The 144,179-nt window shown below is 41.7% G+C and overlaps 2 protein-coding genes across 2 annotated transcripts; one reads left to right on the forward strand and one right to left on the reverse strand.

Annotated features, from left to right (window-relative positions):
- Nucleotides 1-7,881: 7,881 nt before the first annotated feature.
- ano6 (anoctamin 6) lies at nucleotides 7,882-106,886 on the reverse strand. The gene is made up of 20 exons (XM_078416624.1): nucleotides 106,817-106,886; nucleotides 72,842-72,921; nucleotides 47,847-47,981; nucleotides 42,783-42,848; nucleotides 37,741-38,019; nucleotides 37,351-37,461; nucleotides 34,291-34,406; nucleotides 26,324-26,458; nucleotides 24,010-24,115; nucleotides 22,745-22,805; nucleotides 21,841-21,983; nucleotides 21,057-21,134; nucleotides 19,470-19,698; nucleotides 18,796-18,965; nucleotides 17,238-17,335; nucleotides 16,063-16,190; nucleotides 14,569-14,774; nucleotides 12,997-13,208; nucleotides 11,893-11,998; nucleotides 7,882-8,171 (listed from the first exon to the last, which is right to left on the reverse strand). The coding sequence occupies exons 1-20, from the start codon at nucleotides 106,863-106,865 to the stop codon at nucleotides 7,956-7,958; spliced, it is 2,724 nt and encodes a 907-aa protein (XP_078272750.1). The 5' UTR covers nucleotides 106,866-106,886; the 3' UTR covers nucleotides 7,882-7,955.
- A 25,783-nt stretch (nucleotides 106,887-132,669) lies between these two features.
- Nucleotides 132,670-142,225, forward strand: LOC144603427 (homeobox protein DBX2-like). The gene is made up of 4 exons (XM_078416625.1): nucleotides 132,670-132,982; nucleotides 135,070-135,165; nucleotides 138,962-139,161; nucleotides 141,790-142,225. The coding sequence occupies exons 1-4, from the start codon at nucleotides 132,670-132,672 to the stop codon at nucleotides 142,102-142,104; spliced, it is 924 nt and encodes a 307-aa protein (XP_078272751.1). The 3' UTR covers nucleotides 142,105-142,225.
- Nucleotides 142,226-144,179: the final 1,954 nt, after the last annotated feature.

A 144,179-nucleotide genomic window follows, 5' to 3' on the forward strand; every position in this document is an offset into this window, starting at 1 on the left:
CACCGCCACGTCAGAGGCGTCAACCGTCAGGGCCGTGGGGGCGGAGGGGCTCGGATGGACCAGCATGGTGGCGTCTGCCAAGGCTGCCTTAGCTGCCGTAAAAGCCGACTCTGCGGTCGGGGACCACAACAACTCTACCGGATTACCTGCAAGGCATTGGAAAAGTGGGCGCAGGACTCGCGCCGCTGCCGGAACGAATCTATGGTAGAAATTAACCATGCCTACGATCTCCTGCAGCCCTTTTACTGTGGTAGGCCTGGGGAAAGCCCGGATAGCCTCCACCTTCTCTGGCAAAGGGACAGCGCCGGCAGGGGTAATTCTGTGACCTAGAAAATCGAGAGCAGGCAGGCCGAATTGACATTTGGAGGGTTGAATAATGAGCCCGTGGTCTTGGAGCCGCTGGAACACGGTCCGCAAATGGGCTTGGTGTTCTTGCACTGAGGGGCTGGCTACCAGGATGTCGTCTAAATAAATAAACACAAAGGGTAAACCCCTGCCCACGCGGTCCATCAGTCGCTGGAAAGCCTGTGCCGCGTTCTTTAAACCGAAAGGCATACGCAACCATTCAAACAACCCGAACGGAGTAATAGTTGCAGTTTTTTGTATGTCCTCCGGTCGCACCGGAATCTGATGGTATCCTCGCACCAAATCGATTTTGGAAAACACCACCGCTCCTTCCAGTCCAGATGAAAAGTCCTGTAGGTGCGGTATGGGGTAGCGATCAGCCGTGGTGACAGCATTGAGACGCCGATAATCGCCACATGGCCTCCACCCCCCAGATGCCTTGGAGACCATGTGTAACGGCGAGGCCCACGGGCTGTCAGACTGACGAACAATTCCCATTTCCTCCATCTTCCTGAACTCCGCCCGTGCCACCACCAGTTTGTCTGGCGGTAGTCTCCTGGCCCGAGCGAAAACGGGAGGGCCTTCAGTGCGGATGTGATGGACCACACCGTGCTTAGCTGAAGGTGCGTCAAAACGTTGGACGAGCCAATATGGCGAGTCCGAAACTTGCTAGTTGTAGACGAAGTTTATTGCAGCCGCAATACACGAATACAGAATCAAAACAACAAGTTACAGGACAACCAATATAAACTTACTGTCTTCCTTGAAGACTTCGCCGAACTGGCTAAATCGGGCGCCAAACGCGCACCTGACATCGCTGGCCAATCAGCGATGTCGTTTGCTGGACCAATCCTCATGGTCGCGTTCCCACGTGACCTCGCTGGCCAATCCGAGGGTTCGACGACCTGGACCATTCTCTATGGTCGCTACACAGCCATACAAAAAAAAAGCAACAAGATACACAACTACATAAAAGTTAACATAAACATCCACCACAGTGGACTCCCCACATTCCTCACTGTGATGGAAGGCAAAAAAGTCCAATCTACTTCCTCTTTATTCTCCTGCGGTCGGGGCAGTCTAACCATCTGTCGGGGCGATTGAAGCTCCCGCAGCTGGCGGTCAAAGCCCAGCGTCGGGGCGATCGAGGTTCCCCCAACGGGGCAATCAAAATTCCCACGTCGGTGCAGTCGAAGCTCCTGCGGCTTGGAGTTCCTGAATTCGGTCTCTGACCAGAGACCGCGAGCTCCGTGGTGTTAAGTCCGCAAGCACCCACAGTTGGAGCTCCGATGTCAATCACTGGCAAAGGGATCACGGGCTCCGTGATGTTAAAGTCTTGTAGGCACAAAAGTCTCTCAAAAGTCGGTCTCCAGCAAAGGCCGCCAACTCCTCGATTTAGGCCACAGTGCGGACGGAGATACGATATGGAAAACAAATCACATCTCCATCGAGGTAAGAGATTAGAAAAAGTTTCTCCCAACCCCCCCACACATAAAACACGCTAAAGTACACTAAAAACATACATTTAACGCATACTATTAAAACACAAAGAAAGAAAGGGACAGACAGACTGTTGGCGAGGCAGCCATTGCTGGAGCCACCCAGTATTAGAGCAGGTGTTTTCAAGAAAAAGGCAAGTTAAAAAATGTAAATATTTTATTCCAAATTATTGGTGCTCTTTAGTAAATAATAAAATGTGTTCAATAATTCAACATATAATACAAGCAGAAAATTAAGATTTTACATATGGCTTCATGACAAGATTAAAGAGAGATATTACTTAATAAGATATGTTAAGCATTGTTAATAAAATTCAGATGTTTTATCAACATATTTATTCAGCTTGTTTTTAACTCATTCAACTGAATCAATCTCATCCATTTGACATTATATGTTTAACTACATTTTTGCTTAAACAATAACTACATCCTCCGTAGAGTTGGATGCAAACTCAAAAGACTGAAAAATAACATTACTCATGAGTTTAAAGCATAGCAATATTAGATCACAATTATGCAATAATGAATGAACTCCTAAACATATCATTGTTTCTCTTTCATTCCATGCTTTGAGGAAGAGCTTGTTTTTTTATAAAGAAAAAGCTAGTTAATGCTAATATTCAGCAATTTCTTCCCTTCTTTTACTATATAGTTGTGACTGATATGAACTAAAAAGAATGTAATTTAAAACCAAAAGTTATGTCCCAGCAAAGATAATCTTTCCTTCTTCTGTAATGATGTTCTGGGTTTTTTCTTAAGTATCAGCTTTGTGCAAAATTGCAAATTTCAGTCAAAGCACAGTAAGGGTGTTAGCAATGTAGGTCTCCTATATATCCTACTCTTCTGTTTTTAAAGGATAAATATGATTTAAAAACGTATACACATAACAGCATGCTGCACACCCCCATAACCAATCAACTGTTAATGAATATTGGGTACGCTGAACAAGGAAATATAAAAATATTGAATATTCATGTTGTCAGGTACAGAAATGAATGGGAAACAAGAATGGCTCAAGAAGCAAAAGATATCACATAGAAAGAGAAAATGGTTAAAGACATCTATTAATTCAAATCTGAGGAAATGAGACTCCACACTTGTTGCATTTTAATTTTAGTACCAAAGTGATTGTTTGGTAGCAGTTAAGATGTAATATAATCCAAAGTACATTCACTGGAAATGGACACACCTAAACCTTTCCAGTGATTTTGGCATGCAAATGTCTGGTCCTTGAAGTTTATACTTCTATTAAATACTTCTTGCCAATCCATGTAATTGAAAAACGAATTTCTGAGCAGCTCTGGGTTTATCCATTTATCTGGAAGTATGTGGTTGTTGGAAGTTGCTATCTAATGTACATGATCATAATGGCGAACTCAGTACTAAAGTCTCATTTGGACTTCTATCATAAAATCTGGTACAGCAATTAAATCATTTCATGGTGCGAAATTGGCACTTCAATTAAAAACTGAAAAAAAATCTTTAATCCCAGCTAGTGTATAGAATAATTTCATTTAATAGATTACAAAATACAAAAATGCTGATTTACCTACACTGTAGGTTCATAAGCGAGGACTCAGAACTAAGGAGATTACTACTTGTTCTTCAAATGTCAAGCTTATGAACAACAGCACTCGTATTTGAATGGTTAACTCCAGTAAATATTGGAAGTTTTAGTAGAATTATGTAATGAACTTACTTTTAAATAATTTAATGGTATAATACTACATCCTTGAACTGATACAAAGTCCTCTCAGAAATTGATAATCAATGATTATTGACAGGAAAATAAAATAATATTTTTGTTGAATTAAACAGGATTAAATCTATGAATATTAATGAATCTTTCAATATTCAGTGGAATATTAGTGAAAGATTATCCTAATGAAAGACATGCATAACAGATGTTTCAGAAGCAAATGGTATATAACTGCTTCATTGTGCTCAAACCATCTATTTAGTTTTAAAAAAAATTCTGCTTCCCCAATCCATTTGATGACACATCAACAAATTTTGCATCTTAAAGATTCTCCTCAATAGATGGGAAATTATTTGTTTTAATTAGCATACAGAATTATAAAAATGCAAATTATAATGCTGCCTAACAATCGATGTGAATAATGGTATGTATATCAACACCATTACATTTTTAATGATATAGTCAGCATATCTGTATTGATTTACCTTAATTGACTATTAGTTATTGAGGAATATGATTTTATAATTAAAAAGAAAATGCATTATTTGGTAAATGCTTTATGTTGGAAAAAATTACAAATGTTATTACAATATAAAATATATAGTTATGTGAAAAAAGGGATATAGTGCACAGATGTGGTTATATATTTTGACATTAAGAGCAAAAGATGAGCTGAAAACATTTCACAGATCATTTTCTTTCTGGTAAATATTTCACTGGATGACCTCAGTTTTTTAAAGCATAAGTGCAACTGTATGTAATTAACCCTGATTAAGGAAGTGTGAACGGATGTCTCTTTTGCCAAACATTTTAACCCCCCTTCCTATTCCCATACCGACCTTTCTGTCCTGGGCCTCCTCCACTGTCAGAATGAGGCCACATGCAAATTGGTGGAACAGCACCTCATATTTCGCTAGGGCAGCTTACAACCCAGCAGTATGAATAATGATTTCTCTAATTTCAAGTAACCCTTGCATTCTCTCTCTCTCTCTCTCTCTCTCCGTCCCTTCCCAGCCCTGGACATCCTGACAGTTTTACTGTTAGCCACCCCTCGTTATCACCTCCTCCACAGCCAACAATGGACCATTTTCGGCTCTTTGGCCATCGGTGCCAGCCCTACTTGGTTCTGTATCTTTTCATACCTCTAGTCTGCCTCTTGGTCTAAGGGTCTCAATCTGAAACACTATCTATTTCCTTTCTCCAGAGTTGTTGCCTGACCTGCTGAGTTACTCCCAACATTGTGTGCTTATCTTCAATGCATCTGCAGTTCCTTCCTGCACACTCACTCCCTTAAGAATGGTTATCCTCAAGCAATGGAAGACTAGCAGCCTTTTATAAAATGGGCGTTGTGGAACTAATACATTAAATTTTCCATTGGCTTGAATAGTATTCAAATATTTGGCAAAGGAGTGCACATATTTCCTTGGAATCGTTTTTTATTTTGGCTGAAATCTCTGTTTCGTTCTGGAATCAAGTAATCATATATTATGTTTTTGTGCTGAGCATAATTTTGGCAGAATATCTGCAGAAACTTAAAAAGAAATCTGTGGAATTTCAGTTGAACTGAAAAGTCTCCGAGGAAATCCATTCCCGTTGTTCTGATTGTTCCTTATGTCAGTAGATTTTAAGTATGTGCTCTGAAATGAACCCTCAGGCCACTGATTTGGGTCATACATAAAAAGTCCCATGTCTTAGCTAAATATGTTCCACTATATAACATTCCAAGTCTTATCATCTTCAGCTGGCTATCATACAGTTAAGAGAGGATACCTTCAATCTGCTGTACGTTCAGAACTGGGAATGTTTGTTGATGATTGTACAGCATTCTATTGCATTTATTGTTATTCAGAAAATGATGCAGTTTGTGCCTGCATACAACAAACCTGGAGAATGCTCAGACTTGGCCCGATGAATAGAAAATAATATTCACAGTACAATCAATGAACCTCTATCAAGAGTACCCTGACAGCCTATTCTCCTGGACATTAAAGGACATTCCCATAGTGACATCCAGGGAATCAGCACTGACCAGAAAGTTGACAGGATTAGGTAAATACTATGATTCTATAAACAGTTCAGAGCTTGGGTAATGTATGGCAAATGACTCGTCTGCTAATTCTCAAAGCCATTCCACCATTTGCAAGATACAAGAGTGTGGTGGAACATCCTTACTTTGTCCAAATCAGTACAGCTGCAACATCCTTCGAGCAGCACAACCCCATGCAAGACAAAGCAACTCCTTTATCAGCACCCAATCCAGATGTCAAATGTTCACTACTGGTATATCACACCTGCTGTATGTAACGTCTAAAAGACAATCAACAGCATCTCACTTTATCTTTGACAGCAATTCCAAAACCCATGGCCAGTATAATCTAGGAGACCAAAGGGTGGGTGGTACATAGGCTCATTGTTAGATGCAGATTCCCTTCCCAAGCATTTCACTATCCTGATTGTCTCTTCATCATTGATGGGTCCAACACGCAGCAAGTACTGCGGTTGCTGCAGTACTTTGCTGCAAATACTGCAGTTCAAAAGGATGGCTCAACATTGCCTTCACTAGGGTACAATGAATGGGCAATAATGTTGGCTTTGTTGATGAGACCCAGACCCCATAAATGAATAAAACAAAACTAGCCACCAGCAAACAAAGAAATATCTTGTTCCCCGTGTTCGTGCCTTACCCACCCAATTTTATAGGGTTTCTGCTGATTTAAAAAATGTAAACTATCTTTTAATGAACAAATCTTACTCCTGCTTTTCACAAATGTAATTTTACATTAGAAGCAAGACATGATATATAAAAAGATAAAAAATGGTTTCATATTGCTTTGTTTTCTCTTTGAGCTTTTCACATAAAGGACATTATGGCTTTTATTTAGTTAACATTTGAAAAAATTGATTGAAAATTAAAAAAAACACCTCAAGCATATACCGACCTTACTTTTGAACCAGGCTGTCAGGACCAGCAGAAAAAAACAAACAAGTCTATTGATCCTTGATGAGTCTTGATAGATTGATGCACAAATCATCATTATAGAAGGTTAATTTTTTTAAAACAAAAATGGCATAAAGAACAATTATTAACAAGCATTCTTTGGAATAAAAAGTATTATCTCCAGAGTACTGTTCTGGTTTAATATTTCACCAGTCTTATCACTGCTGGTAACTAAAAGTTTAACTCACATCGCACTTGAATAGATTAAAACAATAGCCTGTATTTTGCAAACATACAGACCACAATTAGTGGCATAGACTCCAAAATAAAGGGCCAACAACTTGGAAAAATGATGAGGAAATCATTTTAGCGAGAGGATCTAAAATATTGGAATTCTCTGTTTCACAAGCTGGTGGACATTGGTCACAGAGTATAGTCAAGGCTCAGATTATTAGATTTTGGACACTAAGGGAAATGAGGGTATAATTTAAAAGTGAAGCCGAGCCAATATTTCATCCATGTTCTTATTGAATGATGGACACGATTTAAGGAGTTCCGCATCATATTTCTTATGCTCAGTTATCCAGACAGAAACTTGACTGAGAGTTGTAATAAAAGCCCCCACCTGATGTTTACTGCACTGATCCAACTTTGAAGATTCTGGGGCAACCTCTTGGTGCCAGAAAATCAGATGTTGCCTCCAGAGTGCGTGAAGGTGCAACTCTCAGAGGTTTAAACCTCTTAGGGGTTCCCACAACCCCCAAAGCAAATTGCACAAATAGAACGGTAAACACCTTAAATGCTATCAGCATGTTGTGACCTATGTTCAGATTAAGTTTAATAAGCAAATGGTCAATGTAGGAGAAACCACTCATATCATCAACTTAGTCAGTGTATCAATTATCTGAAATTATTCTTCTCCCCATGCACTCAACACTTGCAGCCTATTACAGGATTGCCATGTAAGCGCAGACTTCATTAAATATCATGCGTTTTCTCCCTGAACTGTTCCTTCACTTAGAAAATTAATTCAAAGAAATGTTGAGACACATCATATCAGTTGGGACACATGGAATACCATTATTGTTTCCCCAATTTTCGATTGAAAATTATCAAAAAATATGTGACTATTTTCCATATTTGTTCACAGCATCCCCCAATTATGAGTTCCAAATTTTAATTTTTCTTGAAGTGCAATAAAACAAATAATCTTCCTAAACACCAATACTGAAATAACTTGAGCAATTTGAGTTTAAATGTAACTCGAGATAAAATTCAGTTGAACAAATAGATCGAAAACATAAGGCATTCACAGGTTTATATACATTGTAACTAAAAATATCCTCTCTTGATAATCAAACAGATTAGCATTTAAGGAAATCCCCCCCCCCCCCCCCGGTATAAAAAGCTACATTAAAGATTACAGTTTTGGGCAATACATGGTTTGAGTAATTACTGATCTGTTATCAGTTATTTATATGGACATGTCCGTGTCAAGTACTTTCAGGTTTAATGAACCTTTCATGAGGTTTTTGGTTGCATCTGTCATTTTGTTGTGCCATTCTGAAAGGTGAGATTCATGCAGAATCTTCTGTGTTAAATACTTCTCACGTTTAATTTGATCTTTAATGTGTTTCGGAACATCAGGAATCCAGTACGACACAAGGAATTTCACTCCAAATACAATGTGCTGAAAAAAAGTAAAAGTGAAATCATAATCATAAATTGCCCGCTGATTTGTAATGATGCAGTAGTGAAAACTGCCTGCAAAATAACACAACTTATACATAAAACATTATGATGATGTATTTACTCGACACTGTTTATATTTTCCCTGCAATCCCATAATTATTTTGGTGTTTTAACACCAAACATTCGACCACCCAAATAGCCTGTCAACTTTCAACTTGAATATGGTCCAGCAGGGGAGGAGGGAGGGGGAGGGGGAATGGGGATGGAGGGGAGGGGAAGGAGGGAGGGGTGGGGGAAGGGGATGGAGGGGAGGGATGGAAGGGAGGGGGGAGGGGAAGATAGAGGGTGCTGCACCAATGCAGGAGAGGTTTGGGCCCAACGGGTCCACGGTCCAGCGTATCCTAAACCTGGTTAGAGCATATCAATGTAGTTTTTATTACTGTGATGAAGAAAAGATAAGCTGTTTTATTAATGAATTATTTGTTCGCTTTAGATTTTAGTTTTAGTTTTAGAGATAGTTTGGAAACAGGCCCTTCGGCCCACTGTTTCCATGCGGACCAACAATCACCCGTACACTAGTTCTATCCTAAGCATTCGGAACAATTTACAGAGGCCAATTAACCTACAATTCTTTGGAATGTGGGAGGAAACTGGAGCACCCGGAGGAAACACACGCGGTCACAGGAAGATTGTGCAAACTCCATTTGGACAGCACCAGTAGTCTGAATCGAACCCGGGTCCCTGGCGTTGTAAGGCAGCAACTCCACCGTTGCTCCACTATGCTGCCCTGTGTTTGTCGTCATGCTTTTAATTCTTTAAAACTGTTTTCAGGTTATTTTATTTTTGCCTGTTCATTTCACTTTTTTTAAACTTTTGATTGTTTCTTAATGTTACATATTCAGAAATTTTACAAAAAGATCACGTTGATTGATGGTACAACTGGGATGTGACTCGTCTGTCAACAGGTTTTGACAGCAGTTGTTTTGACATGGTTGGCCTGCCCTTGTGATTTCATTATGCTGCACAAGAACCTGCCTGGTCAATCAGGTTAAAGAGCTTTTCATCAAGCATGCTATACATCAGGTGCAGCATGCCAGTGTGGGTGGCGATCCATGCTCAGCAATCTTTGGGACAGAAAGAAGGCAACAAAAGAGTAAGCGATACAGAGAGTGAAAAAAATGGACGTTTCCAAGAAAGTTCCGAGAACTGAAGTGCTGCAGCATGAGAAGGATTTGCAGAGATATATTTGAAGCTGACAAGGAATTGCGGTAATTTTCCAACTAACTCTCCCATCAGTCAATATTTGGCGAGTGTGCACAGTTATCATTCCTCACTTGACCTGGCAGACAGCACGGAAAAACTCGCTGCTTGTAACAGGTGATGCTCTCTGAATCCAGTCCTCATTGGACTGATCCAGGATGGGGAGGAATCTGCCTACAGACAGGAAGTGACACAGCTGGCGTCCTGGTGCCATCGCAACAACCTGGAGCTCAATGCTCTTAAGACAGTGGAATCGATTGTAGAGTTTAGGAGAGCTCCCCCTCCCCTCCCTCCACTCACCATCAACAACACCACAATCACATCTGTGGAGCCATTTAAGTTCTTGGAAACATCATCTCCAGGGACTTTAAATAGGAGGCCACCATTGACTCCACAGTCAAAATGGCCCAACAGAGGATGTACTTCCTGCAGCAGCTGAGAAAACACAATCTGCCACAGGCAATGGTGATCCAGTTTTATACTGCCATCATAGAGTCTGTCCTCACCTTATCCATCATGGTCTGGTTTGGCTCAGCCACCAAGCATGACATCTGGAGGCTGTAGCGCATTGTTCGATTAGCTGAGAAGGTTGTTGGCTGCAACCTTCCCCCCATTGATGAACTGCAAGGACCAGGAAGCGAGCGGGCAAGATCATCTCTGACCCCTCTCACCCTGGCCACAAACCCTTTGAACCACTTCCCTCTGGGAGGCGACTCCGGACTGTCAAAGCCACCACAGCCAGACATAAAAACAGATTTTTTCCACGAGCAGCTCTAGTCAACAACCAAAATTCTGCAGCCTTCTTTTGCTCTGATATTTCTTTTTATTCTTCACATGTTTAAATTATAATGTTTTATTTTTAATAATCTACTGTATATCGTGTTGTTATCCTTGCGAGCAAAGCACCAAGGCAAATTCCTTGAATGTAAATATACTTGGCTAATAAAATTTATTCAATTCAATTCAATCAGCGGACAATTTTGAGTGTCCATTCCATTTCTAGGTTTCTTCTCTTTGCTTTCTTTACCTCTTTCTTTTCTCTTTTCGTGTTTCTTGCTTTCTCTCTCAATATTCTGAACCTTTTTGCAGTCTTGCATTTCCTTTCCTTTCACCATCATATCTATTTTCTATTCCCGTCCTGTCATATGTTCTAATTTATTCTCTCTCCTACAACATATTTTTTTCATTTAGAGATCTTGATTCATTTACCACTCACCTTATTTTTTTCTTACCTTTCTCACTCCTGGTTAGCTTTATTTGGAGAGAAAGTTAGCACTGATGCAAACAGAAACATAAACACTGGAGACACCAGATGATAAAATGAACAAACGGGCATTGCTACGAAAGCACCAACAACTGAATGACAAACTCAAAATCTATGGGTGTCCAGAATAGCTCCCATAAGGTGGTATCCTAATAGTCGTAACTTGATATGGTTTGGAAATTGACCTAGACCTCTTGATCTGCATCATTGCTGCACTTTCCAATGGATAACATTACAAATTGCATATTGGTCCGGTCTTTTAGCAAATGAACCCCAGATTTGAATATCAAATAGACTCATTTCTGTCAAGAAAAACAAAACATAATCTCTTTTAGGAATCACATGATGGTTGTATGTCACAAATATATTTCAACGTTGAATAATTTCTTCGAATAATACTCAAACAGCAATTCAATGTTGGAACAGAATCCAGATTGGTGCTTGGGGATTTGAATATAAAGGTTGGGAGATTATGCTTCAGTAATATCAAACATTAGTGTGAGATCACAGGTGGAGGAGTACTGTTTTTTTTAACCTCTGCCACCTACTTTTTGCTTTTAAAATAGTGGCACAGGCTTGAGAGTCTGCGGTCCATTCCTTCTCCTAATTCAGACATTCATAATTACTTTAAGAAAATCGGGGTGGTTAATTGACCCTGATCCTAATGGTGTACATGTTCACTCAGGAGACAGGAGAAAGCACTCACCTAGAATGAGGTATTAAGAAAGGCTAGATGAACACACTAATGCAGTTTTCCATACAATGTCCACTTCATCTCTATTCAAATAAAATCATGTTTCCTATGCAATATTAAACTTGCCATATTTAAACTATGTTTTACTGTGATGTATCAAAATATATTTATTTTTCACATCCAGTAGTCATGTATCAGCACTCATTTGACTCAAATCAGTGGCAATGCAATGCAATGCTGTTAAAAGATATTTCACTTGTATGTCAAAAAATATAAGTCGAACATAATATATCTATTCATCAATAAAGGAATATATACGTTCCAGAATTTAAAAATGTGACCAAAATATTCTTGTTGTTTCAGGCAATACAAGTATTCCTTCTGATATGTGAAAGGCTCCTACTGACAACATTAGCTGTTATACTTAATGACACAGGACCAACGTAATTAATTAAACTCCACTTATTACACTTGTATAAATAAGCCAAAAATACTCCTCACCTCCATAACAATAATAAATGTGAGCTTGGCAGCCATTATATGCCAGAAATAAAGGCTATGGTAGTACTCCAGAGGATGCCCAGGAGGATATCTGAGGTCACGATATCTGCCACAGAAGGAACATTAGTGGGTGAGTTGAAATACAATTATTACTGCAAATCCAAAACAAAATAAGTTATTGATGCTCTACATCAAATTAGTGGGAGTTTTGAGTTGTTTCCCATAGCAGTTTGATGAAACATTCACTTCTACGATTTTAATCATTTTATTATTAACAATCTTTGATATTGTGAATGTTTCATAAGGAAATATACATTTCCTTCCCATTATAGCTGCTGAAAAGCACAAAGAAAATAATGACCCGAAATTTCCGCTTATCTGCTTACTAGTTGACTACTTCCTAAATTCACACGGCTGGAGTAGGTTCTCTGCCACTGATCAATAAGAAGCCATTTGATTAATGAGACCCTACAAATATCTATCCCACCAAATTACTTTGAGACGTTCAACAACAGCCCCAAGTTGAATTACATTTTCTGTAAGTTTGAATCTCACAGACTACATACAATGTATATCGAATACAATGTTGGAGCACAATGGATGTGACAGCAGCTGGATAGAAGTTTGGGTCTTTAAGCTGAATACACCTACTCTTTATCCAATAGGGGATTCAAGAAGAGGGCATAAGTTTAAGGTGAGAGGGGCAACTTTTTCCACACAGAGGGTGGTGGGTATATGGAATGGCTGCCCGAGGAAGTAGTTGAGGCAGGTATATTAATAGCATTTACAAGACATTTGGACAGGTATATGGATTGGAAAGGTTATCGGTCAAATAAGGCAAATGGAATTAGCTTAGATGGGGTATCTTCGTCTGCGTGATTCTGTGCTGTATGACTCTTTGTCTATATCCAGCTTCTCCTTATAGCTCAAAATCTCAAGACCTGGTAATATCCTCTTAATTCTTTTTTTACACCCTTTCCAGTTTAATGACATCCTTCCTGTAGTAGGGTGACCAGATATATATGTAGTATTCCAAACATGGCTTTACCAACATCTGTACAGCTGTAACATGACGTCTCAACTCCTGCACTTGGAAGCACCAACCTGCAAGTCGTATGGGTTTCCGGGTCAAACCAAGTAGGGAATTTGATGGGCTTGCTGATATTACTGAAGTCAGCAATTCTGAAAACAGAGAGGGTACTATTGGTGTAACCACGCATCGTTGGGCTGCTGTACTCTCCATAGGGTTCCACTGATAGCGTCCAGTAGTAAACAAGCCTGGGTATCATGTCAGAAGTAAATGCAATGATCAATGCCTATAAACACAAAAAAGCTAAGTGTTATATTAAATTATAAATTGCAAAACAAAACAATATAAAACATAAATGTCTCTCCTATATTTTTATTTCTATAAAACTTGGTATTCTCCTATTAAATATAAAACAATAGAAAAAATTGAGTTACATTTTAAGTATGTCCCTAGTCTTAAATGCATTTGTGAACAAAATTTAAAGCTCATGACTTTTGTTCAGTGTATTTAACAGTAACTTCATGTTCATAACTCGTAAGAGCAGAATTAGGCCATTCGGCCCATCAAGTCTACTACGCCATTCAATCATGGCTGATCTATCTTTCCCTCTCAACTCCATTCTCCTGCCTTCTCCCCATAACCCCTGACACCACTGTTTGACTTTTCTACATTTTTTCCTTTTCTCCTAAAAATGGACATTCTAACCACTATTTTGTAAACTACAAAATGATATCCCAACTCTTATACTCAATTCCTTGTCCTCTAAAGGCAAGCATACCAAATGCCCTTTTTACTATTCCATCCAACTGTGTTGCTGCTCTAAAGGAACTATAGACTAGTCTCCCAACTTCTCTGTACATGAATGTCCCTAAGGTCCCTGCCATTTACTCTATATGTCCTCACAGAATTTGACCTCCAAAAATGCAATACCTCGCACTTATCTGGATTAAATTCCATCTACCACTGCTCCATCCAACTTTCCAGCTGATATTGGTCTAGATGTATCTTTAAACAACTTTCTTCATTATCCAAAACTCCAGCATTTTTCGTACCATCTGTACACTTATTAATCAGCCCCCCTATACTCTCATCCAACTTGAGCCTGGTTTAGCATTCATTGGGATCTTGCCGTCTATGGTCTTGTCACAGAAAACAATTAACCTTATATTCTAAATGAACAATTGATCTCAAATCAAATGACGCTGTAAAAATGTTTGAACTACTGCCATTCTTTGCCAATACAAAAGTATCAGTGTTTACTTATTTCACTTCTGAATGACCCTTAGTTCTACCACAGAGGAAAATTCATCTCTGCTTCTACCCTCTTGAGCCCTGAGAGGATTGAATATTTCATTAAGATCCCCGCTCATTCATCTAAACCCCTAAGAGTATTAGTCCAGTCTGTTTAATCTTTCTCTCATGTAACAATTCCTTCTACCCCAAGTATTTAATGCCACTAATTTCTTCATTCCAATCATTTTACTTGCATTTTGGCACAGTCCAATCCCAGATTCAATATTATTTTTTCTAAAAATATCAGCTATGCTGCTCTCTTCCGCTCCGGCAAATACCAAAGCAAAATAATTCTTTGACATATCCATCATTTCCGCATCTTGGCCTTTTGCTGACTAAAAGGCTCGACTCACATTTGTTACAGCAGCAAACATAGCCACTCCATTGAGAATTGGCAGCCAGGTTCCAATGTCTTGTGCTTTGGCTGGAAGAACGCGTCGAAACTGAGTAGTGATTTTCCATGCATCCACTCGAATTTCAATGATGTTATTGATCAGTGCCAGTAAGGGTGCCAGGGGAAATGATGCCACAAAGATTGTGGCAAATCCAAACTGAATCACTGTATAATGAAAAATTAAAGTGAATTCTTAATGCTCCAAAATTATTTGTATTGTTTTCTCAATTTCATGTACAATTACTGTGAGAGGAAATAGTAAATCTTCTGATTGTCTACATCCCAAATAACAGATTCATGGCAAAGGAATTTCTTGCATTTGTGATTAACCTGGACAGTTTGGGAATTAAACATGCATATGGTGTTACCGACCTGCTGGATTTGAGATCAAGGCTGGATTTGAGATTATGAAGGAAAAATAAATAAATAGGAGAAACCAAGAACTGCAGATGCTGTTTAAAACACAAAAAGATACCGTATGGCCTTCTGGTGGCTACATAATAGAAAGGTAGTGATTGTACTGAGGTGGTGCAGTGAGGATTTACCAGGATGTTGTCTGGGATAGGGTGTGGTGGTGGAGCAGGTAACTTAATTACACTGAAGAATCATTGAGCTAGGCACTTAAAATCCTACAGCATAGAAGGATACAAGCCAAGTGTTGGGAAATGGAATGAACACAGATGGATTCTTGATGGCCAACAAGCGAATGGTAGCTGTTTACCTGCTACTTACATTTATGATTTTCACATCTGATGGAACAGTTTTAAAAATCATTATACTTAGATCAATGTTGTCATCTGCTGGCAGAAACATGGCACTACACTAATCATTAAAGTAAGTCCTATAGTGTATTAATTATAAGACATCGTCTATCTGAAGGTTTCTACTAGATGCCAAATTGCAAGCCTGAGTTGTCGATCATTAATGTTTATGAGTGGAACATCATGGATTGGAGGTTTCAACATGCACTTCTACATACATAGGGAATATAAAAGCATAAAACCTCCTCAGACTAGAAACTTGTGAAACAGAAGAACATTTGAATCATTGAATATAATACACAATCAGATTAAATTCTCTTAAAAAGATTCCATTAAATATTCTTTGTACATTTGCATTTAATTGCTTTCATTTGACTCATATAGAGAGGTGCTGACTTGAATAAGTATTACCTGTGGTTATTTAATCCCATCTCCTTTATATTGACACACGATACTTGATCTCAGGCTCAAACTAGTAGAACCTATCAATGATGCTTAATGCACATGAATCAGTTTTAAGCTTTAGATAATATATTTAGTTATCACAAATAACAATAAGTGGGAAAATTATTATTGAAACTTGCAGGTAAAATAACTCAATGAGTAACAGACTTAATGTAATGGACAAAGTATTTCATTTGGTCTAAATTAAACATGAAGGTAATTCATTAATATGACGTATAAAAACACACCCATTTCAAGGTATTCGTAAAACAAGCCCAACTTTGATATGGATTGCAGCTGATAATCTTGTTCCCATCTGGGGAGCACATTCTCAGAGCTTTTAGTCTTGCAGCGACTTATAAGATTCTTTATCCAACTGTAAAAAGAACAGCAGGGAGTTGGTAACTAATCAAACTTTTCAGATGATTACAGGCAGTTTCAATCGGTACAGATTTAAAACAACAAGCCATAGGGATTTAGGTTTCAGCATGCCAAAGGTCTGCACTGGTATATTTCAACAGGTTGCTGACACCACTGCCAACATGAAGGCACATGCTGCAAAGGCACGAAAGTGTTTGGATCTTATATGCAACTATAATGCTCCAAAAATATGCACCCGAGGAATCAAACTAAGAAGCTTCCTATTGTGGAATCCATTTGTTATTCATTTTGCAGGCTTGACAATCCACAAGGAAAACCATCAAAAATAACTCTTATTTCTGAATTTAGAAATAATAAATGGTCATAAGTGACACACTATTAGAACTTCCAGTTGAAAACATTGGGATTAGAACTTTGGACCATGCACAATACCTCTGCCAATCAATCACTTGCAGAAAAGGGAAATTGATTTTTAAAACCTTTTGATTGATCTATAGTGTACTAATACAACACACTAGCCATCGGAGACCGGAAACGGGAGAGTGCAGGGCAATGTTGGAGAGTGCAGAATAGAAAAGAGAATGGTACAGGGTCTATCAGAGACGAATGAACTCTCAGAAGGAGGTGCACTATATGCAAGGTAATTTCTACATCAAGAACACCACAGAGGCAGCGGAGAAAGCCTTGAGATGGCTCTGGATCAGGAGAGGAGGTCCATGGGGAGGGAGCGAATGCCACCTGAACACAACTCGTGGTCTGATCAACCACGGCTGGGTTGCCTGGGCGAGGGTGTCTGATGTTGAAAGACCCGAAACACCCAATGACCCCAGGTTACATCACTGATGATGTGTTCAGGAGCATCAAGAGATGTATTTATCAATCTACATTCAACACCAAAACTGTCATCAAGCTTCTCAAATATGCATATTAAATATATTTGAAATCAAAATAAAGGTTGTTAAAGCAGATTTTTATTTAGATTCATTTAAATATTTTGTTCACGTGAAAATCACCATTTGAGCCTAATAATTCATGGTCTTACGGAATGAAAACCTCTTGAATGTTGTTCCATATGGCTTTTCCTCCCATCACTATGAGCAGTTGGGTTGAGAGTTCTATAAGGCAGCCACCAGGATCGCACTGTAAATGTAACCAAGAGGTAAGCTGAGCAGCTGGCAGGAATATTTAAAAACATTTATGTAAGTCATCAAAGAAAATACTTTTAACTTCTGCAGCTGATTGAGAAAATAAATAGACCCTTTATGCCTTTCATAGATGTTCCAAAATATCTTACCGACAGAAGAAAGCCAATGACAAAGGAATGAAGCAGAATATCAGAAATATATTGCGAGGGCAGGAAACATAGCTTTTATTTATAGAATCATAGCACCTATGTTCCTACTTAAAAAAGACATCCTTAGACGTTGCCTGAAATATCAGGAAGTCGCTTATTAACCAGATATTAAGCAGATAATTAAACAAATACAATCAAAATACTTAGTCTTATCAGAAAGCACATAATGTTAATTACAAATGGGTTGTGGTAATGAGTTGTAGAACACTGATTCAATTTCAGTAATCCTTATATAGCATATCCTCGATCTTGTTTATGCTGTTAATTGAAGAGCTTGGATCTGTCTTGGTGTATTTCCCCAGAGGGGAAAATTGGCAGCTGAGACATTGTAAAAAGGTTTCTCACGCACTCTTGTGATTCGCACAGCAACCCTGTCACAAAAGTCTATTTTGGTGTACATTATATTTCTATTCGAATGTTTCATGATCAGAAATACAATATTTTGGAAGCCAAGTGGAGAAGGATTGATGTGTTGTTAAAAAGCTACATGCAGCAATCCAGTAAGTTTAAACCAATGTATTGGCAAACAGGTTTACAGAATTATCTGGAGCAGAAAAGGAAAATCACCTTTTCCATTAATTAACCAATAATCAACCATTCTGAGGTAGCGCTGATTCAGTAAGTGGGCAATACGATTATTATCAATATCCAAAAATAATGCTTTGTATTAAAATTATTTATCAATATCAATATGTGAATGATCATTTATGATACATATTCCTGGATATGCTTGTTGTTGGCCAAGACAGCATTTATTTCCCATCTTTGATTGCTTAGACAAGATGGCATCTCTCCTTGAACCAGTGAAAGAGTGAAATAACTTTCTGGTTTACTACCAAGGAGTTGCCATCATCACATTGGCATATTACCCACACTAGGCAAATCTTAAGAATTTCCAATCTAAGGAGATTTATTAATCAAAAGGGTATTTATACAAAGCTTTGTAATTTGTTTACCAATACCTTTTTTATTTCTACATATGTAAAACTGAAGTTTCAACTATTTATTGTTCAAACTCGCAAACTTGTATGGTGGACTATTCATTGTTAATCTATGGAATATTAGAACCGTTGCATAACTGATACACGTTCGTTTCCTCAATACAAAATAATAATAATAACAATAATAACAACAACAATAATAATAATAATAATAATAATAATAATAATAACAACAAACACATCATGTTTCACATACTAGCTAAGACAGTTAATTAAGCATTTTGTTGTGTGAAAGTTCTTATTACCTCTTCATTCCTGAATCGTCCCAACCAATAAACTGGTTCTCCAGGATAACCTACAATTTTGCCTTTAAAGAAGGCTATGTAGAAGCAGGAGGAATAGTAGTTGACAAATTGGAAGAGAAACATCTTCAAAGTCAAACTGTTTTCATAATCCGTTTGGGTTCTTGGAAGCTCTGAATTAAAAATGACAAATAATTCAGTAATTACTACAATTCTGGATTGACTCCATCCTTCCACCTACTACCTTTCCATCCAACTTTACCATCCAACTGTACAGACAGCCTTGACATCAGTACTGCAAGACTGTATCAGGCTACCTTATGTATGAAAATTCTGCTAAAGGTATCAGTTTACTGACCCAAAGAGTGATAATAAGGCAAGTTGATAGTCGATAAAGCATGATTTTAACTATCATCATAATAATAATGCAGAATTGGTGGTTTTTATATTATAAATCATGCAAAGTTAACATGAATACAGCTGTACAGTGTTTCAACAAAGGCACAATATAACAGGTTACCACCAGCCATGTACCCGTGCAATATTCATGGTGGTATATTGTTGATTAATTGCAGCAAATAAGTAAAATCATTCAATACAAAAGACCAATTTAGCCTACATTTTAAAAAAAGTTTTTGTTTTTATTCACTGTTACAAGTATCTGGAAATTAACTTACCAAAATCTGTAATCAGTATTGCGATTCTTTCATAGACTATGTTCAAAATCATAATGAACACAAAGTTAATGAGAGAAGCTGTGACAGTGGTGGCCATCTGAGGAGTTAAATAGTCTTTGAGAGGCTCCAGGTCGTCATCCACTGCCTTAGGGAGGTTGACGGAGAATTCAAAAAAGACAGCCAGCCGATAGACAATGATGGCAACTACTGAGGCAATAATTAGTGAAATCTGGAAGAACATCAGGAGAACATATTTAGGTCTATTGAAAACTTAAGAAACTTAATTAAAGAGACACTCATAGGTCTGGTTACAACACCAATATCTACCCAACAAGGTGGAAAATTGCCCTTGTATGTCCTGTTCCTAAAAAGCAGGCCAAATCCAATCTGGATAATTGTCACCCAGTATGATGGCGATCATCAGCAAATAGGTGGAAGGTGTTTGCAGTACTATCAAGTAGCATTTACGTAGCTGACAAATGTTCATAGAAACATAGGAAATAGGTGCACGGGTAGGCCATTCGGCCCTTCGAGCCAATCAAAATGATCATGGCTCATCATCCAAAATCAGTACTACATTGATGCTTTCTCCTGATATCCCTTGATTCCGTTGGCCCTAAGAGCTATATCTAACTCTCTCTTGAAAACATCCAGTGAATTGGCCTCCACTGCCTTCTGTGGCAGAGAATTCCACTTCAGTTGAGTTTACTGATCAATCTGAAGAACGGTCTCGACCCGAAACGTCACCCATTCCTTCTCTCCTGAGATGCTGCCTGACCCGCTGAGTTACTCCAGCATTTTGTGTCTACCTTCAGTTCAGTTTTAACAGGACTGCTTGGTTTCAGACCTGATCACACACAGCCTTGGTCCACAGAGCTTAATTTCCGAGATAGTCCCCACTCTCTCACAGACAATCCTCTGTTCTCTCCACGCCCTCCCCCATCTGTATAAACTAACACATATCTGAATTCTCACTTTTCCAGTTCTGATAAAAGGTCATCATTAATTCTGTTTCTCTTCCCACCAATGCTGACTGGCCTGAGTATCCCAACAGTTTATGGTTTTATTTAAATTCCTATCATCTGCAATTTTGTTGCTTTTTAAGTATTTAAAGGAACCCTTCCATAGTTGCCTGCTGTAACAGGAACTACATTTGCTTAAATATCAGGATAGGTTCTAAAAGGAAAAATTAAAATACACGAGAATGAACAGGAAAAGAGCATTAGACTCTTCCTAGAGAAAATCACCCAGTCAGAATAGTGTGAATGGTTTTCTGCTCCGTAATAAACTCTGACTATAGTTCATTATCTTTGCTCTTCCTCTCTCTGATTTTTGTACAATTAGCATAGTAAATGCGCTTGGTCTTTTGTGAGGCTATTTTCTCCGAGTAAAGAAATCATGAGTCTTGTGGCTATGTTACCGGCTTTGTCCAAGAGTTATTTTAAAAACAATTATCTTCTTTACGAAATAATCATGGGATTGTTTGGCTGAGCTGCACGTGATTTAAATGCTCTTGGCTCCTCATTATCAATGAAAGTGAATAAAGAACCAATTGTAAAGACGCTGACAACAACCACAGCTTCTTACCCAGAAAAGGACTGTACTTCCACCACAAAATATCCTCATACATTTTCCACAAGCAGAGTAGGGCACCATCTCCTCTTCCTGTAAATGAAATTATGCATAAGTTAATTCTTTAAGTTTCTTTTTAGTTCTTTTAAGTTTAAAATTTATGTTTCTGGCATGGCATTTGCCAGATACACGATAATTAAGGGTTGAAACCTCAGCATTATTTTATATGACCATTCTCTGTTGACTCAAAAAGATTTAATAAAATGTCTCTTTTATTGCTTAACTGCAAGCTCAAAATTTGCTCCTTGCAATGCAAATTATCACAAGTCAAAAAGAAATTGAAATCTAAATATTTCTACTTGACAGATTGTATCATAACTTATATATATATAATATAACCGCAGATGCTGGTACAAATCGAAGGTATTTATTCACAAAATGCTGGAGTAACTCAGCAGGTCAGGCAGCATCTCGGCAGAGAAGGAATGGGTGACGTTTCGGGTCGAGACCCTTCTTCAGACATCAGTCTGAAGAAGGGTCTCGACCCGAAACATCACCCATTCCTTCTCTCCCGAGATGCTGCCTGACCTGCTGAGTTACTCCAGCATTTTGTGTATCATAACTTAGACTGGGACACTTGAAATTGATTGGAATCTTTGGTGATAGCTCTCTTTTTACCAGTAGTAGGTAGAGCATGAGGAAACAAATTTCTTATTGTAGGAAATCAGACAGTCTCTGTGGGAATTACCTTGGACACAGCTATCCAAGGCCCGAGGGCTTTAAAAACCGATGAATGTACCTGTGTGATTGGATTCTTCCTTCGCATTGTGCACTTTGCTTCATATTCTGCCCGGCGAGGCTCTTCCTGTTCTAATTCCACAGTGTCCCATTCGTACTCCAATTCCGCCTGACGACGTTTCCAGAATTCCAAAAAGACAGTCACTGCAAAGCATCATCTATCGTTACAATAACCGCCAAAACATCGCCGAAAATGCATCAGCATAATCCTTTAGAGGCAACCAATTCAAGCAACAAAATTCAAATCCATCAGCAAAGTTTAGGGATCTTGGGATCCAAGTTCATAACTCACTAAAATGGCAACATAAATAGATCGAGTTGAAAAGAAGGCATATGGTATGCTTGCTTTCATAGGTTGGAGCATTGTATAAGAGTCAGGAAGTCATGATGCAGTGCTATATAAACATAGAAAAATAGGTGCAGGAGTAGGCCATTCGGCCCTCTCGAACCTATTTACATATCTAAAGAAGCTTTTACAGTCAGTTTTTATATTCCCCGCAAGCTTTCTTTCATGCTCTTTTCCCCCCCTCTTAATTAACCCATTTGTCCTCCTCTGCTCAAAAAATAAAAACATTTCCCCCATTGTTATTTGAAATGACGAGGAATGGAACATTGTATAATTGCCTTGTGTAGGAAGTTTGTGTAAAGAGAGGCAGAGAAAGGTGGAAGAATTTCTGCTCTTCCCTCTCCCATGGACATCAGTATGACACAGCAAATGAGTCACTAGAATTTTCTTTTGTATTTTGGGATAGTAACTGATGCCAAAAAACACCTTTGAATATTGTCCTAAATTCTAATCCAACATTTGCTTTCTCTTCAAACATTTGATGATGCACAAAGTAATGATTAGAATGAAATTAGCTAATATTATTTCTATTGCAAAGTAATAACTGCAATTCACTTACCCCAAATTGCCATAAATACTGCATATGCCAGTGTTCCATAATTGTCAAATATAGATAATTTCTGTGGATTACATAAAAAATGCAATAAACTTGTGCACAATGATATTCTAAATGTAAACAGAGCTTGAAACATTAATCACTGTGACATTCTAATAGAATATACTTCTTTCATGCATAATTTCTGACGCCATATTCCATTTCATTTCTGAAATTCCATTAACACAGATGTTACCCCTGTCTTTTATGGAATTATATATAATAATAACATACGTCATAGGATATGATAAAAACGGCAGCACCTGACAAAAAAATTATAGACTCACATTTCTTAAAAGGACATAAAATGTACTTGAATATCTGGGAGATAGATTTTGAAGGAAAATCTAATTATGTTTTATTCCATTTCTAACTACTATGTTTGAAACGTAAATAAGATATTTTAATTTGGTATTTCCTGTAAAATATAAAGATAAAAAAGTGTCTCAATCTATAAAAGTCCTTCCATTACTTTCACCAGTAATTGAAAATATCAATGGCACCAGAACTCTCCCACTCCCAAATCTGATGGGGGAACTTTTCTGAAATGGAATTACTGATATGTTTTGATAATCTCCCACTCCAACCTTATATCATGAATCCATTTGCAAGGTTTGATCCTACTAAAATATATTGACTTCATTATGAGCTGAGTTTTAAGTTTAGTTAAATTGAAATAAATTCTGTTATCTTGTTTTTGCTGTCTTTACAATTGAACCTAAAACATGTCTTTACAATTGAACCTAAAAATTCAAAGAACCTACAATAACTCGTATTAACTTAATAGTTCCTTATTCACTGGAGCTTTGGTAGCTACTAATCAAAACGTTATTTATCATCAACTATTAGATGTCATGTATATGTATTATGTATACCTTATCATGTGTCTATACACTGTAAATGGATTGATTGTAATCATGGATTGTCTTTCTGCTGACTGGTTGACGTGCAACAAAGAGCTTTTCACTGTACCTCTGTACACGTGACAATAAACTGAACTGATATGTCTTCAAATCCATAATTCACAAATAAATTAAGGAAAAACTTGCTATTCACGACTGAGTTATTAATATAGATAGATCTCTTGGTAAATTCAGGCAAGTTAACGCCATTTGGGATAAAATTAAATTTCTACTGCATTTAGGTCATTGGCTATTTTAGCAATAATGCAGAATATTTATATAATCATATAATACATACATGATGTGAGATGTTATGAATGCACATACCCTTGAAGATTGACATGTAATATTGAGTCTCCAGTAGAGGCATTCTCTGTCACATTGAGGACACATGATGAGAAGACCTCCGATTTCAGGATCACAGACTTCCTGACTTGAGACAGAAACAGAGCAAAAACACAAAAAAATCCATTATTATAACGTAGAACAACTCCACACACACATTTAGGTTTCTTAAGTATAAACTGTGTTGAACAACAAATAATAATAAAAGACGGTAGTTAATGTAGTATTGTATAAAAGTGATACTGACGTTGCTAATAACAATGCTGTAACACTCCAACATAATTAAATAGCACATATTTTATGCTCTGAATTAAAAATGTTCTTAATCTGTTACTAAAGTAAACTACATAGGTTGATTTTCAACCCATCTCCAAATACAATACAATATATCTTCATTGTCATTGTACAGGGGTACAACGAGATTGGGAATGCGCCTCCCATACGATGCAATAATTCAATTAGCTAGTCAGTGTTAATTTAAACAATCCAATGAAACAAATTGTAACAGTTTTAAAACAGAATAAAGTGCAAGTAGATCTGTGCCGGATCACTGTGCGATGTGACCATCCGGCTCAGCAGGACCGGTTCATAGCAGCTATGGCCCTGGGGATGAAGCTGTTCCTGAGTCTGGAGGTGCGGGCGTAGAAGGCCTTGTATCGTCTGCCCGATGGAAGGAGGTCAAACAGACTGTTGCAGGGGTGTGAAGAGTCTTTAGAATTTATCTTAAAACAGCGTGGAAACAGGCCCTTCGGTCCACTGAGTCCGTGCCGACTAGCGATCATTCCGTACACTAGCACTATCCTACACGCTGGGGAAAATTTACAATTTTACCTAAGCCAATTAATGTACAAACCTGTAGGTCTTTGGAGTATGGGAGGAAACCGGAGCACCCGGAGAAACCAAAACAGACACAGGTGGAACGTACAACACCCGTAGTCAGAATCAAACCTGGGTCTCTGGCGCTGTAAGGCAGCAGCTGTAAGGCTGAGTCACTGTGCTGCCCCCCCCCCCCCCCCCACTACACCACTGTGAAGCCCCTAATTAAGAAATTAAGAAAAATTGCAACACTTGCCTAAAGCCACGCTCAGGAGACCTGGAATGATAGGATTGTTAGGGCACAGTGGGAAGCCACTTGCTCACTGAGTACATTCCTAACCTCTTCCTCCAAACCCTAAAACTTCCTTTTCCTCTTGACCAATATGAAGAAGAACCGACTAGAGGACAGGCCATCCTAGACTGGGTATTGTGTAATGAGGAAGGATTAGTTAGCGATCTTGTTGTGCAAAGCCCCTTGGGCAACAGTGACCATAATATGGTGGAATTCTTGCATTAGGATGGAAACTGACACAGTTAATTCAGAACTTTGAAGGTATGAGACGGGAATTGGCAAATTATACTTAAAGGGTTGACGGTAGAGATGCAATGGCAAAGATTTAAAGATCGCATCGATGAACTCCAAAAATTGTTCATCCCTGTCTGGCGAAAAAATAAAACGGGGAAGGTGGCTCAACCGTGGCTAATGAGGGAAATCAAGGAGAGTGTTAAATCCAAGGAAAAGGCATATAAATTGGCCAGAGGAAGCAGCAAACCAGAGGACAGTGGAGGCCAATTCACTGGATGTTTTCAAGAGAGAGTTAGATTTAGCTCTTAGGGCTAAAGGAATTAAGGGATATGGGGAAAAAGCAGGAACGGGGTACTGATTATAGATGAACTGTGATGATCATATTGAATGGTGGTGCTGGCTCGAAGGGCCGAATGGTGTACTCCTGCACCTATTTTTCTATGTTTCTAAGCTCCAATTGGTGACTCTTGTGTACTGCCTAGGTGAGGTCTGCTGTATGATTTTACCAGGTTGTATGCAAACCAAAGTATTTCGCTGCACCCCGTTACAAGTGACAAAGTATCATTGAATCAGTTTAGATAATACTTTGGCATTGGGCTTGGTTTTCTTGGATGAATGCTTAGCCTGGTGTTATAGAAACATAGAAAATAGGTGCAGGAGTAGGCCATTCGGCCTTTCGAGCCTGCACCGCCATTCAATATGATCATGGCTGATCATCCAGCTCAATAACCTGTACCTGCCTTCTCTCCATACCCCCTGATCCCTTTAGCCATAAGGGCCACATCTAACTCCCTCTTAACTATAGCCAATGAACTGGCCTCAACTACCTTCTGTGGCAGAGAATTCCACAGACTCACCACTCTCTGTGTGAAGCACAATACTATGTTTTTTTAACAGTCATTTAACATTTTGCTAATTTTTACCTTATTTGTTCAAACAAAATGTTTTCCTTACCTCCATGTACTGTCATCCATTGTTAGTATTCCGAAGATGAAACACAGGAGACCAGTGAACCCAGCAACGGCCAACATGCCCGTGTAGAAACCAAGCCAAGCAAAGTATATTCCAATCTTCTCTCCATAATATCTCCTGCAATCGGAATTTAAAAAAAACTGTTGGCAGGGGGTAAAATCTTCCAGTTAATGAAAGTAACTTCAAGTGTGCAATAAAACAGCAGAATTAGAATAGAGACAAGAAGGTTTGCACGTTTCTGATATCAGTATGGAGGTGTTCTATGGTGGAGAGTTGAGGTGAGAGATCTGCACACTTGGTTTCCTGTTCATTAAAGTTCATGTCCAGAAAACAAAGCCGAATGTGCAGTACATCTTTCAGTCTCAGTCTCAAATTATTGTTCTGTAAAGCAAAGGAGGCAGAATGCTTATATTATAAATTACCTTTTTTATTCAATGCCGGCAAGGCCAGCATTTATTGTCCGAGTCAATTGCCCTTAAATCGGTGGTGTTGTGCCAACTTTTAAAATTATTTCAGTGAAGACACAAACATACTGCTGTTGGGTTAAAGCATTATCTATTTATGGCGGTACTCAATCACTCGTCCGTGGATTGTCACCTTGCCGTGATGGAGAAGCTTGTGTGGTCCTGAGATCCTGAGAGCGATGCTGTCTGGAACTATGCTCCTGGTAGGGTCACCCATGGCGGTAAGGTCGAGAGGGAGGTCCCTGACAAAGAGCAATCCAACCAAGACTTCAATGGTGAAACAGGCGGAGGATGATGGCTGACTTTAGTGGAGTGTCACAACGGCTGGGAAGGCGGATGAAGGCTGCAGTGAGCAGGTGCTATAGATGGGAAGGTAGACGCTCCCGCCCCCACGAGTCTCGGGCAGATGAGGCCAGTCAGCCTGGGAAGGCAGTCCATCTAGGAGCGGGAAAACTCTGATCTACAACCTCCACTGCCTTGTGGCCATATCCAGCCATGGAAAAGACTCCAGGAGTAAACCTCAAGAAAAATCCAGTCAGAGTCCCTAAGGCAGTTCGTCCTTGTCTTCAACCTCGTTCTGGCAGCTCCTGGGACGGCGCTGGTGCCAAACTGTAACGGCTCTGCTGTTCCTTTGGATCGATCAGCGACGTGGAGAGGGGGGACGTGCTGCATGGGCAACAGCCTGTCTTTCATATGACATCGCCCAGGCTTGCATCCCACCACACATCCACGCTGCTCCAGCCGAGGTTTGGAGCAAGCAGCCAACAACCAGGATGCATCACCCATGGTCAGCCATGTCCTAGGGGACCTTAGACATAGATTCAATCAACTTTTGACAACGAGCATCTCTGCATATTTTCTATTTATTTCACATACTTTGCGTTTTCCATTTATTTCCATGATATTTAAAGCAGCAACATGTACAACCTAAAGTCTTAGATTAGCATCCACCATAGCAATCACATCTAGACCATAAAGCGCCTATTACTAAACAGCAGGCAAAATAAGTGTTTTATTTATGACAGAAATATCATACATTTTTCATTCACTTTTGGGATCTGGCATTGCCGTGAAGATCATAAATGATTATCCATTTCAAACTGGTGCTGGCCAGTTGCTTTCCTTTCAAATAAAGATCAATGTTAAATGTGTAACAAGCCACTGGTTAAAGTGCTCCGGTCGAAAAAAGGTAAAGCAGAGAAACGGTGTGGTGGCGCAGCGGTAGAGTTTCTGCCTTACAGAGCCAGAGACCCGGGTTCGATCCTGAGTTTCGTGCTGTCTATGCGGAATTTGTACCTTCTCCCCGTGACCACATGGTTTTCCCTGGGCCCTCTGGTTTCTTCCTACACTCCAAAGACGTACAGACTTGTAGGTTAATTGGCTTCGGTAAAGATTGTAAATTGTTTCTAGTTTGTAGGATGGTGCTACTGTACAGGGATCGCTGTTCGACTCGGTGGGCCGAAGGGCCTGTATCTGTGCTGTATCTCTAAACTAAACTAAACTATATTTGCCAGCAGCATTGGAAACAAAGGTGAAACTTTTCATTTTCTCCAAGAATCTTTTTTTTTTAAGTTGCATTGTTAAATTTTATTAGATACAAGTCATGCAAACATGTATATTGACATACTGATTATAATATCAACATTAAAAAAAGAAAAGATACTTTAGATTCTCACTTTCCTTTTATCTATTTTACTTTTACCGAGAGGGAAATCTTTAATCTTTTCTCAATCAATTTTCTTTTCAGCTTAAGTATTTTTGTGCATTAACTCAATAAGTGTAAAAGGATTTTATGGCAAATATTTGCCTTCACACAGCAGCATGTACTAAAATGTAATACCAGATATTTGCTCCCTGAAGGTCTTACATCTAATTTTGCACAATATAAATTTATACATTCGAAAGTAAATCTGTTGGAACCAATTGGTTGAAGAGCATTGGAAATCTAATTAAGAAAGCAGACAAAAATAAGAAATGGTAATACATTTATGCTATTTCCATCTCTGCTGCACAGCTTAAATATAATGCACAGTGGTGGACACAAAGACATTTGTAAAGTGGATATTTAAGACATAATTTGATCTGATACTCGCAATAAGCTGATTAATTAAGGATTGTGGACACTGCTGGCAAGTGCAGTATTTATGGTCATTAGCTACAAAATTTAATGGTCAGCCTGCAGCGACCATAGAGAGTGGTCCTAGGTGTCGAACCCTCAGATTGGCCAGCAAGGTCACGTGTGGGTGCGACCGTAAGGATTGGTCCAGGGAGTGAGACCGCTGATTGGACAGCGTCGTCACGTGCGGTTTTGGCGCCCAAAAGAGTCAGTTAGGATACTTCTTCGAAGTGAACAGTTAGTTTTAATGGTTGTCTGTAATCTCGTTAAGTAAACTTTGTGATCGAATATTGCTGTCGCAATAAACTTCTTCAACAAAGAACGAGCCTCCAGACTCGCCATATTGGTGACCTCGACATGATCCAGCCGATCACCGACCATGAGTGAACACGACGCCTAGTTTTTGGCTTCTATGCCCGGCGCACCGGAGCTAAGCGCGGTCAGCGTTCACCTTCCGTCGTTTTGGGCACATCAACCACAATCTTGGTTTGTCCACACCGAAGCCCAGTTTCACTTAAGAAACATCTCGGCAGACGCGACAAAGTACTACTACCTCGTCAGCGCTCTACCGCAGGAGACGACCGCACGGGTGATGCGGTTCATCGTCAACCCTCCCGCAGAAGACAAGTACGAGGCCATGAAGGCACTGTTGTTACGAACCTTCGGATTCAGTAGGCATGACCGAGCTAAGAGGCTTATGCACCTACCGGATCTCGGAGATCGGCTGCCGTCCGTTCTCATGGCTGAAATGTTAGCGCTAGCAGGTGAACACACGGATTGCCTCATGTTCGAGCAGGCATTCCGAGAGAAGCTTCCCGAAGATGTCAAACTCATGCTCACGGATTGTTCATTTAAGGACCCCGTGGCATATGCAGAAAAAGCCGATGCGCTCATGGCGTCCAAATCAAAAAGAAGCAGTTCGATCAACAAGGTCTCAGCATCAGCGGCCGCGCAACAGCGGCATCAAGATGGCGCCGCGTCTCCCGCCATTTCTCCAAAAGCCCGCCAAAAGGATCCGCACAAGCGCGGCTGGTGCTATTACCATCTACGATGGGGTGGAGAATCCCGCAACTGCCGCTCACCTTGTACCTTCTCGGGAAATGCCTCGGCCGATCGTACATAGAGGCGGTTGCGATTGGCCAGAAACTACGCCTCTACGTCCGAGATCGATTCACGAACACAGAATTTTTGGTTGACACGGGAGCCATAGTCAGTATCTTACCGCCGACCGCCCTCGAGACCAGATCGGGTAAGACAGGTCCTACCCTCATCGCGGTTAATGGCAGCTCCATCCGCACGTATGGTACGCGGACAATGTCCCTGGCTTTAGGCATCCGCACGTATGAATGGCCATTCATTATCGCGGACGTCAGCCAGGCGATCCTAGGCGCAGATTTCCTCAGGGCCTTTTCACTAGTCCCCGATGTCCATGGTAACGACCTTCGACCCTCCCTGCCAGCAGCGATGAGCCCGCCGCTCCGCCGGCCGCCACCCCGCCCAGCCCTACTGTCCGGGCCGTCGTCGCGGCTCCCGACCCGTATGCTGAGGTCCTGGCGGAGTTTCCAGAGCTGCTCATTCAATGCTTCGACGCCCCTTCGGCCAGGCACGGCGTGGTCCACCACATCCGCATCGAGGGCCCCCCGTTTTCGCTCGGGCCCGGAGGTTACCGCCCGACAAGCTGGTGGTGGCACGGGCAGAATTCAGGAAGATGGAAGAAATGGGCATTGTCCGTCAGTCCGACAGCCAGTGGGCCTCGCCGTTGCATATGGTCTCCAAAGCATCTGGGGGGTGGAGACCATGCGGCGATTAACGGCGCCTCAATGCCGTCACCACGGCTGACCGCTACCCCATACCGCACCTCCAGGACTTCTCGTCGGGACTGGAAGGTGCCGTGGTGTTCTCCAAGATCGATTTGGTGTGGGGCTACCACCAGATCCCTGTGCGTCCGGAGGACATACCAAAAACTGCCATGATCACTCCGTTCGGGTTGTTCGAATAGTTGCGCATGCCTTTCGGTTTAAAGAACGCGGCACAGGCCTTCCAGCGACTCATGGACCGTGTTGGTCGAGATTTGCCTTTTGTGTTCATTTATTTAGATGATATCCTGGTCGCCAGCCCCTCGGAGCAGGAACACCTGGCCCACTTGCGGACTGTGTTCCAGCGGCTCCAAGAACACAGGCTCATCATCCAACCCTCCAAGTGTCAATTTGGCCTCCCTTCTCTCGATTTCTTAGGGCACAGAATCACCCCTGCCGGCGCCACCCCTTTGCCCGAGAAGGTGGAGGCTATCCGGGCATTTCCGCGGCCCACCACAGTGAAGGGTCTGCAAGAGTTCGTGGGCATGGTGAACTTCTACCATAGGTTCGTCCCAGCAGCAGCGCGGGTCATGCGCCCGCTCTACCAGTGCCTCGCGGGTAAACCTGTAGAGTTGGTATGGTCCTCGGCCGCAGAGTCGGCCTTTGCAGCAGCTAAGGCGGCTTTGGCAGACGCCACCATGCTGGTCCACCCAAGCGCCTCTGCCCCCACGGCCCTGACGGTTGATGTATCTGACGTGGCGGTGGGAGGGGTTTTGGAACAGCAGGTCGGTGGCCTTTGGCAGCCCTTGGCGTTTTTCAGCCGGCAACTGAGTTCGGCTGAGCTGAAATATAGCGCCTTTGACCGAGAGCTTCTGGCTCTCTACTTAGCTGTCCGTCACTTTCGGTATTTCCTAGAAGGCCGCCCGTTTGTGGCCTTTACGGACCATAAACCGTTAACTTTTGCTTTTTCCAAATTGTCCGACCCATGGTCGGCCCGCCAGCAGCGGCACCTGACTGCCATCTCTGAGTTTACCACCGATGTCCGTCATGTCGCGGGTAAGCTTAATGCCGTTGCTGACGCCTTGTCTCGGCCTGCTGTTTCCCCGATTTCAGCGGTAGAATGTGAGGTAGATCCCCAGGAGCTTGCGGAGGCACAGCTCCTGGCGGACACCGCCTCGGCATACCAGGAAGAAGAAGGTGAACTGAAGAAGGGTCTCGACCCGAAACGTCACCCATTCCTTCTCTCCCGAGATGCTGCCTGACCTGCTGAGTTACTCCAGCATTTTGTGAATAAATCGAGTTATAAATGGAACTGAATGTGGTACAATCATCAGCAAACAGCCTCAATATATAAAGTAATTGAAGATAGTTGGTTGTAATGAACTCATTGCTTTAGTTTGTACATTTTTCCTGTGACTGCATTTTCCCTGTGACTCCCTGTTTCGCTGTGCTCCGATTTCCTCTCACATTCCTCTCACACTTACTGAATTGTCCCTGGAGTGTGGGACAGAACCAGTATAAGGGTGACTGTTGGTCAGTGTGGACTAGGTGGGCCTAAGAGCCTGTTTCCACGCTGTATCTTTAAACTAAACTAAAATCTCCTCCCACTTGAAAATTGCTTCGGTTTAGCAAAGTTTGCTGCAAAAATAGTATCTGGCATGATACATATGTAAATATGTACAACAGATGGGGACTTATATTGAACTTAATTTGGAATCTTGAATCCTCTCCTGCCCTTTGTTGGTTGGTTGAAATGATCCCAAACGAAACAGGTTAAACAGGTTTTTTTTAACGCAAAGGGTGGGGCAGTAACGTGGTTGACATACTAAATTACAAAAGCCTGGCAGAAGATTAGGCTGCTCTGTGTTTCACTCATTCAGTTCCTACCTGAGTCGTGACAAGAATGCTGTGCTGAGCAGAGGTCATGGCAACTATGTGTTGAAGGCAGGAAAAATTACAACAATGAACAAATTGGAAGGAAGTCCTTATTACTTGCAGGGATACGTTCCAAGGAACATGGAGATGATCTCGGCAAATCTGTCAGCTGATATGTACATTAGGCTGTTGTTTGTTGACTACAGCTCAGCGTTCAACACTGCCATCCCCTCCAAACTTATCAATCTCATGAAACTGTCTCTGCTTGTGCCTATGTAATTGGATCCTCGTCTTCCTCATCAGCAGACCACAATCAGAACGAATTGGCAATGGTTCCTCCTAGATGACCATCAGCCTATAAGCATTTGTAGTGTGCTCAGTCCCATTCTCCACTCCCACATTGTACCCATGGTTATATTGCTAAACATAGTTCCAATATCATCTTTAAATTTGCTGACCATTCCACCATTGTTGGCCGAATAATGAGCAATGATGAGTCAGAGTACAGGAGGGAGATTGATTATCTGATTGAATGGTGCCAGACAACATTCTTGCTCTTTGTGTTAGCTGGACCAACACGCTGGTTGTTAAGGGAAAGGCAAGGATCGATGAACCTGCCTTTGTTGACGAGTCGGCGATAGAGTCAACAACCTCAAGTTCCAAGGCATGCATATCTCTGAGGATTTCTCTGGATCCAGCAGATTGATGCAATCACAAAGAAAAGTTCATCAATGCTTCTACTTCCTTAGAAGATTGAGGAGATTCAGCATGTCACAAAGTACTCTATCGAACTTCTACAGGTGTGCAGTAGAGAGCATACTGACTGGTTGCATCACAGCTTATTTGGAAACTTGAATGCCCAGGTTCAAAGGATACTACAGAACCACCTTGGATTTATACCATAGTCCACTCAATCAGGGGTATTGACCTCCATACCATTGAAGAGACTACAGGAGTGCTGCCTCAAAAAGGCAGGTAACATTATCAACCATTACCACCCTGGCCAGGCTCTCATCTACCTAGTACTATTAGGAAGGTGGTACAGGGGCCAGAGAACCATGATGTCCAGGTTCAGGATGGCTTCTTTCCAGCAACCACCAGGCTCTTGAACCACACTGCACAACCTTAACAACAATCCCACCAAAGCAAAGATCTACTTTAGGTTTTGGTTTAGTTGCACTATCTACTTCGGTTTTTAATACTATTATGGTCTAGATTATTAATGCATTATATTATTGATTATTGTATATTTATTGTTGTGTTATTATGTAAATGGGCCTATAAAGCTGCAGCAAGTAAGAATTTCACTGTTTCATTCCCAGCGCATATGCCAGTTAAACACTCTTTCCACATTACTCTTGAAAGCCACTGGCTGTGGGTATAAACAATTAACAAAATTACAATTTCCCTGTATTATTTAATGTTAATATGTGGTAATTTACTGTACTGAATTTCTGTTGAATCTTACCAGCTGCTTATTTATAACTTTTTACTACATTATTTGAAATGATTAGTTATTGCTTCAAAGGCATACATTATGTAATTGACTAATATTTGGGATGACTGACAGACATTGCATATTTTCATTGCTATGTCTCAGTTTTACCCACTCTCGACAACCTTGAAATGTTTTTTTGTGGAATACAGATGTAATATTCTAAATGTAGTCTTTTAAGTTAAGAATGAAGGAAGAAGTACCTGATGAGGTCCAAAGGCTGCAGTTTGTAAAAGTTCTTGGGATGAGCCCATTCCTGGTATAGAAGGAACCTTTCATTAGGACACAATGGGTCTGACGATTTCTGGTTGAATTTACACTGGAAGAGATAAGTATGTACCATACTTTATTAAGAAACTTGAATATTAGTCTTAGTAATATTTGTTGCTTCACTCGTCAGAAATATCCTATCCAATATATTGATAGGGCTGAGACAAAATACTTCCATTAAATTGCTAACTTAACCTTTACAGATTTTAATGGACAGAGCTTGTCTTGGGCTGGTAATTCTTATATGTTTACTTTCATTTTAAGTATGAAAGAACAAAAAAGTCCCTACTGCTCCAGTCTCACACAACTACTTTGCAGGTGAGCCTAAGACTCTGGGACTGTACCAACCCATCAATTGGTATGGAGAAAATGAGAGATATATTTTTATGAAGTAGAGTTATAAGATTGCTCAAGAAACTCTATAATTTCAGTGTGTCAAAACTGTCTTTGTTGGTATTCTTACATCAATAAAACATGGTTTAACATATGCCGATTTATGCCATACAGTGTATATAAACAAATCTCTATGTCAATAGACAATAGACAACAGGTGCAGGAGTAGGCCATTCAGCCCTTCGAGCCAGCACCGCCATTCAATGCGATCATGGCTGATCACTCTCAATCAGTACCCCGTTCCTGCCTTCTCCCCATACCCCCTCACTCCGCTATCCTTAAGAGCTCTATCCAGCTCTCTCTTGAAAGCATCCAATGAACTGGCATCCACTGCCTTCTGAGGCAGAGAATTCCATACCTTCACCACCCTCTGACTGAAAAAGTTCTTCCTCATCTCCGTTCTAAATGGCCTACCCCTTATTCTTAAACTGTGGCCCCTTGTTCTGGACTCCCCCAACATTGGGAACATGTTTCCTGCCTCTAATGTGTCCAATCCCCTAATTATCTTATATGTTTCAATAAGATCCCCCCTCATCCTTCTAAATTCCAGTGTATACAAGCCCAATCGCTCCAGCCTTTCAACATACGACAATCCCGCCATTCTGGGAATTAACCTAGTGAACCTACGCTGCCCGCCCTCCATAGCAAGAATATCCTTCCTTGAATTTGGAGACCAAAACTGCACACAGTACTCCAGGTGCGGTCTCACCAGGGCCCGGTACAACTGTAGAAGGACCTCTTTGCTCCTATACTCAACTCCTCTTGTTACGAAGGCCAACATTCCATTGGCTTTCTTCACTGCCTGCTGTACCTGCATGCTTCCTTTCATTGACTGATGCACTAGGACACCCAGATCTCGTTGAACTCCCCCTCCTCCTAACTTGACACCATTCAGATAATAATCTGCCTTTCTATTCTTACTTCCAAAGTGAATAACCTCACACTTATCTACATTAAACTGCATCTGCCATGTATCCGCCCACTCACACAACCTGTCCAAGTCACCCTGCAACCTTATTGCATCTTCCTCACAATTCACCCTACCCCCCAGCTTAGTATCATCTGCAAATTTGCTAATGGTACTTTTAATCCCTTCGTCTAAGTCATTAATGTATATCGTAAATAGCTGGGGTCCCAGCACCGAACCTTGCGGTACCCCACTGGTCACTGCCTCCCATTCCGAAAGGGACCCATTTATCCCCACTCTTTGCTTTCTGTCTGTCAACCAATTTTCTATCCATGTCAGTACCCTACCCCCAATACCATGTGCCCTAATTTTGCCCACTAATCTCCTATGTGGGACCTTGTCGAAGGCTTTCTGAAAGTCGAGGTACACCACATCCACTGTCTCTCCCCTGTCAATTTTCCTAGTTACATCCTCAAAAAATTCCAGTAGATTTGTCAAGCATGATTTCCCCTTCGTAAATCCATGCTGACTCGGAATGATCCCGTTACTGCTATCCAAATGCTCAGCAATTTCGTCTTTTATAATTGACTCCAGCATCTTCCCCACCACTGATGTCAGACTAACTAGTCTATAATTACCCGTTTTCTCTCTCCCTCCTTTCTTAAAAAGTGGGATAACATTTACTATCCTCCAATCCACAGGAACTGATCCTGAATCTATAGAACATTGAAAAATGATCTCCAATGCTTCCACTAATTCTAGAGCCACCTCCTTAAGTACCCTGGGATGCAGACCATCAGGCCCTGGGGATTTATCAGCCTTCAGTCCCATCAGTCTACCCAAAACCATTTCCTGCCTAATGTGGATTTCCTTCAGTTCCTCCATCACCCTAGGTTCTCCGGCCCCTAGAACATTTGGGAGATTGTGTGTATCTTCCTCAGTGAAGACAGATCCAAAGTAACGGTTTAACTCGTCTGCCATTTCTTTGTTCCCCATAATAAATTCCCCTGTTTCTGTCTTCAAGGGACCCACATTTGCCTTGACTATTTTTTTTCTCTTCACGTACCTAAAAAAACTTTTGCTATCCTCCTTTATATTATTGGCTAGTTTACCCTCGTACCTCATCTTTTCTCCCCGTATTGCCTTTTTAGTTAACCTTTGTTGCTCTTTAAAAGAGTCCCAATCCTCTGTCTTCCCACTCTTCTTTGCTATGTTATACTTCCTCTCCTTAATTTTTATGCTGTCCCTGACTTCCCTTGTCAGCCACAGGTGTCTCTTACTCCCCTTAGAGTCTTTCCGCCTCTTTGGAATAAATTGATCCTGCAACCTCTGCATTATTCCCAGGAATACCTGCCATTGCTGTTCTACCGTCTTCCCTGCTAGGGCCTCCTTCCAGTCAATTTTGGCCAGCTCCCGTCTCATGCCTCTGTAATCCCCTTTGCTATACTGTAATACCGACACTTCCGATTTTCCCTTCTGCCTTTCCATTTGCAGAGTAAAACTTATCATGTTGTGATCACTGCCTCCTAATGGCTCTTTTACCTCTAGTCCCCTTATCAGATCAGAATCATTACATGAAAATTAGAGGAATTCTGTCCAATGTACAAACACTTAACTATTTGTTTTGTAAGTATTCATTCCAATAATTAGATGACAAGTATTGAGAAACAATTAATTACCTAAATTTACTTACATCATGGAGTGTATAAGCTGCCTTGTATGTATTTGAGTTCAGAAGCTTAGTAATACCAAACTTGCTGGGTTTTCCTCTTTTATATTCACTGCGATTCAAAATATAATTGACCTGCAAAATTAAGTCGAAAATTGATTTCTAGAAAAAAACACAGCGCGAGAATGAAAAAATGTTTAAATTGTTCATTTAAAACTAAAACTAGAAAATATGATAATCAGACCAAAATGTAAATCGTTCTTTATTTACCCCGTTTGTTCCAAATTAAAATGAGCTATTTGCCAATGGGATGGCAGAAGCTTAATTGAATGAGATTCTATTTGTGGATGTGTAAATATGAGCAAGTATTTTTAAATATAAATTCAGCGTGAGGAATAGTGATCAATAACTTACTATCCTGCTTCGAGTTGCTGGTGTGAAAAAGGCGTCACGATTTTGTGTGTGGAAACTTTTTATACGGTTCATCTCAAATGGTGCTGTGAAATATTCATCCTCTGGTGGAATCTTCTCTTCATCCACTGAAAAAAGCTTAGTGATGCAGTTAAATGTGGAGCTCTTCTGTTTTAAATCATTGCAAAGTAGAGGTAGTTTTATGTGAAGGACTTCAGCATAACGACAGAGGATCTCCCAGGGTGCATGGAGTTTTAGGAAAATTGTCTTGAAATCTAAAATCTTAGATAACAGATGAACAGCATAAGATGAACAAAATGTGCATTTATTTAATGTTCCAATAATTACTTTCAATACACAAATAAATTAAATACAATGAAATTGATACCAATCAAGCATGCATGTAAAAAACCTGTATAGTTAAAGAGGGATACAGCATTGAAACACCCCTTTGGCACACCAAGGCCTTACTGACCATCAAGTACCAATTTCTACATTAATTGTGCCCTAACCCATTATTTTCTCTCTACATTTCCATCAATTCCCTTCAGATTTTGGGGGCATGGTGGGGGTAAGTTACACCAGAAAATTAAGCCACCAACCTGCGCATTCTCAGGCTGTGGTAGGAAACTGGAACACTAGAAGCTAACCAGTGCAGTCATATGGAGCTTATGCAAACTACACATAAAAAAAACATAGCACAAAAAGTAAGGAAATTTGTGTTTGGTAGATTATTTCTTTGTTGTAACAATGCTTCTTGGCAATAAATCTTATACCGTTGGAAAGCCTGTTTATTTCCCTTTTAAATGGTGCAACATTTGTAAGGAACATGCATTTGTGGGATGAGCAGCAGAGCTGAGTATATGGGTTGCGCCCATGAAAAATTTGCCAAATCTTCTCTGCCAATGCCAAACAGCTTATTCTGCCATTGACTCTTGTTCGGTGTTGTTTGGTGGATTGGATGATTGAAGTCTGAAGAAACAAGACATATTGGCAATTTAACAATTTATTCATTTAATAAACAGGAGCCACAGTAGCGTGTGGAAGAACCATACACAGTCATAACAGCCTGGCACCTCCTCCTCATGCTGGTCACCAGCCTGGTCACACACTGTTGTGGGATGGCATCCCATTCTTGTCAGCACCTGGGGGTACCAGAAGCTCAAAACAAGAGTCAATAGCAACAGCAGAATAAGCTGTTTGGCATTGGCAGAGAAGATTTGGCAAATTTTTCATGGGCGCAACCCATATACTCAGCTCTGCTGCTCATCCCACAAATGCATGTTCCTTACAAATGTCGCACCATTTAAAAGGGAAATAAACAAGCTTTCCAACGGTATAAGATTTATTGCCAAGAAGCATTGTTACAACAAAGAAATAATCTACCAAACACAAATTTCCTTACTTTTTGTGCTATGTTTAGATAGCATTGGATGTCAGGATTGAACTTTGGTGGCTGGATATGTGAGGCAGCAGCATTACTGGCTATGCCATTTCCACTCTTATTCTCAAACAAGTTTGAAATCTATTGAGAACATTCTTAATACTTAAAAAAGAACATTTGGCTTCTAAAAAATACCCTTGTATATACTTATACTTTTGTCCAGTCACTCTACACTTCCATCCCCCACATGGATGGTCTTGAAGCCCTCTGTTTCTTCCTCGACCGTAGAACCAGCCAATCTCCATCTACTAACACTCTCCCCCGCCTAGCAGAGCTGGTTCTTACCCTTAACAACTTCTCCTTTGATTCCTCCCACTTCCTCCAAACCAGAGGCGTAGCTATGGGCACTCGCATGGGCCCTAGCTATGCCTGCCTCTTTGTCAGGTACGACGAACAATCCCTGTTCCGGGCGTACACTGGCCCCATCCCCGAACTCTACCTCCGCTACATCGACGACTGCATTGGTGCTACCTCTTGAACCCATGCAGAACTCACTGACTTCATACACTTCACTTCCAATTTCCATCCTGCTCTTAAATATACTTAGACTATCTCCGACATCTCCCTCCCGTTTCTGGACCTCACCATCTCCATCACAGGAGACAGACTAGTGACTGACATCTACTATAAACCCACTGACTTGCACAGCTATCTGGACTACACTTCTTCCCACCCTATCTCCTGCAAAAAGTCTATCCCCGACTCCCAATTCCTCCGTCTATGCCGCATCTGCGCTCGGGATGAGGTGTTTCACACTAGGGCATCAGAGATGTCCTCATTCTTCAGGAAACGGTGCTTCACCTCTTCCATTATAGATGAGGCTCTCACTAGCGTTTCTTCTACATCCCGCAGCTCCGCTCTTGCTCCCCCTCCCCCCATTCGTAACAAGGACAGAATCCCCGTCGTTCTCACCTTCCACCACATCAGCCAGCGTATCCAACAAATCATCCGTGACATTTCCGTCACTTACAACGGGACCCCACTACTGGCCAAATCTTCCCATCACCTCCCCTTTCTGCGTTCCGCAGAGACCATTCCCTCCGTAACTCCCTGGTCCACTCGTCCCTTCCTACCCAAACCACCCCATCCCCGGGCACTTTCCCCTGCAACGGCAGGAGATGCAACACCTGTCCCTTTACCTCCCCCCTCAACTCCATCCAAGGACCCAAACAGTCTTTCCACTCCTTCTGCCCACTTCTGCGTTTCACTTTTCAATTCTTGTTTTATTATCTGCCAGTTTCCTATGTTATTTGCCACTGGGCCTATGATGTTTGCTCAGCAATACTGCTTCTCTCTTCATGCCCATGTTAATTTGTTTCATCTGAAACTCATGTACCTCTTGCACTTGTTATTTTGTTTACCTTCACTGTTGCTATTTATATTCTCTCAATACCAAGGTACCCAAATATAATTTACTAGCCCCTCTCCCACGTAAGCAAATTTATCTCAGAAACCTAAGCCATTCTGCCCTGTTATTTGCCGCCCCCTGATCTGATTATACTTTCCCTTCATGCTATCTTTAAATCTTTTTTGTTTTAGTTCATGTTAACATTCTGACTTCATTTTAGGATCCTTGCTCCAAAACCCCGTGTACATCCCACCTGCGAGGAAAAGAGGTGTCTACAAATTATAACTGTAAGTCAGCAGATCTATAAATGAGCACTTTGAACTTAGGAAATCACGTTTGAATCATTAAGGCCATTGTTATATGGGAGGCCTACATTTGGAGTTATTATTGTTGACATGAGAGAAAAGAGTAGAGGGGGGATTGGCTGGTAGATGTGAGGTGAGGCAAGAAGTAGCAATTAATAAGTGAATAAACTGGGGAGAGGTTGATCAGTAGATGAGTCAGGTGAGGGAGAGATGGGAGAGATGGGGGAGGGGGTAAGACAAGGGGATGAAGATTGTGGAATCTGATGAAGATTGTGGAATCTGATGAAGAAGGAAGATGGGGAGTGAAATGTAGAACCAGAGGGAAGAATGGTGGGTAGAAGAAAATGGGGGGGTGGAGGGGAGGGGATGGGGGAGGCAGGCAGGAGGGGTGGGAGGAAACGGAGTGTGGTAGGGTGGAAGGGAATGTGGGGAGCTGCAAGGGAGATGGGGGGGGGGGGGGTTGAAAGAACAATGGAGGACCCAGAGTGGGAAGGGATAGGATATGAACAGATGAGGAAAGGAAGGAAACTCGGTGATGGGGCAGGGGAATGGCAAGAAAGATGTGCACAGGCAGGGTGGGGTGGAATGGGGGAGGGTATCTGAATAAATGAGAAAGGGGGGCATTACTGGAAATTGGAGACTCCAATGTTCACGCCCTGGGTTGTGGACTTCTCAAGAGGAGTATGAGGTGTTTTTCTGGAATGTTATTAATATTATTACGAGTTCACAATTCTCAGTCTGTAGCCTCACACAAACCATTCTAATACCCCAATCCCTGTGTTTAATTTACACGTGTACTGGTGGCATATGACCCCCACACTTTGGAGTGCTACCATGTGTTTGGGAACTGGGAGAGTGGGGTTGTGGACGGCAATGGGGAGACTGGGGAAGAGGGTGGTGGGATGGGGGGGTTGGTAGAAGGAAACAATACCCAGTGGTGACCTAATCACTATTTGCTGCAGTTTTACACAGTTCCAGCATAACCTTATGATGTTTAAATTCTATGCCTTAACTGATAAAGTCAATGTAGTAGGTGGCAAAATACATTGGAAATAGGGCAGGAGGGAGAACATTGGACTGAGGAGTTTGACCAAAGAATATAAAGGGATACTAGACCAAGTGGACCCGTTGGGCCCAAACCTCCCCTGCATTGGTGCAGCACCCTCTCCTCCTCCACTTCCCCCCCCCTCCCCCCTCCTCCTCCCTCCCTCCCTCTCCTCCCCTCCCTTCCCCTCTCCCCCTTCCCCTCTCCCCCTCTCCCCTTCCCCTCTTCCCCTCTCCCCATCCCCTCCCCCCTTCCCCTCTCCCCCTTCCCCTCTCCCCCTTCCCCTCTCCCCCTTCCCCTCTCCCCCCTTCCCCTCTCCCCTTCCCCTCTCCCCCCTTCCTCTCTCCCCCCTTCTCCTCTCCCCCCTTCCCCTCTCCCCTTCCCCTCTCCCCCTTCCCCTCTCCCCCTTCCCCTCCCCCCCTCAACTCCCCTTATTCTCCCTCCTCCCTCCCTCCCCCCTTCCTCCCTAGGAGATAGATTTAAAGTTTGAAATGTGAATAACTTTAAAAATATAACACTGATTTCAATGAAACCTTGCATTAACACCAAAGGGACGATGGTGAGTAAGATGGGCCGAAAATTGTCGCGCTATCGTGTACCGTTTTGGCTGTAGTTCAGGAACAAACAAACAAATAAACAAGAGTTTTAGTATATAGATAAAGCCAAATAAACAGCAGTACAAGCTCTAGCTGCACATTGGCCAACATTGGTTTGGAATAACCCAAGAGTTGGGGCTGGGAGTTAAGCAGCAAGTCCATGAGAAAAGAAAGCCATGAGTCAAGTCAATAAACGAAAATGCCTTTAAAAAGAAAGATGCCTCACAGAAAAAACAGTGAAACTTGCAGATTAATTTTTAGTCAACATCATTTCAGCAGGAGGTAAAACATTTGAATGAGTACTCACTGATCTTGTAGCTTCTATCTGCAGCCCTGCTTTCTTTAAGTTTTCTTGAAAGAGAGCTCTTTTCCTCTGCACAATTTTAAAAAACATAGAAAATGTCAGAGGCTTCCCCAAGTTTACATTCATAGTCTGTTTCAAAATATTCACCCACCCATCACATTTATGCAACAAGAAAAATAATATTTTGTCCTGGAGGCTAAACTTTCAAATACTTATAACATAGTCACTCTTAATATTGTAGAACACATCTGAGTAAAACCTGTAAGGAAATTGATTCCCACTCATGGCTTCATTCCCCCCTTGGCTTCATTTAGCTTGTGCGTAACAAAAATTGCATGATTATACAGAAGAACATTTTGCAATTTAGCTCTGTTCTAACTTATGAGTATGTTGACTTAAGCTGACAGACATGTACAACCTTACACAATGACACATTGAGAGCCCCTAACAAATGGCTCGATAGGCAAATCATATTAAATGAAAAATGACATGCTACTAAGAGAAGGCCCATTACATTGTGAAGGAGTCTTTTTGAATGCAATCATGGAGTCATAGAGCTATACAAACTCTTCAGCCCATCTTGACCATACCAACCAAGTTGGCATTCTGGGTTAATCACATTTGCCTGCACTTGGCTCATAGAACTTTGAACCTTTCATATCCAAATATCTGTCCAAATATCTTTTAAAAGTCGTAATTGTAACCACTTCTATAGCTTCCAATGGCAGCTCATTCTCGATATGGACTACCTTCTGAGTGAAACAGTTGCCTGAGGTCCCTCTTAAATCTTTTGCCTCGCAATTTAAGATTATGCCCTCTGGTTTTAGAATCCTCCAAGCTGGGAAGGTCCTGCTCTGGTTAGACATACTAAAGTGCAACACCACACACATGTCACAGTTAAGAGCAGGTTAAGAGATTAAGAAGTTAAGAGACCTTCGGTTTCCTCCCACACTCCAAAGGTGTATAGGCATGTAGGTAAATTGATTTGGTATAAATGTAAATTGTCCCTAGTATGTGTAGGATAGTACTATTGTGCGGGGATCGCTGGTTGGCACAGACTCGGTGGGCCGAAGGGCCTGTTTCCGTGCTGTGTCTCTCAACTAAACTAAACTAAACTTTAGGTGTTGGTACTGAGCAATGGCTGACCAGTCCTCAGGTCCTGATTGTTCTCATCCAAAGGACTTAAAGAAGTGACTAGTGAAATAGTTGACCCCTTGGTTTTAATTTTCTAAGATTTGGTGGAGGTTCCATTAGATTGGGAAAAGGCAAATGTATACAGAAAACAGGGAAGCATAGGCCTGTTGGCATCACATCAGTCAAAGAGAAAATGTTTGAAACTGCCATGAGAGACAGGGTCCTTCCAAAAACTCAGGTTACGAGGCAAAGCTAATATGGTCATAGTCACATTGACAAAGTAAAACATGCTATAATGGAATCTATTACTGTACACTTTTCCAATGAATCTAAGAAATATAAATTCTACTAAGACATATTACAAAATAAAAATTAACTTTAATACGTTACTTCTAAGAATTAAATAAACAAGCGTATGCAAACAATTAGAATGAGCAGACTCCAAGTTTGAGTTAGGAGAGGAGAGAACAAGTATTCAGATTTAAGGAAGGCGATTTCAAGGGGATTCATTAGGGCGGCAGAAAATGATGGCTTTGGTCTTTCCAGTGCGCAGGAAGATTTCATATGACTTGGTCATGGGTTGAGAGATGTTGACGTGTGTAGGAAGCTGAGTCTATGAATGTTCTCCATTTGAAAACTGAACAAAGCACTTCTCTTTTAACATGCAGTTGTCACTATTATCTATTTTTATTCCAGATTTTTATCTCCTGCAATTTCTCTATTTTATCATTTTCATTGCTGTCATTTACTGCTAGACAGCATTTCTGGAAAAAACCCCATAGATTAAAACTTTGTTAATCTGCCATACTCTGGACTTTGCTAGTGTCAGAAGAGCTGATTTTCCAGACAATGGGATGCTATTCTATTAATGCTTTAACACACATTTAATGCACGTTTTAATTTGCTCTGGTCCAATACATGTTCAATTGTTTTCGCTTTACCTAATGTATTGAAAGTGCTCTGGGTACTCTGGTGATTCTTATGGAAGTATCAAATCTATCAGCAACCACAACTCTGTTTTATTATCATCACTAACAACTAACCTTTGCTTAAATGGATTTGCAGGGACCATTCAAGTGTGAAACATTCATTATTTATCCTGATAAATGTTGTTGATGAGGCTCCTGCAAATGGTGCAATGTAGGAAAATCGCTTTCCAATTTTTCCACTGAGTGGTTTTTGTAGATCACTCCAATCCTCCAAAGAGGCAATAGTCATCTTACCATGTTGTTCTCAAAATACAAACAAAGGGAATTTCCACTTTAAACTAAATTGCTGAGTTCACAAGAATATGAGAACATAGAAGCAGAAGGCCACTTGGCCCCTTGAGTCTGCCTTGCCATTCGATTTCATTATTGCTGTTTTATGTTCCCTTCAACTCTTTGCCAGTTCCCCATAATGTTTAATTCCTCATTCTTTCAAATATTTACCTATCTTAACTTTAAATATTTCTAATGAACTGGTCTTCACCACGCAAAAGGACAGTAAATTCCATAAATTCACCAGCCTCTGAGAGAAGAGGTTTCTATGCACATCAGCTTTAAATGACTAGCCTCTCATTTTGTAGCTACCTCCCCTTATCCGTGACTCACCCACTAGTGGAATCATCTTAACATCTCACACAGGTTCTGTATTGATGAATGTTTGGCTCAAAGATGAGGAGAACTGGCTTCAAGAGATATCGGTTAAGGTATATGAACCCAACCATGTGCATCCAATCATATTAACACAGTGTCAATATTATGACTTGAGAATGGCATCAAATATTTAAGTCACTGTGGTCGCCCAGCCATTGTTGCCTGTTTTTATGCAAGTCACTCTCAAAGAATGAGGAAGTACACACCTACAACTGACTATCTAAAAATAAGGTAGTGTTTCAAACATTCAGCCATAAAATATATCCAGAAACGTAACATAAAAAGAAAAAATATAGGAGCATCTGGTGATGTGTTTAAAATGGGAGAACTTCCTGCAGGGTCCTCCTCCAATGATGGCTATGCGTGCAGGATTGCATCTTTTTGATAATGTTTTTGGGAGTCTATCACCCTGCTGGTGACACAATTGTATACTGTTAGGAAGGAGAGTAGCCTTAGAAGTCCTCAACATTAACTTCAGACCCCATGAGATCTCCCTCAGGTCATGCATGGACAGGAATACTTTGTACTGATTATCATCTACTTTTTGCTTAGAAACCCTTCCTAAACTGAACACCATTACATGAATCATGGAAGGCACAGAGTATATTCTTACATTCCACTATTCCACATTGGGCGAAAGTAAGGTAATGGGGAGTGGGCAGGAGGGGGTTGCTTGATGTATAAAAAGCTCCAGTTCTCAAAGTAGACCTACTACAAATGGTGACACTTGGGTTGGAAATTCAAATGATTCTCAACAGACTGAGCATCTTAAGAAAGCTCATTAACTGTCTGAATATGGGCACAAAAGAATAATTCCACATTTTTCCTTGAGAGCAACAGCTGTTATAAAATTGGTAATTGAGCACGACATCAACTATACTGAAGCCCATGTGGATCTGGAGGGAAACCTGGTTCTGGTTGGTATCATAGTTAGCACAAAGAAAACAGTACATTGTTTGTAGTTGTTGCTAACCAGTCACCTCAACTGTGCTAGAGCAACATTCCAGGCTTCAATCCTATTGGGGTTTGAATCATGGTGTGAAGAAGTCTGAAGAAGGGTCTCGACCCGAAACGTCACCCATTCCTTCTCTCCCGAGATGCTGCCTGACCTGCTGAGTTACTCCAGCATTTTGTGAATAAAGGGGTTTGAATCATGGAGGTTTTGTATTGCTCTGCACTTAAACACCTTGAAGTACTGTACTGGAGAATCTGCAAACTGCACATTACCACAACTGACCCAATTATAAATTCCATTAGCATTCCATTTGAATACGTTTGCATTGCAGTTGATCCCAGAGGTCATATTCTTGATCTTCAGGCTTCTCTTTCCATTGAAATCAGTTTATTACTCATCAAATTACAGTTGAAAACCCTTAATTATTACCAGTGTCACCATACATAAAAGGGATTACACAAAACAATGCATTCAACAAATTTCTACTTTTTTTGTAAACTATTTGGATCTAAGTTTAGTTTCATTAGTTTAGAGATACTGTGTGGAAACGGGCCCTTCCACCCACTGAGTCCATGCCGACCAACGAATCACTCGTACCCTAGTTCTATGTTATCCCAGTTTTACATCCTATGCACTTGGCAATTTACAGAAGCCAATTCTAGAAGCATGTCTTTGGAATGTGGGAGGAAACTAGAGCACCTGGAGAACACCCAAACAGTCACAGGGAGAACGTACATTGTACAGACAGCACCACTAGGTTTCTGGTGCTGTAAGGCAGCAACTCTAACGCTGTGTCTCTGTGCAGCCTCAGTTTTAAATTATTTATGGTTGTTGGATGTAAAGATTTGCAAAATATGCTAGTATTTCAATGTGTACAAAAAGCAATTTATTGCATCTATTTTTTTTTATGGGCAAGATCCTTTCTCATGAATACTATCAGGAGTGCTCTGAACAAGTAGTTACTTCTATCCGGAATCTGAAGCGATATTACGGAAAAGAGAAAACCACAAGTCAGCAATTAGAATTAAATAAAAAATGCATATTTGCTCTCTCCATAGTATTTGATCTTGAACTGATTGCATCTATTTATCTATATTTCTGATCTTTTTGGATAGCATGTTTTACAAAGATTTTCAGTGTAACTCGGTACACGCGATAATAATAAACCTGAACCTAAAGTAACAGTTAAACTGTGGGGATGATGAAATGAGAATAATGCAACATACTTCTCCAATGATAGTCATTTAGTTAGGTACTTGGTCGGAGAAAACAAAAATCTAGCTTGCAGCTCAATGGTGATGGAAAATGTACTTAAGTACTAGTAGAATGAACAAGTCATACCTTTTTGCTTAGAATTGATCGCATTTTCTTTTGATCGCCTTGTTTCCTCTGCTCCTCTTCGTAAACCAATATAAAGTCAATTCGACGTTGACCATCAGCGAAAAACACAGACTCTTCATTACCATTAAACTCAACCTGCATCGAGCAAACATTATATTTCATTTCAAAGTATGTGACAGGAACAATGAGAGGGTTACAATCAAAACTCATTGCAATCAAGTATGTTCACTCTTGCCAGCGTTTGGGAGAGTCAATGGCCAGGAAACAAGCGCAACATATGACTAAGCAAAAGCAACACATTTGCTCAGGTACAAAGGTATCATTTTTGTTTTCCACATGGCAGGGAAATGAATAATATAATCAAGAGCCACCCATGAAGTCTATTTGATTAATAGAAAAATTAGCTAAGCCAAATAATTACTTAGGAAAGGTATTGCAGCAGAAACACCTTGATGAATTTATTGAGTAATCAAAACTCTCAAGTGTGTATTCATACCAAATTGTTAAGCAAGCCAGCATTACGAATGATTCATTGTTGGTTTCTTATGCAGGATAGCAGTAGGCGACAGTGCATGCTGAAAGATTTCCAATTGTTTAAAGCATTTTCTCTCTTATTTATTACTTTGATACCTACCTTTAGGAAAGAATGGATCTTTCAGCATTAGGTTTGATTGACTTTTGTCATGGACTACCTCATGTTATGAAAATGCACAGCCGATTTATGTACAGATGATTAATTTGCAATTGTTACATAAGGGTGTAACAGGACTTTTGAGTCACACACTATTTGTAATATTAGCCTAAAGTGTAAACCAAAAGTAGCTTCTGGGAGTGAAAATAAATGCATAAATTGTGCTTTTGTGAAAATTGAGGATTGAGTTAAGTGTCAAAGACTCTTCACACCCCTGCAACAGTCTGTTCGAACTTCTATCATCGGGCAGACGATACAAGGCCTTCTACGCCTGCACCTCCAGACTCAGGAACAGCTTCATCCCCAGGGCCATAGCTGCTATGAGCTGGTCCTGCTGAGCCGGATGGTCACATCGCACAGTGATCCGGCACAGATCTACTTGCACTTTATTCTGTTTTAAAACTGTTACAATTTGTTTCATTGGGTTGTTTAAATGAATACTGACTAGCTAATTAAATTATTGTATCTTTTGGGAGGCGCATTCCCAATCTCATTGTACCCCTGTACAATGACAATAAAGATATATTGTATTGTATTGTATTGTGTTATATTGTATTGTATTGTATTGTATTGGGTGCACCTCCCACATCTCGGTGTGAGATGAAGCTAAGCCACCAATCTGATTCACAGATCCTCATTGAAGAATGCTGGCTGATGGCTATAGAACTGTCAATAGACTATATCAATATTAGGAATTTTATTTTTTATTAAATAAGTGTTCACGTCGTTTAAGCCTGCCAGAAAATAACTATTGTTGGAAGGTGTATTGGTTATAGTGCTTCTGCTAAACAACATGCTCTCTGCTGAAGTCCATGTCTATGAAATGTAAAGGAAAGATATCAGAACCACTACACAGTATGATGCATGTTGCCCTCGGTTAAGGAGTTTTGTCCAGGATTGGAATTTTTCTATATTGCGACCATGATAATACTTCAGAAATGTATAAAATAACAAGAGGCATAGAGAGCAAAGGTAAACAGTCACTGTTGATTTCCCAGGATCGGGGAATCTCAAACTAGAGGGCATAGGTTTAAGATGAGGGGAAAACATTTAAAGGGGATCTCAGGGGTGAGTTTTTCACATATAGGATGGTGGGTCTATGGAATGAGCTGTCAAAAGAAGTAGTAGAGGCAAGTACAATTACAAAGTTTAAAAGACATTTGGACAGATCCATGAATAGGAAATGTTACAGGGATATGGGTCAAATACAGGCAAATTGGACCAGCCCAGGAAGGCACCTTGGTGAGCATGGAAGAGTTGGACCAAAGGGTCTATTTTTGTGTTAAATAACTCTATGACCCTATGAAACACTTCAATAATATGAAATGCTGTTGGATGCCATGAAAATTGCTACTTAAATATACCTTACTTCAGAATAAACTGATAAATAAAACGTTCATTTTTTGGCACATATGAGATTAGAATGTTATCTTGCATTTGTTGGCCAGGCCTGAATGCTAATCAAGGAGTTTCAATGCTCTGTCTGAGCTGTTTCAACATCAAAACAGTTGAGAAAGATTTATCACCAGAACTGACCGTTAGCAGCCTGACTCCAGACTCTATGATACAGGAAAAGTCATTGATTAATCAGTTGAAGATGACTGGATCATGAATAATTCTCTGAGGTTTTAAGTGGTTAGATCCTTTAAAAAATGTCACAAGATTTTTCCCCCACAGCTTACCACACTCAGGGGAAACCATAGCAACAAAGTTAATTAATTTTACAAAAGCATACTGCCAGCTGGTTAAAAAATGAAAGAGGAAGCAACATCTAATTTCCTGTACCCGTCAGAAGCAAATATGAGGGATCCATTAATGTCACAACCTTGTGATAATTCTTTACGATGTTTCAAAATGCCGCAACACAGAAATAGTTAATGCTCCCAACCTGACACTAACCATGGCAATTCTGCCCACCCACACTCTCTGGCCAAATCAAACCATAGTCTTAAACAGCACATTTTCAAAAATGGAAAAATGCAAAGTCAAAATATGTAAATATTATGTCCATATTTAGGTTGGGGTGGGGTGAGACTGAAAGGAAGGCCCATGCCAAAACATAGATACATAGAAAATAGGTGCAGGTGCAGACCATTCGGCCTCATCGAGCCAGCACCGCCATTCAGTATAATAATAATAATAATAATAATGCATTTTATTTATATAGCGCGTGACCCCGTGACCTGCATGGGTTTTCTCCGAGATCTTCGGTTTCCTCCCATACTCCAAAGACGTACAGGTATGTAGGTTAATTGGCTGGGCAAATGTGAAAAAATGTAAATAAAATTGTCCCTAGTGCGTGTAGGATAGTGTTAATGTGCGGGGTTCGCTGGGCGGCGCGGACCCGGTGGGCCGAAGAGCCTGTTTCCGCGCTGCATCTCTAAATCTAAAATCTAAATCTAAACTATCTAACTATCTAACTATCTAAACTATCCGTCAGGATAGTTTGTCTGTTTGTCTGTTTGTTTCTATGTTAATTGTATTTGTAAAGCGCTTTGTGCATGTGTTAAGGCGCTATATAAAATAAATATATTATTATTATTATTATTAAACTCTTTACAAGAAAAGAAATGTTGTGACTATTTAAATACTATTTTTTAAATATTATCTTTATGACAGCTGATATTGTTACTTTTCATCCAATAATGTAACGATATATATGAAACAAAATGACAGATGTTTTTCTGGTGCAAGGTCATATATCTGTTGTGGATGTGATAAGCGAATCTACAGTTCTACAAACAACCCTCAATGTAAAAAATAATAGATCTGAAGAAGGGTCTCGGCCCGAAACGTCACCCATTCCTTCTATCCAGAGATGCTACCTGTCCCGCTGAGTTACTCCTGCATTTTGTGTCTATCTTCGTTCTAAAAAAAAGATTTATTATCAAAATGAAAAGTAAGCTGAAATTTAAGTTTTCTAAGGAGATATATTGTTTATCTTTCAAAAGCAGTCACAGGGATGATAATACAGATTTACCAATTCACTATGAGGCAGACAGCATGTCAAATCTGTGTTCCTCCTTGTCAGAAAGTCGAATTAGGTGCTGTCAGCACTAGCCACTCGACTGCAAACATCAACATGGGATGCATTATCTTGCATCCATTTGTAAGTTGGCCTTGCACTCATTGGATACTAAAGGGCCATGAGATTATACTATAATGCCGCAATATGTGCTATATACTGTATATTTTATATACAATCTCGGAAGTGAGATATTCCGGAGGAGCAAAGAGTGAGGAGTTCCAATGAGGTGGGTGTTGGTGCCGAGGTCCCCCAGCCACATGTTCAGGAAGCAACAGGAGGTGAGGAAGGCTTCAATGCCAACAGTGCTATTCCTCATGGATGAACACTGAGGTTTAATTATCCTCAAGGATTAACCCCGGAAGTTAATTATCCAACATGAGCTTCAAACAAAAAGTATGTTGATTTGGCACATCAAAGTAACACCTCACTAACCTCATCCGCTTCTCCATTTAATTCCTCCTTAGAATCATTTGGGACTCACATTTACAGAATTTAGTACATCCTCATGAAATCGCCATTGTTGCCAGTTTCTCAAATATTATTCACATTTTATAAACAATATCAGCTATTTAATCATGATGGCCCCATGTCAACTCAACACTTGAGTGCATGGTGGTGCATGGTGTAGGCCAACATTGCCTGCAGGACTTAAGCTTTTTGAAGACAATAGACAGCAGCAGTGCAGTTAGTAGAGCTGCTGTCTCAGAACCCCCGCAATCCGCAGTCAGTCCTGACATCTGATGTTGCCTGTATGGAATTTACATGGTCTCCCTGTGATTGAGTGCGTTTCCTCCCTCATCCTAAAGACATGTGGGTTGGTAGGTCAATTGCCCACCCTAAATTGTCACTTGCGTGCATGTGACTGGTAGAATCTGTGGAGGTGGGGAGGGGAGTTGATGGGAATGTGGGGAAGAACTTAAAAAAATAATGTAAATGAGTGCTTAATGGTCAGCATGGACTTGGTGGCTGACAGGCCTCTGACTCCATGACTGTAAACACTAGCAATCATGTGAAACACCATTGTTGAACACGTGGGTAGATAGATATGCCAGGTAGGTGGAAGGAACATTATAGCTGTCCATTTTTTTTTGCATATGCAGACTAATTAGGCTACAGGGGACATGGATCGAAGGACCGAGCTGCTGGAGATCAATCGGATACAGTGGGACTATTGTTGCTTGTCCTCTTCTGGAAATGAGTCCTGCACTACATGGGTCTCAGTTCATTCACCCAGTCATGCACAGTTCTGTGAACATCTAGCAGGGAAACAATGAATGAAAGTAACATGCCCTTCTTCAGCTTTTTCTTGCTCCATGCAGAGCAATCTAAAATATGTTTATGGCCTCACAGTTGAACAGTTGACATTGTTTACAGGCTGTGAGCAGTGCATGAAGAAATTGCAATCACGCCAAGTTTTAGAGGGTGCGGTGTAGCTTACAGAGACTAGCTACAAGTCCCAGATATAACTTGTTCCAGCACAAGATTTTAAATCAGGTGATCTATCTAATGGAGAGTCCTTCTTGCCATTTAGAACATTAAAAAGGTACAGCACAGGAACAGGCCCTTCAGCCCACAATGTTTATGGTGAATGTGTTGCCAACATAAAGTAATCTCATCTGCCTGTACATGATTCATATCCCCCCATTCCCTGCATTTCCATGTGCCTATCTAAAAACTTCTTAAATGGCACTATCGTATCTGCCTCCACCACCACCCCTGGCAGCGCTTTTCAGGCATCCATCAGTCACACTGTGTAAAAGAAAACTTACCCCTGCTCAGTTCCTTTAAACTTTGCCCCATTCACTTAAATCTGTGCCCACTCGTCTTTAGCATTTCTACCCTGGGAAAAAGGTTCTGGCTGTCTACCCTTCCTATGCCTCTCATAATTTTATGTACTTCTATCAGGTCCCTCCTCAACATCTGGCTTTCCAGAGAAAACATCCCAAGTCGATCCAACCTCTCCTTATAGCAAATACTCTATAATTCACACGGCATTTTGTTAAATGTCTTCTACACCCTCTGCAAAGCACCCACATCCTTTCTGTAATGCAGCGACCAGAACTGCACGCAATACTCCAAATATGGCCTAACCAAAGTCCCATAAAGCTGCATTATCATTTCCTGACTCGTGCTTGAATCTTCCGGGCCAGTTTATCATGCAGGAGCATGTTAAAAACCATACCGAAGTCTATGGTATGACGTGGATCTGACGTGGGCAACGCACATTGCCGCACTGGTGGGTAAGGCTAAGCAGCGCCTTTACCACCTTAGACAACTGAGGAAATTCAGAGTGTCTCTGAGGATCCTTCATTGCTTCTACTCTGGGGCTGTAGAGAGCATCCTGTCCGGCAACATTACAGTCTGGTTTGGGAACAGCTCTGCCCAGGACAGGATAGCCCTGCAGAGAGTAGTGCGTTCGGCAGAACGCACCATGGGAACTACACTCGTCCCCCTGCAGGACCTATACATCAGGAGGTGCAGATCCAGAGCAAGTAATATCATGAGGGACCCCTGCCACCCCAGTAACGGACTGTTCCAGATGCTACGATCAGGAAAACGCCTCCGCTGTCATGCTGTGAAAACGGAGAGGATGAGACGGAGCTTCTTCCCACAGGCCATCAGGACTGTCAACTTTTATAACCCCAGAGACTAAATTTTTGTCGACACTAAGAGTAACTTATTAACTTTATTTATATGCTGTAACTGTAATTCTTTTTGTGCACAACCCGCAGGCATTGCCACTTTCATTTCACTGCACATCGTGTATGTGTATGTGACAAATAAATTTGACTTGACTTGATGTAAACCATATCTACTACACTCTCTTCATTCATTTTCTTACTTACCTCCTCAAAACATTTTTGTGAGAGTAGATTTGTGAGGCATGATCGTCCTTGTACAAAATCATTAATGAATATCAATTTTCCTAGTAGAATTGAATTGAATTGAATTGAATACATTTTATTAGCCAAGTATGCACACATACAAGGAATTTGCCTATGTGCTTTGCTCGCAAGTAACAACATGACATACAGTAAACAACTAAGAATAAAACATAAAACATTAAAACATTAAGAATAAAACATTATAGTTTAAACATGTGAAGAATGAAATAAAATACCAGAACAAAAGGAGGCTACAGACTTTTGGTTGTTGAGTCGGACGACTGCTTGTGGAAAGAAATATGTTTTTATGTCTGGCTGTGGCGGCTTTGACAGTCTAGAGTCGCCTTCCAGAGGGAAGTGCTTCAAAGAGTTTTGTGGCCAGGGTGAGAGGGGTCAGGGATGATCTTACCCGCTCGCTTCCTGGCCCTTGCAGTGTACTATTTGTCAATGGAGGGAAAGTTACAGCCAACAACCTTCTCAGCTGATTGAATGATTCGTTGCAGCCTCCAGATGTCATGCTTGGTGGTTCAGCCAAACCAGACCATGATGGAGATGGTGAGGACAAACTCTATGATGGCAGTATAAAACTGGACCATCATTGCCTGTGGCAGTTTGTGTTTTCTCAGCAGCCGCAGGAAGTACATCTTCTGTTGGGCCTTTTTGACTGTGGAGTCGATGGTGACCTCCCATTTAAGGTCCCTGGAGATGATGGTTCCAAGGAACTTAAATGACTCCACAGATGTGACTGTGGTGTTGTTGATGGTGACTGGGGGAGGGGAGCGGGAGCTCTCCTAAAGTCTACTATTAACTCTCCTACAGTCTATTACTAAAGTCTATGAAGAAAGTCACAATTCCTTCATTTTTGTGGAACACATACATGGATAAAGAAACGTTGTCATCCTTGGAGGGAGCAACAAGTACCAGGGCCATGGACACACTTCCACTTTCTCAGGAATTTACCTCATAATGCAAGTAAACTATTGATGGACCACCGGACTATTCTCAATACTTCTTTAAATGTTAATACCTAGAGTTAGTCAGAATCTCTGTGTCCACCAGAGCACTCCCTTTCTTTGAAAGCTACATGTGCTGCAGTCAAAGATGTTCAAGCAGTACAGGTATCATTCTTCAGGAAATGGGGCTTCCCCTCTTCCATTATAGATGAGGCTCTCACTAGGGCCTCCTCTATATCCCGCAGCTCTGCTCTTGCTCCCCCCTCCCACCATTTGTAACAAGGACAGAATCCCCCTTGTCCACATCTTCCACCCCATCAGCCAGCGTATCCAACAAATCATCCTCCAACATTTCCGTCACCTCCAACTTTCCACCTCTGGCCACATCTTCCCATCTCCTCCCCTTTCTGCGTTCCACAGAGACCATTCCCTCTGTAACTACCTGGTCCACTCGTCCCAAACCACCCCCTCCCCAGGCACTTTCCCCAGCAACCGCAGGAGATGCAACACCTGTCCCTTTACCTCCCCCCTCAACTCCATCCAAAGAGCCAAATAGTCTTTCCAGGTGAGGCAGAGGTTCACCTGCACCTCCTCCAACCTCATCTATTGTATCCGCTGTTCCAGATGTCATTTTCTCTACATCGGCGAGACCAAACGCAGGCTCGGCAATCGTTTCGCTCAACACCATCGCTCAGTCCGCCTTAACCAAACTGATCTCCCGGTGGCTGAGCACTTCAACTCCCCCTCCCACTCCCAGTCTGACCTTTCTGTCATGGGCCTCCTCCAGTGCCATAGTGAGGCCCACCGGAAATTGGAGGAACAGCACCTCATATTTCGCTTGGGCAGCTTACAGCCCAGCGGTATGAACATCAACTTCTCCAACTTTGGATAGCTCCTCTGTCCCTCTCTTGCCCTCCCTCTTCCCAGTTCTCCCACTGTCTTCCTGTCTCCACCTATATCCCTTCTTTGTCCCGTCTCCTGACATCAGTCTGAAGGGTCTTGACCCGAAACGTCACCCATTCCCTCTCTCCTAAATGCTGCCTGACCTGCTGAGTTACTCCAGCATTTTGTGATACCTTCAATTTGTACCAGCATCTGCAGTTATTTTCCTACACTAAATATCCTATTGCATCCATTTGGTGTACTTGAATAATGTTGAGATATGACTAGCGATGTTTTCAAGAGAGAGAGTTAGATATAGCTCTCAGGGCTAACGGAATCAAGGGATATGAGGAGAAAGCAGGAACGAGGTACTGATTTTGGACTATCAGCCATGATCATACTGAATGGCAGTGCTGGCTCGAAGGGTCGAATGGCCTATTCCTGCACCTATTTTCTACGTTTCTATTTTAAGTAACAATTCTTTCCATATTGAAGACAGGCCATGATCTCTGCAGTGCCCCAAGTCAAGTTGGTACAGAAAAACCTTGTGATCTATGACGGTGGGAGTAGGCTTTGTAGCACATTTTCCAGTTAAGTATATTGGCAGCAACTGCTGGAAGGATTAATGTCATACGATAATGAGGGGCGGCGTTTACATGCGAGATGGTAAAGATTCTGAGCCAGCAATTCTCCTTAAAGGGCAAGAAGCAAAAATAGTAAGATAGAAGAATATTGAAGGCGTAATCAGGGAAAATAAAGATGCATGTGTGAAGAATTGGAAATTGGTATTGAATGAGTCTTTTGAGGTTTACATCATATATATGAGGGGGAAAAAGAAAGATTAAGAGGCTAAAATGCCATGAAAGTACCTTAACAATTAGTATTAATAAGAATTCTAAAATCCTATGTAGGTATATTAGAATCAAGAAGGAGTGTGTGGAGCCTGGGAATATGTGCTAGGTTCTGAGTCAATACTTCTCAGGATTCACCAGCATGTGGAGGCTGGTGGGTTAAGGGAGGGGTACGCATGATTGTATCAGGAAAAAGGAAGTACTAAAAATAGCGGAGTAATTAGGGTGACTAAGTCTTCAGGGCCTGACAGGATCTATTTAAGGATCCTGAGGGAGAAAATGCTGAGGATTTAACGGAGATTTTTGCATACCCATTAGCCATGGGTAAATAGCCAGAAGACTGGACGACAGCTAATGTTGCCCCTTTATTCAAAAAGGGCTGTCGGGATAAGGCTAGAAACGGTAGTCCAATAAGCCTTACATCAGTGGTAGGGAAGACGTTGGAGAAGATTCTGAGGGACAGAATCTGTGTTCACTTGGAACCGCAGGGAATGATGAGGAAACCATTGTATATTCACTAAGGACAACGTATCAATTATGGTCAAACGTCAGAAACAAAATGACGAAGTGGAATGACTCTCAATCCAGTAAGATGTCAGAGTGCAAAAGGTGGACACAAAATAACATGCACACAGACAGTGGCATGCAAAGCAGTGCCAGACAGTGGCATGCAAAACAGGTTCGCAGACTTAACCTCCATGGAAAGGTTGAATTACCTCCCTCATGGTGCTGCATTACACAAACTGTGGAATAATATTTACCTCCAACAGCAGTTAAGAAGCCAGTGATATTAAAGTTGTTATTTGCCTTTGCGTTGGTAACCATAAGTCATGCAGACACACCCCAATCTTATTAGCTGATTTCACTTTGGTGAAAGGCTGCTCATTGCTCAAGTTGAGATTAAGGGAAATATTCCGTGGAGAGTAGTGGCAAATATGGCCTCCTTCTGAGAGCTTTCCCACCTGCTTTCTTCTGGAAGCTTATCTATCTTCAAATGTCCCATTTCATTCTCCCAGCCACACTCTATTCCATTAGGAACATCTGCAAGAGAAGCCATGTCGGCAGGTAACTTGTTCCAGCACAAACCTTTAGTAAATGTCATGTTGGTGAGTCCTTTGTGTTGATTCACACTGTTCAGAAATTCAAGATTGAGTGTGGGCACAAATGAGAAATTGATATTCAGTAATGGCAGAGTCAGCATAAAGGTGCGGGTTGATTAAATTATCTGCCTGCTTAATGTGCTGATCAGTGATCATAAGACCTCTTCCAAGAGGGCTTGAGTACATTTTCTTTCATAGATTAATTCATTTTTCTCAGTGCCATTTCAAAATTTGATAAATCCTCTCCTAAAATGAAGGCATTTCCAAGTCAAATACCCACCCCAATGTATTTAATGTAAAATACTTGCTCTGCTACCCAATGAATATATTAAAAGTCCCTGATTATATTATAAATTAATAAAATATTCCCAACCAGTTGTTATCTCTGTAAGTAATAGTACTGATTCCATAATTAATGTAAACCATTGACATACATAGATACATGGGATTAGGGTTTGTTTTAATCTCATGACTAAGAATGTTTGAATTATTTTCATTTATAAGTAGTTTACATAGTCTTGCTGCAAATGCGAACAATTAATTGGTAATATTGCTCACTGTTAGAATGCTGCAGGATATGAATGATATAAAACAGGAAAAGGCCTTATCTGCTTGGTCTTTTGTGAATGGGGAACATTAAATGCTGAAACTAAAAACAATTCCTAACATGCGATGATGAATCATCAGATTTACAGGGTGGAATTGTGTAATAAGAACTATTTAAAAAATGAGCTTTTGTTCAGAGAGGGATAAGAACAGAAGTTGCAACATTAGTTATTTGCTCTCGTGAAACCATGAGCGGATGATATTGTTTATTTCTCTATGGGGCAAATGGCAAATATATAGGCCCATTGACAAGGTTATGTTGAACTTAGTAAAGATATGTGTAGCCAAGACTGTCAGTAAAATCATGAACCTTACAATTCGTACACATTGTGTCCACAATGTCAGGACTTGACAAATACATTAATGTGACAAAGTATATAATGGAAATAACAAAAGCTACCCGTAAAGACAGGAAGCAGTGCTGACAGATGCATGGCGTTATCACCATTATTACAAGAGACCATACCTGTCGAAAAGGTCATCAAAAGAAACTAAGTGACAAAGCCAGAAGCAACATATTGGTTACCAAAGAGGCCAAAGAAAATGCCGTGGTAAAAGAAAATAACTGCAGATGCTGGTACAAATTGATTTATTCACAAAATGCTGGAGTAAATCAGCAGGTCGGGCAGCATCTCGGGAGAGAAGGAATGGGTGACGGTTCGGGTCGAGACCCTTCTTCAGAGTCTGAAGAAGGGTCTCGACCCGAAATGTCACCCATTCCTCTCCCGAGATGCTGCCCGACCTGCTGAGTTACTCCAGCATTTTGTGAATAAATCAATATCCCGTGGTAAAGTCCCACAGAGTGGTTGGTTAAAGAAGAAAATCTTAAAATGCAAAAGCAAAACAAATCGTAATCCATGCAATGGCAAGAAATGGGATCACTAAAGTATTGCATGAGAAAGAAAATATAATGATCTCTCTCTCGAATAGATTATGAGCATTTAGAAAGTCTTGCCAATGGTCGGAGAGAAGCTATTTTGACGTAAAATACTGCATGGACAATGGATTGAGAATAGGGAGTTCTTGGTAGTGAAAATGAGGTGCCAGTTTTGCTACACAGTTCACTTGTGTGTGAAATGTGACGAAGGAAAGGTTACAAATGATAGAATTTCAGAGTAACAGAGAGGCTGGGCCGGGGAAAAGTCCTGCTGGAACACGATGGCTCACAGTTTATACCGACCGGGATGAAACTCATGCTGCAGATTTTAAGATTAAGGCTAGATGACCTTGAATATTATGTTACATTATTGGCAAATAATCTGTTTAGCAGAAACTCGTGCTTTTATTCGAACTGATCTGAATTAAGTAACAGATTGTGTGCTTAACTACTGTCAAATCAATTTCTGTGATTAACTATTTTAGAGTGAGTATTGTAAATTGTATTAAAGGTTCCTAGTTGCGCACTAGAATTTGTTTGTGATAGCACAAGAAGTTATCAGGATTTGATCTCTTACATATATCATGTGCCTCACACGTTGGTTAGGCAATGAATGCCTGATTGGGTTGTGGTTACAGATGAGAAATTAAAGTTTAAACTGAAACATAAGAGAGAAACGCTAGTGGAGATGATGGACAAGGAAATTGGTCTTGAATCGTTCCAGATGCACCCACTGCATTTTTGTAAAGCCGCTGAAACTTATGGCTTTCTCGCTGAAATTTATGGTTGTGCAAAATATTTTGCATTGCAATAGACTTTGGTGAAAGTGAACCTGAGGTGACAAAAGAATACATTCAATGCAGAGATTTAGGTGAGGAAAGAAACATGCAACATTGCATCTTGGTGATACATGGAATTTGGAAAGGACACCTGATTTTGCAAAACAATGGATAAAAATAAAATGAACACAGAGACTGACATAACAATTATATCTTCGACAACATAACAGTAACTCTTTCAGTTATGTGCGCTATTGATTCTCAGTTGTTATTTTACTTTAACGTTTTAAACCTTTGCAATTGTGCAATATTTCAGTTGCTGAAGTCTGATTTCTGGTCATAATATGGTCAAGAAGTTCCTCTCTTCAGGTTAAAACAAAGGTAAGGCCATAATGACTTGCAAGCAGCAAACAGCTCCCACCACCTCATCTCCCTGCTCCTCAAAATGCAAACCAGCTTTTTTAGCACAAACAGAAAACATCTGCCTTGTTACCGAAATATAGGCATTAACTGCTCTAAAGGGAATTGCTATTTAATAAACAATTTGACATGGTTATAAGAACACTGTGTGCATCATCAAACTCAAAAACAGCCTCTTCCCGTCTGTTAGACCCAAAATGCTGGAGTAACTCAGCGGGTCAGGCAGCAGGAGGAGATGCTCCTCCCACCTTAAAGCTATGATCTCTTATATTTGACATTTCCATACTGAAGAATACTAAAAATATAAAACGCTGAAAAGACTTAGCTAGCTAGCCAGAAAGTAAATGAATGTTCCAGTTTCACTGTGAAGAAGGGGCCTGATGCAAAATGCCGCCTGTCCAATTCCCTCCACAGATGCTGCTGAACCCTCCAAGTTTCTCCAGCGGTTTGTTTTTTACTAATGTTTCAGTTCAATAGCTTTTCATTAGCACAGTGGAGCACATAGTCACCAGTTGCCCCAAATACCAGCCACCGAATGGTGAACGAGGTCTGATTGACCTGGATGATGACACGTTGGCCTGGCTCGCCTCAACGGAGCTACAGGTCTAAAAGACATACGACAGAAGAAGAAGAAGCACAACAAAATGCTTGACGTTTGTGGTTCTAAGCAACTCGGCATCATTGGAAAGCGGAAATGACAAAAGGAAAGATCAGTGACAGGTTGGAAGATAGGAGAGATTAAATGACAAAATTAATGATATCTCAAAGCAGTGAGGTTGATACAAGAATAAGTGAAAGCCTATTTTTTGAAAAAGAAACAATTTAATATTCTATATTGTCGAGCTCAATCAGGGAACTTGAATTGTACTTGATGGGGTGCTGTTTCCTGAATCAGACCCCTGCCCTTGAGTGAAATGGTTCACCATTCACCCCCATTCATTGCAGCGGCATCACATTTCATTTGCCTGCTAATTAAAGATTACAAGCTACCAAATATAAAGCAACCCAGAAATTTGAATATGCCTCATTGCAGGCATGAGAATAATGGTGGACCTGAGCTCACTGTTTGACTGTGAGGGTATAAGAGCCACATGGCACAGAGACAGGCCTTTCAGCCGCCAAGTCTATGCTGACCACCGAGCAACCGTTTACGCTATTCCTACACATCCCACTGTATTCCCACCAGATTCTCTCATCACTACACACGAGGGGTAATTTACAGCAGTCAATTAGCCCATCAATTTACACGTTTTGGATGTGAAAAGGACCCAGTGCACCCAGGAAAAAGAGGCACAGTGACAGGAAGAATACATAAACTCCACACTGTCAGCACAGAAGATCAGGATTGAATCCAGATCACTGGAGCTATGAGATAGCAGCTCCATGAGCTGTGGCACTGTCCCCCCCCCCCCCCCCCCCCCCCCACCTCGAGTCAGTGGTGCAGCCCTGTCTTTCTCAAAACCACCAGCAGCATTTGTATAACTTAATTTGTTGAATGCATCCTGCAGGAACCCCTTAAAGGACAAGCTGCTAACTCGCATTTGGACTTAGTTTTCCTAAAGGCAGCTAACCCAGAGCTGAATGTGTTGAAGGTAACACAGTGTTGCAGATAAGGCTGTAAAGCCTTAAAATACCTTATTTCAATATGCAAAGGAACTCATATTTGTTTGTTATGTGTGCTCTGAGAGCCATTTTTGTCTATATTAATATTGTGGGTGTATCAGCCACTGCGGGCGGGCAACAGATGCTTCCTGTCTGACACGTTGTGGGCTTAGAATGTCATTTAGCAACTGAAAATGAAGGCTGTGCAGTCAGATTTCTAATGCATCACCATGGCATGGAACTCCAAAGAATAATCTGCAAAATAATGTGGCTGAAAAATACTACAAGTGAAATATCAGCAATTCTACAAGAACATCATGGCCAACTAGCTTAGTAAATCAACACTTACTTGAGGTAATGATCAGTTGCATTATAAATGTCTTTCAATTTATTCGAAAGTAAATAGCTTTAAACAAAAAGAATCATGGCAGGTTGAATTAATGCAGTAAGCGAACAAAACGCGCAAACATTAATAAAGCATTCCAGCAGAAAGCAGCATACCATGCACTTGTCTATCGCAGGGAGTAGCTGTGGGATAGTCCAAAATAAATTAATTGACAGCATGAAACAAACAGAATACTATTTTATCACCAGGCGATAGCATTTCAGTTTAGGACCAACAACATTCAAATCTGGAAACATTTCTCCTCAGCAATATTTAAACAGGCAAACATTTCTGAATTTGTTGATCTTAATAACATTGATGCTACACTCAATCCACAAAAATTGGCCCACATATAATGAGTTATGTGCATTTATATTCAGTACAATGTATTAATTTTTACAACATCAAAAAAAATACTTACATAAAAACAAACATGATTAGATGTTTCCACCATTTACATAAAACCACATAAAACTCACAGTAAAGTAGTATTTTCATTTTGCTGTAATTTTTTTTCCCAGTAAAACCGATTGATAATATTAGGTTTGAGAGTTAGAAAGATTCAATCAAATTGTACATTAGAATAGAATATTAGTGCTGATCGTAATATGTTGGATAAGGCCAGATATTACACGGTCCCAATTCTTGTGTTTTAATTAGTCCTGTCTGCATTATTTCTCTCAATCAGGAATGCCCCCATCTTTGGGATTGGTGGTCCAGTTTTAAATGGAGCAGAGACAGTGGACTGCCATGATTGCTGAAGATCCAGTGCTTGGAACACTAAGGCATGCTCAGTGATCTCAAACCACAAATGTAACTGCAGGAATAAACTTGAAACAGGTCATAACTAGTTAAGGGTATGACCCACCCTGGATAGCTACAGGCAGGTCCAAGGCAACTATCTTCAAGTGGGGGCTTTCTTTAACTTCTCATCATTACTGAGTGTCCTAAATCACTCAGCCCACTCACACCGAATGTTCCCGGAGATAGTGATCTGCCTGGCCCATTATTATCGGTTCAGTTCACTTTGACTACCCCATCCTTGCAAAATTATGGGAGATCTTGGAAGAATGGCTCATGCTACTGTTTAGCACACCCCGATTCTTGTTTCTGGTAGTATATTAGAACCTCCTTTTCAAAACTGCTCTCCTCCAATGGAAGAAACCAGGAATTGTCACAGGAGGTCATATTTTGGGCACTCTGAGCTACGTGCATTGTGAAAACAAATCAGTCATTATGACTGTCATTAATACATGAAATTTCTAAGTTAAATGGGAAAAGTGAGGGCTGCCATGTAACATAAACATGAAGATTTACATGTTGTTCACCAAGGGCACTCTAGCTTGACCCACTTTCTATTCCACGTGGTTTTAGAGACAAGACTAATTTTATCTGGCCTTATCTGAATATGAATAATAATGACTTTATGCTGTTAGATTTGCATGTAGTTTGTGACCACTTCACCAATTTATTGTAGGTGTTTTGGTATTTTGATATTTTGCTGCAATAATTAAAGAATGAAACAAATGCCACAGTACAATCGACTGGTCTTTGTGTACCCATTTTTCGGCTCTTATTTACGTTTGAACCTGTTTGAAATGTAAATTTTGTATGCTTATCGTAATTAAACATCAGGCCTCTTTTGAATAACTTACTGACGAAGAAATCCAGTTTTCAAATTGTGACAAATGTGGAGAACTTCCTGAATGATGAACAAGCATGCACCAGATGGTCTTTGCTATTAGAGATTGTAGTTTATCATCATGACTTTAAAGATGACATTCACAGTAGCATAGTTTTAACTCAAAATTTACCCCAAAAAATTGAACTCAGAAATCTCTTACAGGGAAAGAGAAACTGAGGCTGGAGTAACATTCAGCATATTTCATGATTTGATCTTAGTTGCTGTGAGGGATTCGTTATATTTTAATTATTATTGTTGTTACTCAAATTCACAGTTCGGGGTAAGTTATTAACAATGTCTACCTTCAAGATTCTCTAATTTTGCAATAAGATTTTGATTCCTAACTTAAAGATATTCTAGATCAATATTTCTGATTATGTGTCAACACTTAGATGCACCACTTTGTGTTCTTCTCCATCGTATAGGAGTATACATATGGGACTGATTTCTCAAGATGTGTGGCATATGTTCTGATGCAAGGGGAATCTGTTTTGTAAACAGCAGCAAGGTTAAATTTGGTCACATTTATTGAGCAAAGCAATGACTTATAGATCTGTGAGATAACACAGCAACATGTTTGTCTCATAGACACGAATAATAAGTGTCAGATGTATGCTACCTTAATTCAGTTCTGGAGCTTTCTGCGTGCTGTATTGATGGAAATGTCAAGCAGGTTTTCTGCAAAAGTTTTAACTGCTGTGTGATCACGATATTGACAAGCCTTTTTTTAAAATCTTTCTTTGATGGGGATTCATCACAAAACAGAATTGCCACTAATCTCAGATCCACCAATGAATTTTCAATCATTCTGTGTAAGAAAATAACTGCAGATGCTGGTACAAATCGAAGGTATTTATTCACAAAATGCTGGAGTAACTAGGCAGGTCAGGCAGCATTCTGTTATTTACACATGGGAGATGAACTATCCAAGTGCCTAAGTAGACTGGTATGGTACCAGAAAATTGTTGTGACAGATAGAGTATGTTATGAAATAGGGTGGCACAATGGTGCAGCTGTCGAGTTCCTACCTTACAGCGCAAGAGACCGGGGTTCGATCCTGACTAAGGGTGCTGTCTGTACAGAGTTTGTGCGTCCTCCCTGTGACCACGTGGGTTTTCTTCGTTTGCTCCGGTTTCCACCCACACTACAAAGACGTACAGCTTTGTAGGTTAATTGGCTTTGATATATTGTAAACTGTCCCTATACGTAGGATAGTGCTAGTGATGGGCTGATCACGGGTCGGCCCACTCAGTGGGTCAAGGAGCCAGTTTCCGCTCTGTATCTCTGAACTAAACTAAAATTTCAATTAGCAGCAAACAAGGCAACCAGAGAATTTCAACCACAATAACAGTGGCATGATTGCAGTCCAGTCAGATGTCTTGGGCATATTCCAAAACCGTGAAACCTAGTTTAATACTGGCAAGACCATTTCAGTCAACTGCTAATAGTTCAAGACTATCATTCATAGAGTCTCCAGTTTCCAGTTCCTGGGCACCCACATCTCAGAAGATCTCATGTGGTCAACCAACATAAACTCTCTGGTTAAGAAGGCACAACAGTGGCTTCACTTCCTAAGAACACTCAGGAAAGTCAAGCTGCCACAACAGCTGCTAGTGTCCTTCTACTGCTGCTCCATTGAGAGTGTCCTGATACATGGGATCCTGGTGTGGTATGGTAACAGTTCTGCGGCTCAGAGTCATCAACACAACCCAGAAGATCACCAACACACGTCTGCCTGCCCTCGAAGACATCTATAGCTCCCGTTGCCTGCGGAAGGCATCCTGCATCCTAAAGGACCCATCTCACCCCACCCATCACTTGTTTGCCCTTCTGCCCTTGTGAAAGCGCTACAGGTCCATCAAAGCGCACACCACAAGACTAACAAACAGTTTCTATCCTAAGTCCATCACCATACTGAACTCTGCACTGAAAGCACCCCCCCCATAGACAATATTTATACTGTACAATACCTACCTCTGTGCAATACTGATATATTAATTTGCAATATTTATTTTTATAATACTATTCCGTGCATAAATACATAATATACATAAATACATAAACAGAACTGTCCCGGCAGACCCATTGTTTCTGCCTGTTCATGTCCCACCGAACTTATTTCCACCCACCTCGACTCCATCTATCCCCCCTGGTCAAATCCCTCCCCACCTACATCCAAGACACCTCACACACTCTCCATCTCATCGATAATTTCCAGTTCCCAGGCCCCCACTCCCTCATCTTTACCATGGATGTCCAGTCACTCTACACTTCCATCCCCCACAAGGATGGTCTTGAAGCCCTCCCTCGACCGTAGAACCAGCCAATCCCCATCTACTAACTCCTCCGCCTAGCAGAGCTGGTTCTTACCCTTAACAACCTCCTTTGACTCCTCCCACTTCCTCCAAACCAGAGGCGTAGCTATGGGCACTCGCATGGGCCCTAGCTATACCTGGCTCTTTGTCGGGTACGTCGAACAATCCCTGTTCCGGACGTACACTGACCCCATCCCCAAACTCTACCTCCGCTATATCGACGACTGCATTGGTGCTACCTCTTGTACCCATGCAGAACTCACTGACTTCATACACTTCACTTCCAATTTCCATCCTGCTCTTAAATATACTTGGATAATCTCCGACATCTCCCTCCCGTTTCTGGACCTCACCTCCTCCATCACAGGAGACAGACTAGTGACTGACATCTACTATAAACCCACTGACTCACACAGCTATCTGGACTACACTTCTTCCCACCCTGTCTCCTGCAAAAAGTCTATCCCCTACTCCCAATTCCTCCTTCTACGCCGCATCTGCGCCCGGGATGAGGTGTTTCACACTAGGGCATCAGAGATGTCCTCATTCTTCAGGAAATGGGGCTTCCCCTCTTCCATTATGGATGAGGCTCTCACTAGGGCCTCTTCTACATCCCGCAGCTCCGCTCTTGCTCCCCCTCCCCCCATTCGTAACAAGGACAGAATCCCCGTCGTTCTCACCTTCCACCCCATCAGCCAGCGTATCCAACAAATCATCCTCCAACATTTCCGTCACCTACAACGGGACCCCACTACTGGCCACATCTTCCCATCCCCTCCCCTTTCTGCGTTCCGCAGAGACCGTTCCCTCCGTAACTCCCTGGTCCACTCGTCCCTTCCTACCCAAACCACCCCATCCCCGGGCACTTTCCCCTGCAACCGCAGGAGATGCAACACCTGTCCCTTTACCTCCCCCCTCAACTCCATCCAAGGACCCAAACAGTCTTTCCAGGTGAGACAGAGGTTCACCTGCACCTCCTCCAACCTCATCTATTGTATCCACTGCTCTAGATGTCAACTTCTTTACATCAGCGAAACCAAACGCAGGCTCGGCGATCGCTTCACTCAACACCTTCGCTCAATCCGCCTTAACCAACCTGATCTCCGGTGGCTGAGCACTTCAACTCCCCCTCCCATTCCCAGTCTGACCTTTCTGTCATGGGCCTCCTCCAGTGCCCATAGTGAGGCCCACCGGAAATTGGAGGAACAGCACCTCATATATCGCTTGGGCAGCTTGCAGCCCAGCGGTATGAATATTGACTTCTCCAACTTTGGATAATTCCTCTGTCCATCTCTTCCCCTCCCCCTTCCCAGTTCTCCCTCTATCTTCCTGTCTCCACCTATATCCTTCTTTTGTCCCGACCCCCTGACATCTGTGTGAAGGGTCTCGACCCGAAACGTCACCCATTCCTTCTCTCATGAGATGCTGCCTGACCTGCTGAGTTACTCCAGCATTTTGTGTAATAAATACCTTCGATTTGTACCAGCATCTGCAGTTATTTTCTTACACTTCTTATACTATTCTGTGCAATATCTTAGATTCTGACAAGGTGCAATATCTTATATTCTGATAAGGGTGCATACGTAGGCAAAATGTGTATGCATTGTGAATCTGTGTGTATGTGTCACACTGTGTGCATGTGAATGTATGAACAGTTTTGTATTTTTCTCACTCTTTTACTGTTGTTTTATTGTTATTTTTTATCTTGTACATTTGAGCTCAGGTAGTGCGCCTGAATTTCGTTGTATGCACCCTATAATGACAATAAAGAAATTCTATTCTGTTCTATTCTATTCTATTCTATTCTATTCTATTCTATCCTATTCTATTCATCTCAGCTTTGTCCGTTTAGGATAACTAAAGGCCTAAAGTCACCAATATAAAGGCCAGGTTTCATCAGCTTGTAGATCCCAGGCCAAGACAAGCAAGGAAAGCCTCTCCTGAAACAACAGGAGAAAGGAGGAGTTCATAGTTTGGAAGTCCATTCGATCATTGAGGAACTGAGATCATACATTATCAAAGCAACAGGCAGTAATGACGGGGATAGACTTTGAGAATGAAGTTGCTGACAAAAAAATTACATAGACATGTACATTGATACTACTGCAGCTTGATAACCATTCTCAATAACCTCCTCAGTAACCTACTCTACTCTCTCTATAGCCATGACTGTGAAGTGAGACACATTTCCAACACCATCTCTAAATTCACCAATGATACCACCGTTGTTGGATAAGTAATGGGTAAGAAACCACATTACAGGAGAGAGATTGAAAATCTAATTGAACGGTGCCAGAATAGCAATCTTGCTCTCAATGTCAGCAAGACCAAGGAGCTAAGTGTTTATTTCAGCGGGGAAAAGCCCAGGATTCACAAAACTCTCTTCATCAACATTACAGCGATGAAGAGAGTAAACAGCTTCAAGTTCCAGAGTGTGCACATCTCTGAAGATCTGTTCTGGGTCCAGCACAATGAATGCCATCTCAAGGAAAGCCTCTACTTCCTTAGAAGATTGAGGAGATTCAGTATGCTGATGAATACCCTTATGGACCTCTGCAGGTGTTCAGTAGAGAGCACATGGCTGGTTGAATCATGGCTTCATTCAACAACTCAAACACCCAGAAACAAAGGAAATGACAGAAAGTGACAGTCACTGACCCGTGCATCATAGGTATTGATGTCCGCACCATCGGTGGGATCTCCAGAGGCCCTGCCTCAAAAAAGTAGCCAATATCATCAAAGACCCTCACTGCCTTGACCATGCCCTCAAGTTACTCCTACACACTGGGAAATAGGTGCAGCCATGACTAACAGGTTCAAAAATAGCTTCTTCTCAGCAACCATCAGGCTCTTGAATAATATATAAGAAGATAACTGCAGATGCTGGTACAAATCGAAGGTATTTATTCACAAAATGCTGGAGTAACTCAGCAGGTCAGGCAGCATCTCGGGAGAGAAGGAATGGGTGACGTTTCGGGTCGAGACCCTTCTTCAGATTGATACCCTTCATGTATAATATACATGATAACTTCAGCAACGTGAACATCTATGGACTGTGCCTTTGGTTGCATTATGGGGTTTTTTTCCACGAGTATTACGGTTATTTATTACATTTTTTGATTGTTATATTTTTAGTTATTCTGTTTACTGACTTGTTAAGCTGCTGCACAGATGATTTTCATTATTCCATTGTCGCCCCAAGGATAAAATTGAAAGCATAATGAAGATCACAACTTCAAGTACGTGATAAGGAGTAACTTGTATGTTGTCAGTAATGGCTGGAGGGCATAGCTTTAAAGTGAGAAAACAAAGTTTTTAGGGGATGTGCAGAGATTGGTGAGTGCCTGTAACTCACTGTACAGGCACTGCTGTCGTTTAAGAGGCTTTTGGATAGGCACATGTATATCAAGGAATAAAGCAATATGGATCATGGCAGAGGATATTTGTTTTACTTGGCATTGTGCTTGGCACAGATACTGTGGCCTCAGGACCTGTTCCTACACTACACTGTTCTATGTAATGTTTTATGTGGCTCTGCAAGTCAATTTTGAAATGTATTTTTCAGTCTTTCGAAGGATACTCCCTTCATAAAATGGATTGGCCACACTCCTGTTCTCAGTCACTGAGTTGTGGGCCACAGAAAACTTGTTCCTTCTTACTGAACAAATGAATTAGTACTACAATAGATATGAAAACCATACAATTTCTGAGTTAAAAAGGAACAAATTTAGTCAACCATTTACAGCACAATGGTTTTTTGATTCATGAATCATCCTATGCCCAAAAAAATAGAACATTTAAGTTTCCTGATGATAATGAAAATTGTATGGCTGGCATAAACAGGTCCACCACCGATCTTCCGGCACCCTTGCTTCCACAGCCTTTCTGGTTTATCCGTTTTGCCGGACTAACAGAAGTCATAGCCTCTGAGAGGAGTCGAATAGTTCTGGAATGTTCTGCCTCGACTACTGAGGGTCCGCAATACTGATCCACAAAGTCTGCCTCGGAAGTCGGCTAAGGTGACGGTGTTCCAGAGCCCCGGCCACAGGGCACAGATTCGATCCGCCGATTGGCCATGGAGGCCCCGATGAGGTGGAGATCAGTTGCCTCATCCGGCCTAGGTGCCACATTTTCTGGGGGACTTTTGCGGGGAGAATTTCAAGTGCACCCTCGAGATTTTGTCTGGATTAACGGAAGTGCCGGACCACCAGTTGCTGGAAAATCAGTGGTGGACCTGTACTGGTAACATTCATTTCAGCACCTTTTTCATTTATTTTTGCTTGACAATTCTATAATGAAGTTGTGGGCATTGAGCTAGAAGTGAACATAAGGATAACATGCCATTAAGACTTATCTGGCGTATATTTTCTCAAAATCTGGCCTCTGTTTCTTCATGAGTTCTGATGCATTTATCAATGGCAACTCAGATCCCTGTGACTACACGAGTATGTGTATAATGCCTTGCAGCAGTCTAAAGGCACATTGTTACACAATATTGATCATCCATCAATTTCTGGGATGCGTGACATGTTCCTTAGTAAATTGGCGAAGTGGTCAGGTCATCTCATGCATACATTTTTTTTAAAAATTAAACAGTGACATAATTTTCATTTTCATTATTTTCATTGATTTCATCATCTGCAAAGTTCCATCATTTTAAATTTGTAAGTTTTCTTGGTGAATACCATAGTAATTGCCAAACACATAGAACTGTATTTAAAATGATCTCTTGCGATAAAGTTAACCTCAAATCATTTTCCAAATGTTTATTTTTAATATTTTAATATTTTAAAAAGTGAGGAGTGTTGCAAACTCACAGAAAATAATTATTTTTATAGTTGCCCATCTGACCTTGTGCAGAAGGAATCCTGACGAAAGCAGTGATGTGCAGTAAGTTTGATGTTTAATGTTGTTTGGCAACCACTTGGTGTACAACTATTCATCTAACAACTCCATTTGTAATCAAGAATATCGTTCCCCAGAAACTTCCACCGAATGATATGTTCACATGCAGTACTATCTTACCCCATATTTGGAACCAACTAAGTAAGTTGACTCTTTACTACATGAGCCCTGTTAATGGTATGGGGGAAAAGGTTACATATATTTAACAATAACATTGATTATTGTACTGCTTATTAAGTGGTGACATTGGTCATCTGCTGGATTTATTCACATTTATATTTGTTAAACACATACATAGTCGAATTCCTTTAATATTACCTTTGGTTAAGTCCAGACACTGCTTCAGAAAATCATTGTAATAAATGGAGGATAAACCCTGTTAAATACCATCACTGGTTATATTCAAAAATCTTCAAAATATGACTATATTATTTTAAATCTGTTTTAATAAACAATGTTTTTTTAAGCCAGGCATTGAGCGATATATGCCATTTCATAAAAGTTGGATCCAAGGCTGTTGTTAAGAGAGGGTATGGCAAAAGTATTATTAGCTTCTATCTGCCATTATTTCCTCCTGTGCTAATATCAAGAGGAAATACCAGGATATCAGCATCATTCACTCTGTCCTGTCTCCACAGTCACAGGAAATAGCAAAAGACTGTCAACACTTGATCTTCCATGGAAACGGAAAGGAGAAGTAAAGCTAATTACTGCCTGTGTCAACACATGCTGATGAAGTATTAAAAAACGTGGCTTTCACATCATACTTTGCTGTGCTAGTCTGTTCCTTTAAAAAAAAGAGGATTTTCAGAAAGGTGATTTTAGGAAAGATCCTGATAGTTGCCAGAGACGCAGAGTGAAATATTATACATGTGGTATAAAATAAGCGTAAATGTTGGAAATCAATTAATAATTTGAAAATTATACATTTTAAGCCATATACCACGGCTGCTTTCCAAAGAAAGCATTGGAAAATAAGGATTCTTCTAACTATTCTGCACTGCTTTTCCCAGGATTGCCAAGCTGCCTTACCAGTTCAGCTGCGTGTTGCTCTTGCCCAGACAGTGTTCCATAGTTGGGGGCGTATGTTTGTACGCAAAATTCCTCATCTCCTAATAGCACAAACAAAGACACAATATTTATGATACGCTCAGCACTGGTAAATCAAACATTACTAAATACGTTTTTTGTTTACTTAGTATGCATTCATATAAAACAATATTTAAAACCACCATGGATTTGCATCTGAAAATACCTACGCAGCAATCTGTACAAACATTTAACCAATGCACAAACCCCAACCTTGCAAATGTTCTGCGTCATTTTGGTTGCAAGAAATTTGACAGCACAAAGGTGCTTATTATTTCTTTTTGCTTTAAGCAACTTTATGCACATGGTCAAAATGATTAACTGAAGACAACTAGAACAGAGACAAAATAGTTAATACAATGAATTAATAATCTAGTTGTACTTTCCAAGTTTAATTTTACTTGCTTCTCCTACCTAATCAAGGTTTTAATTTTAGAGATACAGTGTGGAAGTAGGCCCATTGGCCCATCATATTAGCGCTGACCATCGATCACCTGAACACGGACCTCTCTTCTGTTAACAAAGTATTTCCAATCTTACAATCTACCTCATTATGACACTCACTCATTTTTTATCTGCACTTTCTCTGTTGCTGTAACCTTATATTCTGCACTCTGCTTATTTTCTCTTTTGCTTTACCTGCTCCACTCATGAAAGGTATCATCTATCTAGGTTACACAAAACAAAGTTTTTCACTAACATCCCTAGTGCAGTTTAAATGTGCATGATGCTCCAACTTTTATGTTCTATGCAATTACCTGTGGAGGCAAGCATACTACAGTAATCCCTCTTAAACCGGACCATGGTGGTGGGAATGGTGTCCAGTATTGCCAATTGTCCTCTATAACCAAGTACGAGTAATACCGAGTAATAGAGTATCATTGTACAAGTAGAAGAAACAAAGAACTGCAGATGTTGGTTAGTACACAATAGGACACAAAGTGCAGGGGTAACTCAGCAGCTCAGGTACCATCTCTGGAAAATATGGATAGGTCAAGATTCTGCTTCAGACTCTCAGCCTGGAATGCAGGGGGGTTGAGGCATGGATAGGCAGAGTCATTGGTCGTGGCCCGCGGGCAGCTGGAGTGTACGTATGGGTCGCACTAGCCTTGGCAACAGTAGGCATGGCCTGGAAGCAGCTGAAGAAGCTGTGTGGGCTGACGGTGGCCGCAGTTGGTCTGGCTGGAAGCAGCCGGTGAGGCAGTGTGGCCTGTCGTAGGTAGCCGGCCTAGCAGTGATGGTCAGTAGGTTCAGCCTGGAAGCAGCAGGGTTGGCATTGCAGGTCAGGGGTGGTGTCGGACGCTTGGCCTGGAAGTGGCCGAAGAGGTGGTGAGGGGTGGCGGTGGCATCGACAGCCCTGCCTGGAGGTGAAGTCGGTAGGTCCGTCCGATATCGCCGAAATCCATTATAAAGACATTTGTAATAATAAGGGTTTACTGCAGTGCTTCTTACACTGGTGAATGGTTCACCCAAGGGTGAATGAAACTAGAGGGGTGCATGAAGGGTGAATGACTTAATATATATAAAATAATATACAAGGGAGAATAAGACGAAAATTACAAAAATACATAAGAAAATTTAGTCGAGGGTGAATGAAATTTTGTGATAAAGACCCGAGGGTGAATGAGTTTAAGAAGCACTGGTTTACTGTACATACTTTCCTCCATTGCCTTATTTACCCATGTTACTTTATCAAAGAGCTACAACTATCTAGTTGAAAGTGACTTACACGTGCAAAGCAGGACTTTAAGAGACCAGAGCTTAGTGCAGAAAACTAAACAAATCTCAGATCCAAATTATGGTAAAGTTCTTGTTAATGTGGCTTGAAAATTATAGAATTTAGCAGCTCTGGTCAAAATAATTCCTGCTCTTGCGTTAACCCCACAATTACTGCAAATGTATGTCGTTCTTATGTGCAGACGAGGAAATTGTGCAATTTCTCTTAAGAAGTTGACACAGGCCGTGATTTTGATCCATTGCATCCTTCTGGTGATCGTTTAGTGACTCACCTCTACCTCATTGTGGACATTGGACTTTATCTGTGGAACTGCTACACGATAATGCTGTGCACTATCTTCTGCACTCTGTATCTTCCCCTTTGCTCTATGAGTTTGACTTGATATAATTTAGGTATGATATATCTGATCTGAATCGCATGCAAAACAAAGCTTTTCACAGTACCTCGGTACACATGACAATAATAATAATAAACCTAAAGCTATTGGATATGTTGTTCCAGAAATTGGACCCAACAACTTTGAAGGTACGGCAATTTAGTTACAAGTCAGGGCGGTTTATAATTTTGATGGGGAACGGAAGATGGTGATCTTCTTGTAAACCTACTGCCCTTGTCCTTCTTGTTTAGAGGTTGCAAGTTTGCGAAGTGCTGTTGGAGTAGTCATAATGAGTAACTGAATTGCAATTAGTAAAGTGAACACAGAGGAGCCACGATACACAGATGTTCAAAGGTATGAATGTTTAGGGTGCTGGAGAGGAGCCAATCACGCAGGCCTGGACAGCTTCGAGCTTTCTGAATGTTGAAAGAACTGCACTCGTGCATGTATGTGGAAACATTTCTGACAATGCCTATATCCCATAGGAGAAAAACAAACACAAACACAATTGCACAAGATGAAATGGTGGAAGAAGATATTTATTTAAACAAAAACCTTGAAGTTTCAAATTCCTATTGGTGCATACGATTTATATTTTGCAATAATGTCTTGCAAATAATGGAAAGGTTTTGCCATGTCAAGTGTTGATTCACAAATCTCAGGATTCCCAGCCTTTAGCCTGTTGCACAGTTACAATATTTATGAAGCTGGTCCATCGATATCTGCTCAATGGTTATTAGCAAGAAGCTCGTGACAAGGGACCTGCTGATGATAATTACCCTAAATTTCTAGGATAAGTGGTTTACATCGTACACTTACTCATTGATCCATTCAGTTTTACAAACTTGGAATAGGCCTTAACAAACTGTCCTGTTTCCATTCATTGGAAACATCAGTGCTAATCTTTGTTCTAAAGTACATTACATATCTGGAGAGTATGTCAGAAACAGAAATTATTCCACTCCATCACTATCTATCCCTAATTTAAAAAAAGCTGCAATCAATATTTAGGGCCATCTTCAATTTGACATTGTAAGGAAGTTAATATTACTACCCAAGTCACAGTTCCCACAGACCTTGGTCTCCTAAATCTGTGAGCTAGGGAATCAATTTCTTAGGCAGTGCCCAAGAGGGAAGATGTCTTGCTTCCACTCCAGCCTACGTAATGCCTGTGTGAATTCTTTAGATGTGAAGTAGCTGTTTCACACCAGCTACCACAGACTTGGTGGAGTGGTGTCTTGTCCAATGTCAAGGGGACATAAGACAACTGGAAACCAAGCTTTGCTGCAGAGACTTGGTGCGCGTGCACACACGCGCAGTTTAAGCACAGACTTACATACTCTTATACACACATACGTAGGAACACACAAGAATAAATGATCTTGCTCCACAATCATTTCCGCTGAAACATTTGCTGCTTTCCCCTTGCCCGAGAATTCCATAAGGTCCATACATTAAATGGAAAAACACTCAGGTTCTACTGCAGGGTCAGGTGTGTCCGAGGTGACTCAAGTTTCAGTGAGCCCAAAGATACTAGAGGAGCAAGATGGACCACTCCGTCAAAATCGCCTATACTGAAGTGTAGTACGCAAAGGAGCGTGACGTCCACTATTTTAGTAAGCAAAAACCACCGCTCGCTATGCATCTCAGTGTAATCAGTGTTTTGGGGGAACAGTATGTGTGATGATACCATAAAAATGCACAACACATATCTCATATATCAATTCACAGATTTTTGTTATTTTTCTTTTTAAACGATCTTGCTCCACAATCTTTTCCGCTGATCCCCTTCCACAGCCCATTCCCTCACCATGATCGCCTCCCTTCTTCATTGCCTCCTCCCTCAAGTCCCTTTCCACTCTGCACTCCCTCCCTCAGACCCACATCTTCTCAACTCCCTTCCCCTTCACTGATCTCCTTCCCAGTTCAATACATGAGATACAACTCACTCTGTGGTTAACTGAACAACTGAGCAATTTTGACTTTTGTTTTTGAAAGATTATCCTTTTAAGGAGAGGAATTCATAGATGTTTTAAGTCATGAAGTTTGGGTGGTGCACAAATAGTCCTATTATTCTTCAACTGCAATAATTCCAGGCTCACAGCTGAAAAACAAGCAGCATGAGATCGTCAAACTTTAATTGAAATCAGATGTCCTTGAGCCAATGCACTTTCCACCCTCATTTGCAAAACACTGGTTTATAATAACACTATTCCTATGGAAATGCAAAGGGGTTTTCCAGCATGTGGAATTCCACATAGCCACATTAACAAAAACAAATCTTAGCTTTCATGTTTCATAAATTTTATAGCTTGAATGGAATATTTTGTGATCATTGCGTTTATTTTTGGAAGGGCAGGTAGCGAACAGAAACCAATTGAATGAAAAGATCACCTTTAAATCTCCACAGTAACTCTTAATTACATAGGCATTAACTGAGAAACCGATGAACAGGTTATCCAATCTGCCCCTCAGCCAATTAATAACTGATTTCCACAGCAGGATATACCCTAATAGATCTGGGCCAAAATTGTGAGGTTGAAGAGGAGCAAGAGAGCTGACTCAGCTGTGTTGAGCATGTGGGTTGGATTCTGCTACTTTGCAGAGAAACAGAAATTAAAAGCAGAAATATGCCATTCAATCCATCAAACCTTTTCCGCCATTCAATATGACTATGGCTGATCATCTATCTCAGTACTCTCTCCCATTCATGCATTTTGCATCTAGGAATTTATCCTTCTCCTCCTTAAACAGATTCAACAACTTGGCCTCAACAGTTTTTTTCTGATATAGACTACCACAAGTTGCCATCAAATGAATAAATACATTTCTCCTCATCTTGGTCCTAAATTCAGCTAAATTTATTATCATATACACGAGGGCGCAATGAAATTCGTTGATAATGATATAACAATAAATGCATTAACAGCAGAATGGTGCGAAGCTTGTGCAATCTGAAATAGTGGCAAAAAACTTAAAGAGCAATAAAGGAATAATTGAATCAGGCAGAGTTAAGAGTTATGTCCGAGTTAAAAGTGAGAGCACATGGTAGCATGTCCAGGAAGAGGGTGAGAATGAGAAGACTGGTTCAGGAGACAGATAGCAGTGGGGAAGAACTGTTCTGAAGTCTGGAACTGCAGATTTTCAAGCTCCTGCGTGACTGGGCTGTGTTCACTACTCCCTGCAGGTTCAGACAGGAGAGAGCACAGCAGTTGCCATACAAGGCTGATATGCATTGTGTCAGAACAGAAATTCAAGAAAATCCTTATGGACCTACCAAATCTTTTCAGAAGCCCAATAAAATAAATACGCTGCTGCACTTTCTCCATCACCACATCAGTGTGAAAGGACCAGGTAAAACTGTTGGTGATATGGATGCCGAGGAACTTGGAACTGCTGACCATCTCCATCGCAGCTCTATTGTTGAGGAGAGGGTTCTGTTCACCCACTCCCACACCACCTACGCTTCCAGAAGTCAACACCAGTTCTTTTGAGATGTTGTTGTTAAAGGCTAGGTTGTTGTCCTGCCAACACAAGACAAGGTTCACAATCTTTTTCCTATACTTGGTCTCATCATTGTTGATCTGGCAAACATCAGCGGTAACATCGGCGAACTTAAAGATTGAGTTGGCACTATACTTGGCCACACAGTCATGGGCGTATAGGGAGAGGCACGGGACTGAGAACACAACCTCGAGGAACACCTGTGTTGATAGTCAGGGTGGAGGAAATGTTATGGCCAATTCTAACCAACTGAAATCCACTAGTCAAGAAGTCCAGAAGCCAGTTGTTGATGGAGGCCCTAAGGTCAATGTCCAGGAGTTTAGAGATGACATTCAGTATTATGGTGTTGAATGCTGAACTGTGGTCAATGAATAGGATCCTCACACAGGTGTTCTTGTGGTCAAGTGATGAGAGCTGAACATACAGCAAGAGAGATGGTCTTGCCTGTTCACTTATTTTTTCCTGTACACAAATTGCAAGGGGTCTAGATTGTCTGGAAGTCTGGCACAGATGTGCACCATTACCAATCTTTCAAAGCTCTTCATTATGGTCAACGTAAGCGGTCTAGGTGGTAGTCATTGAGACAGGTCACTTTCTTTTTTGGGAGGCTGGAATGATGGAGATCTCCTTGAAGCAGATGGGGATTGTAACTGTTAAAAGTGATTTCTGTCCAAGGACTCCATCCCGATCTGCCGCCTTCCCAGAGTTGAACCTCATGAAAGCAGATTTAGCCTGGCAACATGATGTAGTGGACAGTCTCAACTAGGGTGGGGGAGGGTGGAGATGCACCGTGGTTTCAGCCTGTTAAGAGTGGCATGAAAGACTCTTCTGGTGGAGATCAATCACGGCCAGAAATTGGCCCCAATTTTAGCTTGCAGCCCATGATGGTATTCAGGCCCTGCCACAATTGCTTGGTATCGTTTGAATGAATTGAACATCTAGCATGTTTAGGAATTCTCTCTTAGCATTCTTGACAGGCTTAAGGAGGTATAATTGGCTTTCTTGTACAGTACAGGGTCATCCTTTTAGAAAGCCTTGGATCTGGATTTTAGTAGAAATTCATCTAAGGCACCTATTCATCCGAGGTTCTGGCTTGGATACTCCCTAATTCCCTGTCACAATGCATTTGTCATCACATTTCTTGATTAAGCTGTTGATGGCTGAAGTATACCCATTTAGACTGAGTGAAGTGGCTTTGGACATGTTCCAGTCCACAGGCTTAATGCAGTCCTGAAGTAAACCCTCAGCCTCCTCCGACAACTGCTGTATTGTTCTCTTCAGAGGTGCCTTGCACTTCAACCTCTGTCTGTAAGCTGATAGGAGCAGCAATGACAGATGATCAGGCAGGCCGAATGAGGGGGAGGGATGGTTAAAATCGTACTCGATAGTGGTGCAGCAATGGTCTATAGTGTTAGCACCCCATGATAGTGGTGCAGCAATGGTCTAGTGTTAGCACCCCATGATAGTGGTGCAGTAATCAGCATATCTCCTGCCCTACATGGGGTGCTAACACTATAGACCATTGATGCACCACTATCATGGACTCTGTGATTTACGAACTGTTCCCAGGGACGCATTCAGACATCGAGTGCTGCTGGAAGGTCATCAACTCGGTGAAAGACGCTCTTTGGTCTGCCCGAGCTTTGTTGACCTCCCAGCGGAGCGAGCTGTCCGTCGGGGCTCTGTCGGGGAGGACCACAGTCTAGGGTCCTTCCGCTGCTGGACATAGGGGGGGCAGGGTGTGGTGGAGACGCCCCTCACCTCAGAGAAATCATGAAGCATTTATCACAAACCTGCTGCTTTCCCCCTGCCCGAGAATTCCATAAGGTCCATACGATAAATGGAAAAACAATCAGGTTCTACTGCAGGCTCAGGTGTATCCGAGGTGACCCAAGTTTCAGTGAGACCAAAGATACTAGAGGAGCAAGATGAACCACTCCGTGAAAATCGCCTATACTGAAGTGTAATACGCAAAGGAGCGCGACGTCCACTATTTTAGTAGGCAAAACCCGCCGTTCGCTATGCCTCTCGGAGTGTAATCAGTGTTTTGGGGGAACAGTATGTGTGATGATACCATAAAAATGCAGAACATATCTTATATATCAATTCACAATTTTTTGTTATTTTTCTTTTTAAATGTGTCTGCAAGTTTCTGCCTACTAAAATGGCATCATGACATACTATGGTTTTTAGGGTCAAGTGGTCTATCTTGCTCTGCTCTATTATCTTTGAGTGAGACAAAGAACATAGCAACCTTGATCTCCCTTTGAAACAGCAGGTTTGCTCTGAGCTCTTCAAGTTGTTTCTCAAATGACTGAATATGAGCTAGAGGTCTGCTCAGTGGTAGGGGTAGGCACATAAAACCCCCATTCTTTCACCCCTCCGATACAATCGGAACCCCTCCGATTGTATTAATTTATATTCACAGCTGTGCCAGTATCACGAAGACTAAAAGATTGGTAGTTCCGAAAGCTTCATTGATTTAGGGATAATTGGCAGGAGATTTTGCGTGCTTGATGTAACGACTTTCTCAGCTTTCAAATGGTTAGTTAGGAAAAACGATTATCGAAAGCTGTTTTAAGAATTGCTCTGTAACCCACGTTTATGAGGGGAAACATTCTCCCACATATAGTCTGTCTAGTTTTGTCAGAATTTTGGAAGTTTTGATGAAATTCATTCACCTGAACTCTCGTGAATCTAGTATCAGTCTGAAGAAGGGCCCCAATCCAAAATGTCACCCATCCAGGTTCTCCAGAGACGCTGCCTGACCCGCTGAGTTACCCCAGCACTGAGGGTAGCACAAATTGGTTAATAAATTAGAAAGAACAAAGGAAATAGGTGGAGGTGAGTAGAGAGAAAATATTGTCTTCATTATGATATCACAACTTGGATCAGAATAAACTTAGAGTTGAGAGTTTGTAAAAATTAAAATATGAGACGATTTTCCATAGTGATTATTTGTTAGTTTAAAACAGTAGGAACTGAATATGGTAGATTAAGTTTCAACAAATGATGTGCTTTCAGAAGTGTGCTTCTGTGTTAGTCAAATACGGAATAAGCCTATAAGCAATTTTTTTTTGCAATTGGAAACCTGTCTTGCATTCATTGGGTAGATTTTTTGCTCCATATTTGAGCATAAATCTAAAAAAACTAAGGAAGGTCTTATTTGAACAAAAATGCAAACATGATGTCATGCTCAAACTCAGCAAGAGGGAGGCCATGTTCTTTGGCAACTCTTTCCCTTCACTGTCAGGGCCAACTCCCTGAAATTGCCCAGAATCTCGTTGAGGAAAGCCAGGGTGGGTGGCATGAATTATAGTAAAGTAGGACCATAGGAGCAGTGCTCTCTTTCAATGGCGGCACGGTGGCGCAGCGGTAGAGTTGCTGCCTTACAGCGAATGCAGCGCCGGAGACGCAGGTTCGATCCTGACTACGGGTGCTGTCTGTATGGAGTTTGTACGTTCTCCCCGTGACCTGCGTGGGTTTTCTCCGAGATCTTCGGTTTCCTCCCACACTCCAAAGACGTACAGATATGTAGGTTAATTGACTGGGTAAATGTAAAAATTGTCCCTAGTGTGTGTAGGATAGTGTTAATGTGCGGGGATCGCTGGGCGGCGCGGACTCGGTGGGCCGAAGGGCCTGTTTCCGCGCTGTATCTCTAAATCTAAATGGTAAACAGGAACGTTGTCATTAGGCGTTGTTCTACATAAATACCACTCCTGCACTTTTGCAATCACCCGAGCTATCTTCCATTCCACCTGGAGATCCAGGTTTCAAGTGGGCCATGATGTATAAGCCTCCAGATAAAGTTGTGCAAATGTACCCAATATAGCCCTCATCCTGATGGGCACCTTTGTGTATAGCTGCACCGAGCTGTGCCAAGAACAAAATATGCAGATAGCAAGTGCCACTTGACAGACCGCTTGACAAGTAGAATCTCATCTTTTATACTAATTTGGCAGAATGGCCATTGCTGAATCTCACAACCAACTACAATGTCCTAGTTGGCTGGCAGTGAGAGGGACTCTCCCCATCAGATCCTGCCTGTCCAGATGAAGGCTCACTCCCATTGCATGCTGCCCTTGAGACGTCCAAGGTACAGTTGATTCGATCATCCACCTCTCTGTTAACTGTGCATTTACAAAAAAAGTCTGGTAAACAATGCAATAGTTATTGTCAAGGTTCACTGCATGCAACTGCATAGCAGTGGGCTCTGTGATGAGTGGACTAGGGATGCATACCGAGACAAATATCAACTCCTGCCAGAAGATCATCGATTTGGTGAAAGACACACTTTAGTCAGCCTGAAACTGAGTCTTCCAGTGCAAGCAGATGTCCCTAAACAAATACCTCTGATGGCCACAGTACATGCTCAGGAATGCATGGAAGCTCAATGCAGCCACTGCAAAGACTTTGTGGCGATGTACTTGTCTAGAGTCCAGCCACCACTGGAGTGCGAGGGGTTGGGCTCTGTGTAACATCCTCTCAAAAGTTTCATGGGTGTATTGTTTAAGGAGGAAACATGAATGGTGTTGATGCATTGCATATGGATTGCTGGTACAGAGAATGCAGAGTCGTGAGTACTGGCTATATTTACTCGACATATATTATGAATATAGTTTATTTTATAAATATAAAAAATCAAAATGATTTAGGGTGACTTTGTTAAAATATAATTTTACTGATTTTAATTTTCATTTATTCAGTTTGCAAAATGCTGCTCCCTTCTAAAATGCTCGTTAAAAAAAGTCAAAGCAATAATAAAACAGGAAACTGGATTATAGGTCAACAATTTCTGATGAGGAGTTTGTCTCAGAAGATAGATGGAGTTCTGCCAATTAAAAGTTAACCATGTAGCTGTCTTAAGGGAAAATAGTAGAACTTAACACTGTTCACGCATTCAAAGGGAGTCATTTCAATAATTCAGACACATTTGTGAATTACAGGGGCAAACTCTGAAGATGAGATGCATTAATGCTCAGGAGCTTCTTGAGCTGGACTCTTTAAGATAAGAACCTACGATTTAACGAGCCTTTAATACACATTCCTATTCTATCACAAGCAAAAAAAAACTGCTGGAGGAATTCAGCAAATCAAAGAGCTCAGCAAATCAAGCCAAGAGATGTTACAGGTTTGGATATGGAACGTGGAACGGTGTAGCACTGGGATGGGCCCTTCAGCTCACTATGTCTTTAATGAACACGATGACAAGTTAATTTCCTCTGCCTGCGTATGACCCATATCCCTTCATACCCATGTCCCTATCTAAAGGCCTCTTAAATGGCACCATCATATGTCCTACCACCCTTGGCAGTGAATGTACGACACTATGTAAAAACATTAGTCTGCACATCCCCTGTAAACCTTCCCCCTCTGACCTTATAGCTGTGACATCTAAACTTTGACATTCCCACCATGGAAAAATGTTCTGATCACCTGTCCTATCTGTGCTTCTCAGAATTTTATATACGTTGCACCAGAACCTGATGCAAGGAGCCGAGCGAAAACATCGACCAGCATCTGGCCTCCACAATCCTCTTGACCTGTTTAATTCCTCCCGCAGTTGGTTCTGTTGAAAGATCTCATATTTGAAATGGAACTGATTCCCTTTCCACAGATGCAGACTGAACTGCTGAGTGTTTCCAGCATTTTTTTGTTTTTCATTCAGATTTCCTTCTTTTGATTTTCAAAAGCCTCAAGTTCACCTCCTCGTTCTTTCTCAATATATTTCCCTTATCCTACATGGTTTCTGGTCGGAAATGGTTTGTTAAAAGTATTAAATCAGAACTAGTTGGTACAAAGTTGCATTGAGCCAAGTGTTGTCCACATAACAAAAGCACAACCTGCTTCAGTTATGTCCAGAAACTGTTTTTGAGCAACAACCAGGACAACTTAAACATGGGCCCTGAGCCCAGATACATTCAAATCAAAGGTAGACACAAAATGCTGGAGTAACTCAGCGGGACAGACAACATCTCTGGAGAGAAGGAATGGCTGACGTTTCGGGTCGAGACCCTTCTTCAAATCATTCAAATCAAAGCAGCTGGAAAACAACAGAAGGCAAAAAGAGTAAAGTAAGGGAAGAGATGAGCAATTTTATTTTCATCATCTCTTATCATCTTTGCTCCTGAAGGTTTTCCTGTCTTGTTTTTCTAAAATTAGCAGCCAGAAGAACTTGCAGCTGTGGGAAGATTCAAGTCAGATCAGCTCTAGTCTATGGGTCTGTAAAGTTGTGGTTGAAGGACTGGGCAAGATTTTTTGCTTGGCCTCAACATTTGAGCAATTCTTGTCTTTGTTTGTGGAGAGTACATTGACAGCTGGAAGTGCAATCTATGTTATCCCACTTTCTCATCAATTCCCTACACACCAAGGGTGCTTTGGAGGCTAACTACCCTGCAGGCCTGCACATCTTTGGGATGTGGTGCACCCTATTGTGTACATGGCTAATGTACATAATCACCAAAAACACAGTATTTAAAATTGGAAAAACTGCTTTCCATTTATCTCACAGAAAAATTAAACCTGGAAATAACTGGTCAGTAGTTTGTCTTTATATTCCAAACAGTGAACTACTTTCTAGTTATCATTTTGTAAAGAATGGGTTTATGGCATAAAGAACAGGAAATATAATGTTCTGGCTTATCGTTATTGGTGGAACAACGTCAAATAATTAATAGTGTTTCGGCTTTGAGCATTGGTTACTGACCGTTAAAGACAAGCTTTCTACTTCATCATTATCTTCAGCTACAATACCACAGTTAAAAACTCGTTAAATCACAGATCTAGCAATGTCGATTAATCATCATGTGACTTGCAGATTCAAACTTTCCACAGCAGTAACCGGGGAATTGGCTGCAGAAACTGATCTGGCTCTTGCAAAAACTGTTAAAATAAAATTGTGCAACACTTAATTCATTTGCCAGCTTTGCAGTTACTTGAGGATTCTGGCATGTGATAGCTAAACCATGCCAGATGTGAAAGCTGATGGGATTTTCAACTGAGATCATGGGTGGGGCATGGACTGGAAAACAACGAGACTGAATCACTGAACTTACCTTAATATTAAGCACTTTATAAATCTATGCTCGGAGTAATTTATTAGCTTTTTAACAGCTTTTCAAAACATTCATTATTAATTAGGGTATAAACATTTGCTACTGAAGATATCAAAGAGCATAATGACAAACAGCAGGCAGATTAAACAATAACAAGGAGAAAAAGATATCTTCTGTCCATATCTTCAGTCCCATAAATTTGCAGAACAATGAGTATCTCGCATCTTATTACACCACTCATGAAATGGAATTCAGCAAGCATTAAAATGCAGCATTTCAGAACACGGTTGCTCATGACAGTGCTCGGAATAAAATTCCTCTGTCCAGAAGATGTGGTGTTCAAAGTTTTATAATATTCCACAGGGACATCTTTTTCAAATTGTTACAGAATGTGGAAATGCAGCTGGGATTCTTGGACTTCTAAAAGCCAAACTTTAGTATGAGCAACTTTTGTGGGAATGCTCAGTCTGGCTTTTTCTAATGCAGTATGGTGTGGTCACTGGTGAAGTCTTGTTTGTAGGAGTTGTGCCTCTTCACTGAACAACAAAGCTTACGATACGATACGACTTTATTTATCCCAGGAGGGAAATTGATCTGTCAACAGTCATAAAAACACAAAATACATGAAACATGAAATTAAAGTGACGAGTGGGGATGGGGGGGGGGGGCGGGAAGGGGAGTCAGTCTTCCCCATGACAGAGGGTGGCGGAGTTGTAGTTTGATAGCCACAGGGAAGAAGGATCTCCTGTGGCATTCTTGGTGGAACAAGTGGAAGGTACTCCTCAGGTTGACCAGTGTGTCATGGAGCAGGTTGACCAGTGTTTGAGGAGCATCCTCCCTCCAAGACCACCTCCCATGAATCCAACTCCAGCCCCAGGAGGGAGCCTGCCTTCCTGATGATTTTGTTGATTCTAATGGTGACTGCGACCTTCACCCTGCTGCCCCAGCACACTCTAGTGAAGAAGATGCCACCGATTGGTAGAATAAGACAATATGGTAAAGATGAGGAACCGGAAGTTATCGAGGAGATGGAGAGCGCGTGAGGTGTCTTGGACGTAGGTGGGGAGAGATTTAACCAGGGGGGATGGGATGGAGTCGAGGTAGGTGGAAATAAGTTCGGTGGGACATGAGCAGGCAGAGACAATGGGTCTGCCGGGACAGTTCTGGTTATGGATTTTGGGTAGGAGGTAGAATCGGGCCGTGCGGGGCTGGGGAACTATTAGTTTGGAGGCATTGGAGGGTAGATCGCCGGAAATGGTGAGGTTCGTGATGGTGCTGATGATGAAGGTCTGGTATTTGTCGGTGGGGTCATGGTCTACCGATTGGTAGAACATCTGCAGCATCTTACTGCAGACGTTGAAGGAGCGGAGCCTTCTCAAAACGTACAGCTGGCTTTGTCCCTTCTTGTACAGGGCCTCAGCATTCCCGGAACAGTCCAGTTTACTGTCCAGGTACACTCCAAGGTATTTGTACTTCCTGGTACACTGCACATTCACACCATTGATGGAGGCAGGGGACGGGAGTGTTCCTCTCCTCCTAAAGTCCATCACCAAGTCCTTAGTCTTGTTGGTGTTGAGCTGCAGGTGATTCAGCCCACACCACTCAACAAAGTCGTTGACTACACCTCTGTATTCCGCTTCCCTCCCCTCACTGATGCAGCCCACAATTGCAGAGTCATCTGAAAACTTCGGCAGATGGCAGGAGACAGAGTCTTATCTGAAGTCTAAGGTGTAGATGGTGAACAGGAAGGGAGAGAGGACCATCCCCTGTGGGGCCGTTGTGTTGTCCAAGACAGGGTTCTGTAGCCTGACATATTGTGGTCGTCCAGTCAGGTAGTAGGTGATCCAGGACACCAATGGAGCATCCACCCACATCTTCATCAGTTTGCTCCCTAGCAATGCAGGCCAGATGGTGTTAAAAGCAAAACTAATTCACTCTCTGCAAAGAATCATCCAAGAAGTCCAGATATGAACTTGATAAGGACATCAAAAAGGCTAAAAGGGATTTTCGCTCTAAAGTGGAAGACGAGGCAGATTTTTGGCAGCTGTGTCAGGATTTGCACACCATCACTTCCTACAAGGCAGCTCAAGCAACAGTGAAGCATCACTTCTAGACAAGCTCAATGTGTTCTATGCACGCTTTGATAAGGAGAACGCTGATGTGCCTTCCCGGGCTCCCATAGGCCCTGATGGTATTACAATTTCAGTGACAGAGACCGACATCAGAAGATCCTTAAGGAGGGTGAACACTCAGAAGGCGTCTGGACCTGTTTTTAAAACCTTTAAGGCCAACTGGCTGGAGTTTTTGGGGACATCTTCAACCTTTCATTACCGAGGTCTGAGGTTCCCATCTGCTTTAAAAGGGGATCAATAATACAGGTGCCAATAAGAGTAAGGGACGTGCCTCAATAACTATCAACCGGTGGAACTAACGTCAGGGGTGATAAAGTGCTTTGACAGGTTGGTTATAGTGCATATCAACTCCGAACTAAATAAGTACCTGGGGTCCCACTACAATTTGCCTATCGCCACAACAGGCCAATGGAGGATGTGATCTCACTGGGCCTTTACTCTACACTAGACCACTTGGACAATAAAAACACATAAGTCAAGCTATTGTTCATAGACTACAGCTTGGCGTTCAACACAATCATCCCCTCCAAACTGGTTACCAAGCTCAGTGAACCGAGTCTCTGCGCATCCCTCTGCAACTGAATCATCGACTTCCTCATCTACAGACCACAGTCTGTATCAATTGGCAGCAACACTTCCTCCTCGAAAATCATCAGCGCGGGAGCATCATAAGGCTGCGTGCTCAGCCCCTGCTCTATTCACTCTATACTGATGACTATGTATCTGGACACAGATCCAACTCCATCTACAAAAATGCCGACAACACCACCATTGTTGGAAAAATTAAAGATGATGATGAGTCAGAGTATGGGGGGGGGGGGGGGGGGAGATCGATTGTCTCACCAAAAGGTGCCAAAACACCAACCTTGCTCTCAACATCAGTAAATCCAAGGAACTGATTGTTTACTTTGGAAGAGGAAGGTTAAGGATCCACAAACCTGTCTTCATCGATGGAACAGAGTTGGACAGAGTCAAAGACTTCAAATTCTTGGGCATGCAAGTCTATCCAAAAATCTGTCATGGATACAGCACATTGAAAGCCCATCAGCGCCTCCATTCTGTAGACGTTTGAGGAGATTTGGTATGTCGATGAATATTCTCTTGAACTTCTACAGGTATACAGTAGAGAGCATATTGGCTGGCTGTATCATGGTCTGGTTCAGCAACTCGAAAGGCCAGGAATTAAAGAAGATAGCAAAAAGTGGTGAACGCTGCCCAGTCCATCACTGGTACTGACCTTCCCATCATCGAAGGGATTTACAGGAGTCGTTGCCTCAAAAGGTCAGCCAGCATTATCAGAGACCCACACCATTCTGGCCACACTCCTTTCACTCCTGCCATTAGGGAAAAGGTATAGGAGCCTGATAACTGTAATGTCCAGGTTTAGGAGCAGATACTTCCCTTCAACCATCAGGCTATTAAACACTACAACCTCCAAATAAGCTCTGAGCTACATGGACTTGGGAGTTGTTGTTTTTTTTGCACTGTTATTTATTATAGTGTTTACAGAGTACTACATTGACATGTCTGTTGTGCTGCTGCATGTAAAGATTTCATTGTTCCATTTTGGGATATATGACAATAAAACACTCTTGACTCTTTGCAAGGCTATAAGAGATTAGATGGATAAGAGGTTAATGTAAGTTCATTTTTCATCTTGTTTACCAATCATCTTCATTTCAAATGCAAGTAAGCAATTTTATTCCCAGTTCTTCTTAGGCGGTCCCTCAGGGTTGAGGATAACCTGCCACGATATCACCAGAGTCTTGTAGTAATAATTTGCTTAATCATATGATGCATCATCACTTCTCCACAACCACTACAGACCCAATGCCTATTCCCATCTCTTTTCACTTTCAAAAATTCCTCAAATTTACTTTCTCTACTTCATTCTCAAATTTACTTTCTCTACCATTTCATTCCCAAATTTAATGTCAGTGTATTGGGACCAGTGACCGGACTGGTTTTAAAATTGTTACGGAAAAAAATAGTACTGGCCCACAAGGACATTGCAGAGGTTGATTGGGAGTGTCTGTTTGTAGATAAGGGGATGGCAGGTAAATGGGTGGCTTTCAAAAGTAAGATAGCAAGAGTACAGGGGCAACATGTTCCTGTTAGGGTAAAGAGCAAGGCAGGCAAGTTTAAGAAACCCTGTTATTTGAGAGATGTAGAGGCTCTGGTCAGGAATATGGAAGCATACATTAGATTTGGCGGCGGCACGGTGGCGCAGCGGTAGTTGCTGCCTTATAGCGAATGCAGCGCCGGAGACTCAGGTTCGATCCTGACTACGGGCGCCGTCTGTACGGAGTTTGTATGTTCTCCCCGTGACCTGCGTGGGTTTTCTCCGAGATCTTCGGTTTCCTCCCACACTCCAAAGACGTACAGGTATGTAGGTTAAGTGGCTGGGCAAAATGTAAAAAATTGTCCCTAGTGTGTGTAGGATAGTGTTAATGTGTGGGGATCGCTGGGCGGCGCGGACCCGGTGGGCCAAAGGGCCTGTTTCCGCGCTGTTTCTCTAAATCTAAAAAAAATCTTTTAAAGATTTAGCCAGTTGGGATCAAGGGAATCCCTCCTTAAGGGTACATTTAAGGCATTTGAGCGGGCAGAAATAGGACATGACATAGAGCAGGAAAATCCCAAGAGGTTTTGCAGGTATATTAAGAGTAAGAATCAGCCCCCTTAAAGATCAGCATGGCCATCTCTGCAGGGAGCCACAAGAGATATTAACTAGTGTAGGAAAATAAATGCAGATGCTGGTTTAAATTGAAGGCAGATACAAAAAATTGGAGTAACTCAGCGGGTCAGGCAGCATCTCTGGAGAGAAGGAATGGATGATGTTTCGGGTCGAGACTCTTCTTCAGACTGATGAAGTATTAACTAAATATTTATCATCTATTTTAATTGATGAGAAGATCATGGAACCTAAGGAACTGAGACACAGGAGTTGTGATGTCTGAGATCATATATGAATTGCCAAAGAGGAGCTCTTGGCTAGTTTAAAGCACATCATGGTGGATAAATCCCCAGAGCCCGACCAAGTGCATCCACAGAACTTGTGGGATACTAGGGAGGAAATTGTGAAGGTCCCTGCAGATATACTTACATCATCTTTAGCCACAGTGCAGTTCCGGAAGACTGGAGGTTTTCGAACATTGTACTGTTATTTAATAAAGGCAGCAAGGTCAAATGAGGGAACTACAGGCCGGTGAGCCCGATGTCAATGGGATGGGAAAGTTGATAAGAGAGGATTCTTTGGGATGGGAACTACCAGCATTTGGATAGGCTTGGACTACTGAGGGATAGTCAGCATGGCTTTGTGCATGGGACATTGTGCCTCACAAATAGATATCGTTTTCTGAAGAAGTCACCAAAAGGGTTGATATGGGCAGGGCAGTGAACATTGTCTATATATGGTCTTTAGCAAAGCCTTTTACAAGGTCTTGCAGGATAGGCTTGTCTGGAAGGTTAGATCGCATGGAATCCAAGATGAGCCAATTGGATTCAATATTGGCTTGAAGGAAGGAATCAAAGGATAGTCGAGGAGGGTTGTTTTTTCTGATTGGAGGCTATCACCGGTGCTGTGCCACAGGGATTGTTTATTATATACATTAACAATTTGGATGATAATGTATTTAACATGACACAAGAATTGGTGGCATAGTAGAAAGTGGGGAAGGACATGTAGGTTTATAACAAGTCTAACTCAATTGGAAAGTAGGCCTTCCAGACAAGCCTATCATGCAAGACCTGTGCTGCTGGAAATTAGCAAGGCAGGCAACATTGTACGAGGAAAATGGGCAGACGACATTTTGGATCGGGACCCTTCTTCAGTCTGTAGAAGGATGCTGACCTAAAACACCATACCCATTTCCCTCCACAGATGCTGCTTAATCTGCTGAGTTCCTCCAAAGCTTTGTTTTTCTTGCTCAGGACACTAAGTGTTTCACTTTCCTCTGTCTTGCAGGGCGACAGCCTACATCCAGATGCAATGACGGTCCCTGTTGGTTTGCAGATGCACATTTAGCTCCCTCCCCCCCCCCCCAATTCCCCAATCTTACAAAAAATTCAACTACTTCTTCAAATATCTCTAGTGATCTAGTCTCCACAATCCTCCGGAATAAAAAAAATCCACAGATTCAATACGCTTTATGAAAAGAATCCCATAAGCACCTCCGCTTTGGATGACAGTCCCCTTTATCTTGTGACTGTGATCCTTCATTTGAGTCTCTCTACTAATAGATATCCACCAAGCTATGGTTTCACATACAGTACAGGAACAGGCCCTTGGCCCACAATGTCTGTGCCGAAAATGATGCCAAGATAAATGATCTTATTTGCCTGCACATGATCTATACCACTCAATTCCCTACATGTCCACATGCTAATCCAAATGTCTCTGAACCATCACTGTCATACCTGCCTCCACCACCACCCTCAGGGTTCCAGGCACCCTTCACTTCCTGTGTAAAGAACTTGCCCCACAAATATCTTTTTAATTTTGCCTCTCTCTCATCTTAAAGGGCCTGTCCCAGTTCCGTGATTTTTAAGGCGACTGTCAAAGTCGTAGCAGATCGCCGAAAAACCTTCGATTTCTTTAACCCTACAACAATGTCTACGACTCCCCCTACGACAATGCCTACGACAAGCTATGACAACCTACCACCTAGGCAAGCTGCCGACAACCGGCGACCCAGTCGTCGCGACATAGGACGTCCACCTACGACAGGGACTACGACAAGCTACGACAACCGAAGTCAACCTCCTCCACCCTCGACAAGCTACGACCCTGTCAGGTCACAACTGGTGACAACGGTAGCCATTTCACGTAATTTTGGCGCAAAAATGGGTTTTGGTAGGGTCTCCGATCATCCAGCATCATGACTGCCAGGAAGCAACGTATGATGGCATTGCTCTTACATCAAATGCAAGCCCTGCTGCTTGCAGCGGCCCTCGTGCTTAAAATTCCGCAAGACAGAAGGACAAGAAGAATGGGGAAGAAGAAGCCCAAGAAGAGGTCTGTGTGGTTGAAGCCCTTGTCCCTGAAGAGACCCAATGCAGTGCAATGTCAAAATAAATGAAAAGAGTTCGCTTTTCAATGGAGTGCAATGCTTGTGTTTGTGTTTGCTTTATTGGTCAAAATAAATGAAATAAAAATATTTGAAAGAGATGCCATGAGAAACTACTAGCAGAGGCCCAGAAGCGGTTGGAGGCGGTTGGAGCAGCGTTCGGGCGGTAGGTTTAAAAACCCAGCGCTGGGCTTTGTTCACACAGAGGCCCAGAAGCGGTTGGAGGCGGTTGGAGCAGCGTCCGGGCGGTAGGTTTAAAAACCCAGCGCGGGGCTTTGTTCACCCAGAGGCCCAGAAGCGGTTGGAGGCGGTTGGAGCAGCGTCCGGGCGGTAGGTTTAAAAACCCAGCGCGGGGCTTTGTTCACCCAGAGGCCCAGAAGCGGTTGGAGGCGGTTGGAGCAGCGTCCGGGCGGTAGGTTTAAAAACCCAGCGCGGGGCTTTGTTCACCCAGAGGCCCAGAAACGGTTGGAGGCGGTTGGAGCAGCGTCCGGGCGGTAGGTTTAAAAACCCAGTGCGGGGCTTTGTTCACCCAGAGGCCCAGAAGCGGTTGGAGGCGGTTGGAGCAGCGTCCGGGCGGTAGGTTTAAAAACCCAGCGCGGGGCTTTGTTCACCCAGAGGCCCAGAAGCGGTTGGAGGCGGTTGGAGCAGCGTCCGGGCGGTAGGTTTAAAAACCCAGCGCGGGGCTTTGTTCACCCAGAGGCCTAGAAGCGGTTGGAGGCGTTTGGAGCAGCGTCCGGGCGGTAGGTTTAAAAACCCAGCGCGGGGCTTTGTTCACCCAGAGGCCCAGAAGCGGTTGGAGGCGGTTGGAGCAGCGTCCGGGCGGTAGGTTTAAAAACCCAGCGCGGGGCTTTGTTCACCCAGAGGCCCAGAAGCGGTTGGAGGCGGTTGGAGCAGCGTCCGGGCGGTAGGTTTAAAAACCCAGCGCGGGGCTTTGTTCACCCAGAGGCCCAGAAGCGGTTGGAGGCGGTTGGAGCAGCGTCCGGGCGGTAGGTTTAAAAACCCAGTGCGGGGCTTTGTTCACCCAGAGGCCCAGAAGCGGTTGGAGGCGGTTGGAGCAGCGTCCGGGCGGTAGGTTTAAAAACCCAGCGCGGGGCTTTGTTCACCCAGAGGCCCAGAAGCGGTTGGAGGCGGTTGGAGCAGGATAAAAACGTTCCCAAACTTTAAAAGAAGTGTTCTGGAGGAAGCCGCTGATTGGTGGAAGCGGACTAGAGGAAGCAGCTGATTGGGCGTAACCCCGGGGTTGTAATTCTGCTTTTTGTTCGTTCTTTTAGTTAAGGGTTCAGTGAGTTAAGGGTTCAGTAAGTTAAGGGTTCAGTGAGTTAAGGGTTCAGTGCTTTTTAATAAAGGTACAGTTTAAAGGATTAAGAGGGATTTGATTTAATTTGGGGGTAAGACATGTCAGATGAGATCGGCCCCGTGGAGTGCTCATCCTGCAACATGTGGGAGATCAGGGATATTGTCGGTGTCCCTGATGACTACGTGTGCACGAAGTGTGTCCAGCTGCAGCTCCTGGCAAACCGCATTGAACGGTTGGAGCTGCGGTTGGACTCATTCTGGAGCATCTGGAGCATTCTGGGCGGCACGGTAGCGCAGCGGTAGAGTTGCTGCTTTACAGCGAATGCAGCGCCGGAGACTCAGGTTCGATCCTGACTACGGGTGCTGCACTGTAAGGAGTTTGTACGTTCTCCCCGTGACCTGCGTGGGTTTTCTCCGAGATCTTCGGTTTCTTCCCACACTCCAAAGACGTACAGGTATGTAGGTTAATTGGCTGGGTAAATGTAAAAAAATTGTCCCTAGTGGGTGTAGGATAGTGTTAATGTACGGGGATCACTGGGCGGCACGGACTTGGAGGGCCGAAAAGGCCTGTTTCCGGCTGTATATATATGATATGATCCACGATGCTGAGAAGGTCGTGGATAGCACGTATAGTGAGTTGGCCACACCACAGGTAAAAGATAAGCGGACAGAAAGGAAACGGGTGGCCACTAGCCAGCGTAGCAGTAGGCAGGTAGTGCAGGAGTCCCCTGCGGTCATCTCCCTCCTAAACAGATATGCCATTTTGGATACTGTTGGGGGAGATAGCTCATCAGGGGAAGGCAGCAGCAGCCAAGTTCATGGCACCATGGGTGGCTCTGCGGCAAAAGAGGGGAGGAAAAAGAGTGGAAGGGCTATAGTGATAGGGGATTCAATTGTAAGGGGAATAGATAGGCATTTCTGCGGTCGCAAACGAGACTCCAGGATGGTATGTTGCCTCCCTGGTGCAAGGGTCAGGGATATCTCTGAGCGGCTGCAGGACATTCTGAAGGGGGAGGGTGAGCAGTCAGTTGTCGTGGTGCACGTTGGCACCAACGATTTAGGTAACAAACGGGATGAGGTCCTACAAGGTGAATTTAGAGAGCTAGGAGATAAACTAAAAAGTATGACCTCAAAGGTAATAATCTCTGGATTACTACCAGTGCCACGTGCTAGTCAGAGTAGGAATAGGAGGATATTTCAGATGAATACGTGGCTTGAAAAATGGTGCAAGGGGGAGGGATTCAAATTTTTAGGACATTGGAACCAGTTCTGGGAGAGGTGGGACCAGTACAAACAGGACTGTCTGCACCTGAGCTGGAATGGAACCAATGTCCTCGGGGGAGTGTTTGCTAGTGCTGTCGGGGAGGATTTAAACTAATGTGGCAGGGAGATGGGAGCAGGAGCAGAGAGACAGAGGGGTGTAAAATGAGGGTAGAAGCAACAGGTAGCAAGGTGAAAAGTAAAAGTGGTAGGCAGACAAATCCAGGACAAAAATCAAAAAGGGCCACTTTTCAACATAATTGTATAAGGGGTAAGAGAGTTGTAAAAACAAGCCTGAAGGCTTTGTGTCTCAATGCAAGGAGTATACGTAATAAGGTGGATGAATTAAATGTGGAGATAGTTATTAATGATTATGATATAGTTGGGATTACGGAGACATGGCTCCAGGGTGACCAAGGCTGGGAGCTCAACATCCAGGGATATTCTATATTCAGGCGGGATAGACAGAAAGGAAAAGGAGGTGGGATAGCGTTACTGGTTAGAGAGGAGATTAAAGCAGTGGAAAGGAAGGACATTAGCTTGGAGGAAGTGGAATCGATATGGGTAGAGCGACGAAACACTAAGGGGCAGAAAACGCTAGTGGGAGTTGTGTACAGGCCACCTAACAGCAGTAGTGAGGTTGGGGATGGCATCAAGCAGGAAATTAGAAATGCATGCACTAAAGGTGCAGCAGTTATAATGGGTGACTTCAATCTACATATAGATTGGGTGAACCAAACTGGCAGGGGTGCTGAGGAAGAGAATTTCTTGGAATGTTTGAGAGATGGTTTTCTAAACCAACATGTCGAGGAACCAACGAGAGAACAGGCCATTCTAGACTGGGTATTGAGTAATGAGGAAGGGTTAGTTAGCAGTCTTGTTGTGCGAGGCCCCTTGGGCAAGAGTGATCATAATATGGTAGAGTTCTTCATTAGGATGGAGAGTGACAAAGTCGATACAGAAACAAGTGTTCTGAACTTAAAGAAAGGTAACTTTGAGGGTATGAGGTGTGAATTGTCCAAGATAGACTGGCGATTGATGCTGAAAGGGTTGACGGTGGACATGCAATGGAAGGCATTTAAAGGTCGCATGGATGAACTACAACAAGTGTTCATCCCAGTTTGGCAAAAGAACAAACCAGGAAAGGTAGTGCATCCGTGGCTAACAAGGGAAATCAAGGATAGTATTAAAACAAAAGATGAAGCATACAGATTAGCCAGAAAAAGTAGCATACCAGAGGACTGGGAGAAATTCAGAGTACAGCAGAGGAGGACAAAGGGCTTAATTAGGAAAGGGAAAATAGATTATGAGGGAAAACTGGCAAGGAACATAAAAACAGCCTGCAAAAGCTTTTATAGATATGTCAAGAGAAAAAGATTAGTTAAGGCAAATGTAGGTCCCTTGCAGTCGGAAACAGGTGAATTGATCATAGGGAACAAGGAGATGGCAGACCAATTGAACAAATACTTTGGTTCTGTCTTCACTAAGGAAGACATAAACCGTCTGCCGGAAATAGCGGGGGACCGGTGGTCTAATGAGATGGAGGAACTGAGGGAAATCCAAGTTAGTCGGGAAGTGGTGTTAGGTAAATTAAATGGATTAAAGGCAGATAAATCCCCAGGGCCAGATAGGCTGCATCCCAGAGTGCTTAAGGAAGTAGCCTCAGAAATAGTGGATGCATTAGTGATAATTTTTCAAAACTCTTTAGATTCTGGAGTAGTTCCTGAGGACTGGAGGGTAGCTAATGTAACCCCACTTTTTAAAAAGGGAGGGAGAGAGAAAACGGGGAATTATAGACCAGTTAGCCTAACATCGGTAGTGGGGAAAATGCTAGAGTCAGTTATTAAAGATGTGATAGCATCACATTTGGAAAGTGGTGAAATCATCGGACAAAGTCAGCATGGATTTACCAAAGGCAAATCATGTCTGACGAATCTTATAGAATTTTTCGAGGATGTAACTAGTAGAGTGGATAAGGGAGAACCAGTCGATGTGTTATATCTGGACTTTCAGAAGGCCTTCGACAAGGTCCCACATAGGAGATTGGTGTACAAACTTAAAGCACACGGTATTGAGGGTTCAGTTTTGAGGTGGACAGAAAATTGGTTGGCGGACAGGAAGCAAAGAGTAGGAATTAACGGGTCCTTTTCGGAATGGCAGGCAGTGACTAGTGGGGTACCGCAAGGCTCAGTGCTGGGACCCCAGTTATTTACAGTGTATATTAATGATTTGGACGAGGGAATTGAATGCAACATCTCTAAGTTTGCAGATGACACGAAGCTGGGTGGCAGTGTTAGCTGCGAGGAGGATGCTAGGAGGCTGCAGAGTGACTTGGATAGATTAGGCGAGTGGGCAAATGCATGGCAGATGCAATATAATGTGGATAAATGTGAGGTTATCCACTTTGGCGACAAGAACAGGAAAGCAGAGTATTACCCGAATGGTGACCGATTGGGAGAAGGGGAGATGCAACGTGACCTGGGTGTCATGGTGCACCAGTCATTGAAAGCAAGCATGCAGGTGCAGCAGGCAGTGAAGAAAGCGAATGGTATGTTGGCATTCATAGCAAGAGGATTTGAGTTTAGGAGCAGGGAGGTTCTGCTGCAGTTGTACAGAGCCTTGGTGAGACCGCACCTGGAGTATTGTGTGCAGTTTTGGTCTCCTAACCTGAGGAAAGACGTTCTTGCCTTAGAGGGAGTACAGAGAAGGTTCACCAGATTAATCCCTGGGATGGCGGGACTTGCATATGAGGAAAGACTGGATAGACTGGGCTTGTACTCGCTGGAATTTAGAAGACTGAGGGGGGATCTTATAGAAACATATAAAATTCTTAAGGGGTTGGAGAGGCTAGATGCGGGAAGATTGTTCCCGATGTTGGGGGAGTCCAGAACCAGGGGTCACAGCTTAAGGATAAGGGGGAAGTCTTTTAGGACCGAGATGAGAAAACATTTCTTCACACAGAGTGGTGAGTCTGTGGAATTCTCTGCCACAGAAGGTAGTTGAGGCCAGTTCATTGGTTATATTTAAGAGGGAGTTAGATGTGGCCCTTTTTGCTAAAGGGATAGAAACATAGAAACTAGGTGTAGGAGTAGGCCATTCGGCCCTTCGAGCCTGCACCGCCATTCAATATGATCATGGCTGATCATCCAGCTCAGTAGCCTGTACCTGCCTTCTCTCCATACCCCCTGATCCCTTTAGCAAAAAGGGCCACATCTAACTCCCTCTTAAATATAGCCAATGAACTGGCCTCAGGGGGTATGGAGAGAAGGCAGGTACAGGCTACTGAGCTGGATGATCAGCCATGATCATATTGAATGGCGGTGCAGGCTCGAAGGGCCGAATGGCCTACTCCTGCACCTATTTTCTATGTTTCTATCTATGTTTCTACTCTGAAATACAATAACTTCAAACATCAATCTGTGGTCAAAATGTCCAAAATTTACTTTATTCAAGCAAACAAAAGGCGGCTCAGCACCGGCGACAACCAAAGTCACCTGGCGACAACCTGGCGACAACCTACGACAGTGCCCGTGACAGGATACGCCAAGCTACGATCATTGGCATCAAGCCAACTGTCGCCGAAAACTTTAGAGCAGAGAGAAATTTCCGCGATGACCCTAGAACAGCTACGACTCATTGGAGACTACTCACGATCATGCCTGCGACACCCTGCGACAGCCTAGTCGCCTTAAAAATCGCCAAAGTGGGACAGGCCCTTTAAGCTATGCCTTCTAGTCTTTGATAATTCCACCCTGGGAAAAAGGTTCTGACTGATACCCTTTCTATTCCTCTCATAATTTTATATACTTGTATCAGGTCTCTGGCATATCGGAAAAAAAACAATCCAAGTCTCTCCAACCTCTCCTTATTGCCAATACCTTCTAATCCAGGCGTCATTCTGATAGACCTCTTTTGCAAAATTTAATTTTGAGGCAGCGTGGAAACAATCCCTTCGGATCACCAAGTCCACGCCGAACAGTGATCACCTGTACACTAGTTCTTTCCCACACTCTCGGGACAATTAACAGAAGCCAATTAACCTACAAACCAGCACGTCTTTGGAGTGGGGGAGGCAACCAGAGCATCCGGAGAAAACCCGCGAGGTCACAAGAGGAATGTGCAAACTCCATCCAGGCAGCGCTCATAGTTTGGATCGAACCAGAATCTCTGGTGCTGTAAGGCAGCAACTCTACTGCTGCACCACTGTGCCGCCCCCAAATCTCCACATCCTTCCTGTATTGGGGTGACCAGAACTGCACGCAATACTCCAAATAACCAAAGACCAATGAAGCTGCATCATGATTTCCTGACCCTTATACTCAATGTCCCAACCAACGAAGGCAGGCATACCGAATGCCTTTAGTTTTATATGCTTCAATAAGATCATTCATTCTTCAAAACTCCAAGACATTTTACAGATTAAACTGTCTCACGGTCACAAATTAAACAGGACGGTCATCAATGACAATACATTTTTCTTAAAGAAAGGGGTCAAACACCAAGTGCACCCTCACCAACATCCAGTACAATTCTAAGTTGTAAGACAGCATTCTACCAGTTAAACCAGTTCATGTGGGAAAAATACCATGATGAAAAAGATAACATCACTCCAGCAGCCACCAGCTCAGAAAGTAACACTGCGACCAATATTTTTAGAAAAACATAAAGGAGAGATCTGACCTTGACAGCACTGCAGCACAAACAAGGAGCAAATCATAGTGTGCCTGCCTGTTTGCTGGAGGACACAGTCATACAGAAGTTCTGCTACACAGGATGCAGTTGAAACCATCAGCAGAGAATGTGGCTAATGGGATGCACAATAACATGCATACTGCATTAAATTTCCTGCATTCAATACCAAAGAGCATGATTGAATTTGCCACCAACTTAAATTAGAGTTTAATGCAGATCTTATAACCTTTTTCCACACATTGGCCAACTCCATTTGCAGACTAAAATCAAACTGTCTGAGGGACTCAGCGAGTCAGGCAGCATCTGTGGAGGGAAATAGACAGATAATGTTTGGGTCTTCAGAGAGATGCTGCCTGATCTGTTGGATTCCTCCAGCAGTTTGTTTAGTTCAAGGTTCCAGTATCTGCAGTCTCTTGCATCTCCATATTTCTATTTCACAGAAATATAAAGGCTAGAACAGTAATTTCAAAGAACAGGCCTTTAGGGTGGAATGGGAAGACAAAACCTTTATGTTTTAGGTGAAGCATCTAGTTTACATTTCTTTGTGGAACATAGATCTTGATTTTGCCAAAATCATAACTCTGTAGTCCAATGCGGATGTATAGATTGGCTGAGGTTCTGAGAAATTGTAACAAAAATCACAGAAAGGTACAAAAAAACCACACTAGCGGTGCATTCGACAGCGGATATGTGATACGGATTAAGCTCATAGTCTCCAAAAGGATACAGAATTATTCAGAGTTGGGGAAATAACTGCAACGCAACACTGGAGATATTGACCTGCATGTGCTCTAAGCATGCGTATGTATCTCTGCAAATGATGCAATAATAAAACTCTGGTCTAGCTGCACTAAAGGCACATTAGTTTGAGCAGGATTCTGTCTGTCGAAAATGTTTACAGGAAATCAGATTTTGGTTGGCAACAAGTCAAAAAATGCATCCAACTAGCTACGTTCTTGGATGAGAGTCGTTAAATGCTCCATCTGAATGAAATTAGCACAGCCACAGACATTTTGAGATAATGAAAATTGTGGCAGCGTATGAAAAACCTCAGATTCAGCAAGGCCTGTTTTCCTATTTCCACCAGAAGTTAAATACGTATTTTTTAAGCAAAACATCAAAAATCTTTAAGCCCGATCAGTTGAGTTTGTTTAAAAGTCCTTTTTGTGTGTTTTCTCTGTAGGAGTAAAGGTGCAAAGAATAAAAAGAATACCTGGATTATTAAATTGGAGAGCTACTGTGGCCAATTCTTCGTATTAACCTTTTAAAATCGCAATAGTAAAAAAAGACAACCCACAAATGTAAAATAATGTTTTGTAAGAATATTTTAAACTACAATTTTACTGTCATGTCAAAATTGCTTTGATATTTCTTTTCTAATTCACTGAGTTTTTGATTTGTTCATGCATTGTCAAAAAATAAACATTTCCTTTCCACAATAAATGCAGAAAATTGGCATCATAAATAATTAACCAGATACAATAGTCCATTCTATTTTCTACTCCTATTTTTAAACACTTTTGGTTACATTATGAATTCTTTCAACGATTGTCAATAACTACTAATCAACGATTATCGATGGGTTTAAAAAAAATCTAAATTGCTATCAAAAAATAATTTCTAACAATACATTTTGATTGTGTGGTCACGTTCACTTCACTTGGAATTCAAAGTTTGGTTATAATTGTTCTTAAGAACATAATAACGTATGGAATTAGGATCATGAGACGGCCATTCAATCCCTCAAGTCTGCCCCACCATTCAAAATAATCATGGCTGACCTGCCCAGGCTCATTTTCTCTTCTTTGTCATTTCCCCATTGCCCTCAATCCTCTGGTCTTTCAAAAAACGTGTGCAATCCCTGCACACAATCCCTGCTCTGTACTGCATTTCACATCCTCCTGATTCAGCCTGGTGTGATCATGAGCATCTTCTTTCACCCTTTACCCCCATGATAAGGGGGAGCTGAACACCAGGCTAAACTGGATCTCAATTATAATAGAGTACGCCTAGACCAGTACACCTAGACCATTTGGAAAGACACCAATGCTGGAGTAACTCAGTGGATCAGGCAGCATCCCCGGAGAAAATGTGGATAGGTGATGTTTCAGGTCAGGATCCTTTTCTGTATACTCTAAAAAAAGTTGAGATCATCCACTATGGTGTACAAACCAAAAAAGCAGAGTATTGTGAAAATGGTATGGTGGGAAACATTTAATTTAAAAAAGACTTGGGTGTCCTTACATGCAAGGCATTAAATGCTAACGTCCAGGTGCAGCAAGCAGTTAGGAGGACAAATGATATGTTGGCTTTTAACACTGGATTTGAACACTGAGTTCAACACAAAGGTGTTATTGCGATTATATAGGATCTCGATGAGATCACATTCTAGTACTGTGTCGGATTTTGCTCTCCTTACCTACAAAGGATATGCTTGTTGTAGACCGTGTGCAATGAAGATTTCTGAGACTGGATCCCGACAAGGTGTGTTTACCACATGAGGAGAGATTGGATAATTAGGCCCGTATTCTCTGGAGTTTGGAAAAATGAGAGGAGATCTCATTTAAATTCTCAAAATCCTCCCAGGGCTTAATAAGGTGGACTCAGATAGGATGTTTCACCTGGCTGAGAAGTTTAGGAATCACAATCTCAGAATAACATATAGCCCTTTTAGGACCGAGATAATGTGATATTTTTTCCTCAGAGTCTTTGGAATTCTGTAATCCATTAGTCTGTGATGGCTCAGTCATTGGATTCATTTAGAACATGTCAAAAATTATCAGATATTAGAAACTTATGCATATCTGAATATTAAGGGGATCAGGTAATACAGAGATTATACAGGAAAATGGCACTGATATAAAAGATTAGCCACAATCTTAATGAATGGCAGAGCAGGCTCGAAGAGCTAGATGGACATCTCGTCAAATCGGATTTTAGGTTTTATGTTCTTATGAAGGGAGATTATAAATCTACACACTGGAATTGCCTGGAAGCAAATGTCAAAGTTAATCAATTTTAATAGGTCAATTAATTTAGATAATCTAAGAATTGATATTGATGGATGAATCTACCAACTCAATTTGACATCTATGCTTCAAAGATATCATTCTCTATCCTTAACCATGGGTTGCACTCTACCTTAGTTGCTAAAGGACACAAAATACACAGTTCCATTTTGCATTTCTGCTCTTGCAGGTAATAGATTTTTCCTGGTCCTCGCCTTGCACTAAGTGTCCATGTTCAATGGTAACTTATCACTTTTTCTCCGTAACTTCTGCCACCGTCAAACCGATGCCACCATCATACAACCTTTCCCTACCCTGCCATTTTGGCATTCCAAAGGTCTACTCCCTCTATGATTACCAAAATTCACTCTCTGCATCTCCACCAATATTCATTCCCTTTCTTATGGCAATTTCCGACACAATCCCACCATACAAGAACCCAAACATTCCTTGCAGGTGAAACAGAGATTCTCTTATATTTCATCCAGATTAGGGTACTCATAATATTTATTCACAAAATGCTGGAGTAACTCAGCAGGTCAGGCAGCATCTCGGGAGAGAAGGAATGGGTGACGTTTCGGGTTGAGACCCTTCTTCTTCCTGAAGAAGGGTCTCAACCCGAAACGTCACCCATTCCTTCTCTCCCGAGATGCTGCCTGACCTGCTGAGTTACTCCAGCATTTTGTGAATAAATCGATTTGTACCAGCATCTGCAGTTATTTTCTTATACTACAGGGTACTCATAATGTTGCCTTCCTCCACATTTAATAAACCAAACTACTTAAAAGAACAGAGACACAAGGAATTGCAGATACTGGAATCTTGAGCAAAACACAACATCCTGGAGAAACGTGGCAGGTTCTCTTCATCCCGACCCAAAACGTCACCTACCCACTCCCTCCACAGATTCAGGCTGACCTACTGAGTTACTCCAGCACTTTGCATTATGCTTTAGAGAACACAACCCTTCAGTCTGCTTTGGTGATCATAAATGTCCATTTGCCCATCACTTTCATTTCCATACACTCCCGTTCTGACCTTTCTATCTGTGGCCTTCTGCACTGCACAAATTTGGGTGGGGGGGGGGGGGGGGGGGGAGGGAGGTTGGGTACCAGCATAGTAGGTCAGAAATTGGAAGGAGCGATGGGAAGGTACATGTTATGACTAGTAGGTCTCAAAAGAAGGACAGGCAGGGAAAGGGAATATGATGAATTGGAGGGGCGGAAGTGTGTTTATTTCAATGCAAGTGATATTGTGGGAAAAACAGATGAACAGAACTTGGATCGGTGCTTGGGACCATGATATTCTGACCATTGCAGAAAACGTGGTTGCAATTCACGACTGGCAGATCAATGCTCCAGGCTTTCAATGTTTCGGAGATGGTACAGAGGGAGGGAAAAGAAATGGAGGAGTTGCTCGTAATCAGGGAGACTGTCAGGGCAGCCACAGAGAGGACATACTGGAAGATTTGTCTACTGAGGCGAGCTTAAAAATACGAAAGATGCAAGTACTCTAATGCAGGGCCGTCTTAACGCATGGGCCTAATGGGCACTTGCCCGGGGCCCCACTAGCATAGGGGCCCCATGCTGATCTGTGTATGTTAAGTGACTTGCAATAAATAAATACTACTTTAAAAATGTAGGTTCAATAAGTGCTTTTTTCACAACATTTTCTGTCCCTAAGTGTTTTTTTCGCAACATTTTCCATCCCTAAGTGCTTCTCACAGCGATCTGTTTCGCAACAATTAGCTCCCTAAGTGCTTTGCTTTTCCATCCCTAAGTGCTCCTCACAGCGATCTGTAAGTGCTTTTCGCAACAATGTAGCACCCTAAGTCCATCGCTAAGTGCTATGTGCATGATGGTGACCAACTGTACAGGAGAACGTTCTTTTCAAGACTGAAACTTATAAAAAAATCAGCTTCGTAGCACAATGGGGCAGCATCGTTTGAACTGGCTTTCACTCATGTGCATGGAAAATGACATCCTAAAGACCATTGACTTCAAGCCAATAATAAAGCAATTCTCTGCAAAGAAATGCCGTTGTAATTTCATACTGTGACATCTAATCTGTATGGCTTACTGAGTATTATTGTGTTTTTCAAGCCTCGTGTATTGTTCAAATGTTTATCATGTTGATTAGTTGTTGCTGTACAGCATGTTTTTAATGTTTCAACACCGATTTTGTTGGAAGTGCCAATAAAATTAATTTATGTTTAATTTTATCGACCATTTACATTTTTATTCATGCGAGTAGTTGTCGTAGGGGCCCCAGTACACTGCTTTGCCCGGGACCCATAATGCTGTAAAGACGGCCCTGCTCTAATGTGATTTCCTTATAGGCCCCCCAATAGCAAGCAGGAGATTGAGGAACAGATTACCAAAAGATGTCAAAGCGAAAGGATTGCCTTAGTGGGTGATTTTAACTTCCCCAATATTGACTGGAACTCGTTCAGTGCCAAAGGTATAGACGTGGGCAGAATTTGTTAGCAGTATCCAAGCCGCTTTTTTGAAGCAGTATGTGGATAGCCCAACCCGTGAAGGGAACATACTGGACCTTGTGTTGAACAACGAGTGTGGCCAGGTGACTGGGGTAATGTTTAAAGGAGATGTGCGGTGCGTGTTTTTTGCACTATGAGCGATGAGTGCCTGCAATGCTCTGCTGGGAGTGGCGATAGTGACAGATACTATCGTGATATTTAATGGACTTTCGTATAGGCACACAGGAATGGAGAAATATGGATTATATCAGGCAGATAAGAAGTGGTCTTGGCATCATTTTCAGCACAGACGTTGTAGGCCGAATGGTCAATTTCTGTTCGGTACGGCACGGTGGCGCAGCGGTAGAGTTGCTGCTTTACGGCGAATGCAGCGCCGGAGACTCAGGTTCGATCCTGACTACGGGTGCTGCACTGTAAGGAGTTTGTACGTTCTCCCCGTGACCTGCGTGGGTTTTCTCCGAGATCTTCGGTTTCCTCCCACACTCCAAAGACGTACAGGTATGTAGGTTAATTGGCTGGGTAAATGTAAAAATTGTCCCTAGTGGGTGTAGGATAGTGTTAATGTACGGGGATCACTGGGCGGCACGGACTTGGAGGGCTGAAAAGGCCTGTTTCCGGCTGTATATATATGATATAATATGATATGATATGTACTCTACAATCAATCTGAAGAAGGGTCTTGACCCGATACATCACCTATTCATGTTCTCTATAAATGCTGCCTAAGGTGCTGAGTTACTCCAACACTTTGGGTCTTGTTTTGTAAACCAGCATCTGCTGTTCCTTGTATTCACACTCTTCACTTGCTGAGTTACTCCAGAATTTTGTGTCTGTCTTTGGTGTAAACAGCATCTGCAGTTCCTTCCTACACTATTTTATGTGTTATAGTCTTAAAGAACACTTAATTATTCACCAAGAACAATACCCATCATTAGGACCCATCATTCTACAAATTAATAGACCCAGCCCTTCCAGTTTACCTCCGACTGGGCAAATTCAAAGGTCCTAACGAACAACATTTACTCGGTTGTTCACCCTTCACGGATGCTGCCTGACCCACTGAGTACTTCCAACAACCATTATAGTTTGTCATTCATCAATTATTTTTTAAAGGAAGCCTGCACAGGGCTGGGATCCTTTTCCACAACCCGTGCTGCAGATTCTCACAGGAGATGAGCAACTGGCAAGTGATCCGTATTGAACTTGCTCCAAAAATCTTTCTTTGTTCGTTCGGACGTGAGAATAACAAAGACAAAATTGCGAAACTGTAATCATTCAGCCACCGATGACTCACCGTCAGGGAATTCATCCATTTCCATTTCGTCCGAGTCGAAACTACTCATCCTCGCAACTTTGTTGGTGATTTAGCGTGGAGGTAAAAAAAAAGTTTAAAAACAGGGGGGGGGGGGGGGGGGAATGCAGGAATGGAAACTTTTCGCGCCCCCCTGCTTCGCCCTTTAGACAAGAGCAGTCTCGGCCTCGGGAAGGAGAGAGAGAGAGAGAGAGAGAGAGAGAGAGAGAGGGAGAGAGTGAGGGAGAGAGGGGGAGAGGGGGAGAGAGAGAGAGAGAGAGTGTGTGAGTGAGAGAGAAAGAATGAGAGAGTGTGAGAGTGAGAGAGAGAGAGAGTGAGAGAGTGAGAGTGAGTGTGAGAGAGAGAAAGAGAGAGAGAAAGAGTGAGTGAGAGAGAGTGAGTGTGAGTGAGTGAGTGAGAGAGAGCGACAGAGAGAGAGAGAGAGAGAGAGAGTGAGTGAGAGAGAGCGACAGAGAGAGAGAGAGAGAGAGAGAGTGAGTGTGAGAGAGTGAGAGAGAGAGAGAGTGAGAGAGAGAGAGAGAGTGTGAGTGAGTGAGAGAGAGTGAGAGAGAGAGCGATTGATCCCCAGGTAACGAACTTCAAGAAACTCGGGGACTAAATTCAGAGCAGCCTCTTGCACTCCATCCTCGTCGCGGGTAAACGCCTCACGCCGTGAGCTCCGGGTTGCACATTAGAGGGGGGAGAGGGAGGTGAAGACAAACCCCACGCCTTCAGCAACAAGTTCAGGAGGAAAAAAATGTTCTCCGAAGTTGGAATGTCTCTGTGCAAAACGGCCCTGCCCTGCCCAGCGCCAGCCCCAGTCTGCGAGGCTGCCTATCCCTATGTGGGTGTGTTTCTCTTGTCTGCTGCTCATATTGTTCCCGCCTATCTGGAGAAGCTGGAGCGAGTAGAAAGGTTGGCGGAGCGTCAGCACCGACCTCTCCATCCCTCTCCCCATCAGAACTGCCCCCCTCCATCGACTCCTTTAAGTCCAGGCTCAAAACCTATTTAGCCACAAGGGCCACATCTAACTCCCTCTTAAATATAGCCAATGAACTAGCGTTTGAGGCTCATTGAGGAGGCGCTGTGAACTGTTTTGTATGTGCTGTTATGTTTGCGTGCTACTGTATGTTTCATTTTTTTCCTTAGTACCTAATCAGATGTACAGCACTTTGGTCAACGTGGGTTGTTTTTAAATGTGCTATACAAATAAAATTGACTTGACTTGACTTGACTCTTGTGGGGTAACGCGGCTGACAGCCCAGTGGTGTGAAGATTGATTTATCTAACTTCCAAGTAACCCCGGCATTCCCTCTCTCTCTCTCTCTCCATCTCTTCCCGATGTTGGGGAAGTCCAGAACAAGGGGTCACAGTTTAAGGATAAGGGGGAAGTCTTTTAGGACCGAGATGAGAACGTTTTTCTTCACACAGAGAGTGGTGAATCTGTGGAATTCTCTGCCACAGAAGGTAGTTGAGGCCAGTTCATTGGCTATATTTAAGAGGGAGTTAGATGTGGCTAAAGGAATCAGGGGGTATGGAGAGAAGGCAGGTACAGGATACTGAGCTGGATGATCAGCCATGATCATATTGAATGGCGGTGCGTACAGGCTGGAAGGGCCGAATGGCCTACTCCTGCACCTATTTTCTATGTTTCTTCCCCCACCCAAGTCGCACCAGCTTCTCCTTTTCACCCGATAAACAGCTAACAATGAATGGCCTGTTTCCTTTATCATCGTTACTTTTTTTTGTTGCATATTAATCATTCATTGTTCTTTATCTCTCTACATCATCGTCTATTTCCCTCGTTTCCCTTTTCCCTAACTAGTCCGAAGAAGGGTCTCGACCCGAAACGTCACCCATTCCTTCTCTCCCGAGATGCAGCCTGACCTGCTGAGTTACCCCAGCATTTTGTGAATAAATCAAAACATAACGCAGTAAGCCTGGTGCATAGTACCAGCACTTTGTCAGAGAAGGTGGGGCTCACGTTGTCGACCTCCCCGTGGTGAGCCCTGTCAACTGACCTCAGTCAGGCGAACGACAACAAATAGAGACAGCAGAAGCAGCTTCATAACTTCTGCTGCCTCAAACGCAAGAAGAAGAAGTCAGAGAAGGTAGTAAACTTGGCGCACAGCAATTAATGTGGATCCGAGTAAGCTCCTATTGTGCTTGGGTAGCTTACAACCCAATGGTATGAACTTTGAATACTCCAATCTTAGATTATCTCCCCCTTACCCTATCTATATCCCCCTCTCTCCAGCCCCAGGACTCGCACCTATTTCTCACCTCCCCTTCTTCCACTTACATTCCTTTCTCTAGCATCACAGTTGGTAACTCTTCAATCATTTTGTCTCACCCTTCCTGGCATTTAATCTCTGGCCTTTGTCCAACTATCTGCATATTTTTAAAAAAACACCTGTATCAACCTGCAACCTGTCAGGCGTTGTCCTCCTGCTTTTCCCTTCCAGCTTTCTTTCACCCTCTGCAATCAGTCTGAACAAGGGTCCCTACCCCAAACGTCGGTCACCTATCCATGTTCTCCAGAGATGCTGCCTGGCCTGTGGAGTTACTCAAGCACTCTGTGTGTGTGTGTTTTCAGAGTAAACTTAACAACAACTTCAACCAAGGAGAGTACACAGCAAACAATGCCAATCTCTATTTTGATCACAACGGTGTTCGAACACGGGGTGGGGTTGGAGGGGGGGGGTGGATAGTACACCTAGACCTTGTGAGGAGCACAATAATCTTACGGTTAAACTCTGTGGAGGAATACTGTAATCTTCAAGACAACTTCCAGCAGGGGAGCACTGTTAGTACCAAAGCCTTTTGGGAGAACATATTAATATTGTCAGCCTGTTGTGTAAAACATCATTAATTTGGATCCAATGCCATTTAAGGGAACAGAGTAAGATTAGGAGCAACTTCTAGTCGGGGAACGCAGTCTACACAGTAGACTTAGACCCCACTTCTGACAGGAGGCACAGTAAATCTAGTACTAAAGAGCCACAAGAGACTGCAGATGCTGTAATCTTCAGACTGAAGAAGTGTCCTGACCTCGTCTGTCCTTTTCCTTCCACAAATGCTGCCTTCCCTACTCCAGCACTTTGTTTTTGGTTTAAACGTAGTACCAACCTCTAGATGGGGAATCTTAGCACCAACCTCTTGTGGAGATGACACTTTGAATAAACGTAGACCAGGATGGCTGAACACTAATCCATAAACACTAATCCAAGTATCAACACCTGGAGATTGTAAATTTAAAGCAAACGTCTTGAAGAGGGTTAATGAACTTAGAGCCACCCCTTGTGGTGAATCAAAATAAATTAATGAAAATATTTGTTTGGGGAATCACGATAAATCTCATGTTGGAGGAACATATATTCGGTATGAAAATTGAATTCTTCAATTTTAGATAACCTCCCACAACCCTCCCCCCTCCTTTCCACCCTCTGCCCCACCTGGACTCGCAACAATTTCTCCCCTCTACCTCCACCTTCGTTCCTTATTCTGGCTTCAAAACTCGTGACCCTTCCATCATTTTGTCTCACACCTTCTGCATTTGTTATTTCAGGCCTTTGTCCAACCATCTGCCTAACAAACCCCCCTCTCACCCGTGTTTACCTATTATCTGCCAGGCTTTGTCCTGTCCCTCCTCTCTTACAGCTTTCTTTCCTCACCCCCCCCCCCCCCCCCCCCCCAACAATCAGTCTGAAGAAGGGTCCTGACCCAAAATATCACCTATCCATGTTCTCCAGGGATACTGATTGATCCGCTGAGTCAATCAAGCCTTTTGTGTCTTTTTTTGTAAAACAGCTTCTGCAATTCCTTGTTTCTACATATATTCAGTATCAATTTCTTATGGGTAATTAAGTAAAGTTCCTCCAGCACTTTGTTTTTTTCCCCTACATTGGAAGTTGGGTCTCAATTTGCTCTATCCCCTACAACCTAGGGGATAGGTTTACTTTTTTTGTTACGAGGTTGGCTCCAGGTTTACTGTGCTCGCCACAAGAGCTGGACTCTATGTTTACTTAGTTTCCCTGGTGGTGTACACCTGAAGTGGAATTCCTCAGAAGTTTTGTAGAGATTCGACATATTGCCAAATACTCTATATCAAATCTCTACTGGTGTATGGTGGCGAGCATCCTAATCAGTTGTCGCCTCACAATCTTGATTAGAAATTCAAACACTGAAGAAGGAAGAAGGCTGCAGAAAGTGCTGAACATTGCCTGGTGGGGCACTGATCTCCACATCATCGATGGGATCTACAGGAAGAAGGCAGCTAATATTACCAAGGACCAATACCACCCAGACCATGCTCTCTTCTTAACACCACTATCAGGAAGAAGGCCCGGGAGCCTGAGCACTATTACCTCCAGCTTTAAGAACAGCTACCTCCCGTCAACCCTTGGGTTCTTGAACCCTGCTGTGCAACCTTACCACAGCACCGAACAACTATGGACTTGACACTATTATGCTTGCTCTGTGTGTACTTTGGTTTTTGCACTTCCATAGTCTAGTTTACTTAGAATAACTGATCATTTATTGTACATATTTATGTATATTATTATGTATATGTGCTTTGTTATTGTTGCATCAAACTTGCCTGCAAAGCTGCAGCGTAAGAATTTCATTGCTACGGTTCATATCTGGAGCATATAACAAATAAACACTCTTGACGCTTGACTGCAAACTTACGGCCACTGTCTTTTGGGGAACTAAGTAAACCGAGAGTCAAGCTCTTGTGGCGTGCGCAGTAAGCTTGGAGCCAACCTCTTGAAAGGATAAAGTAAACCTTGTGTCAGGTTGAAGGGGATAGAGCAGATTAAGACCCAACTTCTAATGAGGGAAAAAAATCGAAGTGCTGGAGGAACTCAGTGGGTCATGCAGCATGGACAGGGAATGAACAGACAAAGTATTGGATCAGAACGAAGAAGGGTCCTGACTTGAAACACCATCTGTCCTTTCTCTCAACAGATGCTCCCTGATCCATTGAGTTCTTCCAGCACTTTGATTTTTGCTCAAGATTCCACCGTTTGCAGTTTCTTGCCTTTCCAGTGAGAGAATGGTCAGTTTGTCAATCACTTGAGAAGGAACATAGGAAACTAAGTGCCCAGCTCTTGTTGGGCGGGGAGTGGGAGATACAGAAAACATAACGCTAACTTCTTATGGGAAATAGAGTAAACTTAATACCAGCTTCGAATGAAGGAACACAGTGGTTTTGACTAGTTCTACATGTGCTCATGTAGGTAACCACCCAGGACAAATGCAGATAGCAGCACTAACCATCACACATGGCCTTTCACGGCCTCACTAAAGCCTTTAACTCCATCAAAGGACTGTGGAGTGCCCTCAATTTGGCTGCCTGATTTTACATTTGCTTCATAATAGCATGCGTGCCACAATAGTAAGCACCAAGTCCATAATACTGCCAACGTCGGTGCAGACTGTAGTCAGGCAAGACTGTATCATTGCTGCAACGCTTCCTTCAATCCTTCTTGCCACACTGCTGTACATCAACTCAATGAAGCTTCGTACTACACTGAAACAAATCCATGCAACTAATGGGAATTTGTTCTGCCTGCACTCCAGAACCAAGCTCACCCCTAACCACAACAGTCGAACAGCTACAAAAAGAACAAAATCGACAAAAGCTGCAGATGCTGGAAATATGGAAACAACTCCAGAAAATGCTGGAAATACTCAGCAGTCAGCCAGTTTAAACGGATAAAGAGCCTGAGACCGGAAATGTTAACTCTGTTTCTTCTTCCACAAATGCCACCTGACCCACATGGGCATATGCAGAGGATATCTGAGCTTGTGTGTATCCTGTGGCCAAGCCCCAAGCCAGCATTGACATATTCACTGAAGCATATAACAAGGTAGACCTTACACTCGACATCTGCAAAACTGAGATCCACTACTTAAGATCCATCACCCTCTAAGAATGAAGATCCATAAAAAATCTGGACTACTGTCCATATGCCAGGAGCTAATCTCAGTAAATAAATCAATTATGAAGTTCACCATTGCTTTTAATGCGCCAGATCTGGCTTTACCTGTAAGAGGACATGGATGTTAGAAGATCAAGACTTCAAATCTGTCTCCAAACTCGTGGTTTACTAGGCAGCGGTGATTCTGTCCCTCATGTATGCTACACATGGCAGGTGCTTCAAGGTACTGTAGATACACCACCAACAATGTCTCCTCAAAATCCACCAAATCCACTGGAAGAGGAAGTGAATCAACATCATTAAGCCAACGCTAAGATCCTAATAACACTCAATTGGCTCTGTTAGATGGACAACATCACATGATACCAAACTCCCAAAATGGTCCCCACTCTGAGTTGTGTCACAAGAAGAGATTACCAGACAGAGAGGTGAAAAAGGTTAAAGAATGTCCTCAAAACCTCCTTGAAGAATTACAACATCCCATCCAACATGTGGGAGTCCCTGGCCCTTTGCTGCTCAAAGTGGAGAAGCAGCATTTGGAATGGTACTCATAGCCCAAACTCTATGCACTGGGAGTATTCAGGATGCCAGCATAAACAGGAAAGGAGCACACCTACCTCACAAACTAACCACCCCTTGACTCTGTCATACACCTCTTGCCGCATCTGTGTTTAAGGTGATAAACTCTACTGTTCCTGATTGTGATCACAACATTGAGGGGGAATATTGTTTCTTTGGATTGTAAGATTTAGCTTCAACTACACCGTGGACCCATTGGGCCCAAACCTCTCTTGCATTGGTGCAGCACCCTCTCCTTCCCCCCTCCCCCACTCTTCCACCCCTCCTACCCCTTTGCCCCCCTCCCCACCTCGCTCCCTCCCTCCCTCCTCCCCCTTCCTCCCCTCCCCTCTCCCCTTTCCCTCTCCCCCTCCCCTCCCCCCTCTCCCCCTCCTACCCCCCTCGCCCCCTTCCTTCCTCCCCCTCCCTCCTCCTCTCCCCCTCCCTTCCCCCCTCCCTCCAACTCCCCTCCCCCTTCCCCTCCCCCCACTCCATCCCCCTTATCCTCCCTCCTCCCCCCCCCCTCCCTCCCTAGGATATAGATTTAAACTTTAAAATGTGAATAATTTAAAAAATAAAACACCGATTTCAATGAAACTTCTTCCATTAGCACCAAAGGAACAACGGTGAGTAAGGTGGGCCTAAAATTGTCACACTATCGTGTGCCATTTTGGTTGTAGTTCAGGAACAAACAAACAAATAAGCAAGAGTTTTAGTATATAGATATCCATTTTAAAATGATGGATAGGTTCTAATCAAGGTTTCCATAGCTCCTTTTTCAGAGGAAGTAATCAATACCTCCAGCACATTTTCTCTGCTTTCTTAACCATTTGCCAAAATTGTGAAACAATAAAACATTATCGCTGATAGTTCTGCCAATGGAATGAGAATGAAAATAAACGTGGAGGTACACTAATGCACAAGCTTTGTTCTCCTGGGAACCCAGCTCAAGAAGCACTAAATGTAAAAGTATCTTTAATGAGTTAGCAGTCTGCTTGCACAGTCCTAGCTGATCACAGCAGTTTATCAGTAAAAAGTAAAAGAGAAAGATATTGATATTGAAGAATGAATGTTTTCCATTTCTATTATCTGGAAAGAAAGTGAGCAACAATTTAAATTCAGAGTAAAGCTCCTTCCTCCCTTCAATAATATAACATATAAGATAATTAGGGGATTGGACACATTAGAGGCAGGAAACATGTTCCCAATGTTGGGGGAGTCCAGAACAAGGGGCCACAGTTTAAGAATAAGGGGTAGGCCATTTAGAACGGAGATGATGAAGAACTTTTTCAGTTAGAGAGTGGTGAAGGTGTGGAATTCTCTGCCTCAGAAGGCAGTGGAGGCCAGTTTGTTGGATGCTTTCAAGAGAGAGCTGGATAGAGCTCTTAAGGATAGCGGAGTGAGGGGGTGTGGGGAGAAGGCAGGAACGGGGTACTGATTGAGAGTGATCAGCCATGATCGCATTGAATGGCGGTGCTGGCTCGAAGGGCTGAATGGCCTACTCCTGCACCTATTGTCTATTGTCTATTGTCTATCTCTGTTTCAAGTTCAGGAAAACATCTGCTGCCTTTGATCTCTGGGTTGTCCAGTCTTATCTACAGTATCTCCAGTACTGTCAGACTGGTGAAAATTACACGATTAACTGGGATGTCAAATAAATAAAATTTTAAATATCCATCTCATGTAAGACTTAGCAATTTTCTGCTTATGCCTTCCAGTCTTGTTAAAGTTTTATCCTAAATGCATTAAAAAAATTATCATAATGATAACCACGATGCCATTTTACTTTCATATTGCATGTTTTGAATCTCTTGTTAACCGACGTTTGTCCTCGTGTTTTGGAGTAATCTTGTTTTGAATTTGCTTTTTTTGGTTTAGATTTAATATCAATGGGCACTTGTGCAAGATCCATATAATCTGTGTAGGAAGAAACTGCAGATGCTGGTTTACAAAAAGCTGGAGTAACTCAGCAAGTGAAGAGTGTGAATACAAGGAACAGCAGATGCTGGTTTACACTGAAAATAGACACAAAAAGCTGGAGTAACTCAGCAAGTGAAGAGTGTGAATACAAGGAACAGCAGATGCTGGTTTACAAAACAAGACACATAGTGCTGGAGTAACTCAGCAGGTTAGGCAGCATCTGTGGAGAACATAGACACAACAGACGGTTCTGAAGAAGGGTCTCGACCTGAAACGTCACCCATTCCTTCTCTCCAGAGATGCTGCCTGCCCTGCTGAGTTACTCCAGCTTTTGTGCCTGTCTTCACCTGTCTTCTGTGTTGTGCTCTGCCAGGAGTTAAGTAAACTAATTGTTTTGTAATACAGAGGGAGTAATCCAAACCATAGTCATGACTTAAATTGATGCTGGTCATACAAAGATGAAATGGCATGTCACTTAAAGATATGTCAATGTGCAATCAGATCTATTTGTCAATTAGCCTGCTTTCATGCATGACTTTTACTCTGTTGTGATTGTTATGAAATCTACATTTGCTATATTTTAGAAATTATTTCTAGGCACAAGTAGCTACAGCCTCAGGACAAAGCTGTGAGCAGATAGTCAAGTAAACAAACGTGAATAAATAGCCAAGTAAACATCGGTGGGTTGGAATTGTGCTCCAATCTATGGTTGAGTGTTTCATCAGTGTTAGGTGGATGATTGTCCAAGGTTGAGGGAAGACATTCTTGATGAAGGGCTACACATTGAGAATGCCAGGGATGTGCTACAGCTGTTCAGCCTGAACAGGCAGCCAAGTAGCATAATAAAATAACTGCAGATGCTGGTACAAATCGAAGGTATTTATTCACAAAATGCTGGAGTAACTCAGCAGGTCGGGCAGCATCTCAGGAGAGAAGGAATGGGTGACGTTTCGGGGCGAGACCCTTCTTCAGACTGATGTCAGGGGGGCGGGACAAAGGAAGCATATAGGTGGAGACAGGAAGATAGAGGGAGATCTGGGAAGGAGGAGGGGAAGAGAGGGACAGAGGAACTATCTAAAGTTGGAGAAGTCGATGTTCATACCACTGGGCTGCAAGCTGCCCAGGCGAAATATGAGTTGCTGTTCCTCCAATTTCCGGTGGGCCTCACTATGGCACTGGAGGAGGCCCATGACAGAAAGGTCAGACTGGGAATGGGAGGGGGAGCAGCCAAGTAGCTGTACATTAAAAAGAAATTCTCCCCAAAGGTTTTGAACAGACATTTGACCGTTTGGGGAACAAGTAGGTACGATTGGGAATTACTGCCATACAGGCAAAATATAATTAAAAAAACAACTGTTGATGCTAGTTTATACCAAAGATAGACACAAAATGCTGGAGTAACTCAGCGACTCAGGCAGGGTCTCTGGAGAAAATGGACAGGTGACGTTTTGGGTGGGGCCCCTTCTTCACAACTTGAACAAGAAATATTAACTTAAATTGCTGTCACACCTCAGTTGTAAAGTATTACTTGCCCAATTAATTACTTTTGAGGTATAAATTAATCTGTTTTAGTGCTGTGGTTTGAAGGACAAGTGTTGGCTAGATTACCAGGGAATTCTCCTGTTTGTCTTTGAACAGTGAAATGTGATCCTTTATGCCAAAGCTAAAAGGCAAAGAGGAGACGCAAGAGAATGCGGATACTGATATCTCGAGAAAAAAAAACCAAACTACTGGAGGACCTCATCAGGTCGAGGTGGCATCTGTTGAAGAAAACGGACAGAGGACTTTTCAGGTCGGGACCTTTTTTCAGACTGATGGAGTAAAGGGGAAATAGCAAAAAGAAAGCAGAGGGGGGAAAGGGTAAGGCAAGAACTGGCAAGTGATGGGTGGGTCTAGTAAGATGGGGTTGATGAGTCAGGTGGAGGAGAGAAGGGTTGAGATAGCAACCGAGGCTGGCGTGGATGAGTGGAGAAGACGTAAAGGTGCAAATGGTGGAATTGGAAAAGAAGGAAAGGTCGGGAGTGAAATGGAGAATGAAAGGGCGGGATAGTGGGAAGAAGGGAATGTGCTAGGGGCCGGGGGGGGGGGGGGGGGGTGGGGGGGGAGGGGGGCACAGAAATTAGAATGTCAGTTCACTACCAATTCTTCTGAAGTTTGTATGCTTGGGCTCCGCAGTGAGCCTTGGGGCCACAATCCTTTGATTCTGACTGAGCCAGGTAGACAAACAGTTCTTATAGGTGATAAATGGAAAGAGCAAAACAAAGGAAGCATGTGAAAGATCAACTAATTGTGATCAACAACATAACATGGTGACAGGAGAGGTGGTGGAGGCAGATATGATAGTGGGATTTCAGAGGCTTGGAGGGATATGGATCACGTGCAGGCACTGGAGATTAGTTTAACCTTATATCATGTTCAACATGACCATTGTAGGCCAAAGGGCTTGCTCCTTTGCTGTACTGTTCAATGTCTTTACATAAATATTTGAAGTAATACAGGTTAGAACAGAAGAAGAAGCAGCAACTGGACATGCAATGTTTGCAATGCCTTGAGGTGCGATTTCATAAAAACTTATTTTCTTTCAACACAAAATCAAATTCCACACAAAATCAAGTGGCACTCCCGACCTTACTTTCTTGTCACCATAATTGCCACCAAGGCAGAAAGTGTTGTCGCTAGGTTTCCTTGGCATAATCATTTCCATTTGTTAAAATATTTACATATCATAGGGTTGATGAAACTGAAAGAAATGCTTGGAATTTGGCTTCAAAGAATCGGTTTGAGTACTTGAACTTTAAAGAGGAGTCAAAAAAACAACTAATGCTGGAAATATGAAATAATAACAGAAAATGTTGGAATCATTCAGAAGGCAGCATTTGTGAAAAAATAAACATATTTGACATTTCAGAGATAGAACATAGACCTAGAAAAGTCTGTGCTTACAGCATTTTCTGTTTTTATTTAAACTTAAAAACTGACTGGGAAAACGTTCCATGCATTTAAACTATACAACAGAAATGCTTTGTTCCAGCAGTTCTCAAATGTTTCTATGACAATGTTTGTTGTGTCTCAATGGAATACTTGCTTATGAAACAGGAAAGATTGATTTTTTTTAATAAGTTGTGTTTACAACATTGTGAGAAAGATTACTTAACTTACTGATGTGATGTTTTGTGGCTCTAGTTGTATTTAGTGTGAGGGAAACCACAGAATCAGATATTACCAATGTAAATTGCAGGTTTAGTCGATTAAAGAGGAGGCACAATGGTTGAGCTTATTGGCATTTCAATGCTTCACAATTCTCATTGAATCATTTGTGGCCACTATACGCCACCAGGCGGTGGTGTAATTCAATTAAGTCACAAACCATTCTTTGTCTGCAGTCCTTGTAGGAGAACCATATTAAATAAACAGCAAAAAATTATGTTATCAGTTATAAAACACTGAAATGCAAAAAATTGTCATTTATAGAAATGCAAAATCTGCACCAATCTTTTTTTTTTGAAGCATGCCATAAAACCAAAAAGTGGTATAAAATTTATTTGACCAGCGACATGTATATTGTTGTAACTCTGCTACTAGCTGCTGTGGATCCCTAGTTATTGAGTCCATTCAGATCTGGGGTCAATATATTTTTGAGCATGAAGAATATTAGCAGAAGTCTGGATTGGCTGCAAAATAAACTTGTGACACATCTAAAACAAGTGTAAAACCAATGTCACAGATTGGGATGATTTTATGTGTGCTGCCTCAATAGAAGAACCACCAGCCACTGTGGCCACTTCTATTGCAAGGCAGAATAAGAAATGCCCAAAACTAAAAGCTATTCCAGGGCTTTTGTGTATGTAAAGGTGGGTGGGTGGAGTTCAGAGATTTTACAAATGCAGTGCACTCTAGTATTAAATGTTCAGTAAAGTTCATTCTTAAGTATATTTTATTAAGTATTAAGGAAATCATGTTAAACTCGGGAAATCTCAAAGCAAAAAAGACCATGGATGCTGGAAATCAGACCTTTCCAATTACCTTCACAAATACTGCTTGATGGAGTGAGAAAATCAGTCTGAAGAAGGGTTCTGACCTTCATTGCCTGTCAATTTCTTCCTCAGATGCTGCAGACCCATTAAGTTCCTTCAGCAGTGTGTGCTTGATCCATTTTTGACCCATTCTTAGAGGCCATGAATACTTGGTATGGTATGGTGCTTTATTTGTCACATGTACTGAGGTGCAGTGAAATTCATTTTTGTATACAGTGCAGTACAAGTATCTTACATTTCTCACATTTTCTTACAGCACAAGTATCACAAGACATAAGCACTTCAATTCATATTAGATAAGCATCTTAGATACAGTACATTTTCATCCAAGTCATTGATTTAAACCGCAAAGAGCAATGAGCCCAGCAACAATCAATCAATTCGATCAATCAATTTTTATTTGTATAGCACATTTAAAAACAACCCACGTTGACCAAAGTGCTGTACATCTGATTAAGTACTAAGGAAAAAATGAAACATACAGTAGCACACAAACATAACAGCACATACAAAACAGTTCACAGCGCCTCCTCAATGGGCCTCAAACGCTAGGGAGTAGAAATAGGTTTTGAGCTTGGACTTAAAGGAGTCGATGGAGGGGGCAGTTCTGATGGGGAGAGGGATGCTGTTCCACAGTCTCGGAGCTGCAACCGCAAAAGCGCGGTCACCCCTGAGCTTAAGCCTAGACCGCGGGATAGTGAGTAGCCCCAAGTCGGCTGACCTGAGGGACCTGGAGTTAGAGAGGTGGGTTAGAAGATTTTTGATGTAGTGGGGGGAATGTCCATTTAGGGCTTTATATGTGAATAGGAGGAGCTTGAAGTTGATTCTGTACCGTACAGGGAGCCAGTGGAGAGAGGCTAGAATCGGCGTGATGTGGTCCCTTTTACGGGTACCCGTCAGGAGTCTCGCTGCGACTTTTTGGACCAGTTGCAGGCGGGACAGGGATGATTGGCTGATCCCAGTGTATAGGGAGTTGCAGTAGTCTAGGCGGGAGGAAATGAAAGCGTGAATGATTTTTTCAGTGTCGTTGAATTGGAGGAAAGGTTTGATTTTAGCTATGGTACGAAGTTGGAAGAAGCTGGCTTTTACCACAGCGTTGACTTGCTTGTCAAACTTTAATGCAGAGTCAAATATCACGCCGAGGTTTTTGACATATAACCATATAACCATATAACAATTACAGAACGGAAACAGGCCAGTTTGGCCCTTCTAGTCCATGCCGAACACTTTCTCCGACCTAGTCCCATCTACCTGCTCTCAGACCATAACCCTCCAATCCCTTCCCATCCATATACCTATCTAATTTACTCTTAAATAATAAAATCGAGCCTGCCTCCACCACTTCCACCGGAAGCTCATTCCATACAGCCACCACCCTCTGAGTAAAATAGTTACCCCTCATGTTACCCCTAAACTTTTGTCCCTTAATTCTGAAGTTATGTCCCCTTGTTTGAATCTTCCCCACTCTCAAACATGCGGTTTGACTAGGCAGGATAGGCTTCCAAGACTGCCTGTTATCGATTTGATGGAGTCGGGGGGCCGAATAGGATGACCTCAGACTTGCTCTCGTTTAATTGGAGGAAGTTCTGTGCCATCCAACATTTTATGTCCTCAAGGCAGTGTAAGAGGCTGTTTAAATTTGACTGGTTGTTGGGTTTCAGGGGGAGGTAAAGCTGAGTGTCATCGGCATAGCAGTGGAAAGAAATGCCGTGCCTTTGAATGATTTGGCCAAGGGGGAGCATGTATAGAGAGAAGAGAATGGGGCCTAGGATGGAGCCTTGTGGAACTCCGCAGGAGAGGCTAGCTGGAGAAGAGGAATAACTGCCTATGTTGATGGCGAAACTCCTATCTTTGAGGTAGGAAACGAACCAGCTCAGGGCAGTGCCATCAATGCCAACCATGTACCAGAGACGGTCAATAAGGATGGTGTGGTCCACTGTATCGAACGCTGCGCTGAGGTCGAGAAGGAGCAGGATTGCACAGTCGCTGGTGTCGATGGCGAGAAGCAGGTCGTTGTGTACCTTCAACAAGGCAGACTCTGTGCTGTGGTGGGCTCTGAAACCTGGCTGGAAACTTTCCAGGATGGTGTTTTGGTGTAGGTAGGGCACTAATTGGTTTAGAATTGCCTTTTCAACTACTTTTGACAGGAATCTTTTGACAATCCCTAAGACACTCCACTAGTCACAGGCCTCCAGTCCGATAAACAATTCCTATCTGGAAATTTAATTGTATCATAACATGATATCAGGCTGAAGAACTTACCCCAAATTTAAAAAAAATATGCTCCCAGTTTATTGTACATTAATCCACACCAGCTCATCATTTGAGTTGGAGCCTTTTTTTAATCTATTGCAAGGCCATCTATACGAGAAGCAAAAGGTTACAGTGCAGATGTGATGAAATTGAAATTTGCACATAACAATATATCAGTATAAAAACCAAAGTAAATTGATTATGCACAAATTAATTTAGGGTTCTTCCAGCCAATTCCAGGTGGTATAATTCTGAGCAGTTCTCTCTCTTCCACTTTTTTAATCTAATTTTTAATTCAGTGACACAAATGTCATCATATTTCCCTCCCATAGCCCAGGTTTTCCATCTCACTTAAGCTAAGTGGCCAAATCACCATTGGGGAGATGAGGATTTTTTAATGCCATGTGTTGTCATCATTTGAAAGAACTGCTAGGAATGGTGGTGGAAGCAGATTGAACTGTAACTTTCAAAAAGGGCATGGTTAACCACTTTGACAGAAAAGAACTTGCAAGGCAACAGGAAAAGACAAGATTGGGACTGCCCGAATGGCTCGTTCAAAGAGCTGTCCCAAGCAAAATGGGCTGATTGGCCTCACGTGCTGTTAAATGGTGGTTGATTCAACTAATTTACTGTCACTTTCCATTCTGTTACACTGTTTCTAAAGTATCTTTATTGATTTACCTCTACCCGTTTTCTTACTATGTTTGTCATTTTTTGTCAATTCTCATCAAATTCTTCAATCCATGATCACTAGAGCATCTACGTTCTGTCCGCCAATTTACATGGAAAATATTGTTAAAAAATCCAAAGAATCTCAATGATGTTTGCAGAAAACAGTGACTATCTGTTGCAAAATAACTTATTTTGAATGTTTCTCTCAGGAAAGTGGCCTCATATTAGAGTGAATCCCCCTTATTGTCACTTCATGCCTATTGACTCTTTATGGACTGGCAAATTGAAAGCAACAATAACAGGAGTCATCTGTATTATAATAGAAATGTTCTTTTTCTAAAAGGATAACGTTTGCATCCAAAACAGGGTAATTCTTGTGTTTTCTTTTTTTTTAAGAAACTTTGCAGTTAGTGACATTCTCATCCCTTGTGTTAATGCAAGGTCTATTGAGCTTCAGCTCATGCTCCATTACCCTCAGTCTGTGACTGAATGTGCATAAGGTTCAGGGGTCTTGAGCACAGTGTGAAAAGGCAAGAGGTTTCACTCTCACCCTCGGAGCTCATTGGAACTCCATCTAAACACAATAAATACTCACACATTACCAGCAGTTGCACTTGAGAATATTTGCCAGATTAACAGCCTGGTGTCACTGGGATTTCAATGGATCATTACACCCATCCCACACAGTGAATCATTCAAATAACTGACAGCTCCATCGATTGCTATTGCTCGTGCACTCTATCACTTTTAAGCAGTGTAAAGCTATCACTTTTTTTGGAATGCAGGTTGCAATTTGTTGGTAGTGCTCTTCTGTTATGGATAAATCAAAAAAAAGAGAAAATATATAGGTTCTTGAGCAAAATACTAAATTACGGCAATATCATGCTCGTTTAACACAAGCGATTGTAATTTTATGCTGAATTATGATGTGGATAATATGAATATTTTTTAAACCAAAAGTTGGCGCTCATAGTTTAATGTGAGTGAGGAGGGTCTCTAGATCATTTTAAGGGAGTAACTGAACTGACCAGAATATCGTAATGCCTAAAACATCAACAAAAATCCATAAACCTGTGGGATTTACTTAGATATCATTGAGAATACCTGACCCGGCAAATGAATGGAACTGCAATTTGATGTAAAATTAGTTTTCTATAATACTTTTCAAAATTTAGCATGTGAGAGCATTTAAAAAAACCCTCTCATTTTGAAGCTAGGGTAATTTATTTTGTTACAATCCGATTAAGGCAGAACAAATTCTCATTTTGGATACTTTCTTAAAAATGTAGTCCGTCATTGGTTACAGGCAAAAATCTTTTGATTGCATTATAAACTTAATCAATTCAATTCTTTTTCTGTTCAAGCCCAGGCCAGTGTATGGCTCACATCTTTTAATCTAAAACGCGGCTGACCTATATCACAGATGATGGTTAGATAATCCAGACGACCTGGGTTATGAGTTATCAGGCACCATGTAGTCTTTACGTTTTATCTTAATTTTCCCATCTTCCATCTACTTCCATTGCTATCTATTTCAGAAGAAAATGATTACACACTCTCTACAAATGTTAAGTCTCATTGAGTCCTGTTGCATCACCATTCATTAGAGAAAGACTCCCCTGACAGATCTCACTAAACAAAGCACCATAGAAAATCTCCTTGCACTACCACAGGCAATAGGCATGGAAAGTGATTTTTCACATTAGCAGTCGCCTGTTAAAAAATTTAGGCAGGGCAGTGTCACTTTATTTTTCTCTCAGTATCGTTAGCTGTAGGCAACGTTTAAATGAGCCTACATGCAACCTTTGGCTTCCTATCACTTTAACAATAGAGCAATTTGTTAAGGACAATTTTACTACACAGCATGTGGCTTCCAATTTTTTTTCTGTTACAATGTGGCCACTGACTGCTCAAGGCAAAACTTTTGGGAGACAAAATCGCCTGATTCATATAGCATCATTAACTGATTTACCTGTGGATTTGATTCTTCTGTCTCACTCCGCATCAAATAGATGTTTTATGAATTGTCAGACCACAATAAAATGAGGGAATATGTGAGTTCCTTTGCTTCTAACTGATTGCCCAGCTCTTACTTCAATCTTCCCCACAGATGCGCGGGTAATTCACTTCCGACAGGCTTCTCAAAGGAGTGAAGTTATTTTGCAGGACAAATGGGAAACTGTTCAACCTAACTTGTCTCTACTTCAGAACTAAGGTTATACCAAACTCATTCGTAGAGGTGCACTCGATCTTTGCAAATATGCATGCCTGAAGGGCACAGGTTTGTAAAATGGGCCTCACAATTACATTTCTACAAACCTGTGCCCACTATGCAATGCTCCCTATGACGAAAAGGTCAGTGATCAAGAACCTGCAAAGAGTGGACCATTTCTGGAGGGAATGGACCATCTCCTTTTGAAAGGAGGAATTTAGATTTAGATGAGGAGAAATTTCTTCAGTCAGAGGGTGGTGAATCTGTGGAATTCATTGCCACAGAAGTCTCCCACAGAAGGAGGATGGATATTTTTAAAGCGGAGATTTATAGATGCTTGATTAGTACCGGTGTTAGGGTTTATGTGGAGAAGGCAGGAGAATGTAGTTGAGAGGGAAAGATAGATCAGCCACGATTGAATGGCAGAGTATACTTGATGGGCTGAATGCCCTTATTCTGTGGCTGAGGCTGCTCTTCGGAGACACATACTCCATTGTTAGAGTCAGTGACAACTTCGTTAGTGGTTGTATTTAACTAATACAATGGGAGTATTAAGGCCATTACAGATACCAAGTGGAAAATCATTTCAGTGGCAGGGTGATCACCAAACGACTTTTTACACTAATCTAGTACATGTACAGTTACAACATACCTTTGTATGAGATATGCTGCAGGGCAACTCTGTGAATTCATCTGAGATGAATGCATCACAGCTCCTTACTGTGGTTCTAGGTTTAGTAACCATTAAACGGGACCAGTAATTTAGATTTAGTGCAGTCTGCTAAAAATCAATTCGTTTGCAATAGACATTAACATTAACAGCTGCTTTCTTTCACGTTCCATTGAATGAAGGAGTGCTGGACTGTACAAGCGATTAATTATTCTACTTTTCTTGTAGTGTGAGAACAAAAACAAAACTGAAAAATAATACTTTATAAAAGAGATTGGCAAAACAGTTCCCATGCTGAGCTAAGCATAATTTCTCAATAAATCTTAAGTAATTGCATGACAGTCCTTTTTCCTAAGGACTGTGGAGAGCTGAAGTAGGGTTCTGATCCAAAACGTCACCTATCCATGTTCTCCGGGGATGTGGCCTGACTCACTGAATTACCCCAGTATTTTATCTTTCCTCTAATCCTCATTCCTAGTTACATGTCAAAGATGTCATTTGCATTTGTGATTGTTATTTATACTCTTATCTGCTTGATAAAGACAGTTTAAAATCCTCAAATACAATTAAAATGGCATTTATTTAGTCAATCATTTGCTGTATACAGATTTCAAAGTGTCAATCTGATCAGAGTTTAGCAAATGGTAGAATCTGTATGTGTTTAATTTCGTCGGTTTTACAATATTGTGCCTTTCATCGTTGAAATTACTGCCTTTAATCATTCTTGGACATCAATCATTCCATCTGGTTTTTGTTTACTGTTGCTGGCAGAATCATGTGCTCTGCATCTTTTTAATTCTTACTTTTTCAGATTAGATGTATCGATCGACATATTTCAGGTGTTTAAGGGGAGAAGGCAGGAACGGGGTACTGATTGTGGATGATCAGCCATGATCACATTGAATGGTGGTGTTGGCTCGAAGGGCCGAATGGCCTCCTCCTGCACCTATTTTCTATGTTTTTGTGTTAATTAAGATTCTAGGCACAGATGAAATGAATGGCACAAACAATCAATACCAAAGCTAAATAAAAATCAGATAATACAAACTGTCTAATGATATGTTAATTATATAATAGGGAGATGAGGGAATTTTGGTTGTGACTCTTGTCATGACTTTGTAAGGGTTTTAAAAAAATGATCCAGTTTGCTTATCATTCTTTTTAAGGTTTTATTTTTCCAGAATGTATCTTTACTTTTAAAATTTACTATGGAATTACTCCTACCATCATTTCTAGTAATACTTTCCGTTTCCTTAACCTAGGTAGAAAAACAACTCACTTTCTTTATTCCTTTAGATACAAGGAACTGCAGATGCTGGTTTACACAAAATAGACACAAAGTGCTGAAGTAACTGAGTTGGTCAGGGAGGCAGCATCTCTGGAGAACATGCATAGGTGACATTTCGGATTGGAACCCTTCTTCAGACTGATTGAGGAGCTGGGGGGGGGGGGGAATCTGTAAGAGTGGAAGGGCCAGACAGCCTGACAGATAATAGGTTGCACATGACAACCTCCAACTCAATTGTTCAAAATTTGAGATAATCTTGGCCATCTCCAGTTGATCTCAATCTTCAGAGTAACTTCTCTACTGACTAGCTTCCAACTGGACAGACCTAGTAAGACAGCATTAACTTGAAATATTGTACTTATTTTCCTCACAGGCACAGCCTGACCTGCAGCATCTGCACTACTTTCCTTTGGGTTGAATGTGAATTTTATTACTTTTAGGTTGCTGAAGAGCTGCTTGCTGAAGAAATCACAAGACAGCTGTTCTTTTAACAATCATACTAATTATCCCAGCAAGATTTGTGTGATCAATTATTCCAAAAGCCTAGAGAAGAGGAAAATTTTAAAAACTGACAAGCTGCAGTGATTTTATATAACACAGAGTATAAAATATAGAACTATAGAAAGTCCAGCACAGAAGGAGGCCATTCAACCTATTAAGTCCTTGCTGGCCCTCCACAGTGGTAACTCTCTAGCTCCAGCTACATTTTTCTCCATCATATATGTATCCAATTCCCTTTTGAAGGTCACATTGGAAGCACATCAACAAGCAGTGTATCCCAAATTTCAACCACTTGCTGACGATTTTCCTCATGTTACCAGTAATTCCCTTCAATTTTATTTTATACCTGTGATTTCTAATCCGGCATCACAAGGAATAGTCTTCCACGATCTAATCTCGCCAGACTCCTCATCACTGTAGACATTTTATCGCATCTTCCCTCCGCCTTTATCACTTTAACTGTCGATCCTCATTCCAGGAACCATTTTTCTCTGGACCCTCTGGATATTTCTTAAAATGTGTTGACCAAAATTGAACACAATAATCCAACTAACGCTGGACCAGTGTTTTATCCGCATTACAAAACTGCTTTTATGTTAATAAAGCCCAGAATTCAGCATGCCTTCTCAATCTGTCCTGCCATTTTCAATAATTTGTGCGCACATACCCCTGGATCCCACTGCTTTGAAACAGTAGTTAGTGCTGATATCTCACAGCTGTAGGGACCTAGGCTCAATTCTGACTCCAATGTTCTCTCTGGGTAGAGTTTACGAGTTCTCCCTGTGAAAACATGGGTTTCCTCGAGGTGCTCTGGTTTATTCTTAAATACCAAATACATCCTGGTTAGTTTGTTAAATATCCACTGTAAATTACCCCCAATGCTGGTGGGCAGCAGGAGAATTTGAGGAGGGTGCAGGGAGTTAATGGAGTTGTGAGATGTGGAGGTTAATGTTAGGACTTTATTCCTTGGAGGGCAGGAGGCTAAAGAGGAGATCTTACAGAAGTTTATAAAATCATGAGGGGAATTGATAGGGTGAATGCACAGAGTATTTTACCCTGGATAGGGGAATCAAGAACCAGAGGGCATAGGTGTAAGGTGAGAGGGGAAAGATTTAATAGGAACCTGTGGGGGAACCTTTTAATTCAGAGGGTGGTGGGTACATAGAACAAGCTACCAGAGGAGATAGTTGAGGCAGATACAATAACAAAATTTAAAAGACACTTGGACAGGGACATGGATAGGAAAGGTTTAGAGGGATATGGGCTAAATGTGGGCAAATGGAACAAGCTTAGATGGGGCATGTTGGTCAGCACGGATGAGTTGGGTTGAAAGCTCTGTTTCCATGCTGTATGTTTCGAGTGTATGGATGGTCAGTGTAGAAACATTGAGCTAAAGGAGTTGTTTCCATGCTGCAATGCTCCATGACTCACTGTTGGGCCCTGGGTGTGTTGTAGAACAGAGAGACCTAGGGGTGCGTGTATACAGTTCCATAAAGGTGGCAACACCAGTAGATAGGGTGGTACAGAAGGCATTTGGCATGGTTGCCTTCATCAGTCAGGGTATTGAGTACAGGAGTTGGGATGTCACATTAGAGCGGTACAAGATTTTGGAAAGATAACATTTCGAATACTGTGTACTGCTCTTACAATAGATGCAAAATGCTGGAGTAATTCAGTGGGACAGGTAACATCTCTCAATCTAGAGATGCTGCCTGTCCCGCTGAGTTACTGCAGCATTTTATATCTATCCTTGGTGTAAACCAGCATCTGCAGTTCCTTCCTACACATTTTGTGAACTGCTCGTGTAGCCCTGCAAAAGGAAGGATGGCCTTAAACTGGAAAGGTTGCAAAACAGATTTATATGGATGTTTGAGAAGGTTTGAGTTATAAGGAGAGGCTGTGTCGGCTCGTTCTTTTTTTCTTTGTAGTTTAGGCTGAAGGGTGCTCTTATCCTGCACTATGGTATTTTTCCCTATGCACAAACCGATGTCCTTCAGTATGGCTTGATTGTACTCATGTGTGCTAAGATTTGTCAGGATAGCATACAAACAAAGCTTTTCACTGTACCTCGGTACACTTGACAATAATAAACCAATACCATTGTTTAAAAAACCCCACAAGATTTAAACCTGTTGATGATCCATTGGTGCCAAATAACTCCACAAAGTTTTTTTCTGAGATGTTGCAAGTGGAAATTGTTCAGTCTCCATTCTGGTATGGAGTACCTCACCTGGTTTCATAACTAGAAAGAAGGATACACACATGCCTCAAAACCAACTTGTTGATCCAGATCACAAGACAACAGATGCTTTGCTGAATTTTAATTTGTATTTTCTGTCAAGGATTAGTGAATTGGTAAGAGTTAAAGTAGAAAGCAAGCAACAAGTGAAATTTTGACACAACGGTTTTTGTATCACTATTCTGATACGTCAGATAGATAACCAAATTTCGGGCTTTATTACGGATCATTATATATTTTTTGTTTTCTGATTTGAACTCTTTTCAAGATAAGGTTATGTTCATTTCTAATTGAGAATGAAGGTCAACGCTACCTACTGTATATATGTAGGAAGGAACTGCAGGTGCTGCTTTACATCGAAGAAAAACACAACACGCGACCAATATTTCAGCCTGATAACATTTTGGGTTCAACGTGTCTGTGCTGATCATCAAACATTGTGCAAAATAATGCCAACCTTGTCTTAATTTTTTTTTTAAATCACTGAATATGCAGTGTTCAACAAATCGGGCAGCATCTGAAAAGAGAGAAACAGAATTAACCTGTAGGAAAAAAAACTGCAGATGCTGGTTTAAATCGAAGGTAGACACAAAATGCTGGAGTAACTCAGCGGGACAGGCAGCATCTCTGGAGAGAAGGAATGGGTGACGTTTCGGGTCGAGACCCTTCTTCAGACTCAGTTTAATATCCCATGTTCTTCTCCCCGCTGACGCTATCTGCTGAACGTTTTCCGTTTTATATCAGATTTACAGCATCTACAGTGGTTTAATTTCGGTTCAATCTCATACCTGTAGATATTATTGTACACGATATAAAATACTCAGGCGTATGATAAATTGCCATATTAAATCATTCGCAGGCTTTCTTTCCCCAGGGTAGCTAATTAAGCAAGCATAGTCTGAATTGTTATTGTTCCATGGGCGTCAACTGTTTCATTCCCAGTAATTTGCCTAGTAAAATAACCCGAACTCTTTTGGTTGTACATAGGACAGTATACACGGATATCTGCATCCTGATACTTAAACGGGACAAATTGTACCAACATGTTTTGTTTTTTTGCTAATCAGAAAATGAGAAATTTGAAACAAATTGGTACCTCTTACATTCATTCGGAACGGGCAAATAATTAGGTAGGGAATTAAAGAGAGAATTGATAATGCAGTTCTTACGTTGCTAATTCATTTGCAATTCCCACAGAATACAAATCTTCAGTGTCCATATGCATTCCTCAAAAAATCAGCTTTCGAATCATACGCATTGACATTATGAAACAATTACAAGAACTATCAAACAAAAGTAGTGGGTTATCTGCAACAGATATTCTCTGAAAGTCGCCGAAGCAAAGGGAAAAGCGGAAATAAAAGCGTCTGTTGAGAAAATTGGCTTAAACGCAACTAGTAAGTTGAACATATATCTCACTTCAAAACTGAGTAACTTTGAACTTTCATTGAGTATTGTATTATCATTAAAAATATTTTACAAAAAAATAAATACAACCTGCCTTCCAAGAAAATTTGAAAACATTCTACAATATCTCAACATTAATCAATTATTCTACAAAAGCATGAAAACATAATATGAACTGTCTCGATAACTGTCGAACAATCCTCGAACTTCGTGTCTGTGATTTGTAAATTCCTTCTGTTAACACATCGTAACATATCGTGACATAATTTTGGCGTTTTATCTTGGAATTCTCTTGCAGAACTCCCCAATCTAACACATGTAGACTTCTTAGTTGCATTGTGAATTATTGAAGGAGGTTTAATTGGTCCACTGTACTCTATCACCAATATATTCCCAATAATTATTCGTTTATCTAAAAAGCGCCCACCAGATTCTACACAAAAATAAGTTGATTTTCAACGACTAAAAAGACGGGTGTTATATAAGAATTGACAACCGATTTATACAGAACTTTAAAAATTCAAGAGTTAAAGAAATCGAAACAAACACCAAAAAAAAATCCAAGGCACATTCTACTTGTGCCCCGCAATTTAGACATATGTTATGAATGTATTTGTGATGATTTTAAAATAATGCGCTTTTATTGATGTCCGTTTTCATTTTGTTCTAGGTTTCCCGCGCCCACTCGCTCTAACAATAACGCATTAGCTGCGCGGTTGATACATTTGTTAAATCTACTTTTGAGGGATAGGGTCATCCAAATTAAAAAAAAGTTTTCGTTAATGCCCAAAATAATTTACATCAGACAACTTTTGACGAACACATAATGCTCGTGACTATAATACGAAAAAGAACTGCATCTCAAGATTTGAAACCAGTGTGTGGGGCGGGGACGTTTTAAAGTTACATTTCAAACTTGTTCGGCCTTCAAACTAAGAGCGAGTTGTGTGTTATAAACCGCCACACCTCTGGGATATGTAGGGATAACACTGGAATATATTACACTGGAAACTGTAAGATGCAAGGACGAAGAATATTACAGATTGATGTTAAACGTTTAAATCTGAAATTATTTTATAAGTCTCATAGTTGTCTAACATAGTTGTGTAGGATCGTCGCTGGGATTAAATTATAATAAAGGCATATCACTGTCGATAACTCATATGCAATCATTGTTCATTATGTTAGAATCGGATGGCATGTTCAGAGTATTCCTCACATGGGCAACTGATGATGCTAATCTGGCGTTAAAGAAAACAGAAATCTTGCCTCGATGTAGCTTTACTGTAGGAGTCGATTTCATTTAAAATTCTCGACAGCGAGTTAATCTGCCATTTGACGAAAAGGATTTTGATGCTGCTGACGGAAAGTGCCAATTAGATTGCCGTTGCCAGAGAGAGCAGCGGGCGAATAGTTAGTCCGAGTCAAACAGGTGACCGCTGCAAAGTGCGACTGACTCGCATTCCAGACCAAACTCCGCAAAGTTGCAGATGCCCAGTTCTTTGGCATGGAACAATCTGAGGAAAGCATTTCCACCAGAGATAGATAGCATCGGGTGAACTCCAGGAGTTTTAACTCTAAAATTTAACGATTTATTTTCATTTGATCACAACTTGTAAACAATGCCAATTGGTATAATTATAGTCAATCGCATCACTTTTTATATGGTCACTGAGGTTAGAAATTTGCAGACACAAGGAAGTGCAGATGTTGGAATCTTAAACAAAACACAAAGTGCTGGAGGAACTCAGCGGGGTCAGACATTTTTTAAAGCTGTAAAAACATCCGTTAATGAGAAATATTGCATTTATCTTTAATCCAAAGGATTTCATTTGTTAGAGTTAGTGGAATTTGACATGGGTTCCTCGTATAGTTAAAAATCCGTCCGTGCATTGAGTAAAGCAGACACACCTCCCCTCTCTGGACAATTATTTTAGTAATCACATGTAAACCTTCGGGCCAATCACATCACACTCTGCACTAAGAAAGGAAGGCACAAGACTTTTCCAAAAGTTATAACATTTGGAAGAGTCGCTCTTTAACAAGGGACGTCCGTTTTCGTCCTCGTCCCCGTCCCCCTTCGAATTATGTGGAGCGACTGAGCAAAGAAGTCTCGGTCCCACATTATTTGATATTTTGTTTTTGTTCCCCATCATGCTTCCTAGCCTGATTCCAACGCCCTCAGTGTCCTGGCAGGTGCTGGGCCCACCTCAGCTCCCGGCATTGCACAACTTGGGCAAAAGTTTCCTAATTGACAATTTGCTTCGGATAAATGGTCCCTTGAACCCCCCGCTTCGACCAATTCCTGCAAACCCTGTGCCAGTGAAAGTGGCCCAAACTGCGGAACAAATCGGCCCATCGGGAGGTCCACATCCTACAAGATCCTCCTTTCAGCTCGTTAACCCCTCAGACAACCAGCCGGCTCCAGTCACCTCCACCAGCCAAACAGTCACATACCCTGACATAGGTAAGGGTTCACTCCATTGCCAGTCCATGAAGGAGATACCTTATTTGGAGTTTTAATATTTGATAAATGTTCCGTTTTTTTCGTCGGTTTTCTAAACTGTGTCTTATGTTAGCCTTTAGGTTTACTTATCAGTTACTTATAAGTTTACTTATAAACTTTACTTATCGGTGTTGGTTCTTTTATTGTTGCCAATCTAAAATAGTTTATACTAAACTTTTTGGATGGCCTGATTATTTTTTCATAAATTGCCCATGCAATACGTCCAATATTCGAAACGTTTTTTTTTCTAATCTATACGATATTTTTATTGGTCCACTTAACTTTTAAAGCTGAAGAGGAAATTACAAGCCCTTGTAATACCCTTTAAAGTGCAAAAGTATAATGTGAAAAAAAAAAGCATAAAGTGCTGAAGTATAATATGAAGTTCGCACCAATGTTAATATAAAAGTTGCGCCATAAATCATGACGTGACTGTAGTTCATCCGACTGTTGAGAGCTTCGTAATCGGAGGTTGCATCGCACATTTTGAGTTCACATTAAGTAAAGTCTCTCTCTCTGGCCCTGAACCATTCACAGATGTTCAACATCAATTCAGAAGGAACGAGAACTGTTAGTACAAATAAGAAACACAAGAACGATAGTGATGAATGCACACACCGATAGCATCGTTTAACTTCGGTGGAGTGAACAGTGCATTTTCTCTACTTGGGTTGAAACTTCTACCTGCCCGTTTGTCCCACGGGCACAACATAAGTTGCTGTTTGTTTCCAGCATTTTCTGTTTGTGTTTGAACACGAGCCTAGCCCTGAGCCCGCGCCTCATTGATCGACAACAATGTGCATTTGGCGTATGACTTGGGCTTGGTGGTTGCACATTTTACACGTTGGACATATATTACACTCAGACTGGTGGCCTGATGTATTTTGCATTCACCACGAAAAAAGAGATAACAATTTCACCCTTTCATAATTTGTTCTAAGACACGATTCAATTAATGGACAATATTCAGTGCCATGTGACTAGTTGTATTTCAAATATTATTAACTGCTACGTATTTTCAATATATGTTACTGTTCAATGAATGCAATCTTGTCAACTTAGCAAAAAATAAATGTTGCCAAATAATGTGAAGACATTGCTTGGAAAGTACTCGACTGCATTAGTTCTTTCAAGACTGGTGCAAATTTTAAGAGCATTCAAAAATGCGTATTGAACTCGGGACTTATGTTGTTAGCTTCACCCGTCCCCTGCGATTAACAGTTGCACTCAAATACTTAAATTTCTATGTTTCAGCTAGTTCTCAAGAAAGGAAAATTCTTCAATTGATAAAGGAAGTCTGAGTTAAAGAAAACGTTGTGATTTCAAAGCAAGCTGGCAGGCAGACATTAAATAATTTTCTGTCTTCTGCCGCGGATCAATCTTTTTTTACGCTCTTATTTTGCATTTCAACAAAGTTTCTTAAATGCGATTCTTGTTCTTCGTGGAAGATGTGAACTATTTCTGGGATAAATAGGAAATTCATCTGGTATTGAATGGTCAATTTTGCATTGATACTAGTTTAAACAGAAAAGATAAAGACCTAAGTGTGGTCAAAGAAGGGGCGTGTGATTTCCACAGGAGGTCTCTCGCGTGAGTTAGAGTTTACATTGGTGAAAACAAAATGCAAGATTTCTCTAAAGCCGCATTTAAAAGATGGCCATCTTATTAAAGTTTGTTTAAGATCTTTTTTTCTGTTTTGGGGTTAAAAAAAAAGGGCCACAGTCCCAATAGGCTCCTGCCTTTGCTTTCATGCTAAGAATTAAAATCAATGAACTCCATTATCTAAAATGCCAAACAAAATCTTGCAGTTCTGTGGCCAAAACCGAGAAACCTTAGGACTTTTATCACCTTTATTATATTAAAAACAAAGAAGGAATCATCCAGCCATACCTAAACCTTCTAAATTATAGAATATTTTAAAACGTATGCCTTTGACTCATTAGATTGCAAATTATTTCAGCATCATTTTAAGATATAATAGTTTTTCATGGAGGTTGGATGAAATGCACTGTTCCACTGTTTATCATATTTTTGCTTTATCCTTCTAGCTTTCTCCAAGTGTTTTCTGCCAAGTTTCCCGCAGGTCCTCTTGGCTTGCTGTGGTGGGTCCTGTCAACAGCAGGTCTCCCCCACTGATTTTCCAAGTAAGTTTTTGTGCTGCATCAGAAATGCCTGATTTGTTTTGTATACCGTAGCAATACGATTTCATGTGGTCTGAAAATGGTTCCATGTCAAATGCCACATTACAGCTGGACAGTTAATGTATTGTCATTTCAATGTATAGCTTTCTCAATGACATTTTACAAATTTCCACAATGAACTGCATGGCTTAAAAAGTCATTAGCATCAAGCATACATCATTTCAAAATGTGCGATGGTATTTAATTGTGGGTACCTGTTAATTGATCGCAATGTATTTTGCAGAATGCCTTTGGGGAAAAATTGCTTTTATTTATAAATCATCTGCACAAATTATAAATAACTTTGATTCAGCATAGTTATAAAGGAAAGAATTGATGCCTTACGAATATCAAATATACTAATAGGCATTGGTGGTGCCTTTGAGGCATTACATTGAATTTCCAAAGGCAATGTCACTTTAAGTCAAACTGGCTGCTTAGTGAATTCAGGGTTTCGGTGAATAAATAGCTTTAGAAGAAAAAGCCTCGGAAAACTGAGTTGCAAACCTGAATGCTTCTTGACAAGTGAGGCAGCAAATTCTGGCTGTTTAATGAGCTGAGACTCTTTGAAATGTTTTCAGGGGGCTGCCGCTTTCCCACAGAGCGTTTTACATGGCTGTGGCGCCCATACAATGGGCAACAGGGCCATGACCAATCTCCACTTTCACTTTCTTCATCCACACGCGACCTTGCCACTATTTTTCACAGTACAGATGAACTTTCCAAATCGGCCTGTGTTAAGAAAGTACTGGATGGGAGTCAGGTGCCCTTTCATCTGGCCATAAATAAAGCTCTGTTTGCAAGTCTTAGGTCCTGTCTCTCACATTCCATTGGGGGGGGGGGGGGAGGGTCCTATGAAGCACCAGCATTGGGATCAGTTCATTGAGACATAAATGAAATCGACTTTTATAGACTTTCTTCAACTAATCGGGGTACCAACGTTCTGTCTATCTGAATAGAGATCACTGGACCAACAGAGCACAAATCTGCTATTTTGTTTGGCCATGTGCATTTATCTGGGCTCCACACATATCAAAGATGCATCCGTTTGTTTTCTGGAGTCAATTTCTTTCAACGCTTTGAATTACAGGTAGTATAGACACTGGCAAAAGAAATGTTGACATTTCCAGGAGGCTTTTGACTGCACAATGGAATGATTAAGTTGGATCTTGATGGAGAAATCCAGGGTGAATAAAGCAATATGATCCAGAGAGTGTTTGCCAATGGATAAAACACAAAAACAAGGGAATATGGAGTTGGCCCTTTTCAAAGTGCAGATATCGGGCGAAAAGGAGTCTTGGAGATAGCTTGGGGGCATGTAAAATATGGGGCATAGAGAGTTTAATAGAATCCAATGTTGTGGATGTTCAAGTAAGATTGTGGAAAGAATATGGTGGTAGTATTATGGATTAATTGAAGTATCCAGAAGATGGAAAATCTGTTCAGGGTGGATACCCAAAACAATTTAGATTAGGAATTAAGTGCAAAGTGAAGATTTAAGGGCAGGAGAAACAACAAAAATAGAAAATAGTGATCTAACTCGTGAAAATGAATACAAAAGTTTAATATTTTGATTTGCTATTTGGGGTTTTGGCGAGTGAGGAGCAAATGAAGTCGAACGTGGCCCATTGTGATGTCATACGCTGAGGACTTTCAAGAAATGGGTTAGAAAGGAAAATTTTAAACTTTAAAATCTCTCTAGCTTTAAAAATGTAGCTTCAATTTGAATGAGAGTTGTTACACATTATGCCCAGGATAATGGTGAGTAACGTGGGCCACAAATTGTGGCGCTATGGTGTACCGTTGTGCGAAGCACAAAAGTTATGGTGCACACATACACACATACACACGGACAGAGAGTTTTAGAGATAGACAGATAGACAGATAGACAGATAGACAGATAGAAATCACACAGTGAAATAATTTTCTTACAAACAGTCCAGTGGAGAATTGCCATAGATAGACACAAAGTGCTGGAATAACTCAACGGATCAGAACTGTGGTATAAACCAGCATCTGCAGTTCATTGTGGCAGTGTATTTGCCACACCTAAGCCCATCCCTGATTACGATACAATAGAACTTTATTTATCCCAGGAGGGAAATTATCTGCCAACACTCACAAAAATACAAAATACATGAAACATGAAATTAAAATGATGAGTGAAAAGGATTGGGGATGTGCAAAGATTGGGCAGGGGTGGCGGGGCGGGGAGTGTTGTCAGTCTCAGTCTACACCTTAACAGAAGGGGGAGGAATTGTACAGTTTGATATCCACAGGGAAGAAGGATCTCCTGTGGCGTTCTGTCCTGCATCTTGGTGGATCCAGTCTGTTGCTGAAGGTGCTCCTCAGGTTGACCAGTGTGTCATGGAGGGTGTGAGCTGTATTGTCCAGGATGCTCCGCAGTTTAAGGAGCATCCTCTCCGCCAAGACCACCTCCCATGAATCCAACTCTGCCCCCAGGACAGAGCCAGCCTTCCTGATGAGTTTGTTAATTCTATTGGCGTGCTCAGTCTTCGCCCTGCTGCCCTGATTAGCAACTTGTACAGAAATAATTTACTGATCCCGCATGCAAGAAACGCCATGTTTTGGTGCCATTTTCAAAGTCTAGTCTACGCTCCAGGTGTTATGAGCGGTGCCCATTCCAGGCAAGCCCCAGGCCGCTGTGGTCCTTCAGCCGTCGCCTGTCCTTGAACGTGGGGGTTGACCTGCAAATGGATGTCACTCTGCTCTCCCATCCACCTTTGTGCCATAGGGAACGCCTCCTGCAGCCGACCTTGAGGGCGCAGTAGACCAGGCCCTGGTTCCATCTCTTCTCCTACCGGCCTCGCTCCTCGCCAGTCACGTCCTCCTGGTCTCGGGTCTTCGGGAGATGAGCATGGGTTGGGTCGGCTGGGGGGGGGGGACTTCCCCTTCCAGTTCGTGGTCCACCGGGTTATCCGAACAGGGGCCCGCTCACTGGGCTTCCCCCTGTAGGCTGCGGTCTGCCGGGTCTTGCAGTTCGGGGGACCGGCTCGGCGGTTACCCCCTGATGGCAGGCGGTGCTCTAGGAGCACTGGGATCAGGTGTTAATGACATGGAATTTTTCATCACCTTTTGCTGCAGTATTTGATGAACCTTTCCACAAAGATCATGCGATCTCTTGGGGTGAACGTATCCTTTTCAAACATGCTGGGTAATAATTTCCTGGTGAAGAGCATCAGGTTTCATCAGGTTTCATCAGGTTTTCATCAGGTTGGTTCAGCAGCCAGCTATAGGGAGGATTTCTCACTGAGAGCAAGCCAGCAATTACAAATTAAAAATGTATACCCTGATTTAGCAAATATAAAATATTCATAGATATGAGATATTCATATATATAGATATTCATAGATGAAGGCCAAATTTAAAACTTATGAATAAAAATAATTACTTTAAAATCTACTATATTTTATTTTTCTCGTTGACTTACAATCCACAAAACCTCTTTAGGAAAGAGTCAGTATTACACATTAATTCTGGCATAATGCATCATTGAAAACTTACTCCTTCATACAGCAGCACAGTGTGGTGTATTCAAGATATTTCATTCGCAGAATTGTTCACGTCCTGAAATTCTAATAATTCACTGATCTCCCATGATTACAGTGGAGAAGATTGTAAGATAGCTTGACAGATCACTGATAATTACCTTGGTATTTCCACATTCAGCTGCAAATGTACAGTAAGTCGCTGTTCAGGATGTCTAATATCCCTAAATTTATGCTATTTTACTTTCTAGTGAGCAGTTCTTTCAGGAGCTGTGAATTTCCCCTTTGGCCTCAGGTTAGTCATAACAAGGTGCGAAGAGGAATCTTGCGGAGAGTTGTCTTTTCTGAAGAACAGCGGAAATCACTGGAGAAGACCTTTCAAAAGCAGAAATATATCAGTAAGACAGACAGGAAGAAACTGGCCACTCACCTTGGTCTTAAAGATTCACAGGTACTAGATGTCAGCCTCTTTACCTCACTGGTTAGCAACTGATGAACAAAAGCTTATTCTATAAGTTCATACATCATACACGAGGAAAAAACATCAGATGTTACAGTGTTTGCAGCATAGATATTGTGCAGAAGCAGTTATTAAATCACAGAAGGAGGTCTTTCAGCCCATACTCGCTCCCCTTTCAGCAGCACTTGAGTCAGTTCCAGTTCTTACGACATGGAAGGAAGCCGTTCAGTCCAAGCCAGTTCACATCACAATCATCACCTTGGTGCAGGCTTTGATTTGTTCTATATTGGTGCCAGCTCTGATTTGTTCTGTACTTTATCATGCCTCTATTTTCCCTCTCCCGTGACTCTCGGTCTGAAGTAGGGGCTTGACCCGAAACGTCACCTACTCCATTTCTCCAGTGATGCTGCCTGACCCGCTGAGTTACTCCAGCATTTTGGATCTATAAGATCATAAGACATAGAAGCAGAATTAGGCCATTCGGCCCAATGAGTCTGCTCCACCATTCAATCATGGTGGATCTATTTTTTTCCCCCTCAACCCAATTCTTCTGCCTTCTCCCAGTGACCTTTGACACCCTAACTAATCAAGAATCTATCAATCTCAGCTTTAAAATTATCCAATGACTTGGCCTCCACCACCAATGAATTCCATAGATTCACCACCCTCTGGTGGAATTCCTCCTCATCTCCATTCTAAAGGTGCGTCCTTTTATTCTGAGGCTGCGCCCCTTGGTCCCAGATGCTCCCATTACTGGAGTCCTCTGTACATCCACTGTATCTCGGCCTGTTGGTCCCAGTACCCCCTTAATTCCCTGTAACCTATTCTCTCAAGCCTGCCTGTAAACTGCCCTCTAATTCCCCTGCCATCTTAGTACTGTAAGCCAGGCAAATCTACTGTGTAAAGAATTAAAACCTAACAACTTGATCAGATTGCTGTCATTCTAAACCTAATCTAAGCCAAAATGTTTGTAATGTATTCCATGCCCGAGCCAAGCTGAGCTGATCTGATCTGGAAACACTTGAAGAATACTGCTTCCAGATACTGCACTGACTTAGATTCGACATCCACTCCTGAGAAAGGTGCCCAAGCCCCTTATTCCTCATTCAATCTCCACGGAAGGATGTCACTACCTGACCCTGGCATTTGAAATGGAAGCCTGAGCGATATACTGCAAGCCTGGGTAAAGGTCGCCAACCACACCCTCTCACTAGGGATCATATCCTGTCACTGATACTCAGTCAAACTTGTAAAAGATGCAGAAAATTATTTTTCCAAGCTCGGTGACAAATCCTGTCCAACACATGCGCATACCACTGTATCATTGCATCATACCACTGCAAAGCAGATAGACACAAAAAGCCAGAGTCACTCAGCGGGGCAGGCAGCATCTCTGGAGAGAAGGAATGGGTGACATTACTCCAGCTTTTTGTGTCTATCTTTGGTTTAAGCCAGCATCTGCAGTTCCTCCCTACACCTACCACTGCACAGTCTGCTGCCTGTTCCGCTAAGTTATTCCAGCATTTACTCCAGCATACCAATACACCTAAAAATAACCTTCTAGTACTTGGTCCACTCCCTGGTTTAGTGTCCACCCACTGACACCAAGTCAAACAATTCTGGATAAAGTACTGTGTCAGCCAGACCCTAAATGTTTTAGCAAAATATTTACCCAAACTCGTCTCAACCGAACACATATGATTTGGTCCTGTTGGGCTCTAAGGAAAAAAAGCCCATTCACCTGGCCACTATTTATGCAAATGTTCAAATCCAATTACAGGGTAACAATTTCAATACATACTTTGCACATTATGTACCAAAGTGCCCAGTCCACCAAACCTACAGTGCTACCAAATAGCCCAGTCCACCAAACCTACAGTGCTACCAAAGTGGGCTGCTTTCTTGTTGCTTTTCATCTTACAAAATTTGCTGCTTAATTCCAAGAGACAGATTGAGTGCTGTTATTATTGAGAATGATGGGTCCCTTCATGGCTTGTAATTTTCTACTTAAACTGCAGCTCTTCTTAGTACTGTGATGGTCCATTTGCTAAAACGTGCATTAAACACTGCTGAGGGAACATCTAAGATTGCTACTCCTTAGGTTAGAGATGAAAAAAGAATTTCTTCAAAGACCTAACAAACAATATTTCCTCATGCTACTACATAATGGATGATGTATTTCTATTTGCAATAGTTCTGATTAGTTTTATTACACAGGACTTGAATAATGGCAGTATCTGTTTTGATAAAGCAAATTTTCTTAGTCAAAAGAAATAAGGAATATTGGAATTATAAGAGTTGACTATTTATCTCTCTGATTAGGAGAGGGAGTTAGTAACAATCTTGCAGAGAGTTTTATATCACTTTTGTAAAGCTGTTGTAATAGTTAATTGCTAATGTTAAGAACTTAGTTTATTATTTAACTCTGTTGTTTTGCAATTTTTTTATCCTTACGAGGTACTTTTACTCTCTGATTTCCAAATAGAATTAAAAAACATTTACAATGCTGTAATTTTAATTATTTTTGAAATTAAGTGTTTGGAATTAAATTAGAGAGCTGAAAATGTCTTAATTTCATTATTTGTACTGATGCTGTTATTGATCTTTTCAACTCAAAAGGTAAAGATTTGGTTCCAAAATCGACGAATGAAATGGCGAAATACTAAAGAGAGGGAATTGCTCACACAAGGATATTCACTGGAACATACATTGCAAGAGAAACATCTCTCAACTACTGATTCAAACAATGGTATTGCAAATGATCCTGAGCGAAAATCAACACATTTGGGCCAGTCGTCAACTTGCAAATACACTGCATTAACATCAATGTCTCAGAGTAGTCAGTCTGGCGAGAACAGAGTTCCAGATGTGAAAGTAGAATTATTAAAAACATCTCCACACTCCCACTCTATTCTGCATGATAAGGACACCTGAGCATTAAATTCCCAGTGGGCACCAATAGTCATCACTGTACTGATACTGTATTTCAAGTGATCCGTTCCTCTCATTACAGAGGAATCGCACTTTCTTGGAGACATTTCCCACAACTATAGCACCAGTGCCTGAAATATTGCATGCCTGCGAAAATGCTGTCAATGTGATTTATTGCATTCAGATGCTATCAAGCAGTGATTCATTTCTAGATCTTCAAAGTTAATTACCTTTGTTAATTTTTTTTTAGGAAAGATGTTGACTTTAAAATATGCATGTTTTTACACTTGGCCAATATTTTTCAATTTCAATTTGCCAAATGTAACATGGCCACAATGAACAGTAGTTTGATATGTTAAAAACAAATAAAGCAGAGTCTAATACAGGATAATAATTGTATTGTACATTTTAACATTTTATATTAAAATACAAGGGCAACAATACAAATGTCAATGTATCATTTTCCTTCGGAAAGATGTTGGGTAATACAAAATGTAGCATTACCACCATATTTAATCAATATAGGCATATTTTTATTGACCATGTAGTTAGACGTAGCTGTCAAGCACCTGTTGACATGATGTGTATAGGAAGGAATTGCAGATGCTAGTTTAAACCAAAGATAGAATCAAAATGCTGGAGTAACTTAGCGGGACACGCTGCATCTCTGGAGAGAAGGAATGGATGATGTTATGGGTCGAGACCCTTCAATCTGCTGCCTGTTCCGCTGAGTTACTCCAGCATTTTGTTTCTATCACCTGTTGACATGAGTCTGGTGGTGCTGATATCCAACAGTAAATAAACATGAGCCTGATTAGTACGTGGATGGGAAATGCACTTGGGAACACTGGGCTTTACTTGGACAGGTAATAGATGGTGCTGGAAATTATCTATGTTATTTGTAAAGTGCATTATATCTACATACAATGTAGTTAGGAAAAGGGGATGTACAACAAGATCTGGGTGTCCTAGTGCATCAGTCACTGAAAGGAAGCATGCAGGTACAGCAGGCAGTGAAGAAAGCCAATGGAATGTTGGCATTCATAACAAGAGGAGTTGAGTATAGGAGCAACGAGGTCCTTCTGCAGTTGTACAGGGCCCCAGTGAGACCGCACCTGGAGTACTGTGTGCAGTTTTGGTCTCCAAATTTGAGGAAGGATATTCTTGCTATTGAGGGCGTGCAGTGTAGGTTTACTAGGTTAATTCCCGGAATGGCGGGACTGTTATATGTTGAAAGACTGGAGCGACTAGGCTTGTATACACTGGAATTTAGGATAAGAGGGGATCTTATCGAAACATATAAGATTATTAAGGGGTTGGACACATTAGAGGCAGGAAACATATTCCCAATGTTGGGGGAGTCCAGAAACAAACACAGTTTAAGAATAAGGGGTAGGCCATTTAGAACGGAGATGAGGAAAACCTTTTTCAGTCAGAGAGTTGTAAATCTGTGGAATTCTCTGCCTCAGAAGGCAGTGGAGGCCAATTCTCTGAATGCATTCAAGAGAGAGCTAGATAGAGCTCTTAAGGATAGTGGAGTCAGGGGGTATGGGGAGAAGGCAGGAATGGAGTACTGATTGAGAATGATCAGCCATGATCACATTGAATGGCGGTGCTGGCTCGAATGGCCTACTCCTGCACCTATTGTCTATTGTATATAGATGACTTGGAATGAGGTGAAGTTACCTGCCTCAACTACATCCCCGGCAGCTTGTTCAATACACCCACCACCCTTTATGTAAAAACAGTTGTTCCTCAGCTTCCTATTAAATCTCTCTCCCTCAGCTTAAACCTATGTCCTCTGGTTCTCGATTCCCCAACACTTGGCAAAAGGCTCTGTGCATTTACCAGATCTATTCTGTTGGATGTTAAACTGAAACTGTTTAACTGTGCTCTTATACTGACGTCACTTCCTGTGTACCAGATATAAAATGCATGTGAAAACAAAATAAAAGTCTTCACTTCCGGTTAGAGCAACACCGATGTATGAGAGCATGTGTGTTTATTCCTCCGAAGAATAAATGACATAATACCGACTATCTTGCCCTTGAGATGCAAACGTCAACAGGTTATGGGCC

The sequence above is a fragment of the Rhinoraja longicauda genome, chromosome 20 (genome assembly GCF_053455715.1).
Source record: "Rhinoraja longicauda isolate Sanriku21f chromosome 20, sRhiLon1.1, whole genome shotgun sequence".
In the NCBI taxonomy this organism is placed as follows: Eukaryota; Metazoa; Chordata; class Chondrichthyes; order Rajiformes; family Arhynchobatidae; genus Rhinoraja; species Rhinoraja longicauda.

Coding starts and splice junctions, on each gene's coding strand:
- ano6 (XM_078416624.1), bottom strand. CDS start 106,865: ATGAGTAGTTTCGACTCGGACGAAATGGAAATGGATGAATTCCCTGAC. Junction 21,984..22,744: donor AGTATTTATGGCAATTTGGG/GTAAGTGAATTG, acceptor GATGCTTTGCAG/TGACTGTCTTTTTGGAATTC. Junction 18,966..19,469: donor AATACTGATTACAGATTTTG/GTAAGTTAATTT, acceptor TTTTTAATTCAG/AGCTTCCAAGAACCCAAACG.
- LOC144603427 (XM_078416625.1), top strand. CDS start 132,670: ATGCTTCCTAGCCTGATTCCAACGCCCTCAGTGTCCTGGCAGGTGCTG. Junction 135,166..138,961: donor CTCCCCCACTGATTTTCCAA/GTAAGTTTTTGT, acceptor TTTACTTTCTAG/TGAGCAGTTCTTTCAGGAGC. Junction 139,162..141,789: donor TTGGTCTTAAAGATTCACAG/GTACTAGATGTC, acceptor TCAACTCAAAAG/GTAAAGATTTGGTTCCAAAA.